At 37.7% G+C, this 144,179-nt stretch overlaps 1 protein-coding gene across 2 annotated transcripts; it reads left to right on the forward strand.

Annotated features, from left to right (window-relative positions):
* The first annotated feature begins 11,910 nt into the window (after positions 1-11,910).
* On the forward strand, positions 11,911-105,973 carry LOC127152452 (gamma-aminobutyric acid receptor subunit beta-2). 2 transcript variants are annotated; one of them, XM_051093116.1, is made up of 10 exons: positions 11,911-12,155; positions 12,273-12,364; positions 12,914-12,981; positions 55,334-55,554; positions 67,161-67,243; positions 87,054-87,191; positions 90,077-90,229; positions 94,779-95,023; positions 98,186-98,326; positions 100,225-105,973. In XM_051093116.1, the coding sequence occupies exons 1-10, from the start codon at positions 11,965-11,967 to the stop codon at positions 100,570-100,572; spliced, it is 1,680 nt and encodes a 559-aa protein (XP_050949073.1). In that variant the 5' UTR covers positions 11,911-11,964; the 3' UTR covers positions 100,573-105,973. The 2 variants fall into 2 exon arrangements, with proteins under 2 accessions (XP_050949073.1, XP_050949074.1); XM_051093117.1 differs by lacking the exon at positions 98,186-98,326.
* The last annotated feature ends 38,206 nt before the right edge of the window (positions 105,974-144,179 follow it).

The following is a 144,179-nucleotide window of genomic DNA, read 5'->3' on the forward strand; positions in this document are numbered from 1 at the left end:
AGGTATTGCATCTTTCATTCATTCATTTATTCATTCAGTAAGGAAGCGGATGTAGTTGTGAATGGATTATTAACTGTGACTCCAAATGGTTAAAGCTGCAGATTCCTTTACTAACAAAACACCACTGTTACTTGGAGATGCACACCAGTTCTGTTACAGACTTCGTTGGAACTATTGTTTTGTTGTCAAATATAACAAACAATATTGACAATATTGTGTTTAAAATGTAGGCCAAAATGTAAAATGTTCACTTAGCATTATCATTTTATTGAAAAGTTATATAAAAATCAATTGTTTGGATCAAAATCAAAATGCAATCGTTTGGATATTCAGAAACAATTGTGCTCTTGCTCGTATTTTATGTTTCTGAATCAAAGAGTTTCTCGATCTCTATTTACAGTCTGTGTCAATATTTGTTCTTCATGCTATTAAGCGCTACAAATCTACTTTAAAGATACAATGAATAGCAGCATGATTTGCTAAAGCAGCATATTTTGCGGACATCCTATCATATGCACGCTGCTGGTGTGGATGCAGTCAGTTTTGACTGCAAAAGATGAGGTAATTTAATATCATTTGACCGTTTATGACACTCCTGTTTTATACTAAAAGCGGTATTTTGCTTGTCAGAAATATATGCTCCATTTTAATGTTACTTTAAATTGGGGTAGAATTAAATGAATAGCAAAGCTCAGCATTTTGTTTGCGTACCCCGGTTTGAGAACCACTGATCTACATCAACATTTTTTACTGGTTAAGCTGGGCTGTTTGGCTACCCACATTCTTCAAAACATCTTTTCTGTTCAGCAGTAGAAAGTCATACAGATTTGTAAACATGGACAGCATGTTTGTGTTAGTCCACTAAGATCTAATAAAAATATACATTCACTGAGGGGTCCTCTACATCAAAACTGGGCGCTGCAATGCTCTTGAACAGGGGTTTCCAAACTTGGAAAGAAAACCCAGTAGAGACGTGAGCGTAATAGTACACTTCTTCTCAACAAGCCATACGGTTTAAGATGTGATTCATGCCAATGTCCTACAAAGTTTAGCCCCAATACCTCAAACACACTTGCCTGGAAGTTTTGTGGGCTGTTGCCTTTGGAGAATGCATTCTAAAGTAGGAAGCATCAATGTATGTCCGAATCCAATATTAGCTTCACTTCCTGTCTTCTGGGATGCCCTCATCTGATAGTTTTTTGAAGACAACATAGATATATGCTTTGTTGCCTTTTATATCCCACAATCATGTGCGTTCCATCCTGTGATCGTTGGGCTAAAAAATAAAATCTCTGAAAGTTGTGGTTGGTGATGATTTTGTCTATAAATGTATGTTTCTGACCAATTTTTCCACTTTTTTTTTTGTTTTGTTTTTGTTGTTGTTGTTTCTAGTGAGAAATTACTGATTAATTAAATATTTGCTTGGTTATCACCAAAGCTTGCTATATTTTGTTGTAGATCATTAGTCCGTTATGCTGCCTCAGAAGCGTGTCTGAAATCAGTTTTGTGTGATATCTCAAAGTCATTGCCTGAAAAAGCAACAAGTTGGCAGCCAAAGCTTTCAGACACAGTCTGATTAAAAACCTTGATTTTCTGGTTCACGATAAGTTGAGACTGACTTGATCTGTTTTATAACAAGACATTTTAAAACTTTCAATTAAAATGCTGATACATATCAGATAAATTAAATATCAAAGCTGCAAAACACTTTTTCCTTGCTATTGTATTCATAATAAATCACATGTACAATAATATGATTTAAAACATTTAGGTAACACCAATATGTACAGATTAAAATAAATGTATATTGTGATAAACAACGCTTATGACAGGCTTTAGGAGTTGTTCAATACAGAACAAAGGACAGAAGATATAGCTAAGAATAGTCCAGAGGTCTGATCATGTTTAGACACTGAAAGAAGGCATGTTTCAACCCAATTCACTCTCCTGTGATTATCATCCTAGAACTCATACTGAACTCATAAAATATTTAAGAACGTTGCAATACATACATTACAATTCTCAGCATGTAGTGCACGCCAGTTAGTTTTGATTAATTGTCATTGGACTCTGTAAAAATCTGTACATTTCTTTGCAAATATAACACTGATTTGAAGTTGGTCTTGAGATTGTGCATTATATACATGTATTATACTCACATATTTTTATATTTGCAGTTAAAAATATGAACAAATCCATCACTCTAAGCATGAACAATAGTAGCTAATAGTGATACTTGCCATATCAAACATCACTAATTAACCTCCCTTCATGATTTCCAGCCTAAACACAGTGAAAAAAAAAAGTATGTTTTTCCAAGCCTAAATACAGTATCCTGAATATTTATTACAATAATTTAAGTTTATTATTAATTCATTCATTAAAGGTTAATTTTAATGAACATTTGAGCATGTTGTGAATTTTAATACTTGCGTATGAGTCTTTCGATTCTCTCCAGTATGAAAAATAAATTAAAAAAAAAAAAAAAAAAAAAAAAAAATCATACAGTAACTCATCAACCCATCAGGGCTGCATTCAAAATCATGCCAATCATCAAAAAAAAAAAAAAAAAAGTGTATATATATATATATATATATATATATATATATATACACATATTATACATATTATACATATTAAATTACAGGCTGATCCAACTTGCATGAATTTCATCACGGCAACTCATATTGTCAATTAGTACTGTTTATGGACCCCACGTGTCTGTATGCACTCCCAACAACATCTAGACATGTTCCTGAAGAGATGAAGGATGGTGTCCTAGAGTTTCTCCTCTCAGGCTTGGGTCAAGGCATCAGCGAGCTCCTGGACAGACTGTGGTGTTATTTGGTGGCTTCACATGCTCTGATGCATAATGTTCCAGAATTCCTCAATTGGATTCAGCTCTTGGGAACAAGAGAGCCAGACACTGGCATCAGTGCCTTTGTCATCCAGACACTGCCTATACACTCTGGCCACATGTGGCTGGGCATTGTCATGCACCAGGAGGAACCCATGACCCACTACATGAGCGTATGGTCTGACAGTGGCTCTGAGGGTATCATTCCAGTACCTAACAGTAGTAAGGATACCATTGGCTAGCATGTGGAGGTCTGTGAGATTCTCTTCAGATATTTAATTAATCGTAATCTTGGAAGGCTTTATAAAGTAAAACAGAAAAGAAGCAAAAGGGGCATGGACTGTTCCAGGGCTTCAAAGATGCATGTCTGTGTGTAAGGACAAGTTTGTTGCCGGTCATCTCATCCTCAGTCACTGCCTAGGAAGAAGAGACCACACTACAGACTGTTAAGCACCCACCGAATCCTTCCTTTCTGACTGAGGCTTCCTGTAGGTTTTATATCTTTCTCTCCTGATGAGTTGAGTGGGAACAGCTGTTTCTGATCACTGCAGGAAGCAGCCATGATTGCCATTGATGATTGAATGGTAGGCACCTTTCCATCCTCAACCCTCACCAATATACTTGAGAGGCCATCTGCATTGCCATGGGATGACCCTAGAGTTCGATGAATCATTGTGTAACCCAGGCCTTCATATCTTTGGTGTATACCATGTATTGGTATGGTAAAGGCACCTGTGTTTTTTTTAGGGGCTGAGGAACATTTTTGATTGCACTGGCCTTGGTCAGTCCTAGGTGGCATTTCTGGGGGTCGTCAGTCCAGCCCTTTGTAAGGGTGATAGCACATAGATATGTTCATGTCCTTGGGAAGACTTTGGAAACAGCCCTACAGCCCGTATTCTAAGACTCAATCTCTCAGTGATGGTCAGTGACGTTTTAACAGTCATTATAAACTGTTCCATTTTGAGTGTTGTAATTCTACTCTGTACCTCAAGGGGGAACTAGGGAGGGTTCTAAAGGAAGTGCTGTCTTTATAAGAGAGACAACTAAGATTGTTTGGTAGAGGTTTGGCATGGTGTATGCTGCGTCCCAATGTGCCTACTTATACTACGCCCTTAAAGTATGTACTCTTTTGGTGAAGGAAAAATACACACTTTTGAGTGTGTAGTACAAGAGTAGTCAAGCTTTAGGACATACTATCACTTCACACAACTGCGTCTTTACCCTGTCACAGTAAACTGGCCTGTCAATCATTTTGTCACAGTTAACATCCTCCACATTTAATTTAATTTAACTTCCTACCATATTGGAAATAAAATAAGTATCACGTTGATCTGCCAGTCGAAAAGTCGAAAACTCTAATATAAGCTAATATTTTCTGCAAAATTACGCATTTAAAAGTTAACGACCAAACGGATGTTTATAAAGTTCACATTGCTGTTGCAGATGAAATATAACAAACACAGATAAGATAAAGTAAATATTTTTTTACCAGGTTAAATATTGATTATTAGTAACTCAAACCTCTTTTTCTAAACCTCTAAACTTTCTAAACATCCGCCATGTTTGTAGTTTTTAATGCGCTTTATTAATGTTTGTAGTCCTGGACTGAAACCTTTGCCAAACCGCAATGGAATGTGGGCAATATTAGCCATCAGAGTGTGCACGGATCCACACTTCAAAAATCGTCCTGAAATAGTAGAACATCCAGGGACTTTCGGCATACTTTTTTCAACATACTATGCTTTGGGACACACTTACTGTAATCTCACATACTATTTAGGATGGATAGTAGGAACATTGGGACGCAGGGTTTGAGTGTGGATGTTCAACTCAGTTATGCAGGAAGCCCTATTATGAGGAACATTTTCTGTTCTACAGTCCAATGTAAGTTGCATTTATTTTGTAACTCTCTGTTTGTTATTGTGATTTTTGTATTCTGATTTGTGTTTTGCATATTTGTTCAGAGGGTTTTCTTTGGGCCTCAGTGATCAAGTATATGGACATTTCAACGGCACTATGGTTTGATACCTGTACATCACTTCTTTCCTGGACTTTTTTTTTTTTTTTACGGTTTGGAACACTTCATGCTGGACTTCTACTATACAAACTGTTGAACCATCGCAAGACCCTTACCTTTTATTTGAACTGTTTTGGATTCATGAAAAATTAACACCACTGCTGCCTGAATTTGTTGGGCTGAAATGCTTGATGTGATATTTTGCTGATATAGTTGCTGTATCTTTGTCTGTCTACATTCCACTTGTTTGTATGTTACTGACTCCTAGTTCACATAGACTTAGCTCTGCTCTTGGATGAATGGATCACCTTCATTCTTTTTGAAACCATTAGAGAGTTGTTATAATCTAGCAGCCTGTCAGACTCTGATTCTGTCCAGTTGGAGGATATCAAACATGTCTGATATTTTGATAGAAAGTTAGGTCAGAGAAACTACTTGGAGAATCTTGACAAGTATACTGAGATTGCCTCTTGTTTGGGTGGCTTTATCTGTTGAGAGGAAAATTGTAAATAACTGTACTGTCCTTGCACCTCTGAAGATGAGCCAGATCATCACCTAAATGGCACATATTATGCCTTTTTACAAGATTGTAAATTCTTAATATTGGTCTTGGGTGTCTCCAGAATGTATCTGTGAAGTTTCAGCTCAAAATACCCCACAGATCATTTATTATAACGTGGAAAATGTCATTTGGGGCGTGTCTAAAAAAGAGCTGTTTTGGTGTGCATGACTTTAAATGCAAATGAGCAGCATATTCCCACCCTGTATGCATCCCTGCTTTGCATACCTACAGCATTAAACAGTCAGTAGAAGCAACATGACTTACAGCCAGAGAACCAGTGTTGAGCTGTACATATGGGAAGCCAAACACACTGAAAGTGGGATGAAACAACACAATGTTACAGAGCCTGTTCTGTGCTGACCTGTCATCAACTAACTCAACAGCACAGAGAGGACATTTGTTAGCACCACCGAATGGACAGCGCGGCGCGAACAACGTGACGTCACACTGCTTTGAGAAACTGCATGCCTAATGAGACTGATTTGGTTTAATGAGGATTAAAAAATAAGGAGTGGGAGGATTTTTATCATTGTAGGGTGGTTATATTCACACACTGCCCACACACATTTATGTCCAAGTACCATGTAAAAGTGGATTTTGCATAATAGGGGCCCTTTAAATGATGTATTGCGGGTTCAGAAACCTTTTAGCTACCCATTGTTTTGCGTTTGGGGAACACCACATAGTACATAAAAAAAAAAAATAAATAAAATAAAATAAAAATAGTGTATTATACAAACATACACAATGGTTTATTTATTTATTTATTTATTTATTTATTTATTTATTTATTGCCTACTAACCAGTGCAGGATACGGCCTGCTGTCACTGAACATTCTCATTGTGCTCAAGTACTGCCAGTGGAGTACAAGCAAGCATTGAACGCTTGTGAAAGTGGAGGCTTTGGGGACAGTGCTTTAGCAGTACTGAATGGAAAACTTAAACAATATATATATATATACATATATATACATACACATATATATATATATATATGTATGTATATATATATATATATATATATATATATATATTCATTGTAGTGTTCAACAGTGTGTACATTAACATGCATTACTGTAGTGTAAACTACAATAAACTTCAAACCAGTATGCTTGAAGAGGGCCATTTGCTGAAGGTTCTTCAGGAAACCCGTGTCCAAGACAAGTGTGTGTAATGTACCGAAGCCTTGGGAATCTTTTTCAAGCCATTTCTTTCTTCTCTGCTGGTCTGGACTGTGCTTACTATGCAGACATCTTTGTTGCTCTCATTTCTCAGTGCAGGTATGAACGTCACAAATGTCATGGAGAAACCATCTGGCTTCAGTGAAACAGAGCTATATGTTTCTGCAGCATATTAAACAGACCAATAAAAAGTGAGACATAAAAAACATATTACAAAGTTTGCTGAATAACAAATCACATTTGTGAAGTGTTTGTCTTAGAAATTGCAGAAACAACCAGTCTACACAGGTAAGCTGTGCTTCATTATCAGTAACATTTGTAGAATACATACAATATTGTAATTGTTTTTCCTTGATAAAAGACTAATCATTTTAGTTAAGCATTACCATAACAATATAACACTATCACCATGAACACCTACTTGCACCAACTCATAGTGAAGAGATTTGTCTGTCATATCATCCATGTATTATACTTTGATGAAAAACCAGGACTGCATGTAGAAAAAGGAGAATACACACACAACATTATAGTGACTGTTACATTTTCAGTGAATGCTACTGAGGCTCCCAGATGTCTTTTTTTTCTGTGATCGGTGCACCACATTCTGGACATGTAAGTAAGTCCATCAGTGTGAACTCATTTACAATCCATTTCCTTTCTTTACATGTCGGGTTGTTCTTCCTCTACTGTGTTAGTAGTTGTATTCAAGGCAGATGTGGAAGTAGGTGGAACAAAATTAACATCCTTCATTTCTGATGGTGGATCTAATGAAAGCATGCTGACATCTAGGTCAGTGTTTCCATCAGGCTCCTCTTCACACTGAGCTGGTTCTGAGCCGAGGATAAGCACAGGTAAGTGCCATTTTGATGAACAATAAAACACAGGCATCCTCGCTCTGCATTGTAAACAAACAGTGTGAATTTGTGCCCGTGGATATGACATTATGTGACAGTCATGAATGTGGTGAGAATCATTTTCCCGGGCTGTGGATTATAATAAAATACAGTTCCTTGCACAGACCAATCGTTTCACTTCATAAGACCAAAATATATCATCAGGAGATAATGGATTCAATTGGTCTAGCCTGTATACGTTTTTTTTTTTTTTTTAATGGCAGTCACAGACAGGCAGCGAATGGTTATTCCAATGTACATTTTCAGTGCTCATGTATGAAGTGTACAGTATGTGTGAATGTGTGTTTTACAACGTTATTATTGTGTGTGCTTTAATAGTGTCTTTGTGAGTATACCTGAAAAGTCTCCTAATGTCTAAATAAATTGCTATTTACTTTCAGAAGCATCAAGTTCTTTAGTGCTTTAGTGAACAGTACCAGTATTCGAAATGTGATTTTGGGGTGTCACTGTATTGAGAGATTGTATTTGTTTATCTTTCTTTTAAAGAAAATGTTGTGGTCTCGAGTCCAATAATGTATTTTCATGGGCTTCATAGACTTAGGAGCATTTGTACTCTCTCTTAAGTTTGCATCCGCTGCAGAGGTTCATGCAGCAATGTGAAACCAGGCACCCTGAAGTAGATGGGCTTTTAGTCTAGCAAATTTGATCTTTAAGGCCTCTCCACCTGCGTCTTCCAAATTGTCTTCTGCACTGACTTGAGAACCTTCTCTCCAAGGCTCCTCCATCTGCTAATTTCAGGTTGTCAAAAACTTCAAGTCCAAGGTGACTGTCTTCCAGGCTACAAGGACCTTCTCAGTGCTCCATGAGTTCAGCATTCCCCAATACCTGATATTTAAGACTATAGAACAGAACCCAACTCCTTTCCACTAAAGTTTAACCCAGCACAACCAATGGAAGACATCACCACCATCAAACCCACTGCATTACCAAGTGGAACATAAATATCACTTTACCAAATCTTTTTCCAGAGAATATTGTCCTGATAATGGCTGAGCCTGCCTCATTGCCCATGTTAGCAGAAGTCACTATTAGAAGTGGATCCTAGTAGAGGTTCGACAAAGGCCTCTCATGAGCTTGCTTTCCTCTTAGCTGTCTCAACATCAGCCTTCTAACTGTTAAGAGAAAATGGACTTGCAGTCTTCTTCTGAGTCCACACTTTCATAACATAGTGCTGCTTTAACTGTGCACATCAAGGGCGCAACCTTGTGCTGCAGGAACAACAAAGGGTGGGATGGAGGGGGACTTAGGAAGAGGGAGAAGGAGTGGATATGGGATGGTGACAGGGGACGGCAAAGGGTTAGCAGGAAGGCAGGCAGACAATACTGGTGGAGGTTCGGGTGGAGACCGGACACCTGGGAGAAGGAGAGCAAACAAAGTCCAGGGTGGAGACAATGGAGGGAGGAGCCATGGAGGAAACAGGAGGGACTTGGAGCAGGAGGAGCCAGGCAGGACCCTGGCAGGCCACAGCCATGAAGGCGACCCACGGTGGAACAGACAGAGGGAGTAGACATGGTGGAGGAAAGGCTGATGACACCAGGGGGCTGACTGATGTCAACGGAGCAGGTGGTGGTGGAGCCCAAGTTGGAGACGGAAAAGCCGATGAGCCAGGGTGATGCAGAGGATCCGGAGGGCCAAGGCAGTGCAGATGGCTCTGTCGACCGAGGCGGAGGCAGGGATCTGGAAGGCCGAGGTGGAGCTGGAGCGACAGAGGACCAAGGTGGAGCCGGAGGGAAGGAGGAGCCTAACAGAACTGGCAGGACGGAAGGGCGAGGTGTAGCAGGAGGAGTGGAGTCCCGAGGCGGCAGATGGTCGACGACTGACCAAGGCTGACTGAGGGAGCCCGGCAGAGCTGGTGGACTGACGGACCATGGTGGAGAGAAGAGACCTAGGAGCGCTAGGTCAATGGGCTGAGGTGGAGCCTGGAACTTAGAGGCTGGAGGCGGAACCATGGGATCCTTCAGCCACGACGCCAGTGGAGACTGGCAGACCTGCGGCGATCCCACCACACAGACGGTGGGCTGAGGGTGAGCAGAGGGGCTGCCAGGAGACATTGGTGGTGATGGTGAGGACTGGTGCAGAGGTTATGGGAGAGGGAGGCTGGGTGGGGGTTTAGGACACACACCACAAGGCCACTCCCAGCACCAGCAGTGCCAGGGGAATGTCCTCCGTGTTCGTTTTCATACAGGTAGATAGTTCGGGGCAGATGGACAATTCACAAATGGCTTTCTTGGCTGAAACAGGACAGAAAGAGAATTCAGGGCTGACAGACAGCTGAGGACAGATTGGAGGTTCAGGACAGGCAGACTGATTACGGAGAAAGGGCAGGTCATATTCAATCCATTGAGCTCAGCTCACCCTTTAGCTATAGTGCAGTGGGTGGAGCTTCCCTCTGCGCTGTCTCGCTTACTCTTTTATGGCATTTTTTAATGCTACTGTGTCGAAGATGAACACACACAACGATGATGAGGTCAAAATAGTCCTTTAATAATCCACAAAGAGGGTAATACACAGGCAGAGAGGTGACACACGTAGAACATACACGCATAATACCGGACCACTAAACACAGGACAGACTACAACTTAAATACATTGGCAAATGAGAATGATTAATGACACACACCTGAACCAAATGACATAATCAAAGGGAGACAGAAACTAGGTCACAGAACACAACAAAACAGTCCATGGTTGTCATAGTGGTGGCCATTATAAGTCCACACGAATGCAAGTGCACATTGTCCCCGTTTGGGACAGGGCCTATAAGATTCAGTAGGCAAATGGCTTTGACCTGTATCCTTTCTTGCAAAGTATGGCAATTTCTTGTCTAATATGTTTGAACTTCTGTTATCTATTACTCTGTAAGAGTTTGCTAAGTGTTTCCCCAACTTTGTTTCTTGTTGCTATACATAAAAAATGTGTTTACCTTTTGTGTGTTTACTTTACCTGTGACACTGGAAGCATTATCTTATAGCAAAATGGGTGGTGCCAATATATGGAATCTGATTTTGGTATCCTGCATAGACAATGGGGTTTCACTGTGTTTAGGGAGTTGTTCTCTTTATTAAAGCAAATGTTAAGACAGTACAATAAACAGTACAGTACTGAGCCCCGGGACCACATGAGGAGCAGTTTGTTAGACACACACTGAAACAGGACTGGTACATCTGGGTCCCACAAGAATTGGTGTGATAAAGTATGATAAAGGAGAATATGGAGCTAAGGTGCTTCAGTTTTACTCTGAGACCCAAACTGAGCTACAATTAATTTAATTTATTATTAATTTAATTTTGTGCAGTTTAGAAATCAACCAAACACACAACAAAAGAAAATTAATTCATATTGCTAAAAAGTAGTAGTAGTAGCAGCTTGAAATTCTGATAGCTTCTAAAGTAAATCAACAGCAGTGTAGCAGCTTACTAAAATATATAGTTTTCACTCAGTATTTCTTAGTAAGATGTTTATTGATTGATTGATTTATTTTTTAATCATCAAAGCTCTGTAGTTTTTATTGTTGGTGGTATCTGGGAACATGCAATACAATACAATAATGACTGAAAGATCTGATGACTGACAGTCCTCAAAGCCTTATATATGATATTTTACTTCATTACATTTTAGCATGATTTTTCTAGTTGCCTAAGTCCTGCAAGTGTTTTGAAGTGTAAATTTTTGTGTTTAGTTATTAAATTTGGTAAATATTTTAAAGCGAAACGATATGTACCACAACCTGAACATTTTTAGAATTATAGGATCTGAGCATTCCTATTAAACAGTGATATAATCATAACATGATATGTAATGAAAAGTTACAGCAAAACAAATACAATTATGTTAAAAGGGGGGAGAAACACTTTCCTCTGTTATCCTTTTACTTTACTGAGAACTTTTGTTATGTTAATGACTGCAATAATTTCTTGATGTGTTTTTTTTTTTTTTTTTTTTTTTTTGTCACATACGTTTTAACAGCTCTTACATCTGTACAAATAAAGTACACACATCTATTTGATTTTCCTTTCAACTCCTTGCACTTAATGCAGGGGTTTGCTTCGGATTCCCCTTGTCGTGTTTTGGTGGTGTAATCTAGAGGTTTAGATTCCTATATCGATCATTTGAAGCATCCCATTTATGACATACACCTCCCCAAATGATGGACAAACAAAAGTCCCGTTTTAAATGTCTTAACGGCTCTACTTTGTGTAAGACAAATGACTTTTGTGGAGAAAGAAATAGACGGAAACAGCCCATGAAGTGGCTATTAAAAGCCCACTTGACAAGAAAGGGCTGCTTTTCCCATGATGCACAAAGACCGCAGTTGTAGTAGCGTGTGTTTCGCTGTTCACTTTGGTGTTTTCGTAGTTTTCCCTTTAATATTTCCCTGTCTCTGGTCGGGAAGTGCTCCTCCAGCACCATCAGCACCATACCGCTCCTGGATGCTGCGCTGGAGTATGTACGCATGCGCACCACAGTGGAATTACTGCACAGCGCACTCTAAGTTGGATCTTCTCTGTCTTCACGGAAACCAGAAAACATATAAAAGTATGGCGATCTTTAGAATAAGACAAAAGAGCTTCATGCGCGTCTGGACGTTTCCCGTGATCGTGGCCGTGGTGTGTGCGCAAAGGTAAGTCCGAACCAAAAGCTCTCCTCACTTCATATGGCTGTCTGTACTCCACACACACAACTAAAATCATCTCTAAGGATGCATCTGAATCTAACGGTGCATTTTCCCTCTTTGCAGTGTCAATGATCCAAGCAATATGTCTCTCGTAAAAGAAACTGTTGATAGACTATTGAAAGGATATGACATTCGCTTGAGGCCAGATTTTGGAGGTAACGCACGTTTTTAATTAGGTCCATCATGTCAGCCTTTTAACATCACCTCTTAACTTTCATATAGTAGAATCACAAGCGCGCCATAATGGAGAGTTACGCGCTAAATATCCTAATAATCTCCGGTTTGGAGATGATCGGGACACTTGCTCTCACTTGTTTAAAAATCATATCGCTTTAATTGCTGTACGCATTGTTTGATCAGGGATGCTTCGCAAAGTTGACAAACGAATGTACACGGATTTGGACATCTGCACGTTCTATGTAATGACAGCTCCTTGTGATGCTTTCCTTGATTTGCACTAATTAATCAGCAATGGTAATATCAGTGATGCTCATGATGATGGATCCATAAATTGTACATTTATGGATCTGGATGATCGTAAGTGACACAAGTGTGTTTAGATGATGTTTGGTTTACTTTTTACCTCATGCTGGATGTTATCAGGCTGACGTTGAGTTAATAACAGCTCATGCATGACATGTCCATTCATTTCAGTGTATAAATATAGCTGTAATGTCATTGGTATGATTTGGTTTGATTTTTAGGTCCTCCGGTGGGAGTGGGGATGAATATAGACATAGCCAGCATAGACATGGTATCAGAAGTGAATATGGTAAGTCTGTTATCATGCTGTCCTGTTGGAGACAAAGTATGTGAGCTCCTTTAACCCCCTTTTCCCCTCTCAGCTCTCTATCCCAGGTCATTTATGTTTCATTTGAAAAGTTATAGCCTATCAGCTTTCATCAAATTAGTTCAATGAGCAGTTTGTCACACATCTGTGGGTGTGCACTACATATCAGTGTTGCTTATGCATACTATAGTGCTCATCAGAGATGGTACTGTATATAACACAACTTTTCAGAGCATGTATGACCTTTTATACTCATTATTCACATATGGACATGAGTAATGGACAGGGAGAGCTAATGTGGTTTCTATGGCAACATATTTTCTTCTGCATATGGACTGAATGTTTTTTCTGGGATTTATAAAAATCACAAAACAAGAGGATACCAACATGAATTTCTCCATTTTGGATTTTTATACTCTTTCCACCCTTATGGTAGAAATCTGGTAGTTTTTTTCTCCCTCTCCCTTAGATACAAGAGCATCCCCTAGTGATGGTTTTGAAGCACAACATGGACTTTTGTGTTTGAGGTCTGGTCAAGTGAGGTGATTTTTCATAATAATAACAACTGAGAACTGGTAGTGTATTTGGATGCAGCAGGACCTGGTTGTGTTGTATTTTGAGTTATTTGTACTCTTAGCAGCATTTTGGGATTGTTTTTGTTTCTGTTGCTCTCAAAATAGCCTAGCAATATTCTCACTGTGTTACATGTATTGATTTTTTTTCCTACACTGCAGACAAGGTTTGAGATGTGAAGTGGCTCACGTTCTCGCTTGTAGTCTTTGGAATCCCATCACACAGTAATTATTAACGTTTTAAGCAACAGCGCACGCATACATTAGTGCTGTCAAGATGTCTTCAGGACAAAACAATGATTAGGATTTATGCCGTTTCTGAGTGAGTGCATTTGTGTGTGTCCGCAAGCTTAAATGATGTCACTACTAGGCCAAGAAAGCACAAATGCACAGATCACTGCTCTGAACCCTTTCACATTTTTCTGGCTGGGATCTTGCACGCAATCATCTGGATTAAACATTATTTTGCACTGGATAAATAGCTCGAGCGAGTGTCCAAATCACCATGAACCTTGATGCATGCAGCTCCCTGTGGCAATGGGGAATATTTGGTTTTGGCACTTGAAGCAATGCGTCAGCCCATCGTCATAATGGGAGAAGAGGAGTTGGCAAGGCTTTCCTTTCTGAATAAACAGTAAACGCTTCAAATCCGCACATCTGCCGAGAATGAGAGATAACAATCTCTTGCGTTTGTTTTAGAGAATTATGGATTTTTTTTTAAAAATGAAAACCATTTTAGTTTTTTCTGGTGCCAGTAGTATAGCATCACCTCTCGTAGGTTTGATTTTACGTAGATCACAAAACAAGACATAAATGTTTATTAAATCTCAGGCTCATTTCCAAACAGAATAACCGGTGCTGCTGTTATAATGTTCTTTCCTATTCTCCATGTATATCTGTTACAGGAGGATATTAGATATGCGATTACTTAGAAGGTGCGATTACATTATACACGTATTCTTCTTATATTTCCGATCTTTATATTATTCAAGATGTTACAGTAACATGAACTTGTGAGGCGCATGATACTATGTGTCATGACTGTACTATTGACACATTCAAGCAAAAGCGCTCGCCCAAAAGCGTTCGTTGGTTCGCTCATTCACTATTCACTTGATACTGAATGGTGCGTGTGAGTGTAAATGAGTGAATTCAGACACAGCTGTAGACTATTCTGTAGTTTTACATGAATGCAGTGTCATGTACAAGAAGTCAGACTGTTTCAAATCTAATTTGACAGTTTAGGCTGAAATGCAATTTCAAGAATTGTTTTAACTTTTCGATTCAATTTTAAACCACATAGTAATGGTGTTGTAACAATTGGATATCATATCACGGCTACAAAAAATGGTTTAAAAAGTCCAAAGATATTCATGCGTCAGCATGTTTAGATAAAGTTGTACTTCCATTTTAAGAACTAGCATCCTAATCTTTTCCACTCCAGTTTATTCCCTTGTGAATCATTGGGTATGAATGACTGAAGTTTGAAGCAAAGTTTTGAAATGTACCCCTTCCATCTTGTAGATTTTGTTAGCAGAGCAAACATTTTCTTGAAATAAAGTTACCCTTCTCCCATAGAGCTCTCAGGACCGGGGCTCCATTGCATTATTAAATTATATATGAACTTATATTAAGGCTTGCTCAGAATTACCCCGCTGGAGCTGTGCCGAAGCAAAAAGGCACTATGCTTTCAACTTATAGCCCTATATTGCTTCTGACTCTTTCAATTCTGTCCACGTATGTGGTCACATGTCTCCATCATCAGAGGTCCTCTGCATCGCCCACAGTAGGTGTTAGATGGTATAGTAGGTCTGCCCAGAGAGAGGAGCAAAGGTCAGACGTGACCGCAGGCAATATGACTCGCCGACATAGACTTGCAAAAGCTTTGTGACATTAACAACCTGCCATTTTCTTGGAGGCGGTCCGGGGAGTGGTTGTAGGGAAGGTCGTGCTCCTCACGGCGCCTCGGGTATGCGTGATTCACCGAAGGACAGACGAATGCAAACAAAGGGGTGAAAGTGAAACCGAGTGCTAATGAACGGTCTTGCAGCTTCTAGGCTCAAGTGAAGCCTGATGCTTTTTGATCTTAGGTGCAGACTGATGTTTGCAAGTGCAAACGTGTTTTTTCTTCTTTCTGTCATCGCTGCGGCCTTTCTTCTTACCATGACCTTGACCCATAGTGAAGAAAAAAAAAATCACAAATTAGATCTTTTTATATCAGTTATTTCAGCAGTTGGATAAACTGTGGCCCCTGCTTCAAAAGAAGTTTCAGCAATGTCCCAAACAGTGGCTTTATTTTCCTCTTGCTGTATGTCAGAGTTTGTCTCATGTGTCTCATCTGTTGATCAACTTTCTTCTAGGGAATGTTCTGTCATTTCACCAATGCCGCTTGTCTACAACTACATGATTCCGATATCAGTTTGTAAAGATTCCCAGAACAAGTTGATTTTGAACACATCAAAATATTCAGGAAACCAAGAGGCTGAGAGCTTAGCGTGAGCGTTGGAGGATTTTGGAATCCATCCCAATCTTTTTAAGTCTAAATTTAAAAAAAGTATGCAAACACATGAATCCTGCGATGTTGAAATGTTCAGCTTTTTGTGTAAGAATGCTGATAATAATGTGCTAGTTTGATGATATAATGTGCCGCAAATCCTGTGACATGCCATTTTGGTGACCTCTGGCTGCTCTGATTGAAAAACATGAAAATTTGTGAGCGTGAAATGGGTGATGTTTTAGGATGAGTGGCGTATCTGTTCTAGCTGAAGCATGTGCTGGTTTTTGTGTGTGCTGTTGACCCAGCTGGTCTGTGCTGTTTCAGTACACTTGAGATAAGGAGCGTGTTTGCCTCTCTAACATACACAACTGGGGGGGCACTCCATATGTTTATTTTACTTTATTTTTAGATTGGGATAGTCTGTTTACTATAAAACAGACCATAGAGCTGCATTGTCCTGTGTCATCGTTCAGTAAATAATCTGCACTTTTCAAGCACTGATAGAACAAGCTTCAACCTCTCATTATTCTCTCTCTTTGACTGCCTCATGGTCAAGCACTAAATAACTTGAATTTTGGCACTTACTTGTGGTTAGTGATTTCTTATACACATGTTTGTTTTCTGAAACAGAATCCAGTAGTGTTTAATGAGCTTGAGTGTGCAAAGCATGGCAATTATTTATAAAATGTTCTTGATAGAGCTTGTTCTGAACTTCTAACCCTACGTCTTTACTCAATTTAGTCTAGACAGACTATTTTTGCACTCTAAATTGTCTCATGTAAAATTAAAATGAATTATGAGTCTTAAAAAAAAAAACAGCACATGCTGGTTAGGTATGTTTTGAAGCATGGCTGCTGGTTTGAGCTGGTTTAAACTGGTCCTAAGCTGGTCCTGAGCAGGAGCTAGACCAGCTAAGGACAAGCTTAAACCAGCTCAAACCAGTAGCCACGCTTCAAAACATACCTATCCATCATATACTGTTTTTTTTTTTTCAACAGGGATACAAACCTAAATTCTTACCTTGTGTAAAATGTTAAAACTGTTTTCAGCCTTGCAAGCAGGCAAGTGTTTCCTACAATAAATGAAAATTAAACAAGTGTTACTATGTTTGACAGCTTCAGCTGGTTGCTGCTGCCCTGGCCTGCCCACTCAGGTTATAACATTGCTAATTATTGTGAAAAAAAAAAAAAAATGCAGAGCACTAATGAATACCAACAACCCCATAGGTGTATCATTTTCAGAATTCATCTTTTGACATCCTTTATGCTGCCAGTGTGTTTTTCCTTTTAAGCAGTGTTATTGTATCTCAGTCTGACTAAAATTTCCACAGTAGGGGAGTGCGGGGCACAACCTAACACTTTTTGAATTTCTCAGTTAGTGTAAATCCACATGGGGTTCAGAGTATAATTTTTTATCCACGTTAATTTCACACTTGTCTTGTACAAATATGTTGCTTTGTTTCATAATTACAGTGTATATGTTTTTCGTTATTTACCTCAAAAGAAAGGAAGTGAAAAGTGACAACATGCCCCGTAGGTGGGGTACATTGTAACATGATCATATGACAGCTTAAAATGTTGTCTGATCGAATGAAAAAAATCTACACAACAAACTAAAATATTTTGTCAATAAAATAAAATGATTTACTTTTTCAAATAAAATAATAGTGTTTTTTAAGAATTAAAAAAGATCAAATTTTTTAAGTTAACAATGAACATATCGCAAACATGCGTGGGACGGCCCTGATCACAAAACACAGCTATACAGTATAGTTCAAAACAATGTGCGCAAATAGATGAAATAGAAAAAAAAAAAAAAATAAAAACACTCCCTCGCTCCAAACACAGCGCTCATAGAACACGAGACACATAAATGAGCCAAATGGCTTTACATTTCTTGAAATAATAATTTCTCAACATTAAACATTGATTGTGAGTCTTTTTTCACCTGTTTCTTGTGGTTTCTTTTTAAAATCCCTAAAAGTAAATAATGAAAATGACATCGCTTATGTCATAGAATAGCATAGTTTAATATAGCGGGCAGATTGTAACGCAGTGTTACAACTTTCCCCATCAGCGCGACTGGAATATAAAACTGGTTATTGTCTTCTGCTGACTTACCAAGCATTAATAAACTATCTAAACTGATAAACAACAGATTGGCGTTTAAAATAATAGCAGATTTGTCTCATTTTACAAGAATACTAAAAACTGAGAAGAAAAATTTACTTCAGTCAGAAATTTACTTTTACTATGGTAAAATGAATATTCAGCGATATCATCAAAAGGCTTTTGAATTTTGGCACACTTTTTCTCCGTATAGCGTTGCCATGGCAACTAGTAAATACCGTAAATTTGGTTATGCTAGCGTGTGTGGAAATATTTCAACCACGTGTTACAGTTAACCCCGCGTTAGTGCACCCCTATATTAGATATTGTCAAAATAAATCTATGAGCAGAGAAACTCATATTTCACTAGTGCTGAACTCTCTTGCTATTATTGATGTGGTGAATAAGAATGAATATTTAGCTGCTATATATACTGAATGAGCAATCCTCTAGTTTGTAAGAGATTGTATGATAACAGTTTCCATGGTTGGTATTTGTAATTGCTTTCACGAACAGTTTCTGGGTTTCAAATTTAGCCGGTAATTTGTTACTTTAGCCTTTTTGTTTGTGCGTGTTTCTGTAAATGTGTAAGTTGGCTCAACTACAGCTAAAACAATGAGGCACATAAGAGTACATAAAACAAGACAAGTACCCGTAGAAAACAAAGTTACGTACACTACTGATGGCAGAGTGCATACATTATGATAGCACTTATGGCGTTTGATGCTCTTGATGGAAGATTGAATGCCTGTACTCAAGAAAATCTATGACCCATTTCAGGTGTCATCTAACATCTACTTAGAAATGTAATACCTGATGAAATTGTGTGTTATATTATTGGAGCGAACACTTTTTAAAATACCCAAAGAGGTTTGCTGGCATCGCTTGTAGGTTTCAGGTACCAGTCTAGGCCTTTCAGACGTGTCTTGCAATTATACAACCTTTAGACATTTATTGATAAATGTATAGCTCTGTACTGACAGGCTGGTATAAGTTCAACATCAGTTTCAAAGATAAACACCTCTGCTCCAATCACCCAAATGGTCGTTTCTGAAATAATAGGCTTTAAAATGCAAAAGAGAGCCAAGCAGACATTGTGGACATTATGACGTATTGGGGTTTTGCATCCCTGGATTATACAGTAGCTTTCATATAGTCATATAACGACTCCCGTCTGTATCCTAATGTATTTTTAATATCAAAAAATAAGAGCGGTGCTTGGATTGTGTGATGGGCTGCTGGTGTTTGTGTTGGTGAGTAGGTGTTACAGAGAGAGAAAAAGGCTGGGGTGGACTGCTGAAGAACAAAATCTTGAGAACAGTGGTAAGTGAAGAAATTCAATTCCCAGAGAAGAAAGAGAAACCTGAGAAACTTGAGTACTTTTATACCAGCTATACAGTTCAGTATCTAACTACTCGCTGCTCACAAGACTCCTACAGTATATACTTATGTAGTAGATTACTGTGCCATTAAATACTATACTTTGATCTGGGCAATCTCTTATGCCATTATCTTATCTGTGATGGTCTTTTAGTTGGTTAAAAAAAAATAAAAAATCTACTATTTCAAGGTGAGTTTGGTTTGCAGCTATCCATCTTCATAAGCACCAGGTGCAGTAAGGAATCGGCAGCAACAGATGTCGTAATACTGGCCAAAAGCCCAGCTAGCTGTTGTACTTGACTTCAAAACCTCAGTGCTGTTAATTTAACATATCCCAAATCTTGCAACCCAGGCTCATTGGACATACCTTGACCTACAATTCTGCAAAACTAAAAAAAAAACATACCTACTGTATATGTATGAATCACTGCGGTTTCCAGTTAAAGTGAATAGGCAGCAGTGATGGGAATAAAGGCGTTATAAATAAACAGCATTACTAACAGCGTTATTTTTTTCAGTAACGAGTAATCAAACGAATAACGAATTTCCTCGTTACAACGCCATTACCATTACTGACAATAAAATGCGGTGTTACTATAGTTTATTATAATATTATTATAGTTTTATTTTTTGGCCGTCGCTTTGTCTCACACACGCATAAAGAAAGATACAGAGCGAGAGAGTCTTATATACCATGCTGAATTGATGCGCTACATGTAAATGATATTCTTTGTTGTATTTTCCTGTCAAAATAACAGAGTTCCTTTGGAATTCTTCAGCTTTTAAGAACTGTCGGTTTCTCTGGTAGTAGGCGGAACTAATGTGCAAATGGCAATCTCATTGGCTGGCGCTCACCTATTATCGTATTATCGTCCCTGTTTTGATTTCAGCAAATCAGTGATGCAGACAACATAATATTCATGAACCCAGTAGCTCATTGATACTTTTATTGTATTGTTTTTAGTTTTTTTTTTTTTCATTTTTCTTTATAGAAACACTTTACAAACAATTACAAACAATATCTTAAGCACCACCATCAGTCCTAAGTTCAGTCAACATGACAAATATGCATTCATGCATTGTTATTCTAATTACTAAAGTTCTAATTGCTAAAGTTTAATGCTAAATTATCATAATGTCATATTACAATGCTTGACTGACTGATGCTAAATGTACTTTCAGATATTTAAAAAAAAACTGCTATGAGTAAAAACAACAACAACAACAACAACAACAACAACAAAATCATTCATTTAACATATTTAATATTGGGGGCATCCAAGTTTTTTGACATATTTATTTTTTTTATTTATTTTATTTATTTATTTTTTTTTTAAATAAAGTAATACAATAGTTACTTTCCCTGGTAATTAGTTACCTTTATAATGATGTAACTCGGTTACTAACTCAGTTACTATTTGTGAAAGTAACTAGTGACTATAACTAATTACTTTTTTCAAGTAACATGCCCAACACTGATAGGCGGTAAAACTCTGACAACTTTTATTCCTTTTCACACAAAGTATGATTTATATGGCCAGAGTTTGCATTAAGAAAGTCTAATTTTCACACAATTCCTTGTACAATATTATGTGATGACTTTAAAGTGATTTTAACATGCTGCAAGATTTGAAAACTGATACTTTTGACTGGTAGCGTCACATCTACAGCTTTATATGGATGAGTTTTCCAATGCAGTAGGTTTGCTCGGCACATTAGCTGACATGATACGGTGTTGCACTTGTGAGGTGAAGAGCTGTGGTACGAAATGGCTCAAACTTGATATAAGGATGTTAAAATAGCACAGTTGCATCAGCAAATGTGTTTTTATATCATTTTTGCATTCATTAACACTGTCGGGTAGGTTTAGAGTTGGGTTTGGTAAAGGGTGTTTGTTATTTTCCAACATGATAGAGCATTAACCTTTTAAGACATTAATTTTGAACCGCTGCAATACGTATCTGAAGCAACGTCACATATTGAATTGCATTTTAGCACCACTCACTGGACATTTAACTTTGAAACTACTGTGAAACTTGCAATAAGGTATGTGATATTGGTGTTGCAGAAATCCTGTCACAAGCATGTATAGCTTTGTGTAAGCATTTAAGTCATTATTCACTGAGCATCTTCCCAGGTTGTCTATTAAATAATTTTGATTTGACATGACTGTATTCATTATACTAATGAGTACAAGATCTATAAATCCCATCCTTTTTTTTTTTTTGTGCTTTGATATCCGTGTTTTATTTCAGCAGCTTTGATCATGTGTTATAACTGCAATAAAGCTTTCCACAATACCAGCACTGAACTCCTTTCATTATTACAGCTAATGAAACAAAGAGTAAAAACAGAGCCGTCTCTTAGAAACCTTTTCCAATGGTGTTGCAGTTGTACAGTGTCACTTTAGAAAAATGTATTTTTTCATACTTTTTTGTCCAGATATTTGGATGAAGCACTTTTCTACCTTATAGTAAACGACCCTGGTAATAATGTGATTACCCTTGTTTGTGCAGTAGTTAATATTGCACACTCTGTGCACTTACTAAAATGGTCTCACTATGGCTCATCTTAGAGGGTAATTCACACATGATACATTTTTCTATTGTTTTTCCTATATGTGAAATATGCTTGACTGGCTTGCTGTTGCTTTTCAGCATCTCTCAACTTGAGCCACTGTGTTGCTTAAAAATCCTTAAAAATGTCTCAATACCACTGTGTTTTGTTCCATTTCTTTATCCTTTGTCAAGAACATGTCCTGTGTGCATGGCCCCTTAGAGGGGTCTGGGTTTGTTTGTAATGCTCATCAGTTTTGAGAAATGCTCTGAGACCCCAAAACAAACCAGTGAACCCTTCTCCCAAGTGTCTCTTTCTCTCTTTCCCCCCTTTTTTTTCCTTTTTTGTCCCTCCTTTTTTGGTTCACTTTGGCAAGGAACTAAAGCACATTAACATGCTGTGTGTCTTGTTCAGTATATAGTGTCATTTGCCACACAAAGCATCGGAATGCTCATTTTGCATAGTATTTAGGACAGATTACCAACAGACAAATTAGGATATAGTGTGGTTGTTCACTGGTTAATTGATGGTAAACTAACTGATCCAAACTGTTGGTTGACAGCAGTTACGCAATTTCATTATTTCAGGTCTGTCCATCCGTTCTTCTAATATTAGAGCAGTATCATATAGTTTTCCCCTCAGGACTTGATCAATAGTTTTTTTTTTTTTTTTCTTTCATTGTATACAAGCCCAGATGAAAGTATCGATCACACACAAGGGCTCTTAAGTGCTTTTTAATCCTTGTTGTGCATGCACAATTTAACAATGCCATTGTTTGATGGATTAGAGAAAGCTACCAGAAAATTCACCTAATTTAGAAAGAATACATTTATTTTAGCTTCATGGCAAAAAATCACACTTTCAAGACTATAATTATCAAATTGGCCTGCAATGGCTATATGGTATCTATTTTGGCATCTATTTTTAGGAGTTCACGGTAAATCCTGCATATAATATGACAAGTGTGTGGTAATTTAATTTGTTTGAAGATTTGAGCAGTTATGTAAGGTGTGAAAAAGTTTGATTTGATTACTCATAACATATGAGCTGTCATTACATTACTTCTGAGTTCTGGCAGTGAAATGTCAGCTGGTACATGAGTTTATGGCTGGGCCAGATCAGACTTCTTGCGCTTATGAGGTTTGTGGTTGCTTGGAAACAAGGTTGATAGAAACAAGTGTCAGAGAGATTAAAAATTCTGTCACATCTTCTGCCGCCATCCACTCAGAGTGGAATGATTTGTAGAGAAGCATTGTCGTGGCATGCTGGGAGAATCTCCCTCAATTAGATGTACCCTTTGTGTCTTTTGTTTAAGACAAATACATTAGTGGACCTCTATTCTTTGTCTCTTTTAAAAACTATTTTGAAACTGTAACGTGTCAAGCTACAAGTTACATATATTTTAAATGATTAAAATTACAATCAAGCTAGCTAGTGATGATTGTTTCATGAAATGTAGTAATTTTGATGCACATCTATCATTTGAACAATATAGAACAATATAGAGCTTAATGAGGTGGATGGATAATAAGTTCTTCTAACTAAATGGTTCAAAATCAAATACGGCTTTGTATTAAGCTGTTTATTTTCGTGTTTGTATGGACTATGTATTTGGCATCTCCTTCAAATATGCTTCATATCTAGATGTTTGATTCCATTGCATGTTCTCTTTATGTCAAACTCTGTGGTACCCTAGGGGTAGAAATCATACTGTACATGCACACTCTTCAAAAACTGTGCTTTCATTCTCTTGACACACTAAAAGATGAAGAATGAAAATTCTATATATGGAATAAAATATATAGATTGTACTGCATGTTAGCTTGCTCAATAACATGATGTTTTTAAGTCCACATGCCATTCTAACAAGAAATCACGCACAGGTTGAGAGCTGTAGTTCAACCACACAACTTTGCAATGCTGTTTGCTGATGTTCATTTGATCTCTGGTTTTGAGACACAAAGAATTGTTAAACCAAACTTGTCAGTGGAGGTCCATTTGCAGATGCATTTAATACATTCCCAAAAACACACCCGATGCTTGCATGAATCTTTATAAACGTTACATTTTCTGGAGCTGTGATAATGACAAACCTAGTGAAGCTGGCTAATGATGTCTCAAGGTAATTTCCCAAAACCTATATAAAAATTCCTAGTCATCATTTTATTATGTAAAATGGCAAAAAGACAATGTTGTTGGAACCGTGGAAGAAATAATCACTTCACAAGTGAGGCAAAAAGGCCCTGCATGCTGCATTGATAGAAATAACTGTCAAAACCCATTTACAGGCATCAAATAAAAACACTTGACATTAAATGTACAGGTATTTGTAATAATACACATTTCTTACTTTAACCAGTTCAACAATATAAGTGTAACAGGCAATGAGAGACGAGAGGCGAGCGGATCCATACGCGAGCTTTTATTACAGGGGCGAGACAAAGACATGGTCGTACAGGCAGGGTGAAGCAGGAGCAGACAGGAATATCACAGGCAATCGTAGAGAATAATCCAATACAAGCGATAGTCCAAAAGGCAGGCGGCTAGACAGTCCAAACGAGATAACCAGGCGGGAAAAACAAAACACTGGGAACTAGGAACTCGGAACAAGAAACTAGGAAACGATAGCAATGGGAATACAACAATCCGTGACATAAACTGGGAAAGTCCGGGGTTTTATAGGAAGCCTGACTGGTCACGGGGGCTGACGCAATCAGTGCGGTGGAGGATGGGAGATGCAGTCCGAAGTGCAAAGAAACAGTCAGAGTACAATGAAAAGGTGAGAGTGACATCTGGTGGTGAGCAGTCCGCAGAGCACCGACCAGATTCGTGACATAGCCCCCCCCCCCAAGGAGTGGCTTCCAGACGCTCGAAGGAAACAACAGTCCAGGGGAGCGGTGGGGCGGGAGCGAGACAGGGCGAGGGCTGGAGGGCCAGGTCCATGTGGAGGGCCCGGTGATTAAGGCAGGACCGACAGAGCAGGTACCCTCCAGGGCGGGGCCGGAGGTGGAGCAGGAGGCGCAAGAGCCCTCCAGGGCGGAGCTGGAGGCAGAGCAGGAGCCCTCCAGGGCGGAGCCGGAGGCAGAGCGGGAGCCCTCCAGGGCGGAGCAGGAGGCGCAGGAGCCCTCCAGGGCGGAGCCGGAGGCGGGGCAGGAGGCGCAGGGGCCTTCCAGGGCGGAGCCGGAGGCGGAGCCGGAGGCGGAACGGGAGGCGCAGGAGCCCTCCAGGGCGGAGCAGAAGGCACAGGAACCCTCCAGGGCGGAACAGGAGGCAGAGCAGGAGGCGCCGGGGCCCTCCAGGGCAGAGCAGGGACCTGCGTCATGGGCTGGAACCTGGGGAGAGCAGGGACAGAGGAGGCAGACAGAATAAGGGGAGAAGCAGAGAGACCAAAGGATAACGCCGCCTCCCTAGGAGGATCTACAGCCGAAGCTGACACCTCAGGAGGCATTGGCGCGGCTTCTCCGACAGGGAAGGCCTCTGGAGCTGACTCGTGGTCAGACAGGGCCTCTGGAGCAGACTTGAGACCAGATGGGACCTCTGGAGCAGACTTGAGACCAGACGGGACCCCTGGAGCAGACTTGAGACCAGACGGGACCTCTAGAGCAGACTTGAGATCAGACAGGACCTCTGGAGCAGACTTGTGATCAGTCGGGAGCTCTGGAGCAGGCTTGTGACCGGACGTGATCTCAGGAGCTGACTTGTGAACAGATGTGACCTCAGGAGCACAGTGTGCAGACCACACACACCAGAGCCGTGGCGGGTGGCAGGACCTCTTTAAAGGTGGGTCTAGAAGGTATTAATGCCATTGGGATGTTCGCTGCCCTCACTGATGCTAGTGGTGGGTCCAGCACGCCGGCCATCCTGATAGGCCGTGATTTTGGGATGTCAGACCAGGCATGGCACGGCTCTGGAAGGTCAGACGAGACGTAACTTGGCTCTGGACAAATAGACGAGACATGACGAGGCACTGGGAGGTCTGATGAAACATGGGGAGGCTCTGGGCCGTCGGGCAGGACGTGACTTGGTTCGTGGAGATTGGCTGTGACTTGAACTGGCTTGTGAAGATCAATGACTTTACTTGACTCAGAAACCACGGCTGTGACTTTGCTTGACTCAGGAACCACGGCTGTGACCTTGCTTGACTCAGGAGGAGCGGCCCTGACTTCACCTGGCTTGTGAAGGTTAACAATGACTTTACTTGGCTCAGGAACGACAGCCTTGACGTTGCTTGACGCAGGAACGACAGCCTTGACGTTGCTTGATGCAGGTACGACAGTCTTGACGCTGCTTGACGCAGGAACAACAGCCTTGACGTTGCTGGACTTGGAGGCTTGACTGGACTTGGAAGCTTGACTGGACTTGGAAGCTTGACTGGACTTGGGGGCCTGACTGGACTTGGAGGCTACAGCTGTAGCCTGACTTGACTCTGGAGCTGTGGCTGAAGCTTGACTTGGCTCTGGAATAACAGCAGCAGCTTGACTTGGCTCATGAGGATCTGCTATAACCTGGCTTGGCTCATAGAGATCCGCTGTACCGGAACTTGACTCATGAACAACATGGCTTGGCTCAGGAGCAACAGCTGTAACGTGACTTGACTCAGGAACAACATGGCTTGACTCAGGAACAACAGCTGTAGCGTGACTTGACTCGTGGGGAACAACTGTGACTTGGCTCGACTCGTGGGGAATAGCTGTGACCTGGCTTGACTCATGGGGCACAGCTGTGACCTGGCTTGATTCGTGGAGAACGGCAGCTGTGTCTTGACTTGACTCTGTGTCTTGACTTGACTCTGTGTCTTGACTCTGTGTCTTTACTTGACTCTGTGTCTTTACTTGACTCTGTGTCTTGACCTGACTCTGTGTCTTGACTTGACTCTGTGTCTTGACCTGACTCTGTGTCTTGACTTGACTCAGGGGTAGCCGCCGCGACATGAAGGAGCGCCACTTTAGCTGCCCATACCGTCATGAGGGGTGAGTCCAGCACGTGGGCCATCATGACCACAGGTTCTGGAATGGCGGCCATCTTGTGGAGTGGCTTGGAGACGGCGGCCATCTTGTGGAGGGGCTTGGAGACGGCGGCCATCTTGTGCAGTGGCTCTGGCATGGCAGCCATCTTGTGCAGTGGCTCTGGAAAGATGGCTGTAACTTGACTTGAGATGGGAGCGATATTTTTGACTTGACTTGACACAGGAAACACAGCTTTGACCTGACTTGACACAGGAACAAGGACCGTAGCTTGACTTGACTTGGAAACTTGACTTGACTCAGGAAATGCAGCTGCAACTTTATATGGCTCTGGTATGGCGGCTGTGACGTGACGGAGCTCTGTCCTCGCCACCATCTTGTGAACGGGCTCCGCCGTTGCCGCCATATTGTGAGCGCGCGCCGGCACTGCCGCCATCTTGTGAACGGGCACCACAGTCGCCGCCATTTTGTGAACGGGCACCGCTGTCGCTGCCATTGCTCGAGCGTGCTCCGTCACGCCCGCCATTTCACGAGCGATCCAGGCGGCTAGCGCGTTCGCGGCATCGTGCTCAGGCATGACCGCCAATTTGCGAGTGGGACGCGCGGTCGCCGCCGTTGTCGCGTTCCCTCTGCGCGACCCCCACGGTGCATGGCGAGCCCACACACAACAATGCAAAGTTCAAAAAAGCCTCCAGTGACGAGCGCGGGCCCTCGCGTCTCAGTTGTGTACGGAGGGGCTGGTTCACGCCGTCACAAAAAATCTCAATTATTATACAGTCCGGGAGAGTGGAATGATTTGCAATGGAAATAAACTCACGGGTAAACTGTTCGAGTGTGTGTGATCGCTGTTTGATTCTGCAAAGAGTTATGTCCGTGTCCATATCAGATGAATGTCCGGGGTGAAAGCTGCTGGATCCTGTGACGGATTGTTCTGTAACAGGCAATGAGAGACGAGATGCGAGCGGATCCATACGTGAGCTTTTATTACAGGGGCGAGACAAAGACATGGTCGTACAGGCAGGGTGAAGCAGGAGCAGACAGGAATGTCACAGGCAATCGTAGAGAATAATCCAATACAAGCGATAGTCCAAAAGGCAGGTGGCTAGACAGTCCAAACAAGATAATGAGGCAGGAAAAACAAAACACTGGGAACTAGGAACTCGGAACAAGAAACTAGGAAACGATAGCAATGGGAATACAACAATACAACAATCCGTGACATAAACTGGGAAAGTCCGGGGTTTTATAGGAAGCCTGATTGGTCACGGGGGCTGATGCAATCAGTGCGGTGGAGGATGGGAGATGCAGTACGAAGTGCAAAGAAACAGTCAGAGTGCAATGAAAAGGTGAGAGTGACATCTGGTGGTGAGCGGTCTGCAGAGCACCGACCAGATTCGTGACAATAAGGATATCCATGCTTTCGTTTTTTTTTTCTTTCCAAAACTCACCAAAGTATTTAAAGGGAGAAGGTTAAAAAATACTATTTAACATTAGATGTTAAACCCACTATTGTTTTATATAGAATTGTTTTATAGTATGTACCAGGGCAACGTCGGTCCTGGAGTGCCAATGTCCTGCAGAGATTAGTTCCAACCCTGAAAAAAACTTTCACCTGCCTTTAGCCCTAGTGATCCTGAAGACCTTGATTAGCTTGTTCAGGTGTGTTTGATTAGGGTTGGAGCTAAACTCTGCAGGTCATTGGCACTCCAGGACAAATGTTGCCTGTCCCTGGTCTATACAGTATTGAATGCGATTAAATCATAACTATAACTATAATTAAATTACGGAAAATGAATCCCTTACTTTACTTTTTCAGAGGAAAAAAAAATACAGCAATTAATTGCTTAGCAATGCAATACACCCAACACTGCACATTAAATATACTGATCACCAGCAGCATTAAAACCACCTGCCTAATATTGTGTAGATTCCTCTCGTTCTGCCAAAACAGCTGTGATGCATAGAGGCTTTGACTTTACAAGACCTCTAAATGTGTCCTGTGGTTTCTGGCACAAAGACATTAGCAGCAGATCTTTGAAATCCTGCAAGCGGTGAGATTGGGTCTCCATGGATCAGATTTGTTGGTCCAGCGCATCCCATAGATGCTCATATGGACTGAAACCTGGGACATTTGAAGGCCATACCTTGAACTCTCTGTCATAGTCCTTAAACCATTCCTGAACATCTTTTGCAGCGCGGCAGGTGCATTGCCCTGCTGAAAGAGACAATAAATTGACAGCATCCATCATCTTTAACGTCTCCATTATGTGGAACTCAGAACCCAGATGAACTGCTAAACATCTCGAAGAAATAAATGTCACACAGGTTTGGCGTAACGACATGAGTGAGTAAATAATGACAGCATCAGGTGAACTAATAATTCAAACATTCAGCTGATAGTACTGACACTCTTTGAAAAACATATTCATACAAAATATGTAGCAAACTTTTGAATTTCAAATATTCCACTATCATAAATTCTTACGCATCAGTACATAGGAAGTATATGTTTTTCCTCTCCCCATGATTTTTTTTTCTCAGTGTTTTAGTCAAATGTTTGAATTTAGACAGCCGTTCTCAGAGAACAGAAGTCAGGGGAATGGAGCCCCTTTGTTTGCTGAGACAGCAGACTGGAGACGTATGGGATGTTGTCCAGAATTAAATATGCTCCTCTGCTGGAACACAGTAGGAATGCTCAAATGGAGACAGATCTGCTGAAATGTTACCTCTTTGCTTTTATACTGGTGTCTTAGAAAAAGCTTGTTCTATCACAGGAGCAAGGCAACATTTTGAATAGTCCCTAATCCCGGACAGGCAGCTACTTTTCCACTGGGATTCCATTCAGACAACACAAACTAACAAAAACTCTCAAAAAGACTCTCAATTTGGTCATATGTCTTAAAAAGTCATTTTGGTTATAGATGTAACTCTTGTTTATAAAATTAAAATGCATGAAGAAAATCATTAAGCACTGCAAAGTGAACGGACAACTGTAGTTTGCTGCTTTGTGGAAGCAGTCTTGCGGATTTCTGTCCTCTGGCCCATCGCTGGTTTCTTCACCAGTATTTCTTGTCTCCTTCACTCTCAATCTATTGCTTTCCTGTCTTCCCCTGCATGTTTACCACACCCTGCTGTTTCTCTCATCACTTCCTCTGCTTCTGTCTTCCTCTCTCTCTTCATCATCCCCCCCAGTCCCGGTCTCGAGAGCTCTTTGATCAGCAGCATCTGAAAGCACTCATGGATTTTCAGCTGTGAAATTAAGCCGCCTTCCAAACCATGTCCAGGGTTTTTAATTAAAGATTTAAAATGAGTGACTTTTTTCCCTCCATGTCATTTGCAGGAAACATTGAAATGACTGTCACACTTTCAAAAACTTTGACTTCATTTTACAGACTGGTGCCACAAAAAATGTGACACAAAGTGAAGAGAATCCTTTTCATTATATATTAAAGAACCAAGATGTAAGGGAAACATCATATTGCATTGTTTATAATGTGTCAAGATTCATCACTACACCGTAATTTAGGTTTGCCAGCTGTCAAGCAGGCTTATTATTTGCCCACAATTGTTTAAAAATCTTTCTTTCTTTCTTTCTTTCTTTCTTTCTTTCTTTCTTTCTTTCTTTCTTTCTTTCTTTCTTTCTTTCTTTCTTTCTTTCTTTCTCATCCGGTTAAATAATTGCATTGTAGCTGTCACACATTTGGAAAATCCAGTTTAAGCAGACCAACTTGTGGCTGGTTTTTTGCTTGTCCAAAATGGTTCATGTTTAAGTTCCCTTAATAAACACCATACCTAAAGTTAACAACTACCTTACTAACTATTAATAAGCAGCTAAATAAGAGTTTATTGAGGTTAAAGTCATAGTTAATAATTAGTTAATAGTGCAAATTGGTCCCCAAACTAAAGTGTGAAAACGAGACACTGTCCTTCCTGTCTAAATGCTGTCCTGTCACAATACAGGCAAAAAAAAAACAACAACAACAACAACAAAAAAAAAAACATGCAGGTTAAATGTTTTCCCTACATTGATTGAAGATTTTAAACTATTATTTTAAGATAGGATAAAATGTAAGAGCATCAGCTACATTAGTATTTAACCAGGTTTGGCTCAGTGATAAATAGATAAATAAATAAATAACATTTGTGTCTGTAAGTAGATGTTTACTTGATCTCTTTTGGTAAGATACTACAGATGCTCAAGATGCCCCCCAAAGTTCTTTTTTGTTTAACACTGAAGTCCCAGATTACCTTAGCATGGGTTATATTCTGAACTATCGTAAATTCACTCAAATAGATGACAAATAGATCTGACAGTTGCCAGGTGAGAAACTGGATTGCTGCAAAATCCGGATGTCTTAAACAAGATCATATTTCACAAGACCTCCAAATGAGATCTACCCCGGGATCCTCACTCTGTATCCGATAGTATTTTCTAACATGAGGAAACTTATAGCTTGTATTTATGAGCAACATAACATAGTAAGCCCTGACCATTCCAAGGGACATAATTTGTTTTGTTTATCTTCATCTTCATGCTTTTAAAAAGTACAGCGCCAGTCCTCTAGTACATACAGTCTGCACATACTTAGCATTGTCACGACGACTCCTCTCTCTTGGACTCCTGGGACACTAAAGTGCCCAATGGAAACACCCTTCAGACTCTCAGCAGAAGCACACCATTCAAGTATTTTGCTTTTATAGTTTGCTTATTGTATAGTAAGAGAGCATTTAAGGTCCAATTCTCGCTATTAATAAACCATGAACTACGACTTTCGCCTCAACAAACTCCTAATTTACTGCTTATTAACAGTTAGTAAGGTAGTTGTTAAGTTCAGGTATTGGGTAGGATTAGGGATGTAGAATACGTTTACGCAGAATATGTGCTTTATAAGTACTAATAAACAGCCAATATGTTAATAATAAGCATGCTAAAAAAACAACTAGTTAATAATGAGAATTTTTTTACCGAAAAATAATGCAATAATGTTTAAGCCATTTAGTGTGCTTACCCCGCTCCCAGACCTGTGTAGGTCATCTTACATTTCATACAGCTGATGCAGCCTACACAATGCAGTTATATGCCACTATAATTCAAGATAATGGTGCAAAAATTAGTTGTTTGCAATACGGGCAATGAGTGCAATATCACGTGAGTGCTGTTTTTGTCCTGAATAGCACAAGTGCAAATGTGATATTGATTTCATACAACAGTTCAATAAATAAGATTGTAATGTTAGTTAATATTAGGAAAACTGTGTGGTGCTGATAATGCATGGGCGACGAGAAAATGTTGGATTTTTCCTGAGTTTAATAAAATGCCTCACGCGTCGATACACTTGTCCACATACATGGGGATCACATGAGGAAGACTGCACACAAGCATGCATTCAACTCATGTCACGAACAGAAAGGAAATAAATAAAATAAAGAGAGTGAGTCATCTCTTCACCTTTCCAGAATGTACAGACACACGTTATGCACATTGCACAGTTGTCAGTCTGCCACAAAACTACTGTAAATGCTCTAGTGGCCGTAACAACATGTCATTAACCGTGAGAACACTTTATATTTCAGTTAGTAAAATATTACAATACCAGGAAGGAAGATCAGGTTGTTGATGCTTGCCTGCTGTTCTCGCTCTGTCTGCATAGCGCATGTGAACGCGCTGATGACGTATGCTTTCTGCATATTTTCTGCAAATTGTGTAATTATTTTTTTAACTTCCCTTGTAAAAACTTTTAAACATTTGTGAACGTCAGATTTTTGAATTGCATTTTGTAAATGTGATTCTGGTTAGACATTTTGTTACAGTTTCGTATATCATTGTTACATTATTGCTGTGTTTACAATATTTACAGATGTGATCAGCAGATCACAGCGTGTCGAAACTAAACTGCTTCTACTATAACTAACGAAGCTCTATATGCACTGGATGTTTGTTTCTTGCAACAGTGTACTTTTCTTCTCAGTGTTGAGTTTTTTAAATAGCCTGCGAGATTGTGTAGCAGAATCTCTATCATTTTCTGTCACATCATTTCATACCGCCTAGCTCTAGGATGCACATTGTATTCAGGACATGTTAGATGGCTCCATTAGAGAGCTCATTTGTATTCAACCACATGTGGAGAGAGTAAGGTTTGATTTTGCTTTCGGAATGCAAGATGGTGCTACGAAGACCCGAAGTCGAGGGTCCTGCTGGGATGGCGAGTTTCATCCCTTTGGGACACTGGTAATAAGCATGTGCTGAATCATAGTGTCTTAACTTTCTGTTGCACAAGCGCCTAGAACTGGAGGCAGATGCCTCAGTCACTTAATGACAAAACACTAACACCCTAACAAGAGTTTATGAGGCCTTATTACCAAATGATTCAGCCACTGCTTGTCAGTCAATTAGCTCTAAGCACTTCCACCATCTAGGCGAAGGGGTGCAGAAATAAGCTCCAGAAAGGCATGTCGTTTGGCAGTACACTGCCTGCGTTTTGCTGACAGTGAAAGATGAGTACAATGTGCAGCCATCAGCAGCTCGTAGACTCAGGCTTGTTTGTTTGTCACAAGGGCAACTGCCGGGATTGACAGCATATTGTGGCGTGCTGCTTGTTATGCTATGCTAATCTCCCACCTGTCTGCTGGATTGCAAGCGCTAATGGCACAATGTGTTGCAGAATCAGTGCTGGGTAGATTACTTACAAATAGTAGTCTGTTACTGATTACATATTACATGAGGAGAACTGTAGTTAGTAACGTAATCTCGGTTACTCACTTTAGGTAATGTATTCTGACTGTTTTTTTAATAATACGAATAGATTTTTATTGTTATTTTTTTTAATCTCACTTGTTTTCAAGTTTACTATGAAGTGTCCAGTATCAAATTATTGCATTGCATGATTGCGTAAGAAATTGGTGGTCATCAAAGCCATTATTTGTGCACTTTAAAAAATTCTAATCGAATTCTACTGAGAATTTTCAATGGATGAATTCAAAGATGGCTTCTAAACAGCAATGAGGAAGAAATGACAAAACATCCTTTTACAGTTTTGTAGTTTTGAAGTAGCTTCTGACCTTTGAAAATGTATGAGGCTGAGACTAAAGGTTGGAGAGACCTTTTAGTTGTAGTTATTTCAAGACTCATTTCATCAAAATATACATCTCATAGAAGAAGCATTTCAACATTGATTATGAAGTATATCATATTGAATATTTAATCAAAGAATGGCATCTACAAAGCTTTAGCTCTGAAAATGAATTACTGAATATCATAAATCAGAAAGATCTTTTATTGCCAAGTATGCTTGCGCATACTAGAAATTTGTTTTAGTGGCCTGTGATGTCATATCATGAGTTTTCAAAACACACATACATTTACATCTAAAACACAAATCATTTACATATGAACAACTTTACGAAGTATGACTGTTTATGAATTCTCATTTAGTTTATGAATATTTAATTCACTGATGTATTCTATTTTATTTATGATAAAAAAAGAAATTGTTTTCAATTGCATTTAACACGGGGCTCATTTGCTTAATTTGAAATTTTATCATTTCATTCATGTGTGTGTGTTTTTTTTTCTGGTGCCAGTTCATTTATCATAAGATTTTCAGCAATTAGCAACTTTATTTTTACTCTGTGCCTCACACAAATCTATTGCGTAGTAGTTTCAATGCAACACAGGATATCCATGACTGACAGAGCAAGCTATCAGTTATCCTTGTGTGCAAAATCTGTTCTGTTCTAATGCTGTCTGACATTAAAAGATGGCCTTGTTTGTCTTCAAATGTAATCTTTAAGAGGCTGATAAGAGAAAGCAATATCAGTTAAGGATTAGGAAAAATTAGCTGCACTACACTCAGGAAATTGGTCTACTCCTGTCGGCAGAATAATTTATTTAGCCCTGTACAAATCAAGCGTTCATCTGGCTTCACATTTTCCACTTTGAAGTAGAAAACGTTGAGTGTGATTAAAAAAAAATCTCCAGATGCTTTGATGATCTCATAGATATATCCTGTGTAAACATAATTAAGTTATTACGGTAATTATTAAATACTTGCCATAATAATAAGCCAGTTTCTTGCAAACGTGTGATTGTGGATGTGATGCACAACCAAAGACAAAACAAGATTTTTTCCAACAGTCTGGATTTATTTTTCCTTGTTAGGGGAAAAAAAAAAAAAATTACAATTAACTGTCAGGGCATCTCTTTAAGACTGATTTCCCCCCCAGGATTTTTAAACTATGATCTGATGCAATGGAGAGAGATGTTTAGAGAATGATGCTTGGCTAACTTGTAGTGTAATAGGCTCATTTCTCCACTGATATTTATAGTAATGAATGTGATGAAATGGTAATGACACAAACAATTCAGAAAAGCCTTTTGCTTACTGCAAGCAGTGCATCTAAATGGGATATGGAGGCGCGATTAAACATTACTTTGATCCAATTGCCACCTGACTAATGGCGAACTGCCCTAAATCTCACACACAGTCTGTTAATTTACCACTCAGATAGAATGGCTGTTAGGAATCTGTGATGATTTCACGTCCTCATAAATCTGTATGGCTCAATCCTCTCATGTGATATAAAGCTGCTTCTCACAGTTACTGTGATGAGAAAATGAGACCTGCCACCATGCAGTTTTTGGTGCACCAATATAAGTTGGGAATTGCACCCCTGCCTGTGATTATTTTTAGCAGATTAATAGTAGTAGTGTGCGAGTGTGAAATAAAGCCCTCCGCTGATCCGTTCACACGCTTTCACCTAAAAAAAGATTGTTTTTCAGAACATAATTGTGTCTTTGACTGGTGTAAGTTACAAAGGTGAGAATTACAGTGTCATAGAGAGTGAGAATGTGGTGTTTTCATCATTCTGGTTGTCTTAACTCATTAAATCCTTATTGAATAGTGACACTGGTGTTGCCGCACTGCCTAGGCAGCCATCTGCTGTAGTGCTCTTATTCTTCAGGGCATTTCATAACTACTGTGTTATATTCAGTGTTGGGCAAGTTACTTTAAAAAAGTAATTAGTTATAGTTACTAGTTACTTCTCAAAAATAGTAACTGAGTTACATCATTATAAATGTAGCTAATTACCAGGGAAAGTAGACATTTTAGAAATATGTTCAAATATGTCAAATAGCTTGGATTCCTCCAATATTAAATATGTTAAATGAATGAAATTTTTAGTTTAGTCAGCCGACTAATATTAAATATCTGAGATATACACACACGCACACACACACATACATATACATTATATATATATATGTATATGTATAAACACGTATAAACCAGTGAGCACAGGAGAGTTCGACGAGGGGAAAAGCGTGAGGTCAGGGGCTGTAGTCAGGGGTGTGAACGGTAGACCCGACAAGGGGGAACTGAGAAGCGTGTCCTTATATAGGGCGTGGCTAACGAGGATCAGGTGCAGGTGATTAGAACTCAGGGGAAGATGAATGAGTGGGCGGTGCTACTGGTGACGTGGCAGATGGAGGTGGCTGTGGTGAATGCCTGACAATGAGATTGCCGTTTGTGCATTAGTTACACCTACTAGAGAAACCAGCAGTTCTTAAAAGCGGAAAAATTCCAAAGAAACTCTGTTATTTTGACAGGAAAATACAGCAAAGAATATCATTTACATGTATTGTGTCAATTTAGCATGGCATATAAGACTCTCTCGCTCCGTATCTTTCTTTGCGTTTGTGAGACAAAGTGACGGCTAGTCATGTGCCTTCACACTAGAGTTTACGGTTTGCCAAAAAAAAATAAAATTATGATACATTATAGTAACGCCGCATTTTATTGTCAGTAACGATAACGGCGTTGTAACGCGGGAAACAGAAATTACTTTGATTACTCGTTACTGGAAAAAATAACGGCGTTAGTAACGTTTATTTTTAACGCCATTATTCCCATCACTGGCTATATTTCAAACCTCTGAAAAATAAAATAATACAGTAATACAAAAAGATTTGTGCATACTGTTTGTCTGTTTGTCTTGATAAGAAATCTCATTGCTTAGACACAGTTGCATAAATATTGGATTAAATTTTGAAGAACAGACAGAAGAATATCTGTTGATGGCTATTTGATTTGTTGTGTATGTTCAGATGTTCAGTAGCAGGCATGAGCGCTTCTGTCCTCACAGCATGCACATATGAAGAGTTTTAACTCTTACTCTTCTCTTGTGATCACTGCAGATGTTCTCAGAAGGGGCTCTGGGTTAAGTGTACTTTATGTGTTATTATCTTTATTACTTTTACTTCTACCTGATTTATTACTACAAGTACTTGTACTCGGACTTGAGTACATTTTTGGTAACTTTGCCCACCTCTGTATATTACATAAGTAATATATGCATTCATTATTAATAACTGGGGGATGATTTTGCAAAGCTGTTGAGTTGAGCTAAGTGGTTGTGTTCTCTGGTAGTTTGTCAAAACTATATGGAAAGACCATTGTAAATGTAATTATGTTCCCCTCATAATTTTTACTTAATACATTTATCTAAATACCTTCTAAATGGTAAATTAAAAAAAAAATAATAATTTTGCCCCCATCACTTTTGAAAGGCAGCTTGCAGAACTCATGAACAACATAGAAAAATCTCACTTTTAGTTTCAGTTCTGTCAGGCTCGACTTTTATGTAGAAAATACAAAGCAGTGACTGTGTTGTATTAAAGTCATTCTTCATGCCATTTTGAAAAAGGTATTTAGCTTCAGGCACATCCATACAGCATATAAAACTCAAACAATCTCAATAAAATATGTATAAGTGACAAAGAACTGTAATCTTACTATAGCTAGTGCCCATGCTTACCAACATCTGACTACTGGACAAACACCACATCATGTAATATTTGTGAGTAAAGATGGCAAGCTTAATATACTGTCAGTAAGAAGAGAAGAAGAAGAAAAAAATTGCCCACATGCTTTTTCTTATTTATTGCTTTAGCACCCCATTTAATAACAATTATAGCATTATATTTCTTTAAACTATGGACAATTGGCAACCTCTGCGCTATGCTGTCCATGACTCCAAATCACCAACTTTGCCTACTTATCCAGAAAAAGTGAGGAATAACACTGGGACAATGCAATATTTGCATCAGCAGTTATGTTAAAGCGAAAAAAACCCAAGGACATTTAATTATTTAGTCCTACAAGCACAGTTAAGAGACCTAACTGAAAAAGGGTAGAGAGAGGAGGGCAAAAACACAGGGATTGAGAGGATTATGGGCTAATGCCTTTGTGACAATCTGTTACTCACTTACTAACTCACTCACTCAGTTACTCAGTCAGTCAGTCCGTCAGTCAGTTACTCAATCACTTGCTCACTCACACACCCAATCACTCACTCAATCATTCAGTTAGTCAGTCAGTCACTCACTCACACACCCAATTATTCAGTCACTCAGTCACTCACTCACTCACTCACTCACTCATTGCCTGCCTTAAAAAAAGAGAATATTCTGTGCCAAAACATTCCTCAAACAACCAATTGTTACTGTTTTATTATAACAGTCTAATATGTAAAGCGTTAGATAATGCTTTATTATCCTTAAGTAAATCCAATATACATTTGCTTTTAATTTATTATTAATTTATTACAATCGAGAGAGTTATGATATTTATGATTTATGATATTGCGTTCAGTCCTGCTTGAAGTAGTCAAATCTGTACAGTGGAAGAATACATAAGGACTACATTAAGAAATACATTTTTATTTTTTAACAGCAAAATGGTATGGTTGAAAGGGAGAACTTGCATGTTAATAAAGTATTTAGTAAGAGTTGAATGTTTTGTTGCACATTAAATGCATTAAATACTGTATGTCAGCCTCTCTTGCCAGTTTCTTTGTTAACTAGATAATAAAACAGCAGTCCTATTAACACTGTGCTGCTTTCTGCACTTTAGCAAACAGGAGAAAAAACTGGACATTGCTGTTTTGAGGCTGTTGCCATTTAAATATTGGTAATTATGGCTGCAAGCTTTGTTTCTGGCTGTTTTTAGCCAAGGGTCATTTTAAACTGTGTTTTGACAGAAACACTGTTTAAAGACCATGTTTAAAGGAATAATTCACCCAGAAATTAAACTCTCCCATCATTTAATTGCTCATGTTGTTTATAACATTTATAATTTATTGCATAAAATAACTTATTTTGAAGAATGTTTGTAGCTCCGTACTCAAGCATATTTGCATGTACACTATATATGAACAGGCAGTACTGGGTATATTACCAACTGTAGTCTGTTACTAATTCTAAATTACCTGACAAAATTGCAGTTAGTAACATAATCCTTTACATTACACATTACTTCTTAAATTTACTTCTTAATTACTTTAGATTTCTTTTGACTCATTTATCACATTAATTTATATAGACAATCTGTACTTAATGAAAAGTTAATAATTATTGAAATCATAAAAAATGTAATATTAAAATAAATCATTTTAAAATAACAATCAAAATAAAACTCTCTAAAAAAAGATTACATATTTTATTTGTTTACCTGCATGTCATGTGACCATTAACCAGCATCAGAGAACCATGAACAAGCAAATGTGTTGTTATAACTTATTACACTGAAATCGCAGAAGCTGAGAGGTTTGGCTGACAAAAACGTTTGTGAATCCCTGCTTTACGTGTAAATAAGAAATAACATGAATTTGTGCATTTGAATGTGTTTGAAAGACAAAAGCCTTCCAAAGATAAAGATTTTTGTGAATAACATGTAGTCAATAATAATAATAAAAAAGTAACTGTAGTCTGCATGTATTTTAAAATGTAATATAATCTAAGTACAAGTGCTTAATTTTTGGAATCTGAATATGTACTCCAGATTACATGTAATCAGTTACTAGCCAGCACTGTGAACAAGCTAAAACAAATGGTATTATAAGAATATATTATTAGAAAAATAGCTTTTTGTTCTGGCAATGAGACAGTAATGCTATTTGACTTGCCGGTGCACAAGAACAATTCTTTGGACTGGTACTAAAACAGCGCAGTACTCTGTGCATACTAACACACTTTACACTGACATTATTTATTTTATACAAATTAAAATGTGAAAAAAAAAAAAAAAAAAAAAAAAAAAAAAAAAAAATATATATATATATATATATATATATATATATTTGTCACTATTTACATTAGTTAATGCATATCGTGAATTAACAATGTTAGAAAATTTTACGTAATTGTTACTTATTTTCTTGTCCTACACAACCATCTGAGTCTGTCAATGCATCATCATCAGCATCTCATGCGGACGCTGCTGGTGCAGGTCACTCCTATAGAGATGGGATATTGCCTCCTCAGGGGTGTCCTTGTCCAAGGGTGTTGAGTGTGTGCGCGTGTGTGTGTGTACACAAGCATTCACACACAAACGCCAACCTCAAACATGTTCCATTGCCACTGAGGCAATGAGCCCTGAACAAATGTTCTTTCATCAAGAACAACACACACACAGATGAATATCATATCCATTATTTTGTTCAATTCTGTTATCTTTTTTTTTTTTTTTTCTCATCAAAATGGATCAATATCGATCCATGGACGTGAAGAGGGTTATGTTATATCTCATTTTCATCAATAAATGAGGCTGGGGGAGAGGTGGGCAGCATAATAATGGCTCCTGCGGACGACAGCTCGTCCCAGCCAACAGCAGGACCCAGAAATCGCCCACAGCGACATGCAGAACGCCCGCTGCTCTGAGCGCATGGTCATGAATACATCAGCGCACATATTCTCTCATACCTGACACCCACTACATATAATAATAGACTGCATAGAGCGTGCATGCAAAAAGACATTAGCGGATGCTTCGCACAAGCACAGAATGTAGGGGAAAGAGATGAGGCGTCGTTTACCTTCATTTAACTTTAGTCATTCATAGGGTGAACTGTCATAAATCACAGTGCAATACTTTGATATTCAATACTTCTGCGTGCTCTTTCACAGCTCAGGAAAATCTCATGTTTTGCATCAATTTGCTTTCTGTTTAAAATGTTAAAATAGTTCATACTTGAAGCGGCAGCCTTTACAGACTGTGGTGTCTTGGCAAATCTAGTCGAGCCGAAATGTTGAAAGTTTTTTCCTAACCCTCATTAGTCCAGAATCTCCCGATCAAAAACACAGGTGAGGAAGACGCAGAAATGAGCAATCTTGTATGTAAGCAGATACAAATAAAAAATAATGCGATCATCAACAATAAACAGCATATAAATCAAAACTGTCTAATGCTACCAAGTGAAATGTCAATCCAGGACTGGCTTTTGGGGTGTTGATGAAAGTGATCTACTGCATTTATGCTTTAATAATTTGTACTGCATATGATCCAGATTTTCTCAGCTTTTTTTTAAATAATATGTTGCTTATTTTTAAATGAAACTTACCTACATTCAAGTTTTAATAAAAAAAGAATGCTTGAAGCTAGAATAAAACATTTTCTGTTCTTGATTTATTGCATGCTCAGATATTAATACAACAAAATATTCTGGGGGGCATGGAAATTTAGTGAAAATGATCAAAAAACACTGGCAGTGGATGGTAACTTTTTAAAAAAAATGCAGGCGGAGAAAGAGTTAATTGTATTGCATCTGAATTAAACTTACTACCTTTATTCACACAGCGTATAACAATGCTATATTATTACCAAATACTGGATTTAATCCTTTATTACTCTCCCATGTTTTGTGCTATTTGAAAGAAAACAAGGTGACAATAAGACTACAAGTTTTGGTGATAATATAGCATAATCAGACATTTGTAAGCAACCAACTTAGGTTAAGAATTTTTAGCAAACCACAAGGGAACAAGTAAGTAAAATTCATTAAACTTAGAATGCACGACCCCAAAAACCTGCATTAATTCATAAAGGAGGTTTGAAGTAACACATGGTTTGTTATTTGAAACACCATCAAAAAAATCCATAAACACCATAAAATACATACATGTGACCACCAGCAGGCCACAATCATCTTCACACATGTAAGTGTAGGGAAAGCTGTTTTGGTAATTGAATAATTGCAGGTTTCACTTTTGTCTTTGCACTTTCTGTGCATCATGAACAACTAAAAGGACTTGAATGGTTTTAATTGTCAAAAATGAACAATCATTGCAGCAGTCTGTAGTGGAAAAAAATAAATAAATAAAAAATCAGTTTGTATATGCCTGAAACATGCATATAGACAGCTGATCAGTACACAGTGGCTTTGTGTGTCTTTTCCCCCCATTTTAGAGACATAGCAGTTGTGAGATGCGCAGGGGAAACATATGGCGTTTCATTATAGAGCCAAAGCATAGTGTGTGCAATCTGCTCGAAGACTGTCTAAATCCTGTGGCGGCCCGCTACATCTTCATCTGTGAGAAGAGAGGGATACGCTCCTCAGAGCTGCACAGAGATCGAGCTTATATGCCTTTCCACTCCTAGCGCTGATACTGCTCTGATTGTGTGTATTTTGAGTGTGACGCTTCATTCGACTGTCCTGCTGTGACTTCAGAAATATCTAGGGTAAATCTCAGCTGGCGATTGAACAGCTGGTCTTTATCCATGAGCTAAATCTGAGAGGACAGGAACTATAATCATAATAAAATTAATCAAATGAAGGCTGTCGATTATTATAATTATTAATAATATTATTGTTTATTGATTAATAATAACTTTATGATCGGTTGATTAATTAAGCGCAATTAATTGCTTAAATTAAATTAAAAATTGCTAAGAAATCCCTCCAAAAGAAGATCATTGTAACAGACTCTCAGGAGCGATCGGATCCATTTGCAGGCTTTAATCGGAGTGTAAAACAGGCAGAGGGTACAAGGACCAGCAAGCAGGTATAATACAGATAATCCAGAAGAGTAGTCGATAACAGGCAGACGTCAAAGGGGCAGGCAGAGAGAATCAAACACGAGAAGGCAGTCCGGAATCAAAACACAAATAAACAATCACACTAGAAAACGCTCGGAAATATCACCTAGGGCAGATATGACTTCGCGATGGTTTGCTGAAAGTTCGCGCCTTATAAAGGCGAGTAATCACAGGGAAAATGAGAAACACCTGAGGCGGAACTAGCCGAGGTACGTGGGCATAAAGAGTCCGGGGGGGAAACTTAGAACGCGGGCGAAGGTTCCCGCTGCGGCTGTGCGGAGAGGGCCACAGAGGCGCTGTTTGTGACAGAGCCCCTCCCCTGCGAGCGGCTCCCGAAGCGAGCTGCTCCTTGACGCAGAGGTCTACCACGGGGGCGAGGGGCCGGTTTCTCCGGGTGATCCTGATGAAAGTTAGTGGTGAGTTGTGGATCCAGTATATCTTTAGCACTGACCCATGATCTTTCCTCGGGACCGTACCCCTCCCAGTCGACAAGATACTGTAGCAATCCACCTCGGCGTCGGGAGTCCAAAATCTGGTTCACCTGATAGATGTCCTCATCATCAGGTACAAGGGGAGGGGACTCTGCTGGAGCAGCCTCGTCCTGGTCCCCCTCTCCTCCTGGGTCCGCAGCGGGCTTAAACAAGGAAACATGAAAGGTGGGTGAGATACGGTAATGGGACGGTAACTGTAAACGAAAAGCAACTGGTGAAATCTGTTTTATGATTTTGAAGGGACCCACATACCTCGGATTTAATTTCTTGCAAGGGAGGCGAAGCCGAAGATCTTTCGATGAGAGCCAGACCCACTGGCCAACTTGATATTGAGGGGCATCTCTCCGAAGACGGTTTGCCTGGCGTGTTACTCGCTGGATGGCTCGCTGAAGGCTGGCATGAGTGGCATCCCAGGTGGCTTCGCTCCTCCGGAGCCAGGAGTCAACTGTCGGGAGGTTGGTTGTCTCTCCGGACCACGGGAATAGAGGGGGCTGAAAACCCAGTATGCATTGAAACGGGGTTAGCTGAGTGGAGGGTTTTTTCAGAGAGTTCTGGGCATACTCCGCCCAAACGATATAGTCACTCCAGTCGGATTGTTTCAGGTAGCAATAGGCACGGAGAAATTTGGTCAATTCTTGATTCAATCGTTCCACCTGCCCGTTGGATTGAGGGTGGTATCCCGAGGTCAAGCTGACATTAATGTTGAGTTTGGCGCAGAAAGCCCTCCACACCCGGGAGGTGAACTGCGGTCCTTGGTCGGACACTATATCCTCGGGCAATCCGTAGAAACGGAACACCTGGTGGAGTAGAATTTGAGCGGTCTCCCAGGCGGTGGGTAATTTGGGCAGTGGGATAAATCGGCAGGCCTTCGAGAATCTGTCAATGATGGTCAAAACGGTGGTATTGTGGTTGGATGGGGGCAAGTCAGTAACAAAGTCTACTGCCAAGTGGGACCAAGGCCTCTCAGGAATGGGCAGAGGTTGTAAAAGACCTGCTGGGCGTTGGTGCTGGGACTTGATTTGGTTGCAAACCGCACAATCTTTGACAAAGGAGGTTATTAGTTGATTCATGGATGGCCACCAGAATTTATTGCCCACGAGTTCTTGGGTTGCTAGGATGCCAGGATGACCTGCGCTGGGGTTTTCATGAATCAAGGAGAGAAGACGTTGACGGAGCGGAGCCGGGACGTAGGTTCGTTCTGGTGGACACTCGGGTGGAGCTGGTTCAAGCTGTTGTGCCTCTGTTATTTCGGCCATGACATCCCATTGAACGGGAGAGACTATCAGTGTGGAAGGAATGATTGAGGATGGTGGCGTGTCAAGTTGGGAGTGGTCGTATTGTCTGGAGAGTCCGTCCGCCTTGCCATTTCTCGACCCAGGTCGATAGGTGACTTGGAATTGAAATCGTGAAAAGAACAGGGACCATCGTGCTTGGCGGGCATTGAGGCGTCGGGCAGTTCTCAGATATTCCAAGTTCTTGTGATCTGTCAAAATAATGAACGGGACGGTGGCGCCCTCTAGCCAATGCCTCCACTCCTCCAAGGCTGCTTTCATGGCGAGGAGTTCTCTGTCCCCCACATCATAGTTACGTTCCGCTGGGTTAAGTTTTCGGGAATAATAGGCGCATGGATACAGTTTTGCTGGATTCCCATGGCGCTGAGAGAGAATAGCTCCAAGACCTGTGTTAGAGGCATCCACCTCCACTATGAACTGCTTACTGGGGTCTGGATGCCTCAGAATGGGGGCTGACGTGAAGCGAGCCCCTTGAGTTCCTGGAAAGCCTGTTCGCTGGCTGGTGTCCAGACCAGTTTGGTAGTGCCTTTGCGAGTCAAGGAAGTTAGGGGGGCGGCCACCTGGCTGAAGCCGCGGATAAATCTCCTATAAAAGTTGGCGAAGCCTAGAAAACGCTGTAGCTCTTTGAGTGTCTGGGGACGGGGCCATTGCAGAACTGCGGAGACCTTGTTGTCGTCCATGGTTACGCCCTCGGCGCTAATGATATAGCCCAGGAAGGAGACGGTAGAGAGGTGAAACTCACATTTGGAGAGCTTTGCGTAGAGCTGATGCTGAATTAACCTTTGGAGAACTGTCCGTACATGATTGACGTGGTCCTGCAGGTTCTCCGAGTACACCAGGATGTCGTCAATGTACACGATGACGAAATTGTTGAGCATGTCCCGGAAAATGTCATTAATTAAGGACTGAAACACCGAGGGACTGTTGGAAAGACCAAAGGGCATAACGAGATATTCATAATGTCCCGAGGTGGTAGAGAAGGCGGTCTTCCATTCATCCCCTGCCCGAATGCGTATGAGATTGTAGGCGCACCTTAGGTCCAACTTGGTGAAGATTCGGGCTGCGCGGAGCTGTTCCAGTGCCGATGGTACCAACGGGAGGGGATAGCGAAACTTGATTGTGACTTCATTAAGAGCTCGATAGTCAATACACGGCCTGAGGGATCCGTCCTTCTTAACGAAGAAAAAGCCAGCCGAAGCCGGCGAGGTGGAAGGCCGGATAAAACCCTTGGAAAGCTCCTCCTCAATATACTGCTGCATGCATTGGGTTTCTGGTTGGGATAATGGGTAGACGCGGCCTCTAGGGGGCGTAGCACCTGGTAGGAGATCAATAGCACAGTCCGTTTCGCGGTGAGGAGGCAGCTGGGTGGCCTTGATCTTACTGAAGGCCAGATGTAAATCCTGATAAGGCTTAGGGAGTTCTGCCAGGATCGTGGGTTCCGGTCTCGAGTCTGAACTGGTAGTGGAAGTTCTCAGGGGATGGATCAAACAGTCCTGTTGACAGATGGTAGACCAGTGAGTGATCTCCTGCTCTCTCCAGGATATTCGTGGGTCATGAAGGGTCAACCAGGGATGACCCAAGATGACAGGGTGGTTGGGTGACTGGGTGACGTGGAGGCGTATAAGTTCGGTGTGCATGGAACTGGTGATTAACGTGATGTCTTCAGTAGTGAAGCGGATTCTTCCTGCCCCTAGTGGTCGTCCATCGAGGGCTGCTACGGCCATGGGTGGGTCACATGGAAGGAGAGGGATATCATGGCGATTAGCAAATTCTTGATCGATAAAATTACCTGCAGCTCCTGAGTCAACAAAGGCTTTAGTCTTTACATTACGGCCATGGATCACAATGCAAACATCTAGTAACAGTGAAGGGCTCAAAGGAATGAGGCTTACCCGAGAACTGGAGGGTCTAGGAGGTCGTGAAGGGCATTGTGAGCGGAAATGTCCAGGTTGACCGCAGTATAAACAGAGACGGTTCTTCATTCTCCGGTCGCGCTCCTCATCCGTAAGTCGAGTATAGCCGACCTGCATAGGCTCCTCAGTGGCCGGGCTAGGTTGTGGAAACAGATTGGCTGTGAAACGGCGCCCTCTACGGGAGCGGAGTAGATTGTCCATTCTGATAGCCATTTCCATAAACTCCTCTAAATCCTTCTCCTCGTCCCGGCACGTGAGTTCGGCCTGCAAATCCATCCTCAGGCCGCGACGAAACATGGCCTTGAGGGGCTTCCCCTCCCAGCCAGCCTGAGCAGCTAGTGTGCGGAACGTAAGGGCATAATCCGCGGCGGTAGAAGACCCCTGACGAAGGGTTAACAGCTCCTCCTCTGCCTCCTTACCATCCTCTCCGTGATCAAACACTTCCTTGAACTTCCTCAGAAAATGTTGATATGAGGGAAATGTCATCTGCTGCCCCTCCCACAATGCTGTTGCCCATTTTAAAGCTTTGCCGGTCAGAAGTGAGCAAACCAATGAAACTTTACTGTCATCTGACGGGAAGTTTTGTGGCTGGGAATTAATATAAATGGCACACTGCATAAGGAAGCCCTTGCACTTGCCTGCTGAACCGTCATACTTCTCTGGGAGTGATAGACGAGCCGCGCTAGAGGTTGCCGTGGCAACAGCGGGTGCGGGAGGAGGAGACGGAGGGCGGCGGCCGCCGTGGGGGATTCGCTGGAGTTGTGAGACGATTGACAGCCTGGGTGAGTGCCTGTACAGACCGTACAAGTTCCTCCGTAGTAGTAGTGATGTTGTCCAATTGCTGATGGTGAGTGAGGAGCACATTGGCCTGACGAGACACCTCGGTGACGACGCGGTGTAAAGCCGCTGGATCCTGGCTTGGCGAAGTCATCTGTAACAGACTCTCAGGAGCGATCGGATCCATTTGCAGGCTTTAATCGGAGTGTAAAACAGGCAGAGGGTACAAGGACCAGCAAGCAGGTATAATACAGATAATCCAGAAGAGTAGTCGATAACAGGCAGACGTCAAAGGGGCAGGCAGAGAGAATCAAACACGAGAAGGCAGTCCGGAATCAAAACACAAATAAACAATCACACTAGAAAACGCTCGGAAATATCACCTAGGGCAGATATGACTTCGCGATGGTTTGCTGAAAGTTCGCGCCTTATAAAGGCGAGTAATCACAGGGAAAATGAGAAACACCTGAGGCGGAACTAGCCGAGGTACGTGGGCATAAAGAGTCCGGGGGGGAAACTTAGAACGCGGGCGAAGGTTCCCGCTGCGGCTGTGCGGAGAGGGCCACAGAGGCGCTGTTTGTGACAATCATATTTTGTGTCAAACTAAAGCAAGATAAAAGGTGGTTCAGAAGTCAATATATTTTTAATACATTATTCAAAAATTAATAAATGTTTAATAAATGATTAGCCGTAATTGTTAATATAAGCCTGGCACTGACCTACAATCTACAACCCGTCTATTTGCAATAGTTTCTGCCAATCTGATATGGTACAGTAGGGTCTTGACTCAGTATTTATGGTCATTTATTTACATTTTACAGTTTTATTTAGATTTTACAGTTTTATTTTAAGAGACATTGTAACAACTGAAAATCATGCAGTTCAACTTTTTAAATGTTCAAAAAAAAAGAAGAAGGTTGGGTCTCTCTCTCTCTATATATACTTTATGTTGGGTGAATGATTAAATTGCATTCATTTCATTACAATTAATCATACTAAATTAACTGTTAAATTGACTGTTTAATTAAATGCCCTCAATAACATAATTTGTGATGGGTTGACAACACAAACATTAGTGAGAATCAGAAATAGATTTTTTTCCTCTTCTTTTTTTTATATTAGTTTTCACCCCATTAGACCTTTAGTTTTTGCCATTGTGTCATTAATCAAGCTATTATTAAGGGGTCATTGGATGCCCAGTTTGCACAAGTTGATATGATTCTTTAGGGTCTTAATGAAAAGTCTATAATATACTTTGGTTAAAAATTCTCAATGGTAGTGTAAAACAACACCCTTTTTACCTTGTCAAAATCGACTCTGCAAAAATCAACCCATTCTGATGGATTGTTCTTTTAAATGCAAATGAGCTCTGCTCGCCCCGCCCCTCTCTTCTCTCTGTGGAGTGACAAGCTGTGCTCAGAGAGATTCATAAAAAAAAAACTTATACTCACTTCTGCTGTAGGTGAAGCTGGATGACGAATGATTTGCGCGAACATAGATACATTTATGCAGATCGGAAGGTGCATTCCCTTCACAAACAAATGTAACGTTAATCCAGTGCATCTTCAGCGGCTCAGATGCCAGGAGTAAATGACGACCACTATGTTCATTATTACATCCAGCAACACAACACCTCAATCGCTCAATCGGAGATATTCTTGTCTAACTTACATCCCTGCTCCGTCATTAAAACATGGAGGTTGGACTGTTACAGCTGATTTAGGGCAGGTCTGAGGTAGTCAATCAACTATCGTGGGAGCGGCCTCTGTGAGTTCTCACCATCTGAGAATAGCTCGATTTGAAAAAGGGGATATTATTTTTACAGATTAATTAAAAACCACTGCACGGATTTTTATCATTATAGGGTAGATTTGTACATACACTGCCAACACACATTAATGTTCAAACAACATGTAAAAGTAAAGTTTGCATCCGATGGCCCCTTTAATAATGTTTAGAGAGTATTTCTGTAGGTCTAGTATACTCTTTAATAGAAACACCTCCATGAATGGTTTTACTGTAGGCTTAGCATTTGCTACAGAACTGAAATGGTACTGCATAACAGAAATTAATAATATAAAATAATAATACAACTCATTATTTACATACCTGTCTGTTAAAAGGAATTGCATTGGAATAGTTATTGTTTATGTTGTTTTATTGTAAGCAGATTTTAGATTCAAGTCCCAGGTTTGCACTTAGCAAACAGATTCAGCGGCTGCTGATGTTTAATAAATAGAAAGCCTTTTTTTCTTAGCAGAAAATATTAGAGGTTTCACACTTTTCTCAGTAGTCATCAAGGGGCTGTCATTTCTCCCCCCGGCCAATGCACACAAATCAACAAAAAAAACCTCCCTGAGAGAAAAGACACAAGCACGAATAACAGTTATTTACATCACAGCTGCCCTGAGCTTCCAGTGCCTTTCAAAGTCTGGCCCCTCAAATTCACAGAGCACTGCCATGAAATAGAGAAGCAACTTCAAATATAGATTGGAGAAAAGGATAAAAAGTAGTCAGGCCATTTCAGGCCTTGCCCCCACGTCTCCTGCAGAATTCAGCCTGCACTGCTTCCTTCACCCGACAAGGTTATATATATATCTAAAACTATTTATTGCCAACACAGGGTAGGAGGAAGTCAACTGAGGCAAGTTGTCCTTGGAACAGAAAAGAACATGACCAGTAATTTAGGTTACAAAGGGGTTATAAAGCCACCAGCCATGACTAGTCCTGTTTAAATTCCCCTGTTTTGGTGTCCCTTAGACCTCTGCTCTTGGGTTTCCCATGGTTCAGTGTCCAAAAAAAAAAAAAAAAAAAATAAAACTGCAAAACTGTTCCACACTAACATTACGAACAGCAGTCTTGTTGATAGCCTGCTGTTTATATTTGTGGCACGTCATTGGAATTCTTTGGTGCTGTGTGAAATAATTGCATTTTCCTTCTAAAAAGACCAACTTGTACTATTGTGAACTTCTATGCTGGTCTGTTTTCTAGGTCAGAACTTTCCAAGGATCACAATGGATAAAGGAAATATTCTTAAAGAAACTCTTAAACTTGGTTCATTTGGTTTGTTAAGAATTGTGTAATGTTTTCATGGTAAAAAGCATTTAGATAAGAGATATGTAAGAGCTACTGTAAATTAAAAGGAAGTTGACACTCACTGGTTTCAGTAATTGTTAGGGTGTGCTACTAAAATATCACCCTTGGTAATGCATTTGCTGCATCTGAATTTAAACTCAACAACTTAATAAGTCTGGACTTCAGATGGCTCTAATTGTGTCTAGTAATTGTTGCACTCAGACGTTGCGCCCCTCTTCGTTTGATTACCTCTTGAGTGGTGGTCGCCCATTACTGTACAGCCAGATAAAATCTGAAGATGATGCCAGCTCTCTGATGAGCTTGAATAACAGATTCCGTCCCATTAGCTAATTCTTAAGAAGACGATTCTTACAAATCTCTTTCCAGGGCTTGTTTGCTTAAACATCTCTGTAATGTTCAAAACAGTAGCCAATTTAAATCAACGGTTCACCCAAAAAAAGAGACCTTATGTATGTCAGGTGTAAGTTACCAAAAAAAAAAAAAAAAAAAAAGCGTATAACAACGTACTTATTGTTTACATATTTTGTGACATTGTACTTACATAGGTTATTATATTGTTGACCAAAACCTAACATCAAAACTAAACATAAACCTACCACTAACCCTGCTGTTAACTGTCAGCCTCTATTGCAAATAATAAAAAGAAATGAGAATACAAAAAACAAACAACAAACAAACAAAGAAAACAGAGCTGGGTAGATTACTTACAAATTGTAGTCAAATACTGATTACAGATTACTGTAGTTAGTAATGCAATCTCATTTTAGGTAATGTATTCTGACTACTTTTGAAATTACTTTTATATTACAATATGTAACTTGTTTTAAACATGCCATATTGATATAAAAAAACTATATTTATTTATTTATTTATTTATTAATGCAGTAAACATTACATTACATCAATGTTTCCCAAACTAAGCTTAATGTAAGAATGCAGTGGGTTTGTGAGTTGGTAAAAAGTTAATTATTAAGTCCTAAAAATGTAAAATAAATGATTTTAACACTTTGAGCACATTTCACACTTAAACACTAAAAATAGAAATATTTAATTTGTTTACCTGCATGTCAACATGACTATTAAGCGACATTAAACTGTAAACATGTGAATGTCTTGTTAGATTATTAAAATATTATCTTCCTTCAAGTAAATATTCCATGCCAAAAAGGTTTGAAAATTCATGCATTATATGAACAAATATTAGTAAACACCAATGACATTTTCAGGTTTGAAAATTTGTCCAGAATCAACATTTCAGAAAAATTTGTCCAGAATCCAGATTATAATCAGTTTCTACCCAACTCTGTTTGTTTGTTTATTTGTAGGTCAGTTTTTGAACAATTCTTTTAACAAACAAAGGAAGATGTTCAAATACAATTGCATTTCAGTGTTTGTGCTTGGAAGCTGCCTCTCTCCAGTCAGAAACATCAACCCTCCCCACCCACACTGGCTTACTGTACACCATGATGCTCATTAGCTCCAAGCGTTTGACAGCCACCTCCACTGAGAAAATGTGGGATAGCAATGGTGACGGCTATTTTTACATGGTTTGCTGCCTCACTGTAGTGTTTCTGATGGAGCACAGGATGTAGATAGCTTTCCCAGGCTATGAGCCACTCTCAAACTTTTAGCCGGAGTAAATGGATTACAGGTATCCTGATAGGAGACGGCTCCCTCCAGTATCCCAACACCTGCCCTGATAAAAGAATTATGAGAAGAAGCTTAGAACCTTAAGAAGCCTTGCTGATCATACAAAACGAACTCGCTAAATCTCAAAGACTCGATATCTCTGTAAACTTTCCTTTAAGGATGGTAAGAGAAAGCCATGAAAGCCAGCCTGGTGTTGCATGGCATTTCATAATGATGTTTACAGCAAGAGAGCAAAACTGAGATTGGGTTTCTCAGCATGTAAACAGAAAAATTTCATCATCACTTCTGAGTTGCATTGGACTGGCATTTAACACCCTGCACCACAGACTGATTTTATTAGTCTCTTTTAATGATTAAGGGTTAAGCAACTTTTTAGGACTTTATTTGAGCCAACATTATTTCTAAGTTTGGTGAATGGCTACAAAATTTTAATTGCAACAAATGTACATGTACAGCTATTGTGACGAGTCAGCTGCCTCCCCCTGCTTATCATCGTCACCCCGTCCAGTAATCGCCGCCCTTCACCAGGCTCAAGACAGGAGTGGGCGTGCGAGAGAGGAGGGGCGCCGAAACAGCCAGGACTGGCAGCGCGTGATGAGGCGTACCTGCCGCAAATGAAGCCTCATCACCGCTGCTGTTGAAATGCCGAGCGCGCCTCTCCTTGGGAGACCGGTCTCTTCCCGTGCGTGCACGCTGGTGACCTCGTGGGTCCAGGAAGGGAGCGTTGAGGGGGATCGAGCGCCACCGAAGCGAAGAGCTGCCGGACCCGTGGTCCTGACGAGTACCACACCCGAGAGATGGCTGATGGGCCAGGATGCCGGGCCATTTAATCTCCAGGAAGTGCCGTGGGCCAAGGTGGACGAAGCCGCTAGATAAGCGTCCACCGGACTCCTCCCCTTACCTGGACCTTTACTTCTCGAACACTGCCCTTCCTTCACGGAACCCCCAGCACGACGAGGACATCAGAACCTCTGTTTATTCTGGACACTTTTAATCCACCCTTTGTGCCCCTTTAGTTATTTTATGTTTAAGAAATCTAAAAATCTACATTTTAGAGATTAAAAATGAATGTTTTTGAAATAAAAATATTATTTGCAAGTAGTTCCAATTATTTTACAGTTGTTTTTTGTTGTTGTTGTTGTTGTCTTCTTTCGTATTCCCCTAAATCAAATTTCATTTTTCTAATTATTGTAATTACAAATGTAATTATTTAATTCCTTGGTGGAGTCACCTTGGGGAATTACAAAAATAAAGCATATTTTCAAACAACTTTTGCAAATGCTACTTACTTGCTATACCCTTAGGACTATTCTTATCCTTACAATCTTTTTTTATTTTATCTTGGGCTAATTTTATGTGTCGGTTGAGAAGAAACTCTGCAAGTTCAGCGTCTGGACTGAAACCCAAACATTTCATCAGATGCCTTCATCTTGTAAAATCACTTTACCCTTGTTTTACCCTGTTGTCTGTCTCTGTGTATTTTGGCAAATCTTTGAATTATAGCTTACACTTCTGTAACCAAATCTGAATTTCTTTACTCATGTGACTCATCAGCCATTGACTCACACCGGCCAAACACTCTCTGGCTCAGCCTGCAACAGTAGCCACGCCCCAAACTCTCGCTATTGGCTAAGCTGGGAAGAGACTGAAAGATCTGAGTGGATCACTCTAAATGTTTTGATGGGGCCTAGGGGGCTCAGTGTTTGCACTTTTGGGACTAGCAAGAACAACAAGTGGGTTTGCTGTGTTTTTACATTTAACAAAGAACAGTTCAGCTGTTCCTGACTGATATATATATTTATCCTGGAACTAATACATGCCATGAAGACATTCACAAATTCTCTTCCTTAGTATATATTCCCTTTCTTTTCTTTATCAAAGACATTTGCCGGGAAATGCTGAATATGTAACTCCAATTTTAACATTTCTATCAAGCTTTAAGGTCTGTATCTCGCTCTTGATGAGTGATGGGGTAAGATTTGGAAAGTGGAAACTGTGCGTATGTGGAGGAATAGGAAAGAGAGTAAAGCTTATTACATGATCAACAGGGATGTGTTGATGGGACAGGGTGTTCTATATATAGTAATTTAAACTGCATAAAAAACTGTAAATAAATTAAATTGCAAATTAATTTTTGGTAAACATTAACCCAAATAAACCAAGGGTTCTTGTAATTTGTAACACCATCAATTTCTATTATTAATATGTTAACTGGTTGCTGTTTTACAGCACTATTTATACAGTTTTTACCTTTTAAATGAAAATGCTTAAAGTGAAAGTGGAAAAGCATTGAGCTTGATAGGGGTTGGTTATAAAACAACAACAACAACAACAAGTATAATATTAAACTGATACATATGCTATCTAATATTATTACATTTCACTTCACCTACACTCTAAAAACTGCTGGTTTACAAACAACCTAGCGCTGGGTAAAATATGGACATACCCAAACATTTAACCCAACCGCTGGGTCAAAACAACCCAATTGCTGGGTTTGTCCATATTTTACCCAGCACTGGGTTGTATTTAACCCAGCAGTTTTTAGAGTGTACTATCACAACTCACATTTTAACAATGAGTATTCAGCACAACTTGAATTTGCAGCTGACAAATGTGGGCACATAATATCAAAGTTTGAAAGAAATAGCCCAAACGCTCTCTCCCTAGTCTCTCATATACTGTCTCCTTCCTGGATCTTTGACATGTGCGTTTGTTGCGTACTGATGCATGCAGTGAGTTTTGAAATGCCTATGCAGAAAGAGTCATTGCAGTTTTGAAGGTTAATGAGTTGTTTGACAGTCCACACTTAGCAGCAGGCAGGTTTTTAATGACACAAGGGCATTTTAGGGTGAACTCTGTCTTTAAACAGTAATTGAAATGCTTGCTGTTTTGTTCAGTGTGCTCTCCTGTCTCATTATACCTGCACTCGTCTCCTGGGTTTTCCTTATAGATCTCAGCTCCTTAACATTCATATTTAACCTGATGTGAACTGTTGTGCTTTTAACGTTCCATCATCAAATTTTAAAGCCAGTCATGTAATATTCAGCCCCAAAAGATTTTAAAATACACCCCAAAATGCCTCCTTCCTTCTTTTCTGTCGTTCCTGTTTCTATGATATTGTTATATTTGTAACCTGTTTATTTCTGTATGGTTTATTTTTCAGGACTACACATTGACAATGTATTTCCAGCAAGCCTGGCGAGACAAGCGTCTGTCCTATTCTGAGATTCCTCTGAACCTGACGCTGGATAACCGAGTAGCCGATCAGCTGTGGGTGCCGGACACTTACTTCCTAAACGACAAGAAGTCATTTGTCCATGGTGTAACAGTGAAGAACAGAATGATCCGTCTCCATCCAGATGGCACTGTGCTTTATGGGCTCAGGTAACAATTCAGAGGCATCTGTTTATCACCTAATTTCAAAAATGATAAATCTTTCATTCAATATTTTGCCAAAGCACCATGATCCCCATGACAGAATACACAGAGCAGATGATCTTGACATTCAGGTAAATCAGGTGCCTTTTTATTTTTATTATTATTATTATTTATTTAGTTTTTTTAATGTTGTTTTAGCTTTTCTTTATGGATACACACTGACTTTTAAGCTAAAAAAAAAAAAAAAAAATCTATATTTCATAAACTTTCAGTCAAGTCCCTACTGGTGTAATGGTCAGATGTCCCAAACATTTCTGTCCATATAGTGATGGATGGATGGATGGGCAAGACAAAATACTTAAAAGAGCAATAACAGAGAACTCTTTGGAGATATGAAAGAAATACAATCAACCCAGCTGACCCACAGATTTACTTTTGACGTGAAAATGTTAAGTGTTAATGAGAAACTAATTAGGATTTATTGAAGTACTACGTTACTCTGAACTATTAACTACTCCAGTAAAGATCCAGCTTAATAACGCTGCCTGGGGAAAGAAGTTGGATAATTTCATAGCTCTTCTCTCTCTCAACTCATCTCTCAGCTGGACTTCAGGATCTTTTAGCACATGGGTTGTTGGCTTTGCACTGGTAGTTGGCATTACATAACCTCTCATCTCCTTTCTCTGGAGCAAAGAGCAATTAGCCAATTGTTTCAAAGCATGATTCATTGGTTATTAAAATCCGGCATATTATTGCCGGGGCCATTTAGCTCTTCATTTATTAGAGAGCTACTGTCCAATGCAATCTCATATGTCACTAAACTCTGCAGTCCGATCAAAGGAGTTCAGCTCATTATTCTCTTTGTTGTTCTCAGATTTACATATTTGAAGAATATCCCGTCATGTTTTGTGTAAGCGTAGTGCGTCAACTGCCAGTCGCTCTAATACCCGTCACATTTTCCCTGTGACTGCTAAATTTATGATGTAATTTACTGTAAACTATGTCATTAACACAGAATATAACAGCATTATGTGTTTAAAATATGGCAGGGATTGTACAAAATACAGTGCGAGCAACATTCGAGCAGCGGTGAGCGCTCTTTCATGATGTGTGTTAAATTCCTCCGTGTAAAGAGGCTTTGTTATGAGTGACAGGTGGATATAACTTCCGCGAGGAATTTCCTGTTGGGAATTTTATGGTGGAATAGTGGGATGTCTCTATTCATACACCTGAACATAAACAGAAATGCTTTAGCAGATGAAAGATAAAGCTAGTATACACAAGACAACGGTTTGTCTATGTCTCTGGTAATAAGAAATGTTTAAGCCTTTAGCATTGTTTATACAATTACAAATTATATATTGTCTCCCACACTTTAATGCAAATTGCTCGCTGTCATAATCTGTCAAGCAAATATTCTAAACATATCTATTATATTTTTTTATGTGTCCTGAATTGATTAATTGTGCAGGTGAATCTTGAATTTCACTAATGAAGGGAAAACATTTGATCAACCGATGGTCAACCAGTTCTCAAAAAATTCCTCAGAAGTGCAGAGAACCTTGATTTAGCAAAACAAGGCAAGAAGTAGAAGATATTAGAATGTAGGCACATTTCTGATGAAATAAGGGTCACTATTGTTGACCGTGTTCACAGTCATGACCTTACAGTAGCCAAGGCACGCAGGTAGAAAAATACAGCCAAATACTGTGAGAAAAACCATGTTCTCAATCATTCATACACTTGAAGACAGAAAAGGTATGTATTTCAACAATATGCATGGTACTGTAATACTGGATATTGACCGTAATGCTTCCTTTTATATTTTACATTATACGGTAAATATACTTTAAACAGATGCATAAATACATTTGTCTATACAGTCGTCTCTTTTTCTTTCATATATTGTTATGACATTGCAATTTATTGTCAGACTGCTAGTAAAAGTATAACTGTAAAACCTCCAGTTTTGGTAAGACTTTATTTTAAGGTGTCCTTGTTACATGTTACATATACTAACCCAAATCATATAGAAAGTGCATGTAGTTAATTATTATTACTCAGTACTTAAATATATAATTACACTGCATCTTAAAATAAAATGTAACCCCAGTTTCTTGCAGTCTTTATCCCACATAGAGTGATGTGCAATTTTGTGCTGTTGAAACTGATACATGCCATGCAGGAAAAAGTGCAAGCATGTACATTTTCAGTCATTGTTTTTCAACTGAATCCAGAGTTTATATCAGAAAATAATGATATATTTAGAACATGTCGAAGCCTTATGACTATCTTGACTATCATTGTGAACAATGACACAAGGGTTTGTCATTCTGATGGCACTTTTATGTTTATGTATACTTACTTTTCAGAGATGAACGTAGGGTTTTGAGAAAGTTAGAGACTTTTATGTATACCAAGAGGACTTTGACCCAAATTTAAACAACATTTTTGGCATCTGTTGAAGTTATGTCAGCAAAGAATACTGAACTTTTTACAGTTTCACGGAAAATAAATATATACAATTAGTAACTGCTGTCTTTGTGCGTAAGAGATTATGGGTAATGTGTATGTTGGCTCAATCGTGGGCATTTTTATTTAGATTGAGATAGGATAATGTTGCAGATAATGGACATAGTCCTTGAATATTCTCTCCTGGCTAATACATTTCCGATTGAAAACTCCTGCAGTTTGTAACGCTGTACCTCGAACACATTTAGTATGTGCTAGACAGAGTTTGTAAATTGTCCCTAAGTAACATTTCACTGCGTCTCAAGGTGATGGATACTTGCGCAGGCCAGTCTCATTTGTCTTACTCAAAGGCTCTCTGCATTACTAAAGAACAAGGAGTATCAAAGTGGACATTTAAATGAGAAACTAAATAAATCAGCAATAAAGGACACTTACTCAGCTACTGTATAAGGAAGTACTTGTAATCATATTTGCGCTATATATCATTTATGTCTTAATTTATTTACTGTTGAATTTGCATGTATTATTGCCTAAATGACAGTGCAAATGCGGGGTGGAGAGGCAGATGTCCAGAAGATGCTTTGATTTAAGCCCTGAAGCTACATGCACTGAAGCAAATCCCAATGCACACCTGAGCTTTACATCACTTCTGCACTTCTCACAGCCAAACCATCTAACAGTGCTTGGGGGGTTTGCCCCTGTTCCTCAACGCTGCCTTCATCCTGAAAGAGAAGTCAGACACATCAGCAGAAAAAAAAATGGCAATTTGCTGTGTGACATTGGGGGTCAGGAAGCTCTATCACCTTGGGCTTGAGAATGCAGTCTTACGAAACAGAGTTTAACAGAAGACTCTGATGCTAACTTTTTTCTTTTTAGATTTTAGGTTAAACTCTCTATATCAGTGTTTCTCTTATCCGACATACTTATTTCATGTCTTGGAGTCTTTCTAATGAGCTGAGTTGAATCAGGTGTGTTTGATTAGAAACTGTTTGATTTGATAAAGTGTTGCTGTGCCTCCAGAAACAGGGTTGAGAAACACTGCTGTAAGTAAGTCTATATTTTAGGGCCATTTATTTAAACTAAGGAAATCAAAGTACCGGTACTTTGGACAAAATTGATGTTATAATATAAAAGATTGACACAGTATGGATCCGGTCTTTCTGTAGTCATCAGTTTGGCACTCGCAAGCTGTCAAAACTGACAGGTAGCTGTTTTTGAATGGTCACATACAGATACACTCCACCATAAAGCAGTCAAAAAATCGATTTGTAAACAAAAGGATGCGTCAGATTTGCGATAAAAATATAGACCTCCTGTTGTCTGTTATTGGTGAAAAGCAATGTTTATTTAATAGAGAAATAATTGAAAGCTACATGTCATCATTTTAACAGAATTTCTGTTAGTATTCAACTTCTGTCTGTCCCTTCATAAAGCAAGTGACTCCTAACAAAATACAAGTGAGAGCCTTTGACTTCACTGACACTATTTGGCTCTTTACATGTAAGATCTCAAGCTATTATATGCACTCATGCTTGATTATATGAATATGCATGAAAGCATCTCCTAATTAGATTGAGATATGCTCTTTATGTATAACTAATTATAGTATAATTAGCCCTACATTAGTTGAACTATCTAGCTGAAGTAAAGAAATGCATCATTAAAATTATATGATCGGTTACCAAGCGCCTCATAAATCTGCATTAACCATAGACTGAGAGTAAAATATTGTATAAGTTTCTGCTCAAGTTCATCAAGTTTGCTGCTTTCCTGTTATTTGAGATCAAATGCATGATTTGTGACAAAATTTATAATTAAAAAATGGTTTTGATATAAAGCTTCTGAACTAAGCGTGGGTACACCAGTAAGAAGACTTTGCACATGAAAGTGATAATAATTTAGTTACTGCCTTGTTTACTAGACAGTCAGTATGCCATTATATATAATCTGCACTGTTAATTAAAAGATTGTTTGACATTGACATTGCTGTGGCCCTGCAGTAAAACAGATGGCTTTGTTGTCTAAGAGGGTTTTCATTAAAAAAAAAAAAAAAAAAATCTTCAATGTTTTTATCAGAATGATGCAGTGACAATTAAAGTCTCACTGAAGACTGCATTAATTCAGTAGCATGGAAAGTGCCCACTTTCAAATCCTTTTATTTCTGTATAAAGTTTGTCTAAACACTTTCTGAATCTAATGCTCATTTCTTTCCACCTTTGAAACCTGCCATTAAACAGCCTATTCTAACTCTTTTTAACTGTAAAACATTTACACATGAAACACAAACAATTCACCAAGCAACAAAACTGACGGTAAACAAAGTTTTGTTCCAACAGAGAAGACAGTGGTGTTATTTTGTTCACTTGATAATTTTAAATAAGCATTAAGACAATTTTGTACTAGATGTACATGTAAAACAAACTTTGTGACACCTTGTTTTGAAGCTTATTTATACAATCATACTGATTCAAGAGATACACAAGTTTGCCATAATCATCAAATAACATTGTCAATCAGCTGAAATGATGTTTTCTCTGAAATATGTAATAGATTTGGTTGTTTGAAAACCACAGTCATTTACAAAGTTTATGACACATTACAGGTAATTGTTGTTCTGCATTTCATTGCATTTGCAGTCTTAAATTTAATTCCTGCAATGCATTGGTTTTGTGATCTTGTAGGTAATTTTTTTGTGATTGGCATATGAGTAACTTTGCAATTGCATGTGACACTTTATTTTGATGCTCCCCAACATACATTCTACTCACAATAAGTAACTTTTTAACTACATTATTACTACTAACCCTAACCTTAACCTAACAGTCTAATACTTTGAGAGTTAGGTGACATGTTTTTGCAAAGTTACTTAATAGACTGTCTAAAGTAGACTACTGAAATAGAGTGTAACTATTTTATATTTATACACAGTATTGACTGCTAAATTAAATGTCCCTAGTGAACATTTAACACGTTAAATCTAGCAGGCCAAGATTATTTGGGAATACTATAGACATGCTGGATGTGTCATATTGTAGCAGCAAAATTTTGTTACCTCTTAGGAAACCTAATTTTGACAATGCTGCAATAATCTTATAATGCATTGCAACTGAACAAAAATGCTTTAGGTGAATTGGTACCGGTTTTAGCAGACAATGCTAGTTGGTAGCACAAGTTGCAAAATATCTTTTCCTTGCGTTTCTTTTCTTTTTTTTGCAGGACATCTGGTGTGCATGGTGTTTCTTTTTTTCACCTTGAAAGCTTCTGTACACTTGTTTATAACCTGAGCTACGGACACAGTCATCTTGTTATGTCCTTGTACAGAGTTGCTTTAAATGTGGCAAATATCTTTTCTATATCTACAGTATGATCTTTTGTGCTTATACCACTACTCAATCTTGTACTATTCTGAACTTTCCCATTCGCATATGAGCAATATCACATGAGCTGGAGTGTGATATGGCTCTATATCAGCACAGCTCACAGTCATGCTGATATACAGCCATATCCATCTCCTGCTCATGTGATAGTGCATATGCACACTACACTAAATAGTTTTTTTAAGTAACTAAAGCAAAAACCAAAAAGTTATCTGGTGTACTTTCTACCACTAAATCTTGTATTTATGTTTTCAGACAGCTTTTTCCAAATGTTCTATTTGCTATGGTGAGAAAGTGTGATTTTCAGAACAAAATGCCATTTCCCTGCATATCTGTAATATTCAGCAAAAATGTGCTGTTTCAAAAAAATGATATGTTTAACAATTAACCAGATTGGTCTCAATTAGCTTCATCATTTAACTGTAAAAGTATGTCTGCATCTGAAATCTCACACTAGGTACTTCTTTTGAATAAGTAATTACTTAGGCACTTTTAAAAAAGTATGTTCTATAGAATATTAATGTGTGTATTATGAAGGTATAATGTGATTATAATTGGAAATGTTGCAATTTACCCTTTTTAAGTTTAGTAAACAACACTTTGATCTGATTTCACATCAATCAACCTATACCATGCAATTAAGCTCATAATTGGAATAACCATAACTGCATTAAACTATGTGGCGTACGCTGATTTTGATTACAATAAACAGGCATGTAAACAGCTCAATTCTTAATTCTTATCTTCATGGCACAGAATAATATCCAATATGTCTATAGAAATGTGTTTTGCATTGGATGTAAGTAGATTAATGCAGTGGCCAGTAACACGTCTACTGTACGTAAGTTCACCATTTGCGCTGTGCATTGGGGTATGTGATGAATAGTGTTAAAAACAGCCACACTTCATACTGAATAATCAGAATAATGAAAATTGCATGTAAATGGGAGTGAAGAGGTTTGCTTGTGTCATGTAAACTTCTTACTGCAATTAAGCCCTTACCCTGATTACCCTGTAAAAATATTGCTGCACATGTAAATGTAGTTGATGTCACGTGACCTACCAATGGTACTTGCGTCACTTCACTGTCAATCACAAAAGGTGTGTTTAACTTGAAGCGGCACTGCACAGACTGATCACTGCTTTTGAATCGCTTTCGCCGTACTTCGCTGTCATGCACTGATCAGTCTGCGCAAGTCAACCACACCTAAAGTGTCCATCACATTCACACTTTAAAATCTCATGGAAATAAAAGGTTATTTTAGGACTTTTAGCCTACGGTTTTATTAATACTATGGATTCAGACATACTACTCTGTTCACTTACTGTTTTTCACCTACTGTATAGCAGGGAAGTGTGAGATTTCAAATACAGCCTATTACAATATGCTAAATTGTATTATGTTTCATGTTGAAAAATTATTAACCAGTAAGTACTCTTTTTAGGTGGCAGCCAGTGTTAATGATCGAGTCACAAAAACATTTATTCAACTTGTTCGATTTCATTCAAACCAGCTGATTCATTCAGAGTGACTGTTTTTATGAAAGGCTCAGTGAATCATTGATTCACCCGATTTGTTCAAAATCAGGGAATCATTCAGAAACGTTCTGCTTTTTTTAGTACTATTTTTGTTGGTGAAATAGAGCGAAACTATCATTTTTTGACAATGCTGTGTCTAATATGTCATTTAATATTAACTTATTGAACTGCTGTATAAAAACAGGAGCATTTTGCCCCCACATCTTGAAATTTCCAACTCTGACTAAAGGTTAATGTTAATGTTATAATATCTACCTGGTCTCATGGCAAAAACGTACCTGGGGGCACTTTTTCACGAGACACGAAATACGTACCAGTAAGTACATATCACTGCAGTTTCCAAAAGAAATGAACACTAGAGGCAGTAAAACTTTGACACCTTTTATTCCTTTTCACACAAAATATGACTTACAGAGTTTCGATTAATAAAGTGTAATTTTCGCACAATTACTTGAAGAATATTATGTTATGACTTCAAAACAATTTTAATATGCTGGGAGATTTGAAAACTGATGCTTTTGAATGTTAGCATCACATATCCAGCTTCATATCTATGGGTTTTCATAGACTGTAGGTTTATGCAGTAGGGAGATGTACTTGAGAGGTATGAATCCCGTGTAACTACGGTTTGACAAAACAGTTCAAATCTGCACACAAAGAAGATTCAAATGACACGCTTTTTGTGTCAACAAATGTGTTTTTATATCAATTTTGCATTTGTCAACACTATTGGGTAGGTTTAGGGTTGGGTATGGCGTAGGGCATATTTCCAACCCGACAGAGCATTACGTTTTAGCGACAGTCCCCGGATTTGAACTCTGAACTGCCACGATACGTACCTGAAGCAACTTAACAAAAACACAGCAATACGTACCTATATCAACGTAATAAATACGTGCCAGGATTCACGTATTGAACCCGTGTTTTAGCGCCACTCAGTGGACATTTCTTTTTTGAAACGTGCAGTAAGGAACATAAAAACTGTCCTGCCAAAAAAGTACCTAGAGGTATGCATTTTTATGAGACTGGGTTGTAAAATATTGTATATTACATATCATAAGGATTGATGTGATTGATGAGAACCAAGTGCAAATGTCACTGATGTACAACAGAACTGCACTCGTTGTCGCAAACATGGTTCTATAAACGAACCTTTTCTAGAAATGAGCAACAGACGAACTGAGAGAACACATTCTTAAAGAAATTATAATGTTGATGTCTGAGGTGCTAATTTTCAAAATCTTTTAGTGTCCTGGAGGAACACATGGTAAAAGATCTGCCATTCCAGTCATACGGCCAAGAAAGCCTTCCACCGCAAACCCTAGAGAGCCATATGTGTCCTCTATTACTATTCTCACCGCATCCTTTCCCCGGTTACTAAAAACTTGGTGCCTTTACAAGCTTCTTAATTTCGGTTAAAATGGTAGTTCATGTAAACAGTAACACCAAGCCTGCTCTGTATGCTTTGAGGCACTTCGTTTTAGGCGAAGTACTTACTCTGCTGATGGAGAAAAGTCTTCACTACATGTCAAGTTGTCTAAGTAGTCTCCACTACACTCTTACCTTGAAACTCTCTCACTAACACCATTTGCTACCTTAACAACAGCTGCCAGCCCTGGTAGCAAATTTAGCAATCCGAACAAGCTCTCCCTGAGGAATTCATATCATTCTTTTTCCTCTTTGTTCTCGAAGAGGCTTGCCAGTCGACTAGCACACCCAGGGCCCTTATTCTGCTTGAGCGATTTTGGCAGGTTATAACTTTGAAAGGTGAAAGAGTACAGCCCCAGACATGGCCAGCTGTCTCTCATTGCTGTTCCCTTTCCAAAATGAATGTAATGTTAATTATCTCACCAACCAAAGCCAGCACAGGCATTATTAAAAAACTAATAGCTTTTCACTATTAATAAGCAGACCCCAGGAACCTTTGTAACTCAGAAGAAAGGTGTTTTCAACAGTGTCTTTCTTCTTATGGTCACTTTGAATGACGTAAATGATGTTAGGGTAATAATTTGTGTTTCTTTATGGTTAATTATATAGTTTTAAACTGAATGTGAGTTTATTATTCAGAACGCCTGTACCATGAACTGGCCCATTCTGCTCTCTTTTTCTCAAAGTCATCAGCTTTTTTTTTTTTTTTTTTTTTTTCTTTAGTGAAACCTTGATATTAAAAGGAAGCAATATACAAGCCCTGTAGTAGAGTCTGTGATAGGTGCACCTGGACTATTACCAATGCATTATACTCTAGCCTATACATCAAAGAAGATATTAATACCCCTTTTGCTTGCCCTCTTTTCTTTGGTATTCCCACTTGCTGTGGGAACCACAGCTACGACACGGAGGCAAGGTGATTCTGGTTCGACTTGAAACTAGGACACAGATTTTCGCTCATCTATCAATCCCTGCAAGAGGATTTCTCTTGCACCCACCACTGCAGTGAATGTTTGCAGCAGTGCGAACGCCTTCTCCTCATTCAAACCCTCTTTACTGCTCATTTCACATGACTTCTGTTTTGAAGAGGAAAACAGGAACTGCTCAATTGACTAAAAGCTTTTTAGACTTGACATTGGAGTTATACATTCAAAAGGAAGTGTAGTGAGATGGTTTTATTAAATTTAATTCTTTACACAGCTATAAATAAAGCACATCTTAGTACTCTAAAAATGGCAATCTCTCTGTTTTGTAGCAGCAGCAAGTGTCAGTGAACCCATACATCTTGCAGATCAACACCAATGTCACAGATTCATTTTTTCCTCATTCTTGAAAGAATGTAATGTTTGCTCATAATTATGTGACACTGGGTGGATTTTATCCACCAGTAATGGACTAAATCTCCAAAGCCATTAGTGAAGAATTTACATTTACATACAGTAGGATTGTTGATTTCAAGAAAAAAAATTCCGCTGCATGAACGTGTGATTCAGGTAGCATATGCTCGTGATTTATTTTGAAGCTAGAGGTATTTTATTGCAGAAACATGCACATTTTAACCCTCTGTACAAACATATGTACATTTTAAAATTTTATTTAAAATATATATTTTCCAAAACTGCAAGAAAACCAAAACAATAAATCTAAACAAGTTGTGTTCCAAATTTAAAGTTGAAATCACAAAACAAACAAACAAAAAAAAAAAACAAAAAAAAAACCCGTAATATTTCAGTAATATTTTATTTGAGTGCAGTACAAAACTTTTCCACTAGATGAAATTAGCTTCCCATTACTTTCCAATGCGGAAATAATATTTTTTGGACTATTTGTATCAGGACAATTAGAATCGTCACATCCTTTTTTTCTCACTTTTTTTTTTTAGTAATAATAATACTAATACTAATACTAATACTAATACTGATAATAATAATAATAATAATAATAATAATAATAATAATAATTATATATATATATATATATATATATATATATTTCACCTAGCAAGTGCAAAGACCTTTACCAAGTTTCATACAATTCGATTATTTATTTATTTATTTATTTCTGGGCACACATAATGGACACAATCATTTTGATAGTACACAATAAGCAATAAGAAAGAAAAGCAATATTCTTGTTATCAAAAATAATAACACATTTTTGGATCTCTTTAAAACAAAAGAAGCAAAGACAAGCAAAATTTTTTATTTTTTATTTTTTTGGTAACACTAGATTAGGGAACATTATTCACTATTAACAATTTGCTTATTAACATGCATATTATTAGAATACTGGCTGTTTATTAGCACTTAAAAAAACACAATTTAATGCAAGACCATATTCTACATCCTCAATCCTACCCCGTACCTAAAAATACAGTAACTAGTACAAAAACTACTTTACTATCAGTAAACAGCAAGTTAGGAGTTTACTGAGGGAAATCGCATAATAGTGAATGTGTTTTCTAAACTAAAGTATTACTTATTTTTTATTTACTTTTTTTTTCAGGCAGTGTGTCTTCAATTATGTTTTTTCTTACACCACTTTTTTTTCTTTGGGACAAGGCCTGTTTGTGGGGAAATGAGGAAAGTGTTCAGTAAAGCGGTTTTAAAAATCCTTTTATACGCTTTACCTTGAAAATACATTACATGAATAAAATATGAAAAAAAAGACAAAGGAATGTGAAAGAGTATGTTGGAAATAAATTACCCTGGCCTGGACTTGACTCTATAATGAACAGAATACTGGAGACATACTTGCTTATAGTGACTAATGGTTACACTCTGTGTGTGTGCGCAGGATTACGACCACTGCCGCCTGCATGATGGACTTGCGCAGATACCCGCTTGATGAGCAGAACTGCACCCTGGAAATCGAGAGCTGTGAGTGCCCCATGAGACTTTTTTTCTTTCTCTCCATCAATTTTTCATATTCATCTGACATAAATGCATTTTATATATAGAGCTTTTTTTCAGATTTTGTTATATTACATCCTTATGCTACGATGATTCAAATTATTTTCACCAACCTCATTCTGCACTTCATAGCCCATAATGACAAACGAAAATCCCAGGTTTGTGATAACTTTGCAAATTGCAAACGATAGGTGGGTGGGGGAAACAGAAATATCACATTGCATAAGTATTCAGACCCTTAACTCAGTACTTAGTTGAAGCACCTTCAGCAGCGATTACAGTCTTTTGCGTATATATTATGACAAGCTTTGCATACCTGGATTAGGGTTTTTTTCTGCCTTTAGTCACCGCAGATCCTCTCAAGCTCTGTCAAGTTGAGTGGAGATCGCTGGTGGACAGAAATATTCAAATCTATGCAAAGATCTTTGATTGGGTTCAAGTTTGGGCTCTGACTCGGCCACTCAAGAATATTCAAAGCATTGACACTAAGCCACTTGAATTATCTCGGCTGTGTGTTTACTTTGAGATCCAGCGTGCTCTGGACCAGTTTTTCATTAGGGATATTTCTGTATTTTGCTGTCTTCAGCTTTTCTTCTACCATGACCAGGGTCTGCCTCTGAAAAACACCCCCACCGCATGATGATATCTCCACCATGCTTCACCGCTGAGATTGTGCAGGTGGTGAGCAGTGTCTGGTTTCCTCCAGACATGCCGCTTTGGTTCATCAGACACTAGAAAATTTTGTTTCTTACAGTTTGAAAGTCTTTAAGCACTTTCTCACAAATTCCAAGTGGGCTTTCATGTGTCTTTACTTCCATCTGGCCACTCTGTCATAAAGCCCAAGCTGGTGGAGTGATGCAATGATGGTTGTCCTTCTTCAGGTTTCTCTGATCTCCACACATGATCTCTGGACCTCCACCAGAGTGACCTTCGAGTTCTTGGTCCTCTGGGAGACCAGATTTCTTTTCCAAAGCTCTTCCATTTAAAAGATTTGAAGGCCACTCTTCTCTTGGAAATCTTTAATGCAGTATGCTTTTGTAACCTTCCCCAGATCTGTGTCTCTGAGCTCTGCAGGGCAGTTCCTTTGACTTGGTTTTTGCTCTGATATGCATTTTCATCTGTTAGACCTTGTATAGACAGGTGTGTGCCTTTCATGTCTAATCATCTGAAGTTGCAGCAGATGGGAAATGAGTTACAACCTAATTTTTCACTAAATGTCAAGTGTCATAGAAATGCAGTGTTTCAGAGGTGGTTCTTCTTCTTCCTCCTTTTCTTTTCAATAAATGTGCAAAGTAAATCTCACATCTGTTTTTTGCTTTATCAGTATCATATATTATGTTGGGTGTCCATCTTAGAGATAATCACCATGTTTAGAATGAAACCATCATATTTAAAAACATGCTATTAATCATATCATATAATAACATAGCATGTGTTGTTACTACTGTAAATCTGTGTTAAATTATTATGAGATTTCCTTCAATGCTTTCAGAAAATTTCAAATGTAAAATTATTTTGTTTTTGTATTTTAAAATATATATTTTATATTAACAGTTTAATGACAGTATATTTATTGAACAAAAAATAATTATTTTATTTATCAAAATAAGCAGAAAATAGTACAAACTTCGCCTAAGTGATTGTTTTGAGCAAGTACTAACTTACACATTACTAAAAAAAGCCACCACATACATTTACGATATTGTTTAAACAAAATAGATTACTTTTATGATTTTTTTTTTTCTTACACAAAATCTGTTGCTCCATAAATGTTCAATACAAACATACTGTATATATTTTTTCTGCAATCATACACTTTGGGCACAGTGAAAAGTTTTTAGGGGGTGCCTTTAGCCACATTGTACTCTACTGAAATATGAAAAAAGAGTGTTTGAAGACTTTCTCAAGGCACTGCATACATAGTATTGTCTGGAATTTTTTTTTTTCTTCTTTTAATTCATCATTTTTAAAGCTAAAGCTTTTATTTTGGCACGTTGCCGACAAGTAATTATATGCGCTGCCGGTTTTAGCGCTGCCAAGTGAAGCACGTCAGTGAACAAAATGTCACAATTTTGCTGTGAAACCGGCAGTGCCTAGTCTAGATTTATGCTTTCAGTTTAAATGGAAATCTGCAGGTAGTCGATCTAAAACGGTGATTGTGCATTAGCAACCGTCAACTGTTGGTACGCAAATGAGCCACCTGAACTTCTTACAAATAAGAAGGTTTGAAGAGGTTTGAAGAGGTTTGAAGTATGAAATATTTTAAACAAATTAACTGCAGTGATCATTTTGATTTGGAATCACATCCAGTTCGGACTGAATTCTAAGGCTTTTTGGTTTCTAGCAGAAACACAAGGTTTCTGAGAGCAGTGTGTGTGTGTGTGTGTGTGGAGAGAGCCAGCCGTACTCCACCATTACCTTAATTAGGATGACCTTCATCTCCATAAAGCCAGGAGATAAAGAGAGCCAGTCAGCATTCGTGCTACGCAGCGCCATGAGCAGAAAAGGCCTAATCAAGTCTAATTGCGAGTGTATATGTGGTATACGCTGGGAGAGAGTGGAGATCCAGCAGGAATCCTCCAGCGTCTGCTGTTATGTACGGCCCACTGGCTGCTGCCATTAAAGCACAGAGACGGAAAGCTAAGAGCTGGAGGAGATCAGGAGAGGGCATGTGTGTACACTTGCTAATTGTGCTCTTGTGAACTCCAGCACATTGGTTTCACTGGAGAGAACATTTAGTGAAAAACGCACAAATCCTTGTTTCACGTCGAGCTTGCAAAGTTAGTGGTTTCTCAGCTAAGAAACATTTGTATTTCTTTCTTTTTTTATTCCTGCAAGCGTTTTAATTGTGGAATGGCATTCTGTATTGACAGCCATATTGACATCCTGTCAGAGAGCATAATGTGTCTATAACCTCAAATCCTCAGAGAATCCCATGAACTTTTACCTAATTGGTTTTGCCGTTTTTTTTCCCAAGCTCTGTCCGAGTTTCGCACACAAGTTTCACTTTCTTTCAAGTACCCTCCGCAGAGGATTGTGAGAACACAGAGTGTGCTGAGAGTGCCAGCTGTACTCCACCATTACCTATAGCGATGCCAAGGTCACAGGTTCATTTCCCAGGGAGCACATATTGATGAATGTGTACTGAATGCACTGCAAGACTCTTTGCAAAAATGGTTAGTGGGGTCAGGTGGCCAGGTCATCTTCTGAAGGGACTCCTGCAGTCTATTCATGCATAACACACACAAAATTGACTGAGCTGGCTGATTCATACTAGATGATGCTATGCAACTTTCAAAGGGTGCAGGTTTGTACCGGTGTGTCTGTGAACATATACCACAATGAGCACTTCTGAATTTGAACACAGAGAATACATTTCATTTCTGACCAATACATTTTTGATTTTTCACTTGCACTAAATAAAAAAGACATTTTTATATTTTTTTAATAATTTTTATGGTTCTACTCCCAATCATTTAATATGGTTTTAGAGAAAATGGCCGGTAAAGATTTCAAATTTGGAGGCAAATCAGATTAGAAGGTCATTTAAACATACATGAAATAATCAGGGCATCAATAACAGGTAAAATAAGAACATAATATAGTAGGATTTGTGAAAGTGTGTATATTTGACAATATGAATTTTAGTGATATGCTTCTTCTAAAGGTTTTTTGCCCTTCGTTAACTAACGAGGTATGGATATTAAATTACTTTCCTGAGGTAAATTAGGTGACATATTATTTAACATTTATTGTCAAATGTGTTTTTTTCCACTCTTTTTTCTCATTATTTTAAAATAGAGACTTAAAAAAATAAGTTGTGAGAGTTTTAGTACTAAATAATTTAGATATCCACAAGCAAAACTGTATTTCATGGTATGTTTTCTTAGTTTTATCAGTGTACTTATTGCTTTTGTATAAAATAGGAATCCAGATGTATAACTTTCTTTTTTTGAGTCTTCACACTTTTTCTTTCCAAATAACAGCATATAAACTTGACAAACTGTGACTGACAGCTTTATATTTGGTGAAATGGTCCATACTTATGTAAGCAGGCAGTTGTTGGCCAGATTAAGTTGCAGTGTGGACCAGATTTCATGCTGATAGTGAGATTGTGTGGCCAGTGGATTGATGGCAGTCCAGGTACATTGTGGTTTGCAGACTATACACTATATTGCCAAAAGTATTTGCTCACCCATCCAAATAATCGGAATCAGGTGTTCCAATCACTTCCATGGCCACAGGTGTATAAAATCAAGCACCTAGGCATGCAGACTTTACAAACATTTGTGAAAGAATGGGTCGCTCTCAGGAGCTCAGTGAATTCCAGTGTGGAGCTGTGATAGGATGCCACCTGTGCAACAAGTCCAGTCGTGAAATTTCCTCACTCCTAAATATTCCACAGTCAACTGTCAACTGTATTATAAGAACATGGAAGTGTTTGGGAACGGCAGCAACTCAGCCACGAAGTGGTAGGCCACGTAAACTGACGGAGCGGGGTCAGCGGATGCTGAGGTGCATAGTGCGAAGAGGTCGCCAACTTTCTGCAGAGTCAATCGCTACAGACCTCCAAACTAGTGGAGGGGGGATTATTATGGTGTGGGGTTGTTTTTCAGGAGCTGGGCTTGGCCCCTTAGTTCCAGTGAAAGGAACTCTGAATGCTTCAGCATACCAAGACATTTTGGACAGTTCCATGCTCCCAACTTTGTGGGAACAGTTTGGAGCTGGCCCCTTCCTCTTCCAACATGACTGTGCACCAGTGCACAAAGCAAGGTCCATAAAGACATGGATGACAGAGTCTGGCATGAATGAACTTGACTGGCCTGCACAGAGTCCTGACCACAACCCGATAGAACACATTTGGGATGAATTAGAGCGGAGACTGAGAGCCAGGCCTTCTCGTCCAACATCAGTGGTGACCTCATAAATGCGCTTCTGGAAGAATAGTCAAACATTCCCATAAACACACTCCTAAACCTTGTGGACAGCCTTCCCAGAAGAGTTGAAGCTGTTATAGCTGCAAAGGGTGGACCGACGTCATATTGAACCTTATGGATTAGGAATGGGATGTCACTTAAGTTCATATGTGAGTCAAGGCAGGTGAGTGAATACTTTGTACTTTGCAATATAGTGCATGTTGCAGACACCACGTGCATTCATGAAGAAACTTGAAAAAAAAAAAAAACATAAATAAAATTCAATGCTAAATTTTTGACAGCAGTGAAGAAGTTAAGATCAGGTGTGCCTGTCAGTGGTGTTGTGTCGTGTCATGAGGCTGTCATTGGGCTCAGGGGTGGGTCTGTGGGGTGGGATGACAGTGATTTGATGGGAGGCAGATCCACCGCTCTGGTTAAACTGTATGGGAAAGATATTGTGTTAAATGTAAATAGCTTGTCCTAAAAATGGATTAAAATCTAGGTGCCACACAATTCCATTTAATTTCAGAGTCACGATCCAATACCATAATGAATCTTGATGCATCCCTTTTGTTTTTTTGTTTGTTTTCAGTACTGGCACTGGAATGCAGATCTTAGTCAAGTTAAGGTGATTTTCTGGCAAATTCTTCTAGTAAATTTTGCAAACAGTTACAAAGAAATGTCACATAACACTGAATTAAACATTGAATTTTGAAATAGAAAACTAAATTATTTTATTGTAAAATATATTCAAATATAAAAAATACATTTTTTGAAGCTGTAAAAAATAAATAAATAAATAAATAAATAAATAAATAAATTCACACACCCCATACGTAAACTTAACAACTACCTTACTAACTATTAATAAGCAGCAAATTAGGTGTTTGTTGAGGCAAAATTCATAGTTAATAGTTAGTTAATAGCGAGAATTGGACATTAAACTAAAGTGTGTCCCTTCAGGTTCATTTTATAAAGTGTAATGGTAGTAAACTCTGATTACAGTATGTAACTATTTTACATCACTGCTTTGGTATTGCAATTATAAAAGAAGGTAAGTTTAGGTATACTGTTAGTTTACTAGTTATATACTTCTACCTGAAATTTTAGTTTAAAGCACACTTTTAAGAAGGGTAAATCAAAGAATTTCCATCTTCCAATCATCTGTCTAAATTTCTCGGTTACAATTTATTCCGGTTGACCACTTAAGACATTCTACTAACTAGTAACTTTCAGTAACTTTTCACCTGCGTGTCAACTAACTCTTATTAGCATATTAATGAACTGTTAGGTTAAGGTTAGGGCTAATAGAAAAGGTAACATTTTAGTATAGGGGACAGTTCTTACTATTGTTTATTATCATACCAATATTATTACCATATTGGCTGTTTATTAGTACTTATAAAACACATATTTTGTATCACTAATCCTACCCAATACCTGAACACAACAATCACCTTCCTAACTACTAATAAGCAGCAAATTAGGAATTTATAGTTAATGGTTTGTTAATAGTTAAACAAAATTCACGACAATGAACGTGGGTTGGTTGTTTTACTTTAAGATGATGAAAAACGGACATTCAGCCTTTTTATTCTTGCTTGTTAAATGTACCCGCAGGCTTTCTCTTATGGAAAGTACATCTCTTCGTCGTGTAATTGGCACTACGGATGCATCCTCCATGTTTGCTCATGGCAAGGGACTCATTTGTTACCAATGCTGGGCAGTGTTGTTTTGAGACTTCACTCCATACATATGTAAATCTTGAAAAGAGATTCTTTAAGTTGGCTTGGAATGGAAATTGTGATCCCTATTCTGATGTATGTTCATGTGAAACAGCTTCTCAAACAAGATAGGGCAGGACTTGCCCATAGGGAATTGATTGGATCATTGGATTGTTGTCGCTTGCTAAGTGCTGCGATCTTGTGAGTGACAGGTTGCTGGAGGAGAGGCCTACCTCTGGTGCACACATCGCTGGAGAAGACATGTCACTGCTAAGGGGAGGGGACGTTATTATTGATGTATATATTCTATTAAACCTTATGAGGAAACATTATATATATAAATGCATGGAAAATAATTTATAAGAAACACTGTAATATGCGTAAAAATGTCCATTTTTATTTCATGCTCAGTTTAATTAGATTTATGACATAGCACATAGTAAGCAATCAACCCATTTTAATAACGGCTTTATATCTGTACACAACTGAAACTAAAAAAAAAAAACAACAACATAAAGGTCACACTGTCAATTGCTGGGAAAAATAAATAAACAAACAAACAAACACAGTGCCTAAAACTGCTGACATGAATATCTCATGAATATTTAATAAGGCAGGCACTGGGACAATTTATGATTGGTTGTCTGTAGCTAAACAATTTGCCATAACACTTTACACACTTTAATCAGTTATAGAACATCACCAGACTCTAAACCTTAAGTATTTGGGAACATTTCCTTGTCTTTAAGTTAATATTAAATCAAAAATTATATCATTAGACAAAGCTTTGCTCATTTCAGTTTAGAATAGGAAGCTGGGAACATGGGACATGAACTGCATCATAGTTAGTTTAAACAGGAACCCAAAAGTTGCAGCATACACATTTTACCTTCAACCCTAATTGGACGCACGAGGTGCTAGTAGAAACAGTGCGGCTGTTTGCAAAACATATTGTAGGTCACAATAAATATATGGGCGAGATTACGCTTTCTGTGTTTCCAGGAATTTCAGTGCAGCTCCTACATCATCACAGCCCACCAACCCACCCCCCGTTTTTCACTGGGTTGCCAGATAGCTGTTGGCTGCTCTGTCTATGTCTTGAGAAAATGTCATGCATGGAGAAATGAACTGCGACTTGGCCCTAAGGAGAGCTGCAAAACGAATATCTGCCATGACGTATAACCAGACTAAATGTGACTCTAATAAAGGTACAATAACAAAGGAGCAGCGCACAAATCCATTCATCTACCCACTGGGTCACAGCAGAAAGATGCAGACACTGTGGCAGCATTGCTCTTTGAAGTCACTGCTGAGATCTGCAGTGACGCACAATTCATGAACAACGAGAAAACACCACAGGCCTAATAGTCAGGGTGGGAATCTTTTAGTACCTCACAATTTGATTTAAATTCATTCTTGAGGTCACGATTTAATTAAAAATTGATTCACATTTTTGAATCAAATTTCAATTTTAATTTATGTATAGATTTGATTCTAGTTTACTGTTTTGTGTTACTCTACCTATTTGACCGCATCAGACAGTTTAACAGCTCTTGGAAAAAAACAAAACAAAACAAAACAAAACAAAACAAAACAAAAAAACACTGAATTAAATGTAAACCTGTCAGGACTATGGACCTGTTTCGTCTTGCGTGCCACTGTTTCATTTCCTGTTTTACCTTATTTGGTCTTGTTTCTGTCCTTGTTTAGTTTGATTAATCCCATGCACCTGTGTTTACCTGATTACCCTGTGTACTTAAGTTCTTGTCTGTTCATTTGTGGTTTGTCAGGTCTACTCATTGTTACGTGTGTCTTCTCAAGCCTTTGCTGTTGATTATCCCTTGTGTTTCTCGATTAAAGTACTGTTTACGTTTACTCGGCATCTTCAGGTGACAAAACCTTGAAATGTATTGTTGTTTTTTTCTTAATATTTTGGTCAGTTCAGTATTATAAAACAAATGTGGTTTAAGCTGACTGCAATCATTACAATGCATGGCAGCCCTAAGACAAGACTACTTAGTACATAAAATTACTTGATACTTCTTTTTTTTAAACATTAAAGGAGAAGTCCACTTCCAAAACAAAGATTTACAGATAATGTACTCACACCCTTGTCATCCAAGATGTTCGTGTCTTTCTTTCTTCAGTCGTAAAGAAATTATGTTTTTTTGAGGAAAACATTTTGGTCACAATTTATTTTGATAGTCCACTTTAGACATTCTACAATATTAGAAGAATGTTAGAAAATATTAAGCAGACAGTCTACTAATACTCTAATGACTAGTTGACATGCGGTTGCAAAATTACTTACTGTTAGTAGAATGTCTAAAGTGGACTATCAAAATAAAGTGTTACCAACATTTCAGCATTTTTCAGCATTTTGAACTTCCAAAATGCAGTTCAAATGCAGTTTCAAACGATCCCGGCCAAGAAAGAAGGGTCAAACCCTCATTTTGTCTTACTCTGCCTGGACTCTCCCTGAACTTTTCCGGTTCATGACAGTTAGTGTATGTCGAAAAACTCCCATCTCATGTTCTTCCTCAACTTCAATATCGTCCTATAACGTTGTTTTACCCTTTTTGTTAAAGGGGTCATTGGATGCAAAGTTCACTTTTACATGTTGTTTGAACATTAATGTGTGTTGGCAGTGTATGTACACATCTACCCTATAATAATAAAAATCCATGCAGTGTTTTTTAATTAATGTGTAAAAATAATATCCCCTTTTTCAAATCAAGCCATTCTCAGATGCGTGTCAGTGTGGCGTCAAATGTTTTCTTAAAAAAATAAAATAAAATAAAATAAAATATTTCTTTACGACTGAACAAAGACAGACATAAACATCTTGGATGACAAGGGGCTGAGTACATTATATGTGAATCTTTGTTTTGGAAGTGGACTTCTCCTTTAAATGTAACATATGTCATTAGACAAAACATAATTATTTTTGTCAATTAATAACTAATTAAACTTTAATTAATCTACTACAGACACACGTTTCTAAATGTGATTTATTTTTTTATTATTTTTTTTATTTTATTTAGTCACTGAATGAACCACTTGATGTGATGTATGGTGCAATATTTCAGTTTAAAATAAAATGCCAAGCTAGTTTCTGGTTATCTGGTTTGTTTTCACTGTGATGTAGTTACAAAAAAAAAAAAAATCTATTACCTGTTTTCATTAACAATATTCTATGTTTTAGTAGCTACTTAATACCATTGTTTTTGCATATAGAAGGACTGTTAACAGGTTCACATTTGGAATCATTTAAAGATGATTACATTTCTTTAACACAATTAATGCATTGATTCAACTGTTACTTGCTATTCTGTGTGATGCTTAAAGATTGCGATTGAGCACCAGCACACACACACATACACTGTTCATCAGAAAACAATGAACATGAATGAAAAGTCAATTTCTTTGTACCTTATTACAGAAAAAAATAAATAAATAAAAAATAAAAATAGACACTTAACATTTGACTGCTTCAGGCTAATGGCAAAAATGTGTTTTATTTATTACTTAGAAATGAATACTCAGTAAGAGAATCCACTGCATTAAAAAACAACATATATTTATTTATATTGCTTAATGGAAAAAAAAAGATAAAACTTGTATTATAAGTCCTTATGAATACTATTATGCATTGCAAGCTAAACTGAAATTAACTTGAAATTTAACATAAGATGCATGTGCTTTGTGGCCTTTATAGATGTTAAAGAGTTCGGGTTGAGGGATCAATATAGAGCGTGTGAAGTGTCATTCTGCCAGGCGCTGATCGTTACTCAGACTGATGGCAGACCAGCTGCACCAAGGCCAGACAAGAGACAGACAGGTTAAGCTCCTCATTGAGAACTGCTGCCTTTCTGTTCATTTGTGCTTGTCTGCAGACATCAGCTTAATTGGAGACAATGTTGGTAAAGAACGTTCCGGCAAACTGATCTCATTACAAACTCTCTTGTTGTCAAATCTGATATAAATATATCAAGCATCTACACAGAGCAACAGAGATACAGATAACATGTGAGCATGCTTGTATATTGATCTGTTAAAGGAACAGTTTGGAGAAATTTAGCATTGGAGGAAGTATTACTATGGGTTTTTGAACTGCTATTTTGGCCAGAATGGTAGATTTAAAGTTAAAACAGCTTAATGATGGATTTGCTTTTCTTACAAAACAGTCAGCTTTTGTCTTCTCAAGATGTTAACTGATGGACTTGAGTGGTGTGGATTACTTGTGGATTATTGTGATGTTTTTAATCAGCTGTTTGGACTCTGACAGCACCCATTCACTGCAGAGGATTGGTGAGCAAGTGATGCAATGATACATTTCTCCAAATCTTATAAAGAAACAAACTCAATTTGGAGTACATTTCTTAGGAAATTTTAATTTTGGGGCCAACTGTTCATTTAAGCACTGTAGAAGGGTACAGTCATAATACATTTATGCTATTTTTACTGTGTTATGCTTGATAATGTAATCAGTTTGTAATCAGTCCTCAAATGTGCAATCAGTGCACTTTATCTTTAGATAGATAGATAGATAGATAGATATTATATTATTAAATATGTATTGTCAAACTATTTAAGTCTGAAATTTATCTTGCATGACAGTATGTTTACACTCTACACACTCTTTACAAACACAATTCACATACATGAACACAACAAATACAGTATAATACACACAAAAAAAAAAAAAAAAAAAAAAAAAATCCTGCTGTTTTCATATCATATGGACCTTGTTCAACTCTAGGACAGCCTGATGTACAAAGGAATGTTTTAATTTCACACAATTAAATCTTGGCACTTTAAATCGACGATTAGATGGTAAAAGCACAAATTCATGATGCAATACATGACGAGAATTAGAAACAATATTCTTAGCCAGCCTTAAGAGGTTCTTATGATAAGAAAGTTCATATATTTAGCCATGCTTATTACATAAAATGAAGAACTGCACATGAAATGATTTGAGGTATAAGAAGAAAGTAGCTGCAGAGTGTCAAGGTTGACCTTAAAGTAATTTTTTTTGTTATACAAAATATATTTTACAAATACATATGGAATGGAGAAAGCATGTCTTTTCCATAGAGGTGACTTAACATAGTGTTTGACTTTTATTTTACTTTTGATGGCCTAATCTCGGTTTACCAGGCCTCTGCATATTACTCAAATTTTCTGCACTGCCGAAGCACAGCACACAGAGCCCGGCAGCCGTCACAACCAATTCTGGGACTGCATATCTCCTCTGCCGTATAAAGAGGTTTGCTTGTATAGGTGTCTTGTTTTAGATTCTCCTGCTCTGTGTCTGCGCAAAGTTAAGGAGATGATATACCATGTGCGAATTTAAGGACACTTTTAATTGCACACTAGAAATAGGATTAAAGAAGCTTTGAACCATCTGGATCAAGCATTTCTGTAGAGGCACACAGGCACTGCTGGAGACATTCCCCATCTAGATTTGTGTTTCTTTTTTGTCGAATGTGCTAGCAGGCAGTTCTATAACATGCATATGAAGAAGAATCAGAAGAAATGACTAGAGGGCCTTTTGCCCCTCCGGTCCCACCTCGACACTCAGGGTGAATGTTTTATCTTTTTGCCTTTCTTTTTTAGGCAAACCAGCCCTTATTAAGAGCTGCCATGCAGTTCAGACACTATTGAAGTGCATCCTAACTGCAGGTTATTTATTTTTTAATCCTTATTAATTTCCATAATGCTTTCATGGGAGGCAGTTTTCAGAACATTTGTCCTCCTGCACGCATAATAAATTTAAGCAAATTTCACAGCATGGCTGTTCTCCAAACTTACAAGTCATGAAACAAGTAAGAGTCAAGAGACACTGTCCTGAAACTTTGTAAGCTGCCTAACCGGGCAGAATTTGCAAGCATTATATACTAAGCACACATAACATAAAGTCTGTTCCAAAACTCTAAGATACAGTAGTTTATGCAATTTGTAAGGTAGCATCACATGTGTACATGTATATGTTGCAATCCAACCTGATGAAAACGTACCTGTGGGAAGTTTTTGCAAGACGCGAAATACGATGTAGAATGTCCACTGAGTGGCATTAAAAGAGTGTCCATTTTTTCCCCAGAACAGATGAACGTACATATGATGTTTTATGTGATGTTGGTTTTGTGCATCACCGCAATTCTGACTTGAACGTCCTTAAACGGCGCTATATTACTCCGTGACATTTTAAAAATAACGTGCCATCTACATTACACCTAATTCTAACCGACAGTATGAACAAAGTGAATGTGACGCCAAAAAGCAATCGCAAGCATGCTGTTTTTCACAGGATTTGTACCCAAGAATTCTGCATCCTAAGACTGATTCGGTGATGGCTGAGTTACCCAGCAAGCTTGTTATGCCTGGAGTTGTGGCCATTTTCAACCCACTGCCAAAATATTACCCCTTCGCGTTGAAATCACTACATGATTTCCTCCTGCACACTTAACCCTAAACCCACCAATACTAGGGGCAGTAATCTGGTGGGGGTCAGAATTTGGCACAACACCGGAAAGCGAAACATATTAAGCTGTAATCATAACTGTGTACGTAAATGATTACAAGTGCTCGTGTTTTACCACCTCAAGTGTTTCTACAGTGAAACTACAGTGATACGTATCTATTTTGTACGTATTTTGTGTCTAGTTCCCACAGGTACATTTTTGTCATGAGATCAGATAGTGGCAATGCCATAGTCAATTTTGACAATCACAGTGAAAAAATCCATTTAAAACATTCTAAATTGATTACACAATGTAACAATAAGAACAACAAAATGTTTCACTTATTATTTCCACTTTATTTTATTTGTTTTTTATTTTATGGTTCTTCTATAATTCTGTGGGGCAAATTGTTATTGTACTACTTAGTTTTATGTGGTATCAGTAATTTGGTAAATAATTATTTTTACCAAATTTTACCATATTTACCAAAAGTATGTGGTAAATATGTAATATGATGGGAATATTCTAGAAGTTCTTGTAACATTCTAGTGCTTTCTGGAACATTTCAGAACATTGTGGGACTAGTCATAAACAACAAAAATCATTCATTGTTAAATCCGTATAACCTAAAATGTTGCTACCATATTTTTAATGGTAAAATTTTGGCAACCACAGCTGTCAGTTTTTTTGCCGTAAATTTACAGATTTTTTTTGTTTGTTTGTTTGGGGTTTTTTTATACAGTGTTCTTGTAAAAATTGATCCACTGAACGCGAGATGTGGATGAACCCAAGTGCAGTTTATTTACAGTGAAATCTAATATCCAAACATAATCCAAACAGAGACTTGACTTGAACAAACTTGACATTAACAGACTTGACTTGGCATGGCATGAACAGACTTGACTTTGAACAGACTTGAACAGAAACATAAACTCACCAACAGCAGGTTTACAACATCAATACACAACATCTTTTAGTTTTTTGACGAGTTACAGACCAACGTAAAAGGTGCATACCGCCACCTACTATATTGGAGTGTGTAAAATCATAGCTTTATTGATCTCATTTTATATTATTCTACTAAGGCCTGTTTCATGTATAAAAATAAATAAATAAAAAAAAAAAAATAAAAAAAAATCATAACTGCCTTAACAGCTTCCCTTTGAGATTGATCCACACCTAAAATTCCTTTAATATCCCATTTTATTCCTAACTTAATAATACATTTTTGAAGTTTTTTTTCCTTTCCTCCTTGTATTTCCTGCATTTTAATATAACATGTTCTACATTTTCCTTACATTTACAAGCCTCACATTTATCTGTGTTTGCTTTATTTAAAAGAAATGATGTATTATTAAGTCTTGTATATCTGATTTCTTCTTTTCTATTTTTGCTAGTAAATGTTTTAACTTTAATTGCTTTTTGAATATCATAATATTATCTTCTTTTATTATCTAAATCCCACGTCTTTTGCCAGTGATTATCAATGTTAATTATTGATTTTCCCATTCATTTTTTTCCAAGGGAAATCTCTATTTTGTCATTCAGATTTAATGCTTTTTTAAGCTAGTTTGTCAGCTAGTTCATTACCTTGGCATCCTGTGTGTGCTGGTATCCAACAGAATTTAACATCAATTCATATTCTTTCTAAGTTTAATAGTGCAGTGTATATCTCTATTAAAACATCTTCTCTAGTTGTTTTGCTGGAACTAATACGTTGTAAAGCTGCCGCTGAATCTGAATAAAATACTCTAAAATACTCTAAAAAACTCTATCTGGTTTGACTTCCTCCACCCATTGTAACCCCAGAGATATTGCAACTAGCTCTGCTGATATATATATATATATATATATACATTATTGGAAATCCTTTTACTAATGTTTACTTTAAATTCTGGAATAGCAATGCCCACACCAGTACGTCCATCTCCTAAATCTTTAGATCCATCAGTATAAATTTCTAAGTATCCATAATAGTTTTTATTTGTGTATTCTTGTACCAACCAACAGATATTGTCATCTCCATTCTCTAACCATCCAAGAACAATGGGTACATGAGGGCTATTTATAGCAAACAGTGAGGGGCACATGACACAAAATCAACCAATGAGAAACAAACACATGACTTGAACAACCAATGAGAACATGACACACAGAACAGAGGAACCAATAACAGGAATACATGAGGGTATACAAGGAATACAGGACACAAACAGCATGAATGAAATACAAAATAAAAGACATGAAAACAAAACAAAACCCAACCCCATGTTACAATTCTAATGTTTTGAGTTGCTTTTGGTAATTGTTTGTGTTAAATGGTTGTTGTTAGCTCAGTATTAATCATGTACCATCTCATTATTATGCATGAGTAATACCAGATTAGCTTGTATATGTTTGAGACACAAAAAGTAATGTGATTTTTGCATTTAACATGTCAAACTTCATAAAGAAACATTCAAAATAAAAGCAAGAAAATTAAATTAATTAATTAAAAAAATAAAGAAAAATTAAGAAAATTAATAAATTTACTTTCTAATTTTTCTTCAATTCTTCAATTCTAAAAACACTTAGTCTAATAGAACACAACAATTGGGCTCCAGAAGTAAAAACTCCATTGGTTTTCTCCATTGGAAAACTGATTTTTAACTCTTAAACCTTTAAAGATACATCTGTTGTGAGCTTTAAAGATACATCTGTTGTTAATTGATGGCATGTGTTTTTGTTAAAGCCATCTGTTTACATTAAATCAACTTATCCATAATTGTGTTTAATCATGGAATTAAAAAAAAAAAAAAAAAACGGCATTACTTATGATGCTTTACAGAAAATTCCACCAGTTTGAGCTCTGCCCACTCCCATGAAATCTTCACATAAACAACGTATGCGTATGGTGCTGCTGATGTAGAACACGCATGCACTGTGTTTACGTTCACAAGAAAGCATGTGCATGTGTCTTGGTGTTCATCAAAATGACACTAGGGTGACACAGAGGAGAAGAACTGTTGAATAAAGTTGTTATTTTAGTTTTAGTAAATATTCTCATAGCTTCATAAAATTACAGTTAGACCACTGATGTCACATGGACTAATTTGTCAATGTTCTTGGTCCCTTTCTGGACCTTGAACGTGGTAGGACCCTTGCTGTCTATGGAGGGTCAGCGATCTCTCGGATTTCATCAAAAATATCTTAATTCATGTTCTGAGGATGAACAAAGGTCTTATGGGTTTGGAACGACAAAAACATTTTTGGGTGAACTGTCCCTTTAAGTTACAGTATTGTACTTTTGTCTTTCTGTCCAATTTTCAGATTTTGCTTCAAATAAAGTTATGCTATGTAATCTAGAGATTCACCTTGTTGCTGGTTGGTTTGGTTCATACCTTTAACACTTTAACCAAGATCCCTATGTGACAAATAAACAGAAAACTTACCATAATCAACAAATCAAGTGGGCAGGTACTAATGCACTCTTGTACAAATGACTTTTTAACCCATTATTTGGGTGACAATTATGTGCATATGTATTTTTATTAGATTGTTGTGGTAAATAAGCAACATGCTAACAGCAAAATCTCCTATTTGCTTTGCAGTGGTAGTTATAGCGTTCCAAATCAACCATTTAAAAGGTTGCATTTCAGTTAAGAAGCTGCCCAAGATGCAAAAAGTATCCTAGGTTTTGTAAGAGATGGCTACAGAATTAGCTGAACACCATCGCTCTTCCTTCTCCTCATGCTGGAGCTCCTGTGCACGTGGTTCACGGCTAGCGGAGCGATTCAAATGCAGTGATGTAAGAGCCTTGACAGGAATGTTAGCAAAAGCTAATTTGCTAAGTCAGGCTCAATGACATAGAAACAATGGAGTTAAGTGGCTTTAAATGGCCCAACCAACCACACAAATGCCATTATTCCCTGCAAAACAATATGATGTCATGTTTGAGTGATGTAGTGATTGTTGAGTGATGCAATGAAACCAATCTGGAACTTATGTAATTCATTCATGAATGGGCACAATTAATTCATGGATCATCTATACAAACATTTCACAAACCATTTTCTTGAATGAATGTTTTTTTTTTTTTTTTTTTTTTTTTCTTCTGTAAAAGAGAAATTGTTAATAGTGTAAAAGAGGAAAGAAATTCATATAGACTTGAAAGACATGAGAGCAAATAAAATCACAGAATTTTTTAAGGTCAGTCAACTACTAACTATGACTTTTGCCTTAATAAACCCCTATGTTGCTGCGTATTACTAGTTAGTAAGGTAGTTAAGTTTAGGTATGTGATGGATTAAGGGAGGCTCATGCAGATTAAAGGAGAAGTCCACTTCCAGAACAACAATTTACAGATAATGTACTCACCCCCTTGTCATCCAAGATGTTCATGTCTTTCTTTCTTTAGTTGTAAAAAAAATATGTTTTTTGAGGAAAACATTTCAGGATTTTTCTCCATATAATGGACTGATATGGTGCCCCGAGTTTGAACTTCCAAAATGCAGTTTTCGAACGATCAAACGATCCTAAATGCGGTTGTAAACGATCCCAGCCAAGTAAGAATGGTCTTCTCTAGCGAAACGATCGGTTATTTTCATTAAAAAAATTAAAATTTAAATTAAATTTTTTTAATCTCATACGGTCCTCTTGTCTTTCTCTCCCTGAACTCTTTCTAGTTAATGTCGAAAACTTCAGTCGTGTTTTCTTCCTCACTTTAAAAAAATATTTCAAAATCATCCTACATCGCCGCAGAAGTACCGACACAGTCTTTGCAAAGTGAACATGCAAAAAGATCAAACACCCTTAACAAAAAAGGTAAAACAGCGATATAGGGTGATTTTGAAGTTGAGGGAGAACATGAGATGGGAGTTTTTCGACATACCCTAACGGAACAAAAACAGAGGTCAGGAAGAGGAAGACAAGACGAGTGTTTGACATTAAAAATTATATGTATTGCATTATTTTTATGAAAATCGTTTTGCTAGATAAGACCCTTCTTCTTAAACTACATTTTGGAAGTTCAAACTCGGGGCACCATATCAGTCCATTATATGGAGAAAAATCCTGAAATGTTTTCCTCAAAAAACACAATTTCTTTACGACTGAAGAAGGAAAGACAGGGAACATCTTGGATGACAAGGGGGTGAGCACATTATCTGTAAATTGTTGTTCTGCAAGTGGACTTCTCCTTTAAGGCATTAATAAGTGCTAATAAACAGCCGATATGTAAGTAATAGGCATGCTAATAAGCAACTAGTTAATAGTGAGAACTGGCCCGTAAACTAAAGTGTTATCAAATAATTGGGTAAATGCTTTACTTTCTTATAAATGTTACCGCACAGTTTGTTCATATGCTCACAAATCCTCAGAGAACAACAACGCTTGAACAACACCACTGGTCTCTTGTATGCTTTTATGTTACACATACAGTATATAGAGTCACTTTTTAAGGTTAAAGTCTTGTGTGCTGGGTAAAATACAACTGCTTTTTTCCAAATCTGGTGCTTTTGATGATACAACTTGCTCTTTCATAATCTTTTGTAGCTTGGGTATTTACGTGGGAACACTGTGTTTCCGTTTACTCCTCTCTCATTCTCCCGCTTTGGATCTTTCTCTCTGATCTGCTATTCTCTGGCGTTTTGGCCGTCAGTCTGATAACTGGGGGATCGTCCACGAGTGGATTATGCAAGGCCAAGAGAGTTTTCTGGTCTGATGCAGAGCGCCGTTTGCCCCGGTACAATAAGATGTTTCTCAATAATTTATGGCTGACTACATGGGCTGCTGTTCGTGTTTCTGTCAGTTTCAGCACAGAGAGCACTGAAGCAAACAAAATATCTCATGTTTGGCTTGAATATTTATGATGGCTTTTTTCTGCAGCTGAGGTCAGAAACGGACTGCCGTATGATTTGACTTGACAATGAGTTTGACCCAAGGCTTGCATGCGTTTATCCTCCGCTCTCTAATGACACAGGTTCAGCTCGACCTCAAGTCCACACAAAATAAATGAAAACATGTGGCACAAACACGTTCCTCTGTTGTTTTTATATCACATCAGTGCAGGTCCATTTCAGAGCTCTCCTCAGATGCAGCGAATGTTCACAGTTGAACTTGATCACACTTTTCATCATTTAGAATTCTTCACATCTTAGCACGCCTTGAAAAATTTAACATTTTAAATTATGAATATGTGAGGTTTATAATGAATATAGACACTGTAGCTGCTGTAGCCTTTTTGTAGTTTGCTACAGCTGACTTTTTATAACCCAGCAAAATTATCATTTTTCCAACCATTTAAGAATCAATCAAGAATTATGTGACATTTTCTCTAGAATTTATTGTTGTATTATGCAACATCTGTCCAGGCAACATCACAGCTGCGAGATAAGCTTCATAAACATCTTGTTTTTTTGGGTCACTAACTAATCAACTTAAGTTAGCTGTGCAAGTGTGTGTTCATTTGTGTAATGGGCTGGGAATTGCAAGATTATGCAGATTGTCATAAGCAGAGAGAGTAAGCTGTATTATTTCTTTATTACTTATGGCGACGTCAGGATATGGCCGATAAATGACCTTTTTAATAATAAATGATTTTATTAATTGAGGGATTTGATACAATTTTATTTCAGGACTGGTTATGTAGTATTTTAATATATGCTTTAATATCTGTGTGCTTCTCCTTCAGATGGCTACACCACAGATGATATTGAGTTTTACTGGCGAGGAGGCGACCACGCGGTAACGGGGGTTGAAAGGATAGAGCTTCCTCAGTTCTCCATAGTGGACTACAAACTCATCTCTAAAAATGTGGTGTTTTCTACAGGTAATGTAACCAAACTACACAACACTTAAGGAATAAGCAGAGAACTGATTTGAATATGTTTAGAGAACAAGGCAAAGTTTAGTCTTCACCTTGCTGAAAAGACCAACTTGAAGCTTAAAATAGGTCTACAATTTCTTCGCTTATTAGGGCACTCTGAAGTCAAAAACTCCTTCCATTCAGGTGCATATAATGTAAACATCGAATCGCTGCAGTTTCCCGTTGAAATGAACACTAGAGGGAGTAAAACTCACAACTTTTATTCATTTTTACACAAATGATGATTTACAGGGCCAGAGGTTCCATTAAGAAAGCCTCATTTTCACACAGTTCCTTCTACAATATTATGGTATGATGTTAAAATGATTTTAGCATGCTGCGAGATTTGAAAACTGATACTTTTGAGCTTTTGAGCTCCCGTACAAATCCTGTGAAACTACAGTTCGACAAAACAGCTCAAACACGCATATAAGGGAGTGAAAATAGCAAAGTTGCATCAGCGCATGTTTTTTTATATCACTTTTGCATTCGTTGGGTTTGGTGGAGGGGTCTTGTTATTTTCCAACACGACAGAGCATTACCTTAAAGGAGAAGTTCACTTCCAGAACAAAAATTTACAGATAATTTACTCGCCCCCTTGTCATCCAAAATATTTGTGTCTTTCTTTCTTCAGTCGATAAGAAATTATGTTTTTTGAGGAAAAGATTTCAAGAATTATCTCTATATAATGGACTTCAATGGTGCCCCCATGTTTGAACTTCCAAAATACAGTTTAAATGCAGCTTTAAATGGCTCTAAACAATCCGAGTTGAGGAAGAAGGATCTTATCTAGGAAAATTATCTGTCGGTTTTTAAACAAATTGACAATTTATGTACTTTTTAACCTCAAACGCTCGTCTGCGTGAACTCTGTTTTTTTCCGGTTTCAATACGGTCAATGCAGTTAGGGTATTATCTCAACATACCCTTACTGTATTGACCCGGATTACACAGACTACGCATGCACGTCTCAGACACGAGACAAGACGAGCATTTGAGGTTAAAAAGTATATAAATTGTCAATTTGTTTAGAAAATAATCAATACGACCCTTCTTCTTCAGCTGGGATCGTTTAGAGCCCTTTGAAGCTGCATTTAAACTGCATTTTGGAAGTTCAAACTTGGGGGCACCACTGAAGTCCACTATATGGAAAGAAATCCTGAAATGTTTTCCTCAAAAAAACATAATTTCTTTACGACTGAAGAAAGAAAGACATGAACCACTTGAATGACAAGGGGGTGAGTACATTAACTGTAATTATTTGTTCTGGAAGTGAACTTCTCATTTAAGCAAAGCAGCAATATGTGCCTGTAACAATGTAATACAAATGTTTCAGGGTTACATACTGAATGTGGTTTTTGCAACACTCACTGGACATTTCACTTTGAAACGGCTGCGAAATGTGCAGAACGTAAAATTTGTGTTGCAGAAACATTGCCACAAGCAGGTATTTACAATGAGCCTGAGCTGTAAATATCTCTTACAAACTAACAGAGCATCTGGCTCTAGTGGGCAACTACTGGGTTTATGAGCCCTCTCATTTTGGCATGGCTAGTGGTGTCTCAGGCCTCCAGCCGCTGTGCGATGCAACCCTGACCTGAGAATGAAACACACACACACTAAAAACAACAGGGTGTTCTTATAAGTTATTTAACAAAATGTTGTGTGACCACATGATTTATTTATTTACTGCATTTTCATATTCATGAATTTGTCATGTAAGTCAGGAGGTTAGCTGTAGATGCAGTCTTTGGAAATAAAGTCTGGTTCAGCATGTCTGAGAGGATGAAGACAGTGTGCTAATGTTAAACTTCATCTGCGGCACTACCTGCGGCATTCAGGTGCTGATCAAGATAGAAAACCTTTCTCCATTATGATGTTTTGTGGCAGTCTAGAATCTTAAATAAATAGTTCTGAAAAATACCGTAGCAATAACTTTAGTTACAAAGTAACCATTTCTATTGTATTATATATAGTACTAAAACAAACCAAACATATAGACAAGTGTAATTCTAATAATGTATTTCAAAAATGGAAGCACCAAAGCAGTGTTGCATTACTCTTTCATGGCATACTGTAGCTTTGGCTGAGGTACAGAGGAACATTTATGTTGTCCATCAATAAAAATCTTATCCTTATCTGCTTTGTAAAGGCACACACATCTCATCCAAAAGCACACATCACATGAAACATGACATGTTGCAATCACTAAGCATTTGATATTACTGATGTAAAACCTCTGTTGTAATTCTTCTTAAGGCGGCAGCTGAAGATGTAGATGTGAAATAATGATTTGAATTTGGCTCTGTCTCTTAATCAGTGCAATGAAAATTTGGATTACAGCACAAGAATAAAATGCATTACATTTATGATCATTTTATGCATTTGTGGTGTATTTTAGGTCATCTTTTGAGCCACTGCACTGTCAGAAATATATGTCACCACATTGCATTTGTAGTGTAATCTTAATGCACTGATTTTATTTATTTATTTATTTATTTATTTATTTACTTACTTACTTACTTACTTACTTATTTTATTTTATTTTATTTTTTTTATTCACATGCAATAACACAATTCTTACTTTAAGGTCTTTCCTGATCCTCTCCCCTGCTCTTCTTTGTAATTTCATGTCTCTTCTTCAAGGTGATATAGAATATATACTGTTTTTCTCAATAAATTGTATATGCAATAATTTGCATGTGTTTGAGAATCACTTTCATCCTATAAGATAAAAATCCTTAAAGCACAAATGTGAATATTACATATAGTAGAGAGTCTAGTACAAAGTTACTTTCTTAAAATATGAAAAGCATTTTATAAATCTGGCTAATTGCTATTTTCATCCAGGTTCATATCCTCGCCTCTCCCTGAGCTTCAAGCTTAAGAGAAACATCGGCTACTTCATCCTGCAGACCTACATGCCTTCCATCCTAATCACCATCCTGTCCTGGGTATCCTTCTGGATCAACTATGATGCCTCGGCTGCCAGGGTTGCTTTAGGTAGGCGCTAATCTAGCAGACCTCACTCACAGCTGGTGACTTTCATTATGTATATATACATTCACGTCTAATATATGAGTTAAGACTGCAGTAAGCATGGTTTGTTATGGTATTTCAGTTTGAATTCTGTTTTAAACAGTCGATGAAAACCTTAAGATGTGTGTATATTCATCTATCATTTTGGTATTGGATGCCTAGAGTGGCACTGTCTGTTCTCTTGAGCTGTTCTCCGTACACAGCTGTCAGACGCACTCCACTCAGCTAACCCTGTCCACCTACAGTAACTTCTGTGTCTGCAGTACAGCATCGTGTAATAGAGCAACAGTCTTCACTCCTGATCCTGCTCAGCCCTCCTTATGAGTAGCTCACTCTCTGTTAAAATTATCTAAAAAAAAAAAAAAAAATGCACCTGAAGTCATCCACTATATATACATTCATTGACATCTGCAATTTTTAAAAGTTTTTTTTTCTTATAAATAAATAAAAATATTATATAACATAATAATGAAACTCTTTACACAAAAGCAGAAGGCCACCATTAAAAAAATACATTATACAGTACATTTATATAATGCACATTTATTATTACAGTACAATACAGTATATACTATATTGTACATAATATCATAAAACTTAAATACTTTTTTATATTTTATAGTCATTCTACATAATGTTTAAACTGATTACCACAAATATTTTGCTCAAAATTATAATCACTATTTCTGATCAGGATTGTTGGATTTGTAAAATTTATTCAGAATGATTGCACTTTTGCCTACATAAGCACAAATAAAGAGAATGTTAACCTGGGTTGTGGCAAGATCCATGTTTGGATTTATTACAATCCATTACAGAAGAAGATTTAAGCAACAAACAGTGTAAACTGATGTGTGAAGGAATAGACTGGCTGTACTGAATTACACTTTTATTTGAGCAAATTTTAAAACTTAGCAACTTAACTAGACTCCAACTCATACACTTGTCGATGTTTCCAGCTCGTCATTTTATTTTAAGCTACATTTTAATCGTGTTTTTTCATGATATTTTATATTGATATAGTTAAAGTTAGTGTTTTATATATCAATATGTCATATAAATATATATGTGTGTGTGTTTGTGTGTCATTGTTATTATTATTCATTTTTTTCTTATTATTATCATCAATAATAATAATAATAATAATAATAATAATAATAAATGTAAACATTTTGTATTTTTTTACTTTTGGAAAGGTGAACAGGTGTCATTAGAATCAGAATTTCTGAAAGACATTAATCAAGCACAGTAACAGGCATTTATACTGATTTGATTTTGTTGTTTGTTTTCAACACTACACATTCTGTCTCTCTCTCTCTCTTTCTGTGCTTTTTCTAAGCCTCCACTTTTTTTCCCGTCATCACTGATTATGTAAGGCTGATGTAGGCAGCAAGCGTGCAGGCTTCTCAGTGTGAATAAAAGAGCACTCTTTGTGATTGCTGTCTGGCCTGGCCTCATTCATCCACACAAGTGCAAAACCGCTGTAGCGTTGAACAGAAGGCAGAGTGAGTGTGCATGTATAGGATGAGCAGATATTAGTGTTAAAGCTCGTCCTGATTAGATTCATTAGGCATTTGATTGCAAATGTGCATTTACATGGATAGACATAGGCGGCCAGTTTTCCTCTGTGTATTACCACACCACAGAGTATCAGCTGCGTATCTCTCTGATTTAGCCAATAACACAAGGCCGGGGGAGGAGGACGGGACCTGCCGCGCTATTGGTCTAGTTTAATCATGTCTATATTGGTTCCATATGCAAATTACACTTTCAGTGCTTAGCAGCCAAGAGAGGTGATGATGCGGAGCAGAGAAGGGTGAAATGTTCCTAGACAAAGAGGTTTTAGTGGCATCACCTTTAGTGCTAGTAATAATAATAAAAACACAATGGTTTATGGAGAATAATAACTCTGCACCTTATAAGCTCTGCAATACCTGTCGCAAAATCCGCAATAAATTTCATGAAAACTGTCAGAATGACACTGAATGGATATTTCGTGCATAAAAAGACAACTATTTGTTAATGACTGGTTAGCTGGAGGCAGGCTTTGTGTTTCACTGATTAAGGTGCATAACTCCCACTCTGCCAGCTGAAAGCATGAAAAATCATACAAATTTAAGACTCTGAATCATCAACTGAAAGAAAAGAATTGCGATGAAGCCCCCTCACACATGCACAAATGTTTACCTAACTTTTTAAATGAGGACACACTCCGAGTGAACTCGTTTGATATTCACAGAATGTGGTGAGAGTGCTTAAACTTACAGTGTACTCATATTTTCATTTGTAGGCATAAAAAATATACATCACATAATATCAATGCATGGGCAACTTCACTTTAAAACTGAAAGCCTTTTATGTTTGTAAAACTGAGATGGTCATGTAAACAAACAAACACAATTGAAAGGATTTCCCCCAAACTATTTAAAACCATGCAATCAGTTTTAAAGCTAAGATACGAGTGTACAGAAAAGGGTTACACTTTATTTTGATAGTCCACTTTCGACATTCTACTAACTTTAAATCTTCTTGGAGTCACCAGTTTTATCCCTTAAAACTCACATTTGAATTTGAATGTTTTTTTTTCCCATTAAAATAATTTCTTTATGTCTTAAAATGGTTTGAATGTAAGTCTACACCCTCACCTCAACGCTACACGATGGCAAGCAGCAGTATTGGATAAATGGTTATTGGAGAGTGAATCTCTGAGTGAATATGATTATAGCCTATTATAAATTGTAGCCTAATCTGAATTGACTATAGCTTATAAAGTGTGCAAAAAGCACTCCAGTTATAATCACTAAATCACTGAAAATCTGTTGCTCATCTTAGTTCATTGCCATCTCATGAAGTTCATGTCAACACTTTGTTTGTTATAAAGAGAGGATTTGCGAGTGCGCAGAACTCAACAGCACTGAACCAAACTCAGGCGTTCTGAGCGATGAGTGGATTCTGACTTAACGTATCTGATTGGTCTGTGCGTACATGAAATCAACAGATCTGTCTGTGATTGGCTACATTACTCAACGCTGCAAAAAACCTATGACCAGTTGAGATAATAATATAAAAGCCACACCCCCAGGTTGACGAGATTTGTTAAATGTTTTTGATTAAATGCTGGAATTTCAAACTTTGTTTTTGAGACTGTCTTTGATAAGCAGCAGTTTTAAGGAGAAAATACAATAAGCAATACAACAACACTGTTGACTGATGAAATTGCACTTGTTTTGACTTTAAGCAAATTAAACATACCAGATACACGGTAGCACTTTAGGGAAGGGACCAAAGCTCACTATGAATATTGGCTATTTATTAGTATTTATAAAGCACGTATTAATGCTTTATCATATTAAGCAGCAAATTTGGAGTTTATTGAGGCAAAAACTGTAGTTAATATTTATTTAATAGTGAGAAATGGACCTCAAACTAAAGTCTGACCAGATACGCATGTGAACAACGTTACAAGTTGATTTTCACCACATTGGGGCTTTAAGTAACTTTGCAACTTTGTCAACTAACTCTCATTAATTAATTAATTATTAATCAGATTAACGTTAGCTCCTTTATGTTTATTTGCTGTATTATATCTGTCATCCAAGGCTGTCTTTGTGTTTCTTTTTGTTTAACTAGTTTAACTTATTTGACACTCTAACTCTAGCACTCTTTATTCTAATTCTATGCTTTAAAAATAAATAAATAAATAAAAATAGCTTACTAGCTTCTCCATTCTTTATATCTTTATATATATCTTTTCTATGCTTTCTTTTATTTATTAAATTATTAATAAAAAGTAAAAAACAAAAAAAACAAAAAAAAAAAAACTCTAATACTAGCTTACTAGCTTGCTGTATATTTTTTCTATTATATCTGTTTTCTTTTCATTTATTGCATAATTAAAAAAAAAAATCCTTACTGTTGTGTTAAGCTGAGACTTGTCATAGCACTTACATATCATTGCTCTTTTGTTGATTTTGATTGCTTCCTTTGTCCTCATTTGTAAGTCGCTTTGGATAAAAGCACCTGCAAAATGACTAAATATGAATGTAATTTACTGTTTATTAATAGTTAGCAAGGTAGGTGTTAAGTGTAGGTATTGGGTATGATTAGGGAATAGCCAATATGCTAATAAAAAGGCAAGCTAATAAGCAACTAATAGTGAGAATTGGTCTCTAAAGTGTTAGGTTTAGTAGAACATGTTGACATGCATTTGTGCAGTTACTTAAAAGTCAGTAGACTATACTTAAGACAGTAGAATGTGTGTTGTAAACCATTTAAATCAAGTTTTAGTGGATATTAACCAGACAGTCTACGAATACTCTAATGACTGCTAGTTGACATGTAGTTGCAACCGTACTTATAATTAGTTGAGTGTCTTAATTGGACTATCAAGTGTTACGCAGAAAAAGCTTGAACAGCCAGTATATATAAATCCTTGTTTCCAAGAATTACGGTTGTTCAACTGAATCCAGTTCTGCTATTTGCACCCTCAACAATGAGTCCCTCTTGAACGCAGGTATCACCACTGTGCTGACCATGACCACCATCAACACACATTTGCGGGAGACGCTTCCAAAGATCCCATACGTCAAAGCCATTGACATGTACCTGATGGGCTGTTTCGTCTTCGTCTTCCTGGCTCTGCTGGAGTATGCGCTGGTCAACTACATCTTCTTCGGTAGAGGGCCGCAGCGACAGAAGAAAGCAGCAGAGAAAGCCTCCACAGCCAACAATGAAAAAATGAGAATGGATCCCAACAAAGTATGTTTGAAATTCACACTACCAGTGTTTATAATAGATGCACAGTAACTTTAACTGTAATTACATAGTAACATTCTAATCTTTTTTTGATGAGCAGGGATGCAAAAAAGAAACAAACTGAAAATGTTACTTTACAGTATACTATTAAAGTTGTAACAATGCAAAACTAGTTAAAAATCTCTTTAAATACATTAGTTAAAATGAAGTAACAATGAAAAGTTGGGGGGAGGGGGATTTTTAATTAAATGTATTTGCAAAAGCTGTATCTGTTAATATTATTTAACAGACATACGCTAACCTAAACCAACAATTAATAGTTGTATTATTATTAACTAATGTTAACAGAAATTCATTAATACTGCAATAAATGTATTGCAATAAATACTGCAATAAATGTTAATGCATGAACTTACATGAACTAAAAAAAATATGATACTATTTTTCTGAAGTAGTTTTTCAGTTTCTTCTCAGAATATTTTTGCAAACTATTGGGCTTTCTATGTTAAAGGGTGTTCACAAATACAATGATTAAATCACAGTCACTACTGAACTGTATAAAACTGCAGCAACGATCGCTGATGCTCATGTCGCTGGAAATCCCCATCTCTGATTTTTTACGTAAATGACTTCAGGTGGTTTTGTCGCAACAAATTGATGTCAGTGTCAACGCCTTATACTTGTGAATGGTTGTTTTGATTGTTCTGTCTAGTCCGTATTCATATCTTCACCGCAATTTCAATGTCTGACTTGATTTTAACTAACATGAGACTGCCCTATAAAATCTGTGCATTTAGACAAGTTTGCTTGTTTGACAGTGAAAGCCGTGGTTCATCTTCAACTGTTTGCAGTCATATTTGGAGGTTGTTTGGCTGTTGCAGACTTGGGTTTGTGGGTTTATGTTATGGTTGAGGTAGTTTGTGATTTTAATATTTACTGTCAGTCAAGCCTTTTGCTTATCTCTCTTTTCTTTTTTTTTTCAACTAAAGGCACAGACATCTACCACATTGGCATTAAATATGTTGTCTGCAGTTGTTGACATAACGTTTAATGCAATAACCAGTCATCGCAGTCAGAATAACCTTGTAATGTGTGTTCATTCTCCTATATGACATCAAACTCTCATATATTTGGTTGTTGTAATATTAGATCATTAGGTAACATTGGGTCTAAAACATGTTAATCAGAAGACGCATATACAGTAGTAAGAATAGGTTTGTGAACCCTAAAGAGTTCAAGTGGATTTCTGCATTGATTACTCGTAAAATGTGGCCCAGTTTTTGTCTTGCAATTGCAAATTTGCAATTATAGGCAAACATCATCTGACTTAACCCTCTGGTGCTGCTCCTGTGGTGGTCAAGAATTACCATTTATTTTAAGTTATTATTATAATGTACTCATAATGTTAGAATGTATTATAATGTACTATATTTTAGTTTGATAATTTTGTGTACAATTTTGTGTTTTTAGTAGATATTATGGTATTAAATTATATTTATGGAATAGTAATAATGTATTTATTACCTGTTTTTGAACTTTTTAAAAATGAAATTTCCAACTTATACCATCGTACATCTTGAATGTTTTAGAGCACAGGCTTTTTTCCTAAGAGAACTCACTTGGCAGAATGCATGTCGAATTGGAGAAGTGAAAAAAAGTTACTGACGTTTAAGTTTATCATTATATGTTCATTAAGTTAATAATAATAATAAAAAAAAAAACAGTACCAACGTTGGCACTATGAAAGTCTCTTCCCATTTATTTCCAATGAGGAATTTAAATTTTTGTAGCAGGTGCCAAAGCCTTTGCCAACTTTCATACCATTCTGATTATGTACAAAATTCTAAAAATCAAACAACACCAGGGATTTAAAAAAAAAAAAAAAAAAAAAAAAAAAAACACACACACAAGTTGTATTTTTCAAAAAGAGATTGTTGACTGGGCAGGCTGGAAAATGTAAGTGAAACTTCTCCAAAAGCTAATTGAAGCTAATTCTGAAGCCTTTTTTGCCTTTTTTTTAGATGACTAGCACACAAAGCCTCATTACGGACAAATCTGTTCTTCCCAGGAAAAAGTTAGTGTGACACAATGTCAAAAGCTTTGACAGGTCCTTCAAAATACATTATATAGATGCACAAAGCTGGAAAAGACTAGAAAAGCACTGCTAAAGACCTGGATCTTCATGAATCCACAATAACAGACCCTGTCTACACTCTCTACTCTTACAGTGGACAATCCTGAAAGACTGTGAGAAAAAACCCAATGATAACTGCAACCGACACCCAGAAAATTGTACAAACTGTTAAAGTCTTTATTCATGTGTCCACAATAAGAGAAACACTGAATAGTGAACAGTGTTCACGGATGGACAACACAAGGGAAATCAGTGCCGGAAATGTGGAAAAAGGGCACTGCACATCAACTGTGCAATATATATATATAAAAAAAAAGTAGAAAAGATGTTTTCCTGAATTCTACCCTTAAGCCAATTCAGACACTGTGACGCTGTGGGCTGTGCCATCAAGACAACCCAGAAATTTTGAGACAACTGAGAAAAACCGAATCAGATTTGTGATGGATGGTCCAAGCCTTATAATCAGCTCCAGGAAATAATTTGGTTTTGTTGATAAAGGAGGAGACAAGTTACTAAATTCAAGGGTTTACCTAGTTTCCTATTTGTAAGGTTTTCAAACTTATTCTTGCCACTGTGAGATATATGAAATGCTTGCATATAAAACAGTTAAGGGGAAGTAGAAAAGCAGCACTCAAGCTTAATTAGTTTAAGTAATTAGGAAAAGCAGAATGGTTATTTCAGGATGATGCTGGCTTGCAGTGTACTATAGGATAAAATATTGTTTAGTTGTTTATATAATTTATATAATTATAACACAGAGACATAGATCAGTAATTCTCAGTTGGTTTTGCCCCAGGGCCCACATTTTATATTAGGCTTTTTATTATTGGCATTTAGAATCATTTCCCCCTGCATCTTTGAGACCCTATTAGGACAGATCTTCCTATTAGATTCAGGGCAGTGCTTTACTTTAAGGCATAATCCACAAAATGCCAGCATTGCCTCACACTCTTTAAGAAAGCCAAAATGTACGTTTTTACCCCCATTCTTGAAGTGACTGCTTTGACAGTGCTAATTTTGTATGCTTTCAGTGGTTGGTGGGAAATGTAGTTCAGAGAGACGATGCTCTGTATGCCAGAATGAAACAGAGGGATATTGACGCGCATGACTCCATGTGGGAACCGATCTTTGTGGATGATGCAGCATTAGGACTAGGCGATTCAAAAAATAAGGTACTGGAAAAGTTCATCAAGAGAGTAATGGCATACGACGCGGCAAGTTTATTTGAGACCAAACCTTTTTTTTGCGATTCCTTGTTTCCTCTTAAAAGAATTGTTGACCCAAACAGAAAATTCTGTCATCATTTTAACACTCTCATGTTGTCTAATGACTATCTTCTCAAGGGAAAGGTTAGGTACATCAGTGGTACATTAGTCACAAAAATGATTGTGCAGATTCAGATGACTTTACCCAAGTCATATGGACTGCTTTTATGATACTTTTTTGTCCTATTGGAGCTTGTCCCCATTCTCTTTCAGTTTTGTGCACCAAAAAAAAAAAAAAAAAAAAGAAAGACGGGTTTATAATGGCATGAGGGTGAGAAAATCATGACAGAATACTGATTTGTTTTTTCCTCTGTGAAATATTCCTTTAAGAGCACAACCTATTTTTTCTCCATTGCCATCATCACCTCTCTTTTCCCTCCAAACCACTCAACAAAACATATGTTTTGAAATTTTAGATACTATTTGGGTAAAAAAACAACAACAACAAAAAAAAAACAATTGAAAGTACAATTCAGAAAGGAAAAGGCAATCTGTTTTTGAGGAAGAACAACTGAAAATCTGCTTTTTTGTTTGTTAGATGTTTCTACATTTCGGTTTACCATCTAACAGGATGCCCTATTTTTTGTCATTGAAAGGTTATAATTTTGAAGCAAAATATAGAGTAAATACCATCATGTGTACCACCATACCTTACCTTACTTTGCTTTACATCTCCATGTGCACCAAACCATTTCCATCAGACTGTGTGTTACTGGCACTTTGTTGGTTTGTCTCAATATGTGTTAAATACTGTGTTGTACTGTAGAGAATAATTCTTGAAAAGCAATAGGTAAGTCGGCATTTGATTATGTTTTTATTCAAATGTGTTATAAATGTGACTAATTTTATTGGTATGGATGCTTATTTTCAGCACTGAATAAAAAATGTAGCTATTAAAAGTTGACATTATGAATCACAATTTCGAGTTATTATCAAAGATCAGCTCTGAGAAAAGAAGTCAGAATTGTGAGAAAAAGGCAGAATTGCAAGATATAAACTTAACAACTGCAAGAAAAAAGTCAGAATATATCTTGCAATTCTGACATTATTTCTTGCAGTTGCAACTTTTTATCTCACAAATTCTTATGTTATAACTAGAAATTGTGAGTTTATGTCATGCAATTCTGAAAAAAAAAAAAAAAAAACAGTTGTGTGATATAAATTCACATTTGTGTGTTATATAGTCAGGATTATGAGATATAAACTGTTTATTGTCAGAAATTGTTCTTTTCCCCTCAGAATTGGACTTTATGAACCACATTTGTGCGTATATATTGCACAGTTCTGAGAAAAGAAGTCTGAATTGTGTAGAAAGAGTCAGAATTGAGAGATGTAAACTTGCAATTGAGAAAAATAAGTTTATATCTTGCGATTCTGACTTTTTATCTTAAAATTCTGACTGTAACTTGCAATTGTGAGTTTATGTCAGAATTTTGAGATGTAAAATTGCAATTGTGACAATTTTAAGAATATATATATATTTCCCCCAGAATCAGACTTTCACAATTTATAATTTGCAATTTATATACTTTTTATGAGTTTATATCTCACAATTGTGAGAAAAAAAGTCAGAACTGTGAGATTAAAAGTCACAATTACCTTTTTTCATTTTTTTATTCAGTGGTGAAAACAAGCTTCCATATATTGGTGATTGTGTGGTAAAAAATAAATATGAAGCAAGAAAGAAAAACTTGACCTTTAGAAACCAATCGTTGTTCTGTCAATTGAAATCGTTAACAGTACATTAAAAGTTAAAAAAAAAAATGCTATCCGTACTAACCTATTGATGGGTCTTTATGTGTTAGATGGACCCTCATGAAAACATCCTTCTCACTCCTCTGGAGATCAAGAATGAAATGGGCACATCAGAGTTGACCCTGGGTTTGGGCGACCCGCGCGCGACCATGCTGGCCTACGACAGCACCTCGCTGCAGTATCGCAAAGCCGGCCTGGCCAGACACAACTTTGGACGCAATGCGCTGGAACGCCACGTCGCACAGAAGAAAAGCCGACTACGGCGGCGCGCCTCACAGCTTAAAATCACCATCCCTGACTTAACTGACGTCAATTCGATCGACAAGTGGTCGAGAATGATCTTCCCCACCGTGTTCTCCTTCTTCAATGTCGTTTATTGGCTTTATTATGTCAACTAACTGGATTCTCGGCCGTCTGAGAAGCGCCACTTATTTTTATGTCCGTGTATTCTTCCGTCTGATTTTGCAATACAAGCAGGACTTATGTTGACAAATTAAAATCAGGACTAATTCTCTTTGACCTTGGGTTCACCTTAATTGCTGGCTGACACAGATACTCTAAAGAGGTTAAGAACAAATGGTGCCTGCTCCAAAAAATCAATCGTTTTAGTGCGTCTGAGTGTGTTGTTCAGAGTTTGGTTTGATAGATTTTTTTAAATGATTTCTTTTAGAACGAGATGTATCTGTTCTGTTGCCAAATCATCAAAACAGTTATCGCTGCAAATTAGTTATCTTTATACGAACAAAGACAAAACGTGGACGTCCACAGTTCTTTCCCCTTTTAGCCATTTCTAAAAGTGCAGCATTCGATAATTTAATATTTATATAGCCTTATTTATAATCTTTCTTGTTTTCACGGTCTATTGAGTAAAGAGACAATATGAACAGTTTTAACATACGGTTGTATTTTCTACTTCTCTACTCACAGATGATAGTTTATTTATCCAGGAGAATTTATTATACACTTTTATGTAACCTCATTTATTTTGATAAAACTTGTCACTCAAATACTGTACTCTAAATTTTATTCTCACACCTTAGCCGACTTTATATTTCCACGATGCTTTGTATTATGTTTAATTTTGATATTCAGCGTGCTGTGGAAATTGGAGGCGTTACTAGTAAGACAAACACAAATTTTATAGCACTCATGGATTTAATTTGTTATTCAGCAAATCTATTCGTTAGCATTCCCACTCATTTTAGCATACCCATGAGCACTTGAGCTGGAAATGTGACTGATTGGCATTCAGCAGTAAATCGCAATGCTTTTCGCAATATGCACACTCCCGAGCCTTGGATAAGTAATGATAACCCAGAGCTGTGACACAAATGGCAGCAGACAAGGAACAAATACAGTTCGTAAGAACACGCTGAAAAAACATTGCACTGGCATAGCATGATAAATATTTGACTACTTTTGAAAAGCATCAATGGAGAAATATGCATTTTGTCTTTAAAATGATATAGTTACATCTACCAGCATGGGTTAACCGGATGCTGACCACCCAAACTTTAACATCTTGTGTGTAGCCTCAACCTGTCCTCACTCTGAAAGCATTAAAAACTGACTCATCACTATTCTCTATAACACATTATCTCTATTAAGGTGCTAAAGGTACCCCTTGGCATCACTATGAAGATGAACTATGAACACTATTGCTTTTAATAAAATACCTTTGCCATACATACACAGATGGGAATTATATTGTTATGAAGTTAAATTTTGGAGTACACTTTTTTTTTCATTAAGACATAAATGTTATTATTTTGAGGTATTATTTTCAGTTTAATCCCAAATAGACTTCAAAGTGTATTAAAAGCCCCTCAAGGCCAAATGATTGCTTTGTGTGAAGAACAGACCCAAAGCTGATCATCTCCATTCGCCATAATGCCCACATACAAAAATTGCCACCTGAAGAAGCATGACTTCAGCTTTGATGTGAAATGCCATCGGCTGTCACGTGTTTCGAGACCGATTGCAACATGCTAAAGTTTGATTTATGTTTTGAATGAGATGTTACTCGAGTGCAAAGATTAAAACCTTAATTTTAACTCTGTCCCTCACATAAATACATTGTAGATGGTTTCATCTATGAAGGGGAATGCACCCCCTTTAAAGAAGCGTTCAGTCTTTTTTCGCGCAAATTCCGCCGTGTAAATAGCGAATCCGCCTGTCACGGAGGCAAGACGAGAAGTGGTCGATCGAGAAGTGGTCCCCGTGTAGCGTGACAGAGAACTCAAACGCGGATACACACGAGTGAGCAGGTTAGCCACGCAGTTAGTCTGAGAACGCTCCAGCGAAGGAGTAAAGATTTCCACCAGGAAACCCGCGATCTCATTCACACACAGAAAGGTATATAAACGTCCGCAGAGCGGTACTCACGTGAGTTGATTTGGTGAAGTTGAGGCGACCAACAAAGAGACAAACCATGAACTCAATGTCCGGTGCTGACTGAACCTTACTTCCTGTTTATATACCCGCGGAGATTACTTCCGGGACCTCGTGACCTCACGTGACTCGGTGCGTGTGACACCGCCATGGCGCGAGCACAACTGGCTTGAAAAACACCATGTGCCCTATTTTAACGATTTAAGCGCATGGTCTAAAGTGCACAGCGCAGGTGCAATTGGGGCATGTCCGAATCCACTTTTGCTATTTTAAGGATGGGAAAAACGGTTGGCGCACCAGGCTTATGGTCTAAAAGGGTTGTCCCTATTCTCAGTCTCAGAGTCTCAGCTCCCTAAGAGCCAGTTGTGCTCGCGCCATGGTGGATTCGCTATTTACACGGCGGAATTTGTGTGAACAAAGACTGAACGCTTCTTTAAAGGGGGTGCATTCCCCTTCATAACTCTCCTCTCCATGCTGAACGTGATCGTTTTTGAAAGCGAAAGTGAAACCAAAAACAGCTCGCATAAGAAAGCGATTGACTATCCATTATGACATGTAGGCATTTTTAGATTTATGTACACAATAATAATCTTTTACATTGTAATCCTTTCATTTTTAATGTTTGTGTACTGGTGCGCATCGCAGTGTGTGTAATAAGCATAGTGTATGTGCATTGTGCACCTGCCTATAGGTGCATATTACTAATGTGCTCTTTAAATAACAAAAAAAAATATTGCACCATTGACTTTAGACCAGGTTTCAGTTGGTCAATGGCACAGTCTATTTCAGTTGCCTCAAAAGAGCAACGCGCCAACAATTCACCTGAACACACATAGTTTTCAGACCAGCACGCCCATGGGCACAAAAAAAGGGGCGCAAATGCATTTGCTATTTGAACAATGTGGCGCAGGACGTGAAAATGATAACTGCGCCAGGCTGAAACTAGCAATTTTTTTTTTTTTGCTGTGACTGTACGTTTATCTCCACTTTATGTTGTTTTATATAATGGTTAGGTTTAGGCAAGGGGTAGAGTTACATATATGTACTATTTATCTCTTTTATTTACATAACTTTTGTAAGCTTTCGGTTTGAGAACGGGTTGATATCGAGGCTACTAAATTTGATCAAAAAGTGCGGTCCGCAAAGTTTATTCTGCCCAAGCATTGCATGCTTACACTGAAAGCGAATCACATCCAAATGTGAAATGACCGACAACAGTTTGCTTGTTTATTGTGTAATGTGTAGCAGGTAAACCTGACATTGACAACACAGATGCCTTTGTGAACAGTTGTACGGAAACACTGAAGAAATTAACAAAAAATTGCGATCAGCAATGTGATCAGAACTTCCAGCTGTCCAATAAAATATTATTTCACACATAACAAAAAAAAAAATCTAAGCAGACAATACAGTTACACTGGAAGATGTGTAGTTTAGCTGCTGCTAACTGCCTCAAACAACACATTTAACTATCTTCTAAAGATTTCTAAAGATTATGAACCTCTCAATCTTTGGTCAGTTCAGCAAATATCTTTTTTTCCACAAGTATTTCTCCTTAGCTTGTATAATCTGTTATTTCGTAAACTCTACTTCAAACGGTCTGTGCCGTCTGCATGCCGTCGGAGTCTTTTCCTTTCTTTCTCTCTTTCTTTCTTTCTTTCTTTCTTTCTTTCTTTCTTTCTGTATGAGTTTACAGACAATATAGGCGCTTTAAACATCTTGAAGCATTGTTCATTTTCATACTGATTTTGTTGCAAAAAGCCAGCAGTTAAGGAATCTCTCGGCTTCCTCAATGAAAAAGAGTTCACAACAATGAAGTCATTCCTCTGTGTTATGTACTGTAAATATCTCTTGTATAGGATTGTTCAAATGCTCTTTGTATTCAGAAGAAGAGAGTAGCTCTGTGTTTACATATGAAATGAAGTGAAAACAGTGAATTACTGAGGCGACGGAGGGGCTCGTGGTGCAGAACCAATATTGCAATTTTATCATGAAGCATGATGAAATCCATCTAAAAGAGTCGGCCAGAGCCCAGCATCCTCCAGCAGTGAGAAGGGCATATGAATATAGTTCAGCTTTACAATGCTTGAAAAAATATAAAAGCACAATACTGACCAGATTTATCTAAGGAAGGTATACACATCTTTATTTATACATTTGTTTTTCATTACATGAAGAATTTAAGATTTTTTGTTGTTGTTGTTGTTTTAACGGTATAGTGCGTCTGTCATAATCATTTATGAATAGTGTAATCCTGATGGAGCTGCATGCAAGACATTTTCCATCAAGGTCTGCAGTTTTAATTTCGTCAACAGTCACAGAGATAAAAACAATGCATATCATGTATTGGCATTGTATATCTCAGTATATCAATGATCGATGTTTTGTGCACTTTTATTTTAGATGAAAAGACAACATGCTTGAAACAACATGTTAAAAGCTCACAAAAGTAATAATTGACACTGATTTAACATGATTTTATCATATCTCCCAACCCCTCCAATGATCAGTAATGACAGATCTTATAAAACATTATTCATAGCCAGGAGACTGTAGACTTGAAAGCATGCCAGAAATCAAGCATCTCATATTTATTACTCGTGTTTAATCACGCATCCCTCACATCTGTACTGCATGCAATAATGGTACCATACATTCAAAGAATATTTTGCAATTCATATTGGTAAATCAATTCAACCCAAGTTCAGAAGGAACTTGACATAAATAAGTAGTATTTTACTATATAAAAACATATATGATTATAAGCATAGCTTCTGGACTCAAGGATCAGAAATGTGTGAATGCATTTAATTACCAGCCTGTGGACAATTGAGTAGGTTATTAATAGTGATTGTATATTCATAATGATGGTGATTATGTAACAATTAAGTGTAACAATGTGATATTTTCTGCTGTTCATTTATTGTCACGATAATTTGCACAAGATCAATGCTTAAAACATCAAAACAATTCATATCATATTCATACATGCATACATGTTTTTCTTTGCCAATTCTTGTTGCGAACGTCAGAGTTTTTAGATTCTGATTTGTTTGACTTCATCTGAGCTGTAGATGTCTTGGTGGTGTACATTGTTTAAATGAACCGATGTAAGGAGAACTTGGGCATTAGGGCTTATTTTAATATATTCCAAAAACAATTTCTAGCTGTAAATATCAATTATGGTACTAAACATCCAATTGGAGTCGGGTGTTCGTGTAAATACAAAAATACTTTCTAACAACGTGTAATGTAATATTTCTAAACTTTCTGGTTTGTACTTTACTGGTTAATGCAAAGGTTACTACAAAGCAATGTTATGAAAAATACTTGGTGACAAATCAATAATGTAAATAATTTGAAATTTGCCACTTGCTCTCCTTAGTAAATAAATATTATTATTATTATTATTATTGTTTTTTCTTTGGACTTGCATAAAGTCTATTAGGGAAAGAATGTTCTCATTATAAGTCAATACCCAACAAGATTTTTTCTTTATCTAAAACACACTGCCATTCTAAAAAATCTACAATGGTATCTATATTTCTTTTCTTTGTTTTATTTTGTAATTGTATTTTCCATCTCAGGTCCTAAAAATGACTAGATGCCACAATTAGGCCTTTTTAGCTGTTTTAACAGAACATTCTGTACGATTGTGTGTGTGGGAGACAGAGACGCAGAAACAATGGAAATGGTCTATGAATGTGTGTGAGCACTAGTTTCTGAGAGCTAAAGAAAATGCAAATGCTTGGTAACTGCTTTGCTTTTTGTTTGTGCCTCTTGTTCTTTTATTTTACTTTTTACTTAATTTATTTTTTATATATTTGTAATACTCCAACAAAAGCAGAAGGTCGTTTAGGAACGATGGAGTAAAGACAGCAAACTGACAGTGTGTTTTTGCACATGTTCACAGATCAAGCCTTAGCTTCCATTCACAGAGGAGACGTACCGATATCTCACAACATCAGAAAACAGCAAACCCTCTCTCACGCCAAACAGAGGGTCAGCAGATGCATATGAACTGACAGGAAAAATTCTTGTTATAATCTTCAAAAATTTATGAACCCTCAATAAATACTGTATAAAACTCCAAAAGCTGTCGGCTTCTCTGTTTATGATGCTTTTACTTTCTTGTGTAATGTTCCTTTGCTGAACTTCACAGAAATGCATGTCCTCAAGCCATCCTCACACATTGAGCCACCCACATACACAGCCAATATTGGTGGTCCGAATCCGATGTTATTAAAAAAAAAAAGTCAGTTCAGTCTCAGTTCAGTCAGTTGAGTGTTTACTATCTGAGGCTCTTATAATCTGTGCTACACTCAAATTCTCACTTTCCACAATTGAAAATATCAATACACCGATAAAGAATTGATTGGCAAATAAAATGTAATATTGAATCTAAGAACTCAGTTTTTAGAATTATATTAGGCATTGTCAATGATCATTATGGGCAAAATGAGATTTTTTGTTTTTGTTTGTTGAACTGCATTGGTTTAAAAAAAAAAAAAAAAAAAAACCTTGAGTTGAGATTATCAAAGTTGAGATTATCAAAAAAAAAAAAAACACACGTTGAGTTAAGATTTTAATTGGAGTGACAAGAAGATAGGTAGATGTTGTACTAATCCATTTTTCAGCTTATTAGATCCATTACATTTTAATTTTCTAGAAGCATTAAAAAAAAATCCTTAACTAATGAGTGTGAATTTGACCTGAATTGTCATAACCCAGAGGATGAGTTAAGAGTTTCACTGACATAGCAAGATGTAAGTAAATAAATAAGTTAGTATTCTAATTTATTTTTAATTAATGAATTAGTTACATTTATTAAAATGTTTATTATTATTATTATTACATGATTTAATTATAAAGATGTACATTAAAGAACAAAATTCTGTAAATGGCATTTCTAACTTTAGTTGTTTATTTATTTATGTATATATATTTTTTCATTATTATTTGCATCAATACAAATGCATTCAATAAAAACAAAATTCATGAAAATTACTTTTCTCAACCCATCAACCACATAGCTGCTTGTGCTCATGCCCAGAGGTTGTGAAAGTGAAGAATGTGAGATCGCTGCCCATTTGATGATGTGTCCCTCCTAGTTACTGTAAATGTTTAATAATATCTGTAGAGTTATGCAAAGATATTCTTCCTCAGGCATGTAGTTCCAGAAAAGACACATACTGTGATGACAACTTGTGGACGACTGAAAAAAGCCACGATGACTTACATTTCTGTGCTTCTATATCTGAGCCAAGAATGGATATGTACAGACTCTGTGTTGGCAGGCCATATGTGGGATTTAATAATAAAATCATGCTGAAACAAATATTGAAAGCATACACAAACTAAATGTGTGACTACATTATTGAAATTACTAGTCACACTTTAGTTTAAGGATAAATTGTGACTTTTGCCTCAATAAATGTTTAATTTGCTGCTTATAAATAGTTAGTAAGGTAGTTGTTACGTTTAGGTATGGGGTGGATTAAGAGATCTAAAATATGCTCATGCAGTAATATGTGCTTTATAAGTGCTAATAAACATCCAGTACACTAGTGATATATAATACACATTTTTTTAATAGTGAGTCCCTAAACTAAAGTGTTCCCATATTACTGTCTGTTCTCTCATCTCTGGAATTAAAATGTAATTTTAAAGGCATTCTCAATGTATTTGTGAATGGTGCATAGTTCTGGTAAGTATGGGTTACAAACTTAACAGGCTTGTATGAAAATGTTAAAGAACAGCAAACAAACAAAGACTGAAGTTATATGAAAGTGTACTGTGTATGCTATATACTTTGCAGTGAACTTTCTATAAGGTGTGTGTGGCCTTATGCAGTGAGGCGAAAATCCCTCTGGGCGCCTTCATGTCGGATGACAAGAGATGCAATCTGTACAGCGCTGTATGAATGGAAAACTGATGTAGCTACTGAGTTCATTTATATTTAAAAAGATGCTTGAAGGTACAGCGGGGCAGAATCCTGAAGGAAGTTACCCTCAAGTATTTTGTTCATATAGGGTGAGCTGATGATACACACTGACAACGTGCAACCAAACTCGCTCCTAAACCTGAGACAAAACCGTGTTCATTTAAATTGCTGTCAAAATGCCTTACTACATGAAAGAATACTAATGCTGTTAACTTTAAGGTCATCATAGAGTATGCTAGTGTTCCAGTTTGACTTTTAGACAGGGTAATACTTAGTAACTGCAGTACTTAAGTAATGTGAACTATATTTCTACAGCATTTATTTTTCTCAGTTCATGTTAATGCTAGCTTTGTTGTTAACACAACAAATCTTTTAACACAGTGTCAGTTGCATTGCTGTAATTTTATTACTTTTCTCTTGAAAAGTGAGGGATTGTGCTTTATTTTTCTGTTTTTAATTACTGTTATTGCTTTGGGAACACTATAGTATAAGGACCAGTTCTCGCTATTAAATAGTTGCTTATTAGCATGCCTATTATTAACATATTGGCTGTTTATTAGTACTTATAAATCCCATATTTTGCATGACCGTATTCTACATCCATAATCCTACACCATACCTAAACTTAACAACTACATTACTAACTATTAATAAGCAGCACATTTATTGCAGCAAGTTCATTGAGACATAAAGGTTTGTTAATACTGAGAATTGGACCTTAAAATAAAGTGTGCCCAATAATGGATTTAATGTCAAAATGTAACATATAATGTTAAAATGTATATTTTTTTGTGTAATCTTCTTTATTTAAATACTTTGGTCAGTTCAATAATAATTTATGCAATTTTACATTATTTCTCTGAAATAATTTAAAAAGCAGTTTCATGCCTGTGCTTATATTGCTCAACTGCCTAATGTTGATATGGGATTTAGAAAGCAATTAGTGATAAGTCATGCAATATTTTTAAGAGAGAGTAATTAGTTCAGTAATCTAATTACACCTTGCATTGTAACAACAATGACAAAAAGGTTTAAAAGTTAAGTTTTTAGGCTGGTCTGCCTCAGCTTTCTAACGCCTGTCAGTGTCGAAATAATTGAGATGACCAATCAAATCAAAGTAGGCGGGTTTATTGTTCACAGCAGCAGAGTAGAAATTCCAGTGAGAAGCTGATTAACAACCTCAGGATTGTCTGTAAAGGTTTTAAATGAATTTTACCTATGGAGAAATTCAATGGAGTTTTTACTTCCGGAACCCGACTGTTGCATTCTACGCAGGGTTAACACCGAAAACACACCATATAGATATAATTAATACAGAATGAAAAGGGCTTCATTCAAAGGCATCACTTTCAGAGCATGATCGCACAAATAAGCAGAACCCGCGCGTGCATAAACATTTATCTGCCCTGCTTTGATGTTCAAATATTTCGGTTCACCTGGTGCAGAAAGACAAATTTGCAGTGTGGTGAAAATAAAATGCCATGTATTATTCAACACCTGGGGTAGACGAGCAAAGAAGCAGTGCCATCGAATGCCATGCACGAGCCAATTTTAGATGCTCAAATATGCATGCACACAGAAATGGAGATATGCACGCACCGGCAGTCCATTTTAGTTGGGTTTGCTTTCCAATTAGTTTTTAAAGCTTTTCACTTTTCATTCTCACAAAAAAAAAAAAAAATGTTCATGCTTCAGTAAATACATTGATAAAATCCCAATACTGTACAAGAGCACAAACACAAAGTGAGCTGGCTTGACTACCTTGATAGGTTACATATGTTTGCATCTACAGGACTTTTTCCTGCATTCTAAGTGATCAATTTGTACAAGTTTGCACAAGAATACCAACAAACATTCGTCTCCAATAGAATTGACAAAACTTACCAATGCAAACTACCCTTGATTTTGAAGCCATGTTCACCTACACATGCATACCTTTTTTGGGGAGTGCATAAATGTATCGAACAGTAAACTGAACCTTTTGAGCTTTGTGCTTGCAATGCATATAAGCAAACTGCATTACTGACTTGTAACAAACTGAACTCAACTGAGTTTGCACATATTGCGAGGCCATATGAGAACGCTAAAACAGTGTGACGTGAGCCTTACACCTGGGATTGTGTTGCAGAAGTTAATTTCATTCAATTTGATGCTTCTGTGGTTTAATAACCACATTAGACCAGGGTCAGAGTTCCAAGAGGCTAAGTCTCTAATGCTTTGTTCAGACAGGCAGCAATTTTCAACAATTCATTTTGTTGTTTGTAGCACGAAGCAAAAAAAAAAAAAAAAAAAAAAGAAGTTGCACATCTGCATAAAGCCTTGGAGAATAGACCTGACTCTGACCCTGAACCTGGCCTTGTATGATTAGTAGACCACAAACTAAAATCAAATCTTCTTCACAAACTTCTACAAAACATGAGATTATACAAAACGGCATTCATACGTTTCATCACTTTCAGAGTGCCAGTGTGTACAAGATCTGAATTTTCTTCACATCAAAGCTTAGAACAAACACAGCTCTCACTTTTCAAAAGATGTGACTATGAAATGTGCAATTCAAAAGTATTCATTTAAGAAATAACTTTAGTGCATTTGTTGTAAAATTAAAATATTCTTGCTGGGGCAATTTTAGCCTCAGGGAGCTCTGAACCTTTAAAGTCCTTTGCAAAAGTGGTGACAAAAAAAAAATCTGTTTTAAATAAATGCTGTTCTTTTGACAATACATTTTAAAATATATTCAAACAGAAAACAGCTATTTTAATTTATTTTGCAATAATATTTCGCAATATTGCTGTTTTACATTTTCAAATAAATGCAGCTTTAATAAGCAAATTGCAACCTAAATAAATAAACAAATAAATATTCCCCAAATTAAAAAGTCTGTGTACCCTTATGAAAATTAACCATGTTTTATTATTGTATTGGTTTTTCCCTCAAGTGCCCATATATGGTGTTCCTGTCCTTGTTATTGTCATTATTAGTTAATCATCTGCACCTGTCTGTCTAGCCTTAGTCTACCTTTATCCACCTGTTTCCGAGGGACGCTACTGTAGAAAAGAACATGGGTACAACTATACCAATATACCAATGGCATTTTGTGTGCTAATTAGCGAGAGGCTGTGTTTTTCGGATCATTGTTTACTTTGTAAAGTTGCAAACCTTTATGAGAGATGTCATTACGGTGCTCAGGGACAACATGTGCTGTTCGAAGCTGTGCTCCCACATCGTTAGCAAGTTTGGATCGTTAAATTTTGAATGACTATTAACTAGTAATGTGACATTTGAATCGAGGCATCAGAGCTTGTGTTAAGGGGTGTGCTAGATGAAGCCTCGATTCGAGGCTTGTGTTGTTAACATAGAAATCACGAAACCAGTGACAAACAAAGCCTCACTAACTCCCGTGCAAGATTCACTTTGTCGGTTCGAACCCCCAGATCTTACTTATTCATTTATATTTTTAAATACCCAGTCATACAAGTAATATGAAAAATACAAATTATTTCAGGAAAATTTAATATTTGCCATATGCACTTCATGTGTACATTATTCTTCTATTATATCATATTCATACTAGCATTTAATGTCACAGTTTAATGAGTAAATGAATTTATCTGAGACAGAAACTCAACAAACAAACACACACTCTGTTAGATTTATATTGTGCACGTAACATGAGTAGATCTGTGGAATGTATGGTGAATGTTTTATCCGACAGAGTTTCTTTCACATGCTTCTGGCTGCTTTATTTTTTACTAACCACCAGATCACGCTGTTTTCGACACACTAGAAGCTTTGAATCTTTTCCCGAAACAGTCAGATGTCAGTACATACAAGACTTAATTTGACCATCACTACTGTTAGCTGTTGAATGAATGAGTATTACGTCCCGCTTGTTTACTTCGAACCGGAAGATGCTCCCACTCCCACGCAAAGTATCATGGGGCATAGGAAACTTGTGGATAATTTGTATTTGTTCTCTGTTTGGTATCCGGTCTCGTCAATGAGTATGTGTGTTCTTACCTTCCTTTTGTGGATATACGTGTGGATTATATTAAAGACTTTTCATTGCATTTCATCCTCGTGTTGTGCCTTTCCTCACACAAACTGTGACAATTATAGTAAAAGTGTAGTAACCATGATCTTTTGGCGCATTGATTAACATCATAGTTTAACTACAAATACCATGGTTAAACTATGGTTAGTGTAGCAAGACCGTTTTTAACCCCCTGGGGTCGAAAATGCACTGGCGCAGTTTGTGGCAGTTTTTTTTGATAACCCCTAAAGGAATTTCAATTACTCTGTCATTTTTGATCGCACAGCTTAGAGCAATACGTCAATCAAATCTGTAAAGGATCTACTTTTATTTGTATACACTCATAATAACAAAAAAACTTTGTGCTTTTATAAAATAAAATATTTGTGGTTACCATGGTTTAACTATAGTAACTATGTTTTTTTTTTTTGGTCTTATTTGTAGTAAAACCTTGGTTAATTTTCACACAATCTGTTATTGCTACTGTAAACGTTATTTAAATTGCAGCTTCTTCTTTGCCGTGCACATTTTGTTTGTGTTTTATGTGAAGGAATGGCTATGTGTTTAATTATATTCATTTGATAGGGAAAAAAGAGTTGGACACCGACTCTGCACCACGGCTGCTAATAGTGACTTTAGCACTAGATCAATTTGTTTCGATTTGTTTCGATTCATCATACAGCCGTGTTCAGCATGCTGTTGGAGTATTATTGGAATTCTATACAGGGAATCAATGAAGGCGAAAGCTCCCTGTCATGAGGACTACAGAGGTGATGCTGGAGGAGTTTACCGGATAATCTTAGACGCAAGTTTCCATCACTGCAACACGTGGCTGCGCACGTGCCAACTTCTCGGGTTTGTGAATGTTTGCGGGGGTCAGAGGAGGAGAGACAAAGAAGAAAAACCCAGGGAGAACAATGCAAGTAGAGCTCAGTTGTCTGTCTGTCTCTCTTTGTCCTTTGTCAAGTCACTGTTGCCGTTCGCAACTCTCAAACATCTAGAACAGAAAACCTTTTGATTGCAGCTTCAGTGTGAGACAAACGTGGTCTGCCTGCACATTGCATTCTGTGTTTGCCAATGTGACTCCCCCTGTGCCATGTGACTTAGGTAGGAGCACCGTATTAGACCACAGAGCCGTCCCACTGTCTCCAGCATTCAATGAGTCGCTTACATAACCCTGCATAGATTCATAGCTAGTCAAAATGCCACCCGCTCCACATACCAAATAACCCAGCCTGTTGAATCAAAGCTATTTGTGGAGAAGCTGCAAATTGTTGATCAGTGTTATCCGTTTCTGGAGCTGCTGTCTAATTTTCACTCAATTAACCTTTTACAAAAGAAAGAAAACATTTTTTAGGATCACGGTGATGGCAAGATTTTTCATCTTACCCTTCCAAGTAAATGTCTTCCCTGCCTAAATGCCAGTGCCTGTGTCCTTTATGAGGAGAAATAACCAATCGGCTTAATGATTCTAAATATTCCGCTGTGGAGTAAAAGACTTAATTATTCTTCTTGCAACATCTTATTAACAGGCGTTTATTTTAATTAGCATTTGAAAACATTTTTTTTTTTTTTTTTACATTTGTAGAAATAGAATAAACAATTTAAGAAGATTATCCTTGTAAATAAGCCACACGATAATCACCTGCTCTAATTAAACAACAAGTTTAACGTAAAAGAGATAGGGAGCAACGATTCATGAGAGAGCAAGGCCTAAAATAACAAACAAAATGTTCAACTAACTAATTTTAGGAAGCAACTAATTTACCTCAAATGTCCAGAAGAAAAGAGAAATTAACAACATAAAACTTCCCTCTACTCCCTAACTGAACCAAAAAACAGGGATGAAGGAGAAGTCCGAAGGAAAAGGCACTCTCTCCCTACGCTTCGAACCCAACAATATACAAATAACAAAATTCAAAAGAGTAGAAGCTCTTGCACTTGTTTTTAGCTTAAATAAATAGAGAGAAAAAAAAATGCACAACTTTAGCCACTGCTAATATACAATTTTCAATCTGGAACAGAGGAGAAGTGTGTCTTTCTGGAGCAAACACTGGACTGTCAACATATACTCCAGTCTCAGGCACGTTCTCATAACAAGCCACAGGTGATGGTGATTCTACCTGAGAGGGAGCAGAGAGGAAAGAGACAGAGGGAGAGAGAAACCAAATATAGCACAGGCACAGGGCTTTGACCACACCCCCACACTGGTAAACCAAAAAAAGAAAAGAAGAAATAACAATGAAAAATACGTCCTGGGATGTAACATAAGTCTGTGCTCAAAATTCACAATTTACGACAGTTTAAATTGGAAATTTCATTTTCAAGTTAATGCTTAAAAAGTGGTAAAAATGGATCATCAACTATTCCAACTATTTAAATAGAATTTAGTACCAAAAAATATATATATTTAAAAAATAATAATAATAAAAATAAAAATTAAATATAGTATATTATGACATCAAGTTTGCATGTACAAACATCACTCATGTTTTATAACAGAATCTCAAAAATATGATGCTTTCAGCTTGAACTGAAAATACAGTACATACAGGTCAGGTGATCTGAATTGTATGTATTACATAATGTTCTTTCTTTATAATTTAAATTTGACCTTGTCAGTAAGTCATGCTGTTGAGGACAAATGAACAAGTCTCACCCAAATCCTGTGAAGTATTTGCTACAAGTGAAGAATAATCTATGTTGGGCTTTGCTGAAATGACAAGCGATGCCATTTTTCTTCATTTTTGGATGACTCATTGTGTCAATGTTATCTGGGCCCACCAAGCTTTCTTCACATGTAATCTAAAATGGCTCCTTCATCCAAAAGAACAGGCTGAATGGGCACAAGTAGGCCACATCCTCACTATTCTTTGTGGCCGTGCCAAGAGAACCCACGTCAATCCTGTATGACTCACCGAGTATCTCCCGCACAGATAAGCAGCATTACATTTTCTTTACTTTAAAGAAGGTGATGGTAAACATTTGTAAATTAAGACTTCCTGATTTGTACTTCACAAAAAATACTTTGAAAGTGAATGGAAACTTTTCTGTCAAGCTCCAATAGAACCATCCAGTCAAGTCAAGCCACCTCTATTTATATAGTGCTTTATAGTACAGTATAATCCAGACTGTGTTCAAGCAGTTTTGCAGTGTTAAACAGGAAAAAAGTCTGTCAATAATACAAACAAAATTCAATTCTACTGTAAAGCAGCTGTAAAAAGAGGACAGTAGTCAATTTTCCAGTGTCAGTTCATTGTTGATTCAGTGATGTTATCGTCCAGCTCAGTTCAGCTCTCTTCAAATAGTGTCTGTGCAATCAAGTCGACAATAATGCCAAAAATGTGGTTAAACACAACATAAAAATAGACCTTCCATATGACCTGATCTCAAAGAACAGGAGATCTAGGAGTCAAGGAAGGTTATAGAATAAAACAAAATAAAATAACATAACATAAAATAAAATAAAACAAAATAAAAGATACACAGTATCTGTGCACAATCAGCATAGCTCGGAGGTTTCAGTCTTGCTCTTTGGGCCCACATTCATGCTGCGTTCAGCTTCAGCACACCTGCCTTGATGTTTCCATTGTTCCTAAAGACCTTAATTAGCTGGTTTAAGTGTTTATAATAAGGGGTGAATTTAAACTCTGCTGGAAAGTGGCTCTTGGACACCGCTGCCATAGCAATTTCGGTAACACTTTAGTATAGGGATCAGTTCACACTGTTACCTAGTTGCTTATTAACATGCATATTACTAGCATATCCACTGTTTATTAGTACTTGTAAAGCACATATTCTGTATGACCATATTCTACATCCCTAATCCCTAAACTACCTTACTAACTATTAACAAGCAGCAAATTAGGAGTTTATTGAGGCAAAAGTCATAGTTATTGGTTTGTTAATAGCAAGAATTGGACCTTAAAATAAAGTGTGACTACAGTTCCATCAACTACAGTTGTGCGTCTATGTTAACTTTGGAAAATGATAGATATTGGAGCATAATAGAGCATAATACTTTTGACTAATTGATTGATTTACTGATAAATCAGTGGAGTAACTCAGATGCTTGAAAGGTGTAATTTCAACCCAAGATATCTTAATGATCTGGAATTTGTTTATGTACCACTGAAGTGTAGTTGAAATGGTAATGTTGTTTCAAAACATCAGATTGCAACAATGATTTTGTAATGGTAACATTACATATCAACTGTATTTTGTTGTTTCAACAAAAGCAATTAGGAAATAAAACACTTTAGCACTGATTCAACAGTAACACATTGGTATTAGGACCAATTCACACTGTTATGCATGACCATATTCTACATCCCTAATCCTACCCAATACCTAAATTTAACAGCTAACTTACTATTAGCAAGCAGCAAATTAGGAGTTTATTGAGGCAAAAGTAGTTAATGGTTTGTTAACAGCGAAAACTGGACCTAAAAATTACGTGTGACCGATTCAACATTACTAGTCTTTTCAGTCATTTCTACATTAGAAAAAGAAAAATCAACATTATAGTAAAACATTTTTCAATTCAATTACCATCATTAACATTCTTCAATTGCTTTTTGTTGAAAACGTCCCAGGTTATGTATGTTACCCTGGTTCCCTGAGGGAACGAGACGCTGCGTCTGAAACGCTAGGGGAACGCCTGCAGCAAGACCTCGCTCTGAACACATGTGTAATCTGTCCAATGGAATGGCGAGACGTCACAGGCGGGTGACGTAAGCGACCAGGAAGCTTAAAAGCACTTGTGGCGGAGCCGGCGTCATCTTCAGGGGATGAAGCGAGACTCCTTTTGGGGGGACCATAGCAAACTAGCAGTTGGTCCGCCCTTCGCCACAGGTCAGCTCTGTGGACGTATGTCAGCTTTGCACCTCTCTGTTTGAGGAGCTAGTACACGGCTGGGGCTGCTCACACCCAGCAGCCCGAGGAGCCAGAGAGTGGCGAGGGAGGTACTGCTGGAACGCCACCGCTTGCTCAACTGCGTCGCCAAAGACGCCAGAAGGCGTGAGCGGGGCGCCCAGAAAGAACCACGTAACCACGCTCACCTAACCCCACAACATTGCCACAATCTGAGGTGGTGATGAACAAGTGGGCTGAAAATGGTCTTACCCACGACCTCGAAACCTCAGCATGGAAGTCAGTGAAGAAAGGAAGGGTCCGACGTGGAGGTAGCGGCTTGCTCCGCAGAAAGCGTTTGTCTAACTTGCTTTTTTTTTGTGGTTCAGCCTGCTCCTTGGCAGGCCAATTGATCTTTAACTTGGCCACTGCACGAGTTACCACCTCCAACAGCTCCTCATACTGGGGTGATTGAGGGAGTGGGTCCTCAACAACGCTCTCCACATAGGACGATAGTTGGAGCGAAGAGCCCGTTTTACGGGGGGAAGTAGCCGCAGAGCGGCTGTGGATCTGGCGGGTGAGGAAGGAGATAGGGGATCACCCATCTCCATTCTCTCCAGCAGATCCAACTGCGGGGAGGCGTGGCCAGCACCGCGGGGAATGCTGGTGAAGGCTCCCTCCTCAAAGAGTGCTTTCCGGTAGCGGAGTGTCCACAAAGGAAGACGCTCACAATGCAGGCTCTCTCGAGAGCCAACTCAACGTGCTCCGCTCCCAAGCAGACCACGCACAAGCTGTAGCGCTATCTGCTCTCGCCACTCTTGCCCTTGCTGACAGACGTCACCCTCAAAGAAAAGTTGTGCAAACTGGCACGAAAAAACAGGGTGACAGACACAAACACAGAGTGCTTCGCTGAAGGACTAAATCTGATGCAAGCTCCGCCGCATTCTGGTCGCTTACGTCACCCGCCTGTGACGTCTCGCCCATCCATTGGACAGATTACATGTGTTTAGAACGTGGTCTCGCTGCAGATGTTCCCCTAGCGTTTCGGATGCAGCTCGAGGTCCTGAAGGGGAACTACAATGTTTGATTTTAGTTCGAAAATGTTGTACCAAAATTATTATGCAATGATTCAGTGACATGAACATTGACAATTTGACCTTTGATAAATGTCCTCATCTTCACTAACTTAACTATCTTAACTGAGGACACAAAAGTGGTGTTGAACCAACATCACTTGTAACACTGATTAAATGCAATTAATGTTGATGCATCAACATTTATTTAAGTGGTTGCTTACTGTCTGAGGTATGCTGAGTTTACAAGTGGCTGAATTAAAAAAAAAATGTTATTTACAATTTAATCAATGCAATTTACAATCATAATCTGAGTTCAATATTCATTGTATACTTTAAAATGTTTAACTCATTATTTTGGTAACACTTTAGTATAGGGAACAATTTTCACTTTTATCTAGTTACTATTATGCCTATTTTTAACATATTGGCTGTTTATTACTACTTACAGTATACAGCACCTATTCTGCATGACCATATTCTCCATCCCTAATCCTACCCAAAACCTGAACTTAACAACTACATTACTAACTATTAGTAAGCAGCAAATTAGGAGTTTAAGGAAAAAGCCGTAGTTTGGTTTGTTGATAGTGAGAACTGGACCTTAAAATATAGTGTGACCAACATTTTTTATATCAATTATTTCATGTGTGTTTTTGATAGATTTACATGATAGACTGACATTTTGTGTTATACTGAGTGATGTGCTTTGCTACACAGAGGAGTTTAGATGTAAAATAGTGCTTCACATTAATGTATACTCAAAGGGTTGAAGACATTTAACACATAGAAGAATAATATTAATCTGTGATTAGCTTGAATTCATATACAATTCACTATTTTTGTCATATTAAATATGCTGCCAAAAGAATCAAACTTGTATTGAATCCAAAAGATTTCTTGTAATGTATTTTGTCTCAGTAACTAACGTATGCCCTGCAGTTTTATTAAGACATTTGTCCATGAAAAATATATATATAAAAAAAATAAAAATATTTACATGGATGCACAAGTAAGAAGTGTATTTTTTTTCTTTGGGGCATTAGTTCACAAAAGAATAGGCTACTATTCCTATTTCTAGGATTTTATATTCACATGATGGTGTAGGACAGTAGTTTTCAAACCGGTCCTACGAGCACCCCCAACACTGCACATTTTGTAGGTCTTTATATTTGACACACCCATTTTAGGTCTTGCTGTCTCTACTGATGAGTTGATGAGTTGAAACAGGTGTGATAGCTGAGGGAGACGCAGAAAACATGCAGTGTTGGGGGTGCTTGTAGGACTGGTTTGAAAACCGCTGGTGTAGGAAACTCATTCTAGATTGTCTAGAACATTTTAAACAAATGGCTCTGCAAAACTCACAATTACATGGCTGATTGAATTTGGCTAAGAGGAAAAATTAATTCTAATGGAAGCCGAAGTTGACAAGCATTTAAACACGTGCATGCAGTGTAACAATAAATCATGCACATGTCAAATCATGCTTTGCCGCCTTCCTATCATACATTTTACACGCATGTGCTGTAAAATGTGCAACATAGGTGCAGGCATGTGTGTGTGTAACACCACGTGACCTTACAACATATGCGCTGGTTCATATCACTAGGCATCTGTCCAGCACACATGTCCTGTTTTTAAAACCAATGCACAGATCAAAGCCTCCTCAAAATATCCCTAACTGAGCTGACGTGTTGGCTGAGGTCATAGCATGAGGCGATAGATTTGGACATCCCTTCTCCTCATGTGTTTATCTCAAACTGGCTTTAAGATCACTACTTGGCACAAGTGAAGCGCTTGCCATCTGCTGGAATACTTGCTGGGTCTCCACAGGACAACTTCATGCTTTTCAAGCCAGTTTTAGTCTTCTTTGGCCTGAGCCCATGCCAGGTGCTCTGTCAAACCGGAGCCTGAGAGGAGACGGCAACCTCGGAGATAATTACACTGATCTTACACATCACAATGCCAGTGGATCTAAAAAAGGCCTCCAAGGGGACATTACAAGGGGAGTTTAAAGTTTTAACTGAGTAAAATTAGAACGCCAAACGCTGTATGAGAAATCCAAAGAGTAATTTGGAAATCTTAAAAAGGAATATCTGTTTGTTTTTTAACTTGATTGTGTCAGGATGACTATAAATAAAGGGGTCAGACTTTAGTTTTGGGACAAATTCTCACTATTTACTATGATTTTGTCTCAATAAACTCCTAATTTTCAGCTTATTAATAGTTAGAAGGGTAGTAGTTGATTTAAGGTATCAGATTAAGGGATCCAAAATATGCAGAATAAGGCATTAATATGTGCTTTATAAGTACTAAGCCAATATAGGAAAGGAAAGGAAAGGAAAGGAAAGGAAAGGAAAGGACAGGACATGACGTGTGGCCAAGTATGATTACCCATACTCTAAATTTGTGCTCTGCATTTAACCCATCCAAGTGCACACACACAGTAATGAGTAGTGAACAAACACACACACACCGTGAACACACACCCAGAGCAGTGGGCAGCCATATTGCTATTGCTGCGGCACCCGGGGAGCAGTTGGGGGTTCGGTGCCTTGCTCAAGGGACACACCTCAGTCGTGGTATTGAGGGTGGAGAGAGCGCTGGTTATTCACTCCTCCCACCTTCAATCCCTGCCGGACCTGGGACTAGAACCCGCAACCTTTCGATTACAAGCCCGACTCCCTAATAATATTAAACTAGTTCATAGTGAGAACTGGTCTTGAAAACAAAATGCTACCAATAAAGTTATCTTTTCGATATTACTATCCACGATGGGGCCTCTGTTCTGAATATGTGCTTTATTTGATGTAAAAAGTTTGGACATGGTATTATATGGCAAATTATTATTTGTGCATTAAAAGCATAGTTGTTTACATTGGATTTTTGATGCAACGTTGTGTAATTGTATTGTGCTTTAACTACACACAAAGCATTTTATTTCTCACCTCATGACTGATGGAATACCTATGGCGAGAACAACTGTTCCTATCATAACATGTCACGACACATCTTAATACATGAGTGTAAAAACTGTGTGCTAGCAGGGTGAAGTCATTGTTGGGTCTGTTCACAGGCATCATGTTGAGAGCTGCACATCTTCTCAGTGGATGACACACTGCCCGGCAAAAGCTACAGTGCGCTCTTGCTGCGCGCAAATGTTGTGTAATTATGTGTTAATCTGCTATAATCTGGTCTAGTGCCAGTTTCACACATTTCACCTTTAATGACCTATTAGCCCAAAAAAAGAGTTAAGTAACACATTAGACTAAATGCATGGTTTTATTTAGTTTTCTGAATTGTCTGTGATCGGAGAATCCCTACTCCAACCCACACACACCAACATAATCATCTTATTCACACATGTACTCACATTTGCCATTAAAGGATCAGTGACTCCTTGCGTAACTAATGCATATAACTCCCACTGATGTTTGTATAAATAGCAATTTCTTTTCTGGCAGAAAAAGAATAATAAATGGGAAATGTAAGTAGAGAGCATAGGTTTTCACATGTGGGCAGGCATCTATATTCAGATTTATCTCTATATGCCACATTAAGTGATGTCGTGTTTAATATTGCACAGGGCTAAATGTGGGCTCTGAAATACAAACTGCTTCAGAGAACTGAGGCAATAGCATGATTTACATGCAACTCATTGTGACTCCACAGAGATGTAACATCTGCAATGTGTTATGAAAGTTACACACTTTTCATTTTAACCTTGAAAAGGCTAGTATGACAATATAGCAAGACTGAATTTAAACATTGATCTGTATAACCTTTAGACATTTATTTTTTTAGTAATCCTAATGTGCTTATCTGTAGGTACTGTATTTATGAATTTAGACCTCTGACATGTAAAATCCTCAAAAGAAGCAGTGCATGAATGCACTGCACATAAAAGGAGTTTTAAAAATGTATTAAAGTTTTGCTTAAATATTGTTCTTCAGGCTTTTTAATCTTTTATTAATTTTTTTTTTTTTTTTTCACACAATAAAATCTGTTACATAATTACAGTTGAAGTAAAATTGCTATATACTGGCAATTCTAACGGCTCAGATTCTAAAGACTGGGTTTGCTCTAGGGTTGAGAAGAAGCACTGATCTATGATGTATAAAGTTATTCGTTTTGTTAGTTACACACAGCCAGACCTTTGACTGAACATCTGAGGCTGAAACTATCCTGTTGTTGGTTTATAAAACTTCACATAAAGACAAACAGCAGGGACAATCCAGCAGCCTGGAAATGGTATGAATTACTTTAACACCCAACACTGACTAACAGAGATATATTGTAATCGATGTCGGATCAATACACTCTCAAAAGGGCCAAGCAATGGGTTTGTGGAGATCTATAGAACCGCTGATAGCACAATGAGTGTTTTTGCTCAATAAGAGACTATCAAAACTACATGTATGAAAATTATACAAGAGATAAAAAAAACAACAAAAAACATTAGAATAAGGTTGTGCACAAAAATTGTTGAAGATTAAATATACAGTAGTATTTCACACTGCAAGACACTGAATGGCTGTGTTTCCAATCAAACTGTATTTTAGCACAAATTCACCTGTTTTTTAGTAGACGCTATAGCCAATGTAGAACAAAATGGACAGGCTGTATAAAAGAAGAGAAGCTGCAATCCCTGAACACCTACATGTGCTATGACTGAAATGTCATTTTTTATCTTAAACGAACCCGCATTTGGATTGGTAACGATAGTCCCACATCATTTTGTGACAACACATACAGTACGACACTGTCATTACTTTTATGCCTGCTAGAGGGCACTTAACTTTAAAACATAACTAAGGTCAAAAGCTATTTGCACATTAAACCTATGGGGTTGTTTTTTGGAGGAGCACAGTCTTTTATTAAAGGTTAAATTGTAACTGGCTGTCTATTCATAAAGTTAACTGCCCTTAACTTTAATGTATACTAGCAATACCCTGTCAAACTCTTAGATATAAAACCCCCTCAGAAAGCTAGCAAGGACATTAGGTTATACAGTATTTTCCAAGATGCACAAAACAAATGCCAATTACCAACTGATCTGTGTCATTAATAATTATGTACCTGAAGAAAAACAAACCCCACCCAATTGTATAATTATATATTTCCCACACTCTATAATTTAACCCGAAATAGTACTAAAACAGAATTTATTTGACAGTTTAACAGCCTCAGATTCTCGATGAGCTGCACTACAGGTGGAATATTGTTTGTGCTGCACAATAAAAGGCTGATGACTGTTTTCACAATGACCTTTAACGCTGCGAAATCAGCTGGGGCTGCATCAAAAATCTTTATTTTGTGCAAGTAAACACAAGCTGATAGCTGTTATAGTACCACACAAGAAGGAAATCCCATTGAGAAAGTTTGGCCTTTAAAAAGATACCTCTCTCTGAGGAAAATGTTTAAACTGAGATTACAAAAATAAGAAATATCAAAGGTGCAGATCTCAAGATATTCACCAGGAATGCTGCACATTTAGAAAGGTCACGATTTGCTATAAACCTCTGGATTGGAAAGGACTGATATGGTAATGGGCTTTCTTGCTGTTTTTATGGCAAACTGTTCAGATCTGTGAAGGGATATGAAGTATCGATGTGAAGCAGAATGTCTGTGCAGTGCATGAACTTCAAACTTCTCAATTGTATACCGTCTGGAATCTGGTGGGAATAACATAAAGAAACTTGGTTACACTTTATTTTAATGTGCACTTGTTACAGTGTAATTATACATTTAAGTACTGAGTAACATATAATTAACTACATGCACTTACTATATAGTTAGGATTAGGGTTACTTGCATGTAATTATGCATAATTAATTGTTATTATAATAGTAAGTACATGTAACGTGTAACAAGAACACATTAAAATAAAGAGTTACCAGAAACTTTCAGTCACACTTTATTTTCATGTGTTATTGTTACAGTGTAATTATACAAGTATTGACTAATATTTATTATCAGTATCTACATACTATAGTTTAGGGTACTGTAAGTGTTGGTGTATTGTAAGTTGCTTGTTGCTTGCATTTACACATAATTTACTGTTATTACTGTAATACATACATGTAAAGTGTAACAAGGACACAAATGATTGATCTCTAAAGCAGGGGTGCCCAACCCTGTTCCTGGAGATCTACCTTCCTGCAGAGTTTGGTTCCAACCCTGATCAAACACACCTGTCTGTAATTATCAAGTGCTCCTTCAGATCCTAATTAGTTGGTTCACTTGTATTTGATCAGGGTTGGAGCTGAACTCTGTAGGAAGGTAGATCTCCAGGAACAGGGTTGGGCACCCCTGCCTGCTCTAAAGCATTAAACAATGTAATTTTAATTTCTGCTATGAAAAGCAAAGGTTACACCCTTGTGGGGCACGCATCTTCTCCAAGCTGGACCTGTGGAGCACGTCTAACCTCATTCGGATTCGCTATGCCAACATCATCTTTTCCTCAAGTTGGAGAAATGTAAGTTCCATCACCCCACCTTCCAGTTCCTCAGTTACATCATTGGCCAGGAGGGAATTCAGATGGACCAGGGGAAAGTAAAAGCTATCACAGAGTGATCACTTCCCCAATCCGTGAAGGAGCTTCAGAGATTCCTAGGATTTGCTAATTTCTACCGACGTTTCATCAAGGATTTTAATCTGCACACTGCCCTGTTAACCTCCATGCTCAGAGAAAAACCCAGGTCTCTGTCCTGGAACTCCAGCACCTACAAAGCCTTCAGCATGGCCCTTATGCTTTGATGATTCACCTTTGTCATCCCAATCCTCATATTCCATTAGGGGTGGAAGTGGACGCCTCCACCACCGGAGTCGGGGCCCTGCTGTCCCAGCAATACGGTGAGCCTCCACGCCTCCAGCCTTGTGCATATTACTCCAAGAAACTGACCCCAGCGGAGCAAGATCCAGTGGAACATCAACAAAGACATCCAAGCCACCACTCCTAGCGACCCCACTCCACTGGGAGGCCCAGAAGGGAAGACATATGTCCCCACATCCCAACGGCAGCCCCTTCTGGGCCCAGTTCACAATGTATCTGGCTCTAGACATCCAGGCAGCCAACAAACCCTTTTACTCCTCCAAGCTCGGTACTGGTGGCCCGGTTTGTCCAGTATGATCTCATCAGGTGCGTCCAAAGTTGCTCAGCCTGTGCCATGTCCAGAACTCCTCGTCACCTCCCTGTAGGCAAGCTCGTGCCCCTACCCATACCTTGCCGGCCTTGTTCGCACATTGGGATTGATTTCGTGACAAACTTACCCAACTTAGATGGCAACACCTACATCCTAGTGGTTGTAGATCATTTCTCAAATGCCTGCAAACTGATTCCCCTCAAGGGATTACCGACAGCACTAGAAACTGCCGAAAGTCTGTTCACGTACATCTTCAGGAATTACGGAATCACAGAGGAAATCGTCTCTGACCAGGGCCCACAATTCATTTCCCACATCTGGAGAGCCTTCTTCCTGCTGTTAGGGGTCACGATAAGCTTGTCCTCTGGCAACCATTCCCAAACTGAGCGAAAGATCCAGGAGCTTGGACGTTACCTCCCAGCAAGCTGTCACGACGACCAACACAGCTGGAGCTGATTCCTCCCTTGGGCCAAGTATGGTGAGAATTCCCTCTGACAGAACCGCCGCTCCAGCGCATACTCGGCTACCAGCCCCCACTCTTCCTGTGGACAGAAGAGCCATCAGAGGTTCCAGCTGTGGCCAACTGGTTCCGAGCGAGCGAGAGAATGTGGAACTTGGCTCACGTCCACCTCCAACATGCACTGCGGAGGCCTAAGACATTTGCAGATGCCCTACACTCCTACACTCCCACATACCACCCTGGAGATAAGGTATGGCTGTCCACCCGGGATCTGCGCCTCCGCCTGCCCTGCAAGAAGCTGAGTCCGCCCTACATCGGACCATTCACAATATAGAGGATAATCAATCAGGTTACCTACCAGCTCCAACATCCACCGAGGTACTGAATTCACCCCACCTTTCACGTTTCCCTCTTTAAATGATTTTCTCACTCTGCACCAGGACCCAAAAAACCAGACGAACCTCCTCCTCCAGAAAGATACTGGGTGGCCGGGATGACATCCTTGACACCATGCTACTGGAAGAGTTCCACCATTCCCATCCTGATTGTCCTGCACCCAGGATCTAAAAAAAACATTTTTTATTTAATTAACATTTATTCAACTTGTAATTTTATTTTTTTAACATATTAATAAATGTTCATTTCCAACCTATTTTGGGTTCGTGTTAAGCAAGAAATAAAGTAATTTTTAAGCAATGGTTGAGTTAAATAAAACTACCCAGAAGGCTGGGTTAAACATTTAACCCAATCACTGGGTCAAAACAACCTAATCACTGAGTTTGTCCATATGTTACACAGCACTGGGTTGGTTTTAGTTTTTAACCCAGCATTTTAGTGTGTGATAGGAGTAGAACCTTCCCCCACACTTTTATTTCAATAATTACCAGTTAACTTTTCCAAAGTTACTGTAGTCTTTGCTGTGACTTGAATATAAAGCCTTTCTGGGTGCCTTGTGTCACTATTTTAAGTGTGTCAGCAACAGCGCTTATACTGTCTTTCTGTAAAATTTCAATTTTAGGTCTAAAATTATCCAAACACTCAAGGCTTCCATAGACTTATATTACTCAAGTAATATTCAGAGTTAAGGATATATTTGCAGCAATTATCACCAAGAAGTGAGAGGTGCAAAATTATTCAGTAAAAATATCTTGTGTGCATAAGTTAATGCAACGCCTACAAGTTGAAACTACAACACGTTAGTTCGCCTACTCTGTACAGCTTGACAAGGCTGCAATGAACTGAAAAAAAAAGAGAACAATCCATTCTCATCTTGGCTTTGACTTTATAATATGCATTTAATTATTTTTCCTTTTCCATAGAGCCATACTGTCTGTATTTATTTGTAAACCAGGACAACAGTTATGCACCATCATCATTTGCATAATTGGTTACTTGTCACAGAAGGATAATTTCATCTACATTTTGACCGCCAGATGTGTGAACTGCTCATTATTAAGAAGGAGACTGAATGAGAGAAAAGGGAACTGCTAATGTGATGGGGGAAAAAAGGCATATCAGAAAATCTCTCAGACAAGGTAACCATAGTTACTGCAGAGCCGAGAAGAATAAAACTCCTCAGAGAGTGAAAAACAATGGAATTAAAACCCATTTTTCTGAACTGTGTGTAAAGATTGCAAACGACTGGTGCAAAGTGACTTCCCATTTGAGATTGAATGTTGGAAGCTAGGATGTCTCAGTGGCCTTGTTCTTTTCACATGTGCATCTGTGGAAAGAAGATGACAGTCGTGACATTCAGTGAAAGTCTGTCATCATAGATGATAAATGATGGGTGCAACCCTGAATTTCAGCCTTGAGGGAAAAGTGCATAAGACCGTTTATGAGATCCGGAGTCCAACACTGTGATGCCGCTCATTCACAGTGTCTTACATTATGCTAATTGTGTGTGGAGGAATGGTTCCCTGGAGCATCTGACAATACTCTGTAATGCAACCACAACAGCAATTGTAGTATATCTAACTTTCATGGTAGTTCTAGAGAGTGTGTCATGGTTATCAGTGGTGTACACCTCAGCCTTACTGTATTAAAGGAGAAGTCCACTTTCAGAACAGAAATTTACAGATAATGTACTCACCCCCTTGTCATCCAAGATGTTCATGTCTTTCTTTCTTCAATCATAAAGAAATTATGTTTTTTGAGGAAAACATTTCAGCATTTTTTTATATATAATTGACAGATATGGTGCCCCGAGTTTGAATTTCCAAGATGCAGTTTAAATGCGGCTTCAAACGATCCCAAATGCGGTTGTAAACAATCCCAGCTGAGGAAGAAGGGTCTTATCTAGCAAAATGATCTGTTATTTTCATTAAAACAATACAATTTAAATACATTCTTAATCTCAAACGCTCGTCTTGTCTTGCTCTGTCTGAACTCTGTGTATTCTGGCTCAAGACAGTTAGGGTATGTCAAAAAACTCCAATCATATTTTCTCCCTCAACTTCAAATATAATTTCAAAATCATCCTACCGCAGAAGTCTTTGCAGAGTGAACATGCAAAGAAGATCAAACACCCTTAACAAAAAAAGGTAAAACAGCGATATAGGATGATTTTGAAGTTGAGGGAGAACATGAGATGGGAGTTTTTCGACATACACTAGCTGTCATGAACCAGAAAAAAACAGTCCAGGCAGAGTAAGACAAGATGAGCGTTTGGCATTAAAAAGTATATCAATTGTATTATTTTTACAAAAATAACCGATCGTTTCGCTAGATAAGACCCTTCTGCCTCGGTTGGGATCATTTACAACCACATTTGGGATCGTTTGAAGCCGCATTTAAACTGCATTTTGGAAGTTCAAACTTGGGGCACCATATCAGTCCATTATATGGAGAAAAATACTGAAATGTTTTCCTCAGAAAACATAATTTCTTTACGACTGAAGAAAGAAAGACATGAACATCTTGGATGACAAAGGGGTGAGTACATTATTTGTAAATCTTTGTTTTGGAAGTGGACTTCTCCTTTAAAGACAGATGTCTCTGCCAATAATCAGGTTGGTCAGGGTTGCCAGGTCCACAGTTTTTCCTTCACCAAGCATTATTTGTAGCACACATCGAAACAAATAATTGCAAAGAGCTTTCTTACTTTTAATAAGAAAATCTCAAATAATGTCCATACATATACGTAAGTGAGAACTGATTACTTTCATAACAGTTGTGAACTATTCCAGAGTTCATCTGAACTGTCAGCCAGATTGTCTTTCAAAGAGGACTTGTGTGAGACTCGCTGACGCGTACCTGGAAACATCCACAGAATGGAAACACCATAAATGAGTGCAGAGAGACGAGCACTTGGCTTTCAGTTTAAAATGAGAGGAGGGAAAGCAAATCAATGCCCAGAGCTGAGTACATGGTGCTCTTGTCTGTTCTAGGTTTGCCAACTTCAGGAAAAAATAAATGGCAGCACCTTATTTTAATGTTACATAGTTGCACATCAATTTTAAACTTCATTTAGTGCTCCCAGAAAAAAAAAAAAAAAACGGACCTTTTAAAAATTGCTTGTAAATCTCTCAGTACTCCTATAACTTGTTGTCTTTCAGTTAGCACAAGGTATTATATTTCTTTTTGGAACTGGTTGGCCGTCATTGAACGTTTTTAAATGAAAAACAAATAAATAAAGAAACAAACAAAGATCTATTTGTGATAATATTGGCAATGTTCTCTCAAAAACTGAGGTGGATAAGCTCATGGTAGTAATATAACATAACAAGAAATTTAAGAGAAATGAGCAGCTAACTTTTCGGTATGCCAGCCATTTTTGAGATAGATGTAGCTAATTAACATTATTAAGTACTTATTTGTCTATTTACAGTGTAGCAACATCACCTTACAATATCATCACTAATCAATCAATCAATCAATCAACAGACTACACTCTGGTTATTTTCAGGAAAATATTGACAATATAAAGATGCTCTGATTTTTTTTCTTTCATATTAGTGTGGTTAATGAAGTGATGCATGCATAAAAAATAAGTCTCTGCATGACCAAATTAAATGCTAAAATCAATCTGAGACACAATCACTTTGCATTTACTGACAGACATGTTAAGCGTAAAAATAAATTAATTTTAATGTCATACTACAGTGTCACATACTATTACACACACATCACTATAGCTTCTGCCTTGGCAAATAAACACTAGGGGCCTCATTTATAAAATGTTGTGCAGAAGCCATCCTAAATTTAATCTTACGATCATTTCTCAAATATATACATACATGTGATTCATAAAATGAACGTGCGCACAGAAAAAGCACATACACCTTTCTTTCAGATGTGAAATCTATGAACTGCAAATGATCTTAATCTTGCATGCAAGAATGGTTTCAGCTCTCTGCCTTGTAAACGACTCCTAATTAATGTCATTAAACAAATAAAAGATCACCAGCCATTGTCCAAATTCTTTAATTTAGAATGGCGAGCTGCAAGAACAGCTTACATTTCCAAAACCTGCAGTACTCCGACAAGAAAAAGTGTGTATATCTGCTCAGACCCTGACATGACGCTAAGCAAATAAAATATGATTCAAATACAAGAAATAATTTCACAGTTTTTTGGTTTTCAAGGCTAAAATATGGGACAATTTTCCATATGGATTTAATATGGAATGCAACTTTAATCCTAGGATGATTTCATATTATATGGCAATGTTAGTCTGTTCAAAGAAATGTTCTCTATGCTGAATCACTTGTAAACATCCAACACCGGACCTCATTATTTCATCAAGAGAGACTGGTCAAATCTGAGTTTTGTGCTACACGGTGAAACAATTCATAGGTCCTTACTGAAGTTCAAGTCATCCTCCTGTTTCATTTCCCCTCAGCAAAGACAATTAGAGTTGCCAGTCTCCACAAGCCGAGAGGCTCTCCACTGCCCCACAGTAATACATCTTGTTATTTTTCCACTTCATCTACATTTGGCTCATCACACGAAACAGATTGTCAAGTGAGTTGAGATTAAAATTTTCCATTAGTCAAGAGCGTGAGAGGGACGGTTGGGGAAGAAAGAAGAAAATTCACACTCTGTTTAATATGCAGTACAAAAAAAGTGTGGGCGTGCAGTTAGCTAATTAGTGGTGTTTGCTAAGGCAAGTATCACTATTACTAGGCAAACCCATAATCACAAGTGCAATTACAATACAGTCAGTATATTACACTGTACAGTAACACAGCACACACAGGGTTGCCAGTTCCCAGAAAAATGTCCAGTCCAAATCCAACTCAAACTAGCCCATCCGTCCAAACACAGTTGACTGCTGTGGGATTCCAATAAAGAGCCTTAAAACAGTGGTCTCAAACTCAATTTCTGGAGGGCCACAGCTCTGCAGTTTAGCTCCAACCAGCTCCAACTCACACCTGCTTAATAGTTTCTAATAATCCTGAAGACCTTGATTAGTTGGATCAGGTGTGTTTGATTAGGGTTGGAGCAAAACTGTGTTTTATAATTTTTTATATTTATTTATAAATTTTATTTATTCTGTGTTTTAAATATTATTTGGATGATTTTAGCTAGACTTGCTTATATGTAGTATGCGTACATTTAATTATTTAATCTTTATTTTATTCCTGTACAGTTACTATAATTTTGATACTTTAATTTTCCCTTTTAAATCTTTCATCTTACCATCACTTCGTACAATACATGTTTTAAATGTGAGTGAGAAACATGGATAACACTGTCACAATGTGATAATTTTGTGTTGCCAGGTATTTATTCCAAGGATTAATTATACATGACTAAAAGGATCTCCATTCATTTTTCTACAGAAACACTGTCCATAGTTAAAAACCCATATGTGGTAGAATAAAACTTAAAAAAAACAATTGCCAAAGTGTTTAAGCGTAGTTTTGCAAGAGTGTAACCACCTAGACCAATGATTAAAAAAAAAAAAATCCAGGTAATGTACCATAGAAATATGATTTTTAAATATTTTTGACTGTTATGGTGACACCTATGGTCCGATCTCCATAAAACTTTGCATGCTTGTTTAGAATCATCTGTCATGTGCTGATCTAGTTTTGTGAAATTGTGAGTTTACATGTAGGATTTATAGGCTTTTGGGTATATTTGGACACCCTTTCTAAATGACCTTGTTTAGCTACCCAAAGGGTAAAGTACAACTTTTTTTTTTTTTTTTTTTGATAACTGTTGATCTAGAGAGTTCAGAAAATCATGATAAAGTGCTTATATTGAGTTTGAGCAAAAAAAGTAAAAGGACTAGTTTGCAAAAGTAGGTTTTTTTTTTTTTTTACATAATCAAGAATAAATGAGCAGAGGTTCGTGAGGATAAGTTGCTCAGCTTGAGGAGATCTATCAATTTATATTTATATTTTGTGGATGTGTGAAACACCATATGATTACAGGGACATAAAACTCATTAGTGCCACCTACTGGCAAATTTCTTTCAAACTGTTTACAGACCTCTAATGCTATGAATCAAACACGCTCACTGAGTTTTGTTCCAATTGTCTTCCAATAATAGGTGCTTAAATTTCATTAGCCAATGGTGGTCATGTTGCTTGAGATACGTGAATATTCTCAAAGAGAAACTTGTAGACACAGCATACACATACAAATACAAATAAAATTTTTTTTTTTTTTTTTTTTTTTTTTTTTACTGTGATCTCAGATTGACCTTTTACATACGTGTTCCAACTTTATTAATATTCACTCTCCAGATAATCTTTCTGAACTGGTAGGTCACAAAAGTAGGTTTTTCAAAAAATCCAAAATACCTAAAAAAAAAAAATTGCCAGGTGACAATCGAATCTAACGGTTTAGGAGTTAAGAGCAATTACACTTTTGATCACTGTAGCGCCACCATCAGGCTGATTGAGGCGAGCCTTGGTGACGTTGTAGACGGTATGAGTACTACCATCCCTCCAAGTTTTAGGTCTCGACAATTTATGGTTCGGTCTGTCCGATCACTTTTAGGTGGAGAATGCTGATCCTTGGCCATTCTAACAATTACAATAGGATTTCAGTGGTACACACTTGAACCCCTAATAATAATGGAAATAGCCAGGGTTCTGTCTTAAGTTGGGATCACACTACAGGATTTTTAAAATCCTAACCGTTTAGGAAATCTGGTTGCAGCGCACACATAAGGAGAATCTTTGCAGATTATCTTCCCTGAAATCTTAAACATGCACACACTACAAGATTTGAAAATTGTGGCGCATCACACACTGCAAGATATTATTAAGATTATCATGCCGGAGGGAGCGCCTCACGTGATCTTACGCGACAGATCGTCACTTCAGCAACTAATGTTTACAAACGTTAGTTAGCGTGCTAGCAGCTTTATGCACTCACCCGGTATGTTCAAAACTGTGACGATTTTACTCCAGAGCTTTCCTTGCTCCATGCGGTTGTGGTGTGTTTTCAACAGACAGTGTTACTACAAAAACATAAGAAGCAGTTTCCTCCATCTCCACCAATTTGTGTGAGAGCAGATCGGGAGGTACAAGATTTGATCTGCGAACGTCTCACATTACCAGATAATCTGTGCCGAACATCGGGACCGATCGAGGTGCTCGACAAGATTTTTGTTCCGATTCTGGGGGGTGGAAAATCAGGGCAAAATCGGGCTAAAAATCCTGTAGTGTGAACCCGGCTTTGCAGACAAATTATTTGATCACAAACGACGTAAGCAACTCAGGACACCCTAGAAACCATATATCAATACACTGAAGTCAATTACACAACCTCCCACAACATCTTAGCATTGTTTTGCTTGGGCAAGTTACTGTTTTTATCTGCATGAAAAAAAAGAAAAGTTAAAATGACTGGTCTTCATTTAAACCTAATTTAGAAAAGGAAACCTTAATTACAATGGTGCAACGATGCTTGTGATGTCCTCCTAGCTGGCAGAAGTACACAACTGGTTCTTTCCACTGCAATGTGAGTTACCAGGCATGCTGTGTTACTGCTGCATTGAGAGGAATGACAAGAGAAATTTCACAGCATTCTCCCAGGATGGATTAGCTCTCTGCAGCAGGCCGTCTGAAAGCTTGGGTCTCTGGATGGGAGGGGTTTTAGGCAAGCCTCAGTTATCTGAAACAAAGTCACCCTGCTGGAGCAATTTGTTCTAGTGGTCTTCTGTCAGTCACAATAAGCGGCATACAGGTTGACAAGTATAGTTTAAGGTTTAATTACTGAAGGACCCAAAGCCAAAGAGACAATCTGGGTTGACTGCATTGGTGTCACAAAAAAAACAAAGACACTGTTGAGGGTGCCAGGATGAGGACAAACCTGCTGTCAGTGACATCTTAAACATCTCTATTACTTCTTTTCCTTTTTCCTTTCATCTTCTGAACTTGGGAAAACAGTGTTTGTTATGGTTCCAGCTGAAAGGCTAATTTAACAGCTGCTTACTTGAAGTAAATAACCTATGATATGCTGTGCAGTATAAACAGCCTTTGCTGAGTCTCGAAAGTCCCACATTCTGCAGACATTTAAATGCACTTTCACACCATACACAACAACAAGTGTGTTTCAAAGCCTGTATTAACTGTATGCATGCTATCAAATTTAGTTAGTTTAGATATCAAATTTTGCATGCTTAATGTATTTTAGGCTAGATGCAAGTTCTGCTGTTTCTATTCAGTAAAACTGCCTGAATCCAGTCAGTTTAAGCAGTTTAAGTTACAATTTAAGTTTTAGGTTGTCTGTTAATAAATTATTATTTGGATGTAAATATCTTGATTATCACGCAAATTAGATTTAATGATGGCCAAGTTTGGCTCATTGCTAAATAAGGTAACCAGGAAATCATTTTATTTTTTGTATAAAGCTGAAGATCGGTAAGGCAGCCGAAACACTGTCAGTGTGAAAGCTCAATGCTATTGCTTAGTGAATGCTTGACACGTCTGAGGTGTGCCTGTCCTGTCAAAATGCCTGTCTTTTAAAATATTTGTGTAAAGGACTGTCCTTCAGGAAAGTCAGAAAAGTGGACAGACTCCGAAGGGACCATCGTAGCGGCAATAGTTTGTCCTCTCTTCTGTGTCCTCTAGGTCTCCACAGGTGGTCTAACGGCAGATGAGACTGTTACTCACACACCTGAAATGTGTTGTGGCGTGTCAGGTGCGCAGTGGGCACGTCATTCCGGTCTGATTAAGGGTGATAAGAAAGCTGGTGTCCTCTTCAACAACACAGAAGTTCCAGTGAGAAAAAACATTTTTAGACATTGCCAAGAGACACAGATATGAGCTAAACAAGCCGAGAACATTTTAAAGGCATGCTGGAACAAGCTCCAGAGGACTTCCTTCCATTTTCAGCTTGTGTTGCTGAAGCCTAATGTGAGAACAAGCAAATGCTTTTTGTTTCTTTCAGTGCTTTCGAAAATCAATTGAGCTACGCAAGTACATCTATTACCAGCGTGCCAACCATCTTAGAGCAGCCTTGGTTGCTTTTTACATCAATAGATTTTCATGCATATACGAAGAGGATATGGCCTGTACTTCCGGGAATGGACTGATTTTTGCACTCCTTATTAAAGCGAATGGCTTCCAAGATTTAATGAGGCATTGTGCCTCTCCGTTCTCAGTGTTACTGGGTGCTCTTAAACCTTATTAGATGATAAACAACTTTATCTCCTTTATGCGTCCAAGTAGACTTTACACTCCTCCGAATCTCAGAATCTGAATGCTCTAAATTTTTCACCATCTGCCCACTTAATCTTTATGGAAAGTAATGCAAAGTTGTACATCCAGTCCTGTTTGGTTAGACACTTTTAATCAGTGTAGATTCTTCCACTTCTTAGTCGTCTGCTTGTCAAAGGAAATCAGCCTGCTTACTGAGCAAAGGGCAGGTCAGACCAGAACCATTGTATTGATATGAAATACAATCGCCTTACTTTCAATCTTGACTAAAGAAGACATTCATCTTCATCTGTCTCCACTGACCAATCATTTAGCCCCAGTAATATGTGGCCGGATTGGCTTTGGCACTTCAGCAGCTTCCTGCACCTGTTCCGAGCAGAGCTGGAATATGAGCCATGACTAATGGCGTAATTGGTTAATGTAAGAATGAAGGCTCCTGGAAGACTTCTTAAAACCAAGTGGCTGGCAAATTTGATAGATAATGTGAGGGGAAAAAGGTCAAGCTTTTTAACAATAAAGTGCACTGTCTGAACTAAGGTGTGTGCTATAGCAGAGTGTTAAGGGGTGGTAAATAAAAATGTCATTTATAGGGCTGAATCTTGCAAGAGGTGATCTTTACTGAGCTATGTCAATATTGTGCCATTGGTCAAAATGCTTATAGGGGAACTCACTAAAAAATGAATTGTACCCACTGTCATTTATTGAAATGAAAAAAATATGCCAGAGGCAACATTTCTGCAAAATAATATTATGTTGCTTCTTGCATGTTGCACGACACTTTTTGCATTTTGAAAATAACATATTGTTAACAAAAGCAAAGTGCAATAAAAATTATTTTAAAAAAATAATTTGCTGAAGCATCCATGTGATTTTTAACTTGCTTCAACAAGTCTTCGAGTTTGGACTTGTACTCGAGTGCAAGTTTGCAAGTTCAGTGCTGTACCGGGTGGGCTACCGAGCAAGTTTACTACATCAGAAAAGCCATATATATGGAGCTGGTTATGTGATGCACGTCAAAATATATTGGTTTACACTTTGGTATTTTTTGAGGTCATAACGTAGTAAGATGCAGCAGATTACTGTAATTTGGAATATTTTACAGTATTTTAAAAAAAAAATCACTATAATTCTCAAGCAGGAATGCTAAGCCATCTGTTTATGAACTGAAACTGGGTCAGACAAAAAGACAATGATCTGAAAATTAAAGTTTTGGTATGGCCTAGTCAAAGTTCTGACTTAAACCTCATTTGAAATGCTCTTTTGAGTCAGGATCTGAATGTAGTTCATGTCTGGGCTGAAGCAGTTCTGCAAAAATGAACGGACCAAAAGTACTCCACAGTTGTGTGAAACAGCCTATAGTTAACTACACGGAATGTTCATTTGTAGTTATTGCTGCAGATGAGAGTGTAACCAATTATCTCAATTATATTTCATTAAAAATGTAAAACTATGTAATAGATTAAAATAATAATAATTATAATAATAAAATAAAAGTGTGTATTGTAACTTCTGTCATTACCAACATAATAGTATGGAAAGGTACTACAATGTCCAGCCTTATTTCCTTTTTTCGAAAATTTAGTTTACCACTTGCTCTCTGTGAGTGGTAACAGTGTGACAAAAATTGCATAAATATGAGAGTGTGTTGTGACTACTAGATCTTATTAAAATTGTAACAAAGATACGAGGTGATCTCAGCAAAATTACACAGAAATATCACATCACAATGAATCACATCCAGTCATCAAGCCCCGAAACACAGAAATAACATTCTCCACAACAACATAATTTGTCAAACGAATGCAACACATTACTATACCAATTAGTGTACCCTACACTCTTAAAAATAAAGGTGCTTCACGATGCCATAGAAGAACCTTTTTTGTATAAATGGTTCCATAAAGAACCTTTAACATCTGAAGAACCTTTCTGTTTCACAAAAGGTTCTTTGTGGCGAAAGAAGGTTCTTCAGATTATAAAAAAGGTAAGAAAGATGGTTCTTTAAAGAACCTTTGACTGAATGGTTCTTTGTGGAACCAAAAATTGTTCTTCTATGGCATTGCTGTAAAGAACCTTTTAAAGCATCTTTATTTTTAAGAGTGTATGTTGCTTTGGATAAAATTCTGTTTTGTTTTCTCTAGTAAATAAAGTAATACTAAATATATTCATTATGCATTATATCAATGCTGAAAAACCAAAAATACTGTATATAAAATAAAATTTTATTTCCAAGCTGGCACAGACTAGTTTACAATTTATAATAGCCAGTGCTAGTTTGGTGTGGGTAACCAAAACTGGTTAACCAAAAAAAAAAAAAAAGACAGATAATGAGCCACCAGCACACCAGTGTTTCCTTCTGGTAACAAGAGACTAATTCATGCTGATGACCATTAGGGCCAATGGTTATACTTAGGCTTACAATGCTTTTGGGACAGCCAGCACTGGTCTTTAAGCAGACACCACTGATTAAATTGAATAGTTTTTACAGCACTTTTTTGTGGCTATTCCTCAGTGGATTGGTTTTAGACTACTTTCTACCAAATATGTGAACAAGAAAGTGAGGTAGGCAAACAAAAATAAAGAGAAAAAGAGAGAAAATAAATGGGGCTGTTGTCCCAACTTGACGTAAAAAGGATTGGAGTGGAGTTTTCTTCTAGGAAGCAGTGGTTTGCGCATCAGTGTTTATAGAGGTGGACACCTGATGGCCGTGCCACCGGGAAAAGAGCAAAGAGGGAACGGTTTGCTGGTGTCACAACCTCTTTAGCAGTTGGAACATTGCAGTCCTTTCCAGGCAATGCAGACTCCAACCAATTACCATCAACAATGACCAACATCATTTTTCACAGTCTTTCAAATACCTGATTGTATTTATTTATTTATCTAACCCTTTTTGTCATTTATGACTAGTCCCACAATTTTCTGGAATGTTCCAGAAAGCAGAATATTACAGATCATTATACAGAATGTTATAGAAACTTCCCATTCTGAGAATGTTCCCATTCTTGCAGCATATCTTCAAAAATCATGCAAACTTATCTGTGCTAAACCAATGTTTAATAATTAATTATTACTTAATAAAATGTATTAAATAATTACGTGAAAATAAACAGTACAATAATAATTAGCACCACAGAATTACAGAAGACCACAGAAAATTAAAAGTAACACCTTTCAGTTTTCTTTCAGTCATTCCTACTATATAGTTTATTTTAATATATATGGATATCATGTTAGTTTTACTTTACCACAATATCACAAGAGAACACTGTTTTTTCTTGAACATATGCACGTTGTAAGGCCTAAATATTATGTAAACATGCACATTACGGCACTGCATGTATAGGTATATGCAAAAACTCAAGTAGACTCAAGCATTTACATGCTATTTGTTTTAACTGATCAGGGGCGCGTTTCCCAAAAGTACTATTGTTACGAGTTGTATGGAACTTACCACCATAGTTAGCTAGCAATGCTTTTGGGAAACGCACCCCAGATTATTTGAGGTCTACACTACCCCTTCCAAATGGGATCGAATGAGGTGTTTGCATGAAGGCTTTTTAGTTTAACTGAGCCATCATTTCGATTAATGAATTATTTTGTTGCATGTATACTTAGATATTTTGCAATATCCTTTTAAATGACAATAGCCAGGTCCCTAATGAGCATTATCATCATCCAGGAAGTGACATAATTTTTGATGAGTAAACAATAGTACAGTCATTACCTTTGCTTTTGTTTTTCAAAAAAATGAATAAATAAATAAATAAAGCCACATTTAAACTGACACTGTCATGTAAACAAATTCCTTTTTACAGTAGTATAGATAAATTCAGTGAAGCACCACAGTGAGTTTGACCACAGTCCATACGTTTATAGAAATTCTTAAATTTCACCAGAAGCATAATCCATTTTCTAAAAGCTAGGTCATTCAAAAGGTAACATAAGATGACACATTGTTGGGAATGACCCGTTATTGAACTGGACGGTCTGCCAAACACCCGTATAAAATCATCAGCAGCAAAAAGAGTAAATGCTAAAGTGTGGCATCCAGCCTTGAGCTAAATAAAAGAGGCAAGGTTCACAAAACATCAGACCGGATGCAGTGGGGCGAGGAATTATGAACCCAACCTCTGTCAAGCAGCTCAATCCCATTACTAACGCTGCATGCTTCCCGCAGCCGCGGGACGTCAACGGAGCCCACGGGCACACGGCACCGTGATGAATGCTTAGCATAGGTACAAACGGTAGTGCGCGTCTTCAAGCTGGTAATTATATCTGTGTAATGCGTCCCCAGAGATCCTGGAAAATTACAGCTCGGGACACGATGTCACAGACGCCGGCAGGCCTCATAGATCACTCCGGCTAAACCTGAGCCAAGAGCTGCGAACAGATCTAACTTTAATGTTTTCAAAGTGCACCGGGACTCACAGATTGTTAATCAGCTGAAATAATGTTGACACAAAACAGGAAACTCTTGCACTTTACACCACTGATGCCATAAAACAACAAACAAACAAAGGCAAAAGTGTTTTGAAAGCAGCAGTGGGTCAGCAAAAAGCAGACTCAAACTAGTCTCGGTTTAAATTGTTTTCTGTTCGGAAATCTTTAAATCCTAGAATTGCACAATTAATCAAAATAAAATTAAAACACATGCAGGATTCAGCATTCAGGAGTCATATATCACACACACAAGCTTAGAGGCTAGACGTTTGTGTTTCGGCTAGTCAGACTCATTCAGTTTTCTAAACTCTCTGCTTACTGGTCCGTTTAGTGCATTTATGTTAGCTAAATGTTTATTTCTTTGTTTTGGTGTCGTCTGTGTCCTTTTTCTTTTTTCATGTGTGCATGTGTATTACTCACACAAATATTTAGAAATTTTGTAAATATTTTTATACATTAAAATGTATTTTACACATGGCACACTGTAAAAAAAAAAAAATCTTTGAAAAAGTTGTTTCAACTTGAAATAATATAACAATAATAATAAAAAAAAAACTTAAAATAATTAAAAATTTGTTACCCTGCTAACTTATTATTTTTTTTTTTTTTTTTTTAGTTTAGTCAACTTGACATTTTAAGTTACTTAATGTTAATTTAAGTGATATTTTTGTTGACTACAAATTTTTAGTCGGCAGAGAAACAAATTATTTTAAGTTGAAACAACTTTTTTTTTTTTTTTAAAGTGCACAAATCATTATATTGATATGAAAATATTTATCACTTTGCCTCACTAATGACAAATTCCCATTTTCTGTGCCCTAATCTAATCAGATCTAATTTGATCTCATTTATGAAGACTTTTTGTTGTTGTCGTTTATTTTAATTTTTGTATTTATACATACCAAATCATGCAGCCCTGGTTAATGCATTTGATGTAACACTGTATGTTCTGTTGCCTCACAATCGCTGCATAAATACCCTGGTGTCATAGAGCAGCTCTAGCTCAAGATTAGTCTTTAACACATTCAATCCCTACAGAATCTTGTTCTTTTTGTCATTTTTTCCCCCCTCAAACAAGAGAGAATATGTCAAAGAATTGTGAAGAGCCACCCCATGGAGCTTGTGGGCAGACGTTAACACATATCGTCAAAAGAGTTTCAAAGCATGACACCCACTCACTGTCATTTGCTGAGATTTCTTTTGCTCTCACTCACACATCACAGTCTTTGTCATCTCACGCCGTATGATTCGCTTCTCCTGAATGAGTCCATAAGCAGATGGTCTCTGCAGTTTATCTTCCAACTGGCATCACTTCTAAAGGCTTATCAAAACATTAGCAGGCCAAAGAAGTTTATATCCCACACACACAGATAGGCTTCCAGACCGGGTCTGTGGGTCAGATCTGTGGGAAGACCCGAAGAACATAGCTTCCAGTTCACTGCATAAAAACGAATTGTAAATGTTTTGAATCTATAGTCTTCAGAAACCTATAGTTTCAGAGCAGGCCTTCGTCTTGTGTTGCTGATGTTTCTAAAGTCTGGTGGAACTCATTCCAAACTATTCCTTCAAGAAGATTTTCTGTGGTCCGATAAGTATTCCTTTCTGAGTCTCAGACTCACTCGATCAATAAGTTAATCCTCCTTGAGAAATCCTTCTTTAATGGTTCACATTTCAGTAGTTGAAGTTGAATCTACCTTTGGCTGTATCCGATGCTGCTGGATGTGGTATTTATTTTGACTTCAATTAGCACTGAAAAAAAAAATACATCCATTATTTTATTTTGTATTATTATAGAACATTTTTGGAATATACTTACTAAACATTTACAATTTAGAAGCACAAATGTTTTTCCTCAGACTAAATGCATCTGTAATCAATCACCGTTTAAAAAGTGCCAGTTAAACACCCGTTCGTCTTTCTGAGAGTTGTAGTTAGACTTGTTTTGCTCATGTCCCTAGTTACGGCTCTCTGAATGGTTGGACCGATTCTCCATTAGCATGTAAACAGGATTTGCACACTCGCAAGCTGCAGCAGTGAGTTTGATCGCTTCTGACCCTGTGCTTTCTGTTTGGGTCAAACCAGACTGTTGGGCTTGCGGCCGACTGCAGGTTTGCATTCATTGCGAGTGGCCGCATGATCCTCTGCAGTCACACACATTGGATTTTTAGTGAGCAGAAGGAACTTGCTGGCATCAACCTGTGACCTCAAAGGTTATTCATTAAGGTTTATCATAGTGGGTACCTGACTTGTAGAACAGCAAACACAAGGCACTTTTTTTTTCTCCCTCAGCATCAAATAAATTCAGCATATTTTGTGAGTCACTATACGGATGCCAAAAGCGCACTTTAGCATTATTGCAATGCCATGATTTTTATTATAATTGCTGAATGCCTTGTGAGTCAGAACAGGTGGCTTTTTTTCAGAATGAATGTCAACACGGTTTGCAACAAAATAAAATCTGTTTTACAGTATAAGAGAAGTCACAAAGAATTTTGTATATAAAGGTATTTTATGACGCTAACTTTCATTATACAGTCAATGCCAAAAATATCGGCACCCTTGCAATTCTGTCAGGAAATGCAACGCTTCTCTCAGAAAACTGTTGCAGTTGCAAATGTTTTGGTACTCACATGTTTATTTTGTTTGTTTGTTTGTTTGTTTGCATTGGAACAACACACACACACACACACACACACACACAAGTCAGATCTGATACAATTCCACACAGAACCCAAAAAAAATGCACTGGACAAAATTATTGGCACCCTTAACTTAATATTTGGTAGCACCCCCTTTGGAAAAAATAACATAAATATAAAATCAATCGCTTCCTGTAATCATGAATGAGTTTCTTACACCTCTCCACTGTAATCTTGGACCACCCTTCTTTTACAAACTGCTCCAGGTCATTCAGATTTGAAGGATGCCTTCTCCCAGCTGCTGTTTTGAGATCTCTCCACAGGTGTTCTATGGGATTCAGATCTGGACTCATTGCTGACCATTTCAGAACTCTCCAGCGCTTTTTTTGTAACCATTTCTGAGTGCTATCTGAAGTGTGTTTCGGGTCATTGTCCTGCTGGAAGACCCATGACCTCTGGTGGAGACGCAGCTTTCTGACACTGGCCACTACGTTGCGCCCCAAAATTCTTTGGTAATTGTCAGATTTCATGATACCGTTCACACTGTCAAGGCATCCAGTTCCAGAAGCAGCAAAGCAACACCAAAACATCTTTGAACCTCCGCCATGTTTGACTGTAGGGACTGTGTTCTTTTCTTTGAAGGCCTCATTTCTTTTTCTGTAAACATTGCCATGATGTCCTTTACCAAAAAGCTCTACTTTTGTCTCATCTGTCCACAGTACGTTCTCCCAGAAGGATTGTGGTTTTGTCACATAAGTTTTGGCAAACTCCAGTCTTGCTTTTTTTTTTTTTTTATATGCCTTTGTGTCAGCAGTGATGTCCTCCTGGGTCTCCTACCATAGCGTCCCTTTTTGACGAATTGTGCGAGCTGACACTGTTGTACCCTGCGTCTGCAGATCAGCTTGATTTTGTTTGGAAGTTAATCAGGGTTCTTTATTCACCATTCGAACAATCCTTCATTGTGATTTTTCATTAATTTTACTCTTCCATCCACGTCCAGGGAGGTTAGCTACAGTGCCATGGGCTGTAAAACTCTTGATGATATTGTGCACAGTGGGCACAGGGACATTAAGATCTCTGGAGATGGACTTGCAGCCTTGAGATTTCCCCATTTTTTTCTCTCAAATCCACAGACATTTCTTCACACGTCTTTCTTTTCTCCATGTTCAGTGTGACACACAATACAAAGGTTGAGTCAACATTTCTCCATTTTAACTGGATGCAAGTGTGATTACTATATTGCCCACACCTGTTACTTACCACAGGTGTGTCTAAATACAAATTACAGGAGCATCCAAAACATTTGCAATTAGAACAATTTTCTGAGAGAAGTGTTGCATTTTCTGACAGAATTGCAAGGGTGTCGAACTGTCGATATTTTTGGCCATTGACTGTAGTTCCCGCAA

This window comes from Labeo rohita, chromosome 21 (assembly GCF_022985175.1).
Source record: "Labeo rohita strain BAU-BD-2019 chromosome 21, IGBB_LRoh.1.0, whole genome shotgun sequence".
Taxonomy (NCBI): Eukaryota; Metazoa; Chordata; class Actinopteri; order Cypriniformes; family Cyprinidae; genus Labeo; species Labeo rohita.

Coding starts and splice junctions, on each gene's coding strand:
- LOC127152452 (XM_051093116.1), top strand. CDS start 11,965: ATGCTGCGCTGGAGTATGTACGCATGCGCACCACAGTGGAATTACTGC. Junction 12,156..12,272: donor GCCGTGGTGTGTGCGCAAAG/GTAAGTCCGAAC, acceptor CCCTCTTTGCAG/TGTCAATGATCCAAGCAATA. Junction 12,365..12,913: donor CTTGAGGCCAGATTTTGGAG/GTAACGCACGTT, acceptor TTTGATTTTTAG/GTCCTCCGGTGGGAGTGGGG.